A 102,477-nucleotide genomic window follows, 5' to 3' on the forward strand; every position below is an offset into this window, starting at 1 on the left:
TACTTACTAAACAACTTTTTGTATTGAGGCATTTGCATCAAAATTGCTGACAGATTAATAGCCACCATTAATTCAACAATTTTAAAAAACTATTTGGGGAGGGTTGGGTATATATTTTCTAGCTCTATTTACATCCCAAGTAGAAAGATTAAATTATATTTACGAGAGCGATTCAATACACTTTTCTATATTGTAAAAACAGGATAGGAAAGTAAATCATACAGAAAATAAACATTTATACTATTCTGTAAAAAAATAAAGGTTTTGCATTCTTTCTTTAGTTTAATACCACTAGTTAACTTCAAGAAACCTTTTAAATTATCTTTCAAGTAAATTTGACATTACTTCTGAAAACACAAGCAAAAATTATTTTTGCCCCATTAACATAAATTGCTTTGAAATGAGAATGTGCTTTCTCCCTTTCCCACTTTCTTCTAAGGGCAGAAACTCCTTCTACTCTGCTTTTTAATGTATGATGTTCTGATGATGACCACTTTTGTTTCTTTATCCCTGAAGAACTAAAAGCAACCCATAGCTCTCATCTCTCAGAATCTTAATGCTACAAGTACTAAAGCAAGGAGGACATATGGGGGGAGGGAGGAGGTGTGCAGTGCTTTAGCTTCCCCATTTTTTCATATTTGATGACTGATATTTTCTCAACCTTATATAAAATGTAAATAGAAATGCCTTTAGAAAAGTTTTCTATTTTTACGGTTCTAAAACACCAATAAGAAAATGAATGTGTCACGTAATTGAAGATTCAAACTAGGACCTCTAGCCTTACCTTTGGCTACATTGTATACCTTAAGTATTTTTACGTAGGAATTCTGGAATTGCCAACTAAAATCAGTCACCTGAAGTCTTTACTATTGGGGTTATTTTCTGTTTTATAAATTATTTTTAAGTTTTTTTTTCCACTTAATTTAATATTTTCTTTTAATCCACATTTATTGTAGATCACATGGAGCCTTTTATGATCCAATATCCATCCCATCCCCCACAAAACCTTACAGGATACCAAGCACATTACCACTGAACTATAACCCTAGCCCAATCCAAGTGACTTTATATATATATTTAAATTAAATATTTTCTTCTCACTGGTAGATTTTGTCAAAGCCTTTAAAACATCAGTTTCAAAAAATGAAAATAAACAATTTCAACTAAAAAAGGATATTCAAGGAAATGTTTATTGTAAGATCACAGGGACTTTAATGAAACTAATTTAAATTGGCAAATGAAATCTGTCAATATATAAAAAGAATATATCATGACCAAGTGGCACTAACTCTATCCCAGAAATAAAAAGTTGATCCAACACTTAAAAACAATGTTATACACTGAAATCATTATATTTTTTAAAAATGCTCATTTCAAATGTAAAAAATGAGTGTGCATATAGAAAAACTCAATTATAGCTTTAGAAGCATATGAATTATATCTCAAAAATTTTCCCTCAAAAAGAAGAAAATTCAATGCCCATTTATGATCAAAAACCTGAAAACAACACTCACAAATTGAGACTAAACCTGATAAAGCATTTACAAAAAAAGCCCAAAGCTCACATCATACATGGTAAAGACAATGTTTCTAAGACTTGGAACAAGGCACTCCTTTTCAATCTGTAGTAGAGTTCACTGTACAAAAGGCAAGGGGGGAAAACGGCCAACAGATCAGAAATGAATAAGACTATATTTGTAGATAATATGACTGCCTATGCAGAAAAGGCAAAGAATTTAAAGAAAGCTACTAGGACTACCAAATGAGTTTAGCAAGGTCAGCATGTACAACTGTACTTGTACATAGCAGCAATAAACATTCAGAAACTGAAATTTTAAAATTACCATTTATACCAGCAGCAAAAATGCATGAAATCCTCCTCCCCCAAAATGTATAAGATTTGTATGTTGAAAAGTAGAAAATACTGATAAGAATCAAAGATATATATAAAAAAAAGATACACTATACCATGTTTTTGGATTGAAAGATTCAGTTTGCCAGTTCTGCCCAAATTGATCTACAGATTGAACAGAACTCTGGTTAAAATCCCTGCAGGGATTTTATAAAAATCGACAAATGATTATAAAATCTACAACCAGAATAGCTAAAACATTTTTTGAAAACAGAACAAAGATGGAGGACTTCACCAGATTTCAAGATTTATATAAGGGGGATGCAGTTGTAGCTCCATGATAGAACATTTGCCTAGCACGTGTGACGCACTGGGTTCAATTCCCAGTGCCACATAAAAATAAATAAAAGGTATGTGTCTGTGTACAACTACCAAATTTAAAAAAAAAAAAGACATATAAGGCTAGAGTAAAAAGACTGTGGTTTGATTGAAATGATAGACCCATGAACCAGTAAAACAACAGAGTACAAAAACAGAACCACATAAATATAAATATTTGAGAGTACAAAGGTAATTCAATGGAGAAAGGATAGGGACAGTCCCTTAAATAAATAGTGTTAGGATATCTATATGTCAAAATATGACCTACCTGAGCATGGTGGCAAATAACTATAATTACAGCTGCTCACGAGGCTAAGGCAAGATCATCACAAGTTGAGGCCAGACTGAGCAATGTGGCAAGATTCTGTCTCAAACTTAAAAGGGCTAGGGATGTGGCTCAGTGGTAGAGCACTTTCCTAGCATGTTTGAGGCCCTAGTACCACAGGAAAGAAAAAAAATATGAACCTTAATTCATACACAAAGTTAACTGAAAATGAATTGTGACTTAAATTTAAAACCTAAACTACTAAATATCTGTAAGAAAATCCTAATACCTCGGCTTAGGCAAAAATTTTCTTAGATATAAAAGTATAATCACTAAAAGAAATCTGAAATATTAGACATGAAAATTTACTCTTCAAAGATATGAAAATTTTAAAAAATCACAAACTGGGCAAAGTATTTGCAAAACACATCTGACAGTGCAATGAACCCATATCTAGAATATATAACACTCAATGAGAAAGCAACCAACTTTCCAAAATATGGGCAGAAGAACTGAATAAACATTTCACCTAAGGAGATAAATGGATGGCAAGGAAGATAAAAATGTACCCAGCATCATTAGCCATTAGGAAAATGTAAATGAAAGATCACTACGCACCTCATACAATAGCTATTTAAAACAGAAATGAAAACCTGACAATATCAAGTGCTGAGGAGTAGAGCAATTGGAATTTTTGTACATTTCAAGTCAGACTGCAAAACAGTACATTTGCAAGAAGTTATGGTAGTTTATTAGAAGGTCAAACATATACTTACCGGTATGACCCATTGTATGATATAGCACATTTTTATTTATTTACTCATTAATCAGACATTTACAGATTTTTTCTTTGGGCTATTATGAAGTTTGTGTATAATTTTTTGCATAGACATTTTTAATTTCTCTTCTTACATGCCTAAGAACACTGCTGGGTTATAGGCAACCCTGTTTAACCTTTGAGGAGCTGCCAGGCTGTTTTTCCAAGCATGAGAACTAGCTGTACTACTTTACATTCCCACTTACAGTAAATAAGGGTCACAATTTCCCCATTTTTGCCTGTTCTTGCTGTCTTCTTTATTACAGCCCTCCTCGTTGTGAAGAGACATTCTATTGTGATTTGATTTGCATTTCTTGGATGGCTAATGATGCCAAAAATATAGTCATTTGAGGCCATCTGAATATCTCCTGTGGTAATGTCTACTCATATTCTTTACCCATTTTTAAAAATTTGGTTATTGTTATAGGAATTGTATATTCTAGATTCAAATCCATGAGATAGTTTGCAAAATTTCCTTTCAATTTGTAGTCTTACATTTTTGATGGTATCTCTTTGAAGCATAAGTTTTTAATTTTGATGAAGTCCAATTTCTTTTGTTGCTTATATGTGTGTGTGTTTTAGCTAAAAAACACCTAATTCAGTTCTATTTTTTTCTAAGTTTTATAGCTTTACCTCTGACATTTAAGTCTCTGATTCATTTTGAGTTAATTCTTTACATATGGATATCCACTTGTCCCAGTACTATTTGTTAGAAAGTAGGGATGGATAAATTTTTTTAAAGAGAATATTTTTCTCTGAAGAAAAAAAGATGCAGAGTAGAAATTATAATACCCTAATCAAATATGAATGAATATTTTGCTGTGAAGCATATTAAGATAAAACTGATAAAAGATTGTGTGTGAAAGCAATTAAATGAGCTAAAGGTAGAAACAGATATATTCTCACCTTCAACATTTGCCCAGTTTATCCAGCACTTAAAGGAATAACACGAAACACTAATTTCTTTAAATACAGAATATATTAGTACATTAGTCAAATGTAACAGCAAAGAGTAACAGATACTACAGATGTGAACCTTACTTTAAATAAAGATCAGGTACAAAACTTGGATTTATATAAGCAATAAATTAATGGTTGTGATTTCCAAACAAAAAAACCCCAAACTGAAACTTCTAGCAGGTCTTGTATAAAAAATAACACTGATTATTTGAAAACATAAGTCTTTGAGGTAGAATAAACAAATACATCAAGATAGAGTTTTTAAGGGGAATTTCAACTCTTACTTTGTAATTAATCTTCTTCTTTTTTTTGGGGGGGGGGCACTATTGGGGATCAAACCCTGGGGCACTTTACGACTGAGGTATCTCTGACCCCTTTTTATTTTTTGTTGAGACAGGATCTCACTAAGTTGCTGAGGCTGGCTTCAAACTTGTGATTCTCCTGCCTCAGCCTCCCAAGTTGCTGTGATTAAAGGACTGCACCACCACACCTAGCAATCTTTTGCAAATTAAAATTTCCATATTAGTATTAATTATACTTTGTGAACACTCAATGACAAGAACATGTTTTATAAACACAGGTGAATAATACGCTCTTGTTTCTTCTTTTACCCATTAGCATGCTCCTATTAATGAAAATTATGTACCTGCATGCTTTTCTATTTATCTTTTCAAATGTGAGTATGACAGAATGGAGAAAATTATTCTTAAAATGCTTTCTACCTTTGAATTTAAACTCCTAAATTTCTGGGGGGAAAATACCATTATGTAATTAAGACAAAATTTTTCATATCCATTGTCTAAGTTGACCATTTTTTTCTAATTTATTAATCACGTGTTATAATATTCTATTAATTCATTCAATACTGGATATGTTTGATTATTTTAGCCTCCCTGCAAACATAAGTACATCTCAGAAAGAACAGAAGTTGAAATAAGGTTTCTTCCCATTTTCTGATGAGCACTGGGTTCTTCAGACAGGAGTCAAGTATCCACCTTATTATATTATTCAAAAGAAATATTTCAAAATCCAGGAGCTTGGCTAGTGAAAACCACATCAATTTTATTCTTTCCAGACTGCACTCTTCTGCTTCGATACAACACAAGGAACAATCTCATGGTTCACATACTTACCTTCTGTCTGACAAAGCATTTCTATTTTAGAGTACCCCAGGACAAGGGGACCTTTGCGGTACCTGCTTTTTACTTTAGCCTAATGTTCAAAACACAACTTAACTTTCATATTTAAATATGAAATATAAAGATTTTAAAGTATTTTGCCAACATTCTTAAGAAGTATAAACCAAAGTTCTTTATGGAAATGTAGTTATTTAGTAAAGGAGCCAATGTTTGGGTGATTCCGAGTTGTTACTCTTTAAACAGGTAAAAGTGAGTCAGTTAAATTACTCAGTCTTATAGGAGTAACTTCAAAGATAGCACCTGTTGGTGGTCTGTTCCTACAGACTTACTACTTTGTATAGTTTGGAAAACTCAAATGCTGCACACCATTCTAAGACATGAGCAAAGTTTATGACATTAAGTCAGAACTGCAAAGTTGTCCACTGTGCAGAATGGTCAATTTATAAAATATGGTAGAGTGAACTTTAAAAAAATGTTGACCAAATATTCTTAATAAAAAGGTAACATGTTTTTAGGGCTCTCATTTGAATGGATATCCATCATTATTTAGCAAATGCCTGAATTTATTGGTATTAGCAAAACTTGAACATTGGTAATCCTGTAAAGACCAGTGTTTCTTTGAGAAAGTTTTCATTTCAGTTTTTTCTGAATGGTGTCTTAAAGGGTACTGAGCTACATCTTTAGCTCTGATATTTAAGAAACATATTATTATATCCTTCAGTAGTTTTACAAAGTGATTGATGGCACACACTTCTCCATCAAAAAGATGCTCATTTAAATCTACAAAAAGATAAGTATGCCCAGAAAGCTCATGTAATATTTTCTCCTGAAGATACAATTCCCTGTGTTTAGGAACTAGTTCAAATACTGCCATTCTTGAATGGGTTCTTAGAACTTGTTCACAAATATTTATTACCTGACACAGACTTTCTGAAGGAAAATGCAAACCATTCTTCTTTTTAACACATAACAGTGACCCAATTTTAAAGGTTTTTAGATCCGATGCATACAGTGCACTGATGCAGTCTTCACAAGTTAAAATAGCTGATAACCTACTTGCAATATAACCAGCACAACAGGTAAGACTTCGCCTATGATCTGACAGGTCTAGTAATGCCTCACTTAGTGAACCATTAGACCAGTCTTGGCAAAAATCTTCTTTGTGAAAGAGCGACTTTATAATGCTGACACCATACTGATGCTGAACTGTCCAAAGGGCCAAGTCTTTTCTTCGAGCAACTGAAATGTCAAAGATGCTTACTTCACTTAGAAAAACTTCATCTTGAAATCTATATCTGGTCTCTAAATTATGATAAGCTTTCTGGAATGCCATGCAGGTAAGGCTAGAGCTAGTTACTAATACCTGCCTAAGCATCTTCAGAAATAATTCCACATGGTCTTGACTGAATTTGTAAGTCAGGAGATAAGGGAAAGGCATGACTTTTGGGAAAACATAATTTTGGTAGAGCCATTTTAAACTCTCAGCATTAAGCAAAAATCCCAGGAACCCTAATTTTCGCTTACCTTTAAGGATCTGATTATTGCTAGTGTCAGATAATGTAAGAAAAATAGTCTTGGCTTCAATTAAGACATGATTTATTTTACTAAAAGTTTCAGGTAATAGAGGTCCTTTAAGTCCCTTTCCGTAACAGTTTCTGCTATTAAAAACATCAAACAGATTGTTAATTAAACGTAAAAAATGGATAGTACCAATACAGTTTTGAAAAGGAGGTAGGCCTAATGACAGCAAATATTCTAATGCGCTCGCTACACTCTCACTAAAGAGTTGAGCAGCACAATTCATTTTCAATACATGATTTTTCAATATGCATGTTTCCTTGGGATTCCTTCATATATGATAATTCCTGTTCTCCTAGTGCTACTAATTCCACAAGGTGCTGCCAATGTGCTGTACCATTAATAAACTGAATGCTTTGAAAATTCTGAAATGCATTTCTTATTAATCTCAGCAAATGGCAAGAATCAAAGAAGTATGCAATCTGTTGACTAGAAGATGAAGGATGCTGAAATGTACACTTCATGTTGTCTCCATCAATATGTATTCCCAATGCTTTTGCCATTTGAACACTGTGAGCTGTAGCATCAGACGTAACAGCCAGAACCGTGATCCCTATGTCACTCAGTTTGCCAATAGTCAGACGAAGCAGCTGAGCTTGCAAGTATCCAGATGCTCTGTTTACAAAAAAGTAACCAAGAGGGGTTCTCCAATGACCAAAAATACCCACTGCCATTAACAAAATGGTTTCTGAGGCAAGTGGAGTTTCATCGGCATCAAGTTTTCCAAGACCAAAGTCCATGAACCCTTGCAAACTGTTACTGCTGGGATCCCACTGAAGTTGTTCCTTGAGAGAGATACCTTTTATGATCAGTGAACAATACTGATATAGCTGGTCTCCATTCTCTACTCTTCGTTGAAGAAAAGAAAAAATATTGCTGTTGAAACCTGGACTGGGTTTGCATTTGGATAACCACCTAGAAAATATAAAATGAAAAACATAAAACTTAAAAGAAGAAATAAAAAGAAAAAAAGGAAAATGCCTTAAATGGTACTAAAAGAGTCCTCAACTCCCTGTAGAAATACAAGTATCCAAATTATATATTTCAAGCAGATATTCACATATACAATGAAAAAATAAACCAAGAAACACAAAGTAGTATTTTAAGATGCAAACACAACACTATTTTTAATTTCTCATTCTTTTTTCTTTTTTTTTCCCCCCTTGATACTGGGGATTGAAACCAGGGTTCCTTAACCACTGAGGCACATCCCCAGCTCTTTTATTTTAAGACAGGGTCTCCCTAAGTTGCTGAGGTTGGCTTTGAACTTGCAATCCTCTTGTCTCAGTCTGTTAATTCATTGGGATTGGTGCTAGGGAGATAGCTCAGTCGGTAGAGTGCTTGCTTTGTAAGCACAAGGCCCTGGGTTCATCCCCAGCACCCAAAAAAAAAAAAAAAAATTCATTGGGATTACAAGTGTGCACCATCATGCCTGGTTCATTTATTCTTCAAACAGTACACATATCAACTATCCAGTTTGTTTCTGATTGATCTTTTTATAATATGGATCATAAACCTGTCTTGCTTATAAATTTATTTAAAGAGGAAACTGATAAGGGGGAAGAAACTTTGAGTACACCTAGTACATCTACCTCATTTTACAGACTAAGAATCTGGGACGAGGGAGCAGTCGAACAACTTAGCCTGTATTGTGCTGTTAGGTATGAACAAATGTGAAACCCAACTTTCTTGACACCCAGGGGTTTAGTGCTTTTCCTCACTCCTTACAGTCTCAAATTAACCTTAAGAGGCTCTAAGGGGTCTGCATCTGTTCGTTCTTGTACAACCTAACTGCATTATTATCTTAAGAGCTGTTTCATAGCATACCTGACCTTCCCAGCTGCTAATCAGTTCTTCCTATTACCATTAGTGCCCATCTTCAGAACTCTTACCTATAATTTACTCTTATTTTCCAGAAAAAAAATAGCCACATTTATTTCCATTACGATTTTTCCTTTTCCTCATGTGCAACTTTATTTTATTTTGGTGGTTCAGGGAATTGAACCCAAGGGTGCTCTGCCACTGAGTTACATTTATTTTTTATTTTGAAACAGGGTCTCACTAAGTTGTCCAGGCTGACCTTGAACTTACAGTCCCATCTCAGTCTCAGTCTAGAGTTATCAGGGTATGCCACCTTAATTAAGATTTTAATGAACTTCCCTAAGTATTTCAGGACAGGGCTTTCCAACTATTTTAACTGTAAACTAGAAATTTCATAAATAAAATTCCTATTGTGTACTTTCACATGTAAGAAATATTACCTAAACTCTAGTGGCAATTATGATACAATAAATTGATTTCATGCACAGATGGTTTGGAAATACAAACAACCGAGATATATTTTGGTAACTAGGAGACAAAAGTATTAGTTGTTTGTACTCTGTGTAAAAGTTTTATTTTAAATGGGATTTCAAAAAAAAATAAAATACCTTGTTCTGCTGGGCTTGTTTTCTAAATGAAAATCTAAGTGGTATCTAGAATAGTGTCTTGAAAATCAGGAAGAAAGATGAGTAGGCTTGATTTATTTTTTGAAGTTATATCTAAGAATTAAACCACGAGTGTTACAGTAGTGTAGGAAAGCAACTGATTTCTCTCAAACTTTTTTCTCTCCTGAAAATGGGGGGGGGGGGGGGGGAGATTCTGAACATAAAAAATTATATTCTTCTTCTTTTCTTTATTTTTCTAAGCTAAATAATATTTTTTTAAAGTGTAAAGAAAAGTAAAAAAAAAAAATCACTGTTAATATTTCAGGGAGTCTAGGCAACTAGGTATGTATGCATACCTAGATGTAGTTTTTAAAAATTATAGTTTTTTTTTTTTTTCATTTAATGTTGGAGTCACTTTTACATGTCCTTAAGTATTAGCTTACAGTCACATGATTAAGAATATCATCGTATTGGTAAGCCATAAATAATTTAACCAAACCACATTAAAAAAATTTAGGTTGTTTCAATTTTTTAGATAATAAAAACAATGCAATTACTTATTAAGTACACTTGTTTATATCTTTGTGTAACTTCTAGGAATAGGAAGAAATAATTTATGCATGTATTAGAATAAATGAACTCAACTTTAATAGGGAATTAAAATCAATTTTGGATTTCAAGTGCACACAATTGTGTGGATAAATTTAAAACTATCCTCCAGAAAGTGTCCACCAATTTTAATTTACGTTATCACCAACATGATATTTTATTTTTTTTTATTTATTTATTTTTTTTGCGGTACTGGGGATCGAACTCAGGGCCTTGTGCTTGCGAGGCAAGCACTCTACCAGCTGAGCTATCTCCCAGCCCCAACGTGATATTTTAAATGAACTAATATCTAGTTGCTTATTATGGAATGATTATAGGAAGTTAGCTGGGTGGTTTAAAACTACTCAGGGGAAAAAAGTAGTCTGAGAGTTCTGTAATATTGCCTATTTTTCTGTAAGACTATTAGGTCTTCCCTCCATCTTCTTTTTGAGACTCTCACAGTAGCCAATCTATATGAGGAATTAATTTGCTAAACTGCAGTGAATATGAACAAAGAAAATTAGATTCAGAGGAAATACAACTAAGGAACAACTAACTCGTCTAGTATTTCAGCATTGTACACCTATGACCAAATTCACACTAAGTTTATCTTTATTATAACAAGGAAATGTAAGGACATGATGACATAATTTCAAAGAATTTGTGAAAATAAGCTACCTTAAAGACTCAAAGCCCTGGAATTAGAAAAATTATTGTTTTGGGAAGGCTGTGGACATAAAAAAATTCAAAGAGAACTGAAAAAAAGAGTTCAACATCAGCACAGGAAAAATTAAGAGCTGTCTTTGATGAAGCTAAGCACTAGAGAAAGACAGATGACAATTAGAAATCAGTGAGGGAGGTGCCAACCTAACCAAACCAAGATTTAAAAAACATTTAAGGCTGACCTGGTCTGTCCTCATCTAAATGTTAACCATCTATTTGTCCTCATCTAAATGTTAACCATCTATTTGTTGTTCCATCAAAGAAAACAGTTTTGACCACAAATCTGGTTCCACATCTTCCCAGTAACTTTTTTTTTTTCCCCCCTGGCTTCTGAGATGACTGTGCATATTTCCTCTTTTCTTCCCAAACTTCTAATGCTTCCCTCTGCAAGTCTCCACTAATAGCTTATTTCATGGAGAAAATCGAAGCAATCTGACAGAAACTCTTTCCCATCACCATATCTATTACCTTATTTTATCTGTCTCTGCCTTTCCTCTTAATCTAATGGATGAATTGTCCCTGTCCTAGCTAAGGTCACTTCTTTCCATAATAGTGTTGGATGCTATCCTCCTAAAATTATCCTTTCTTTTATGAATCACCAATTTTTTTCTCTCTACTCTATCATTCCATGAACATACAAACATGATGGAACATCTGCTAAATCAACAAACACCTTCCCTTCTACCAAAGTTGTATTTTCCTGCTCTCCTTCATAGCAAAACTCCTTGAAAGAGTTATACATATTATATGTTATATGTAATAATATATATATACATAATATATATTACACATATATTATATATATGTATTTTGAGGGGGGCTTCTTTATTTCCAGACTTTTGTGATCCCCTCAAGCCAGTTTGTCCTCTTTACCACTCCACTATAACTGCTTTTGTCAAGGTCATCAATAACTTCCAGCTTGCAAACCCAAGGGTCAATTCTCTGTCCTCATCTTACCTGATCTGATCTCCCAGCAGCATTTGACATAGTGGACTACTCCCTCCTTGAAATACTTTCTACACTTGGCTTCCAGGCCATCACAATCTCCTGGTTTTCCTCCTGCCTCACTGGCCGCTCCTGATCAATAAATATTTATTGAATAAATATTAAATATAATGATTATAAAGATCTATTACTTAAGCACAGCTGTCTTAAAAAGATATAATTTTTAAAAATGGAATTGTAATCAAAAACAAATGTTTGACCTTTCATATTTTCTAGGATAAAATCTAGGTATCATTAATATATAAAAATATTACATGGCCATTAAAACAAAATCTTATTGATAAATATATTTAAAAAAAAGGTCTGGGCTGGGGTGTATGTAGCTCAGTGGTAGAACACTTGTTCTTGGTTCAATCCCCAGCATAGCAAAGAAACAAGTCTGGGAGGCTATATACCAAACTGTTAACAGTAGTTATCTTATAGGATTAGGGGAGGAGAAAGATTATGTTTTCATTTTCTGGTATTTAAATACTTATGTATTTGAATGTTTAATAACAAGCATGCATTACTATAACCCTAAACAATGTATTTTACAGCCAAAGTATCCAAAGAAATAAGCAAAGGCATCAGTGGAATGATAAATCTAAACCTGCAGTTACAGCAAAGGTTACATATACCAAACTTCCATTAAGAAAGAAAAGCATGAGTTAGAACTACTAGGAAAGATTTAATCAAGCTTGGAATTGGTACAGAACTATAGGGAAGGAAGAAAAACAAGGAAAATAAAGATGAGCAGTCATGTGAAAGGTCACAGACCATCGTGAAAAACCAGTAAGGAATGTTTTAGGCAAAATTGACATGGAAGAGGACTGAACTTAAAAAGGTAAAAGACAAGAACTATCAACAAAGTGTCTGTAAATATGTCTGTTTAGCAATCAACATTTGTAAATAGGTATAATACCAAGCCTACATGATAACATCACATTAGGAAGAGAGTGAGTCAGTCTAAATACACAAATATTCACCTCAATGTATGAAATAGCAATAGAACCAAAAAGTGAAAATAATGTAAACATCCAATAGTTGGGGAAGGGCTAAATAGGATAGGACCAACTAATATTATATAGTTATTAAAACTTACCTATTAAGAGTTCAAAATAACAGATAAAAGTCATATATAATAAAGTGGTAAAAGGCAGTTTAGAAATTTATGTAGAAAAGATAACTATGTAAAAACTAATAAATCTATGTGCAGAAAAAAGACTACAAGAAATATTCTAAGAAGATACTTGTTGATATATATTGTCTAGAAACAATGAATGGATTTTTTTCTTCCTTTTCTCTCATTTCCTAATTTTTTTTTGAGCGTGTGTAGGAGATTCCCTTTCATTTTTAAAAAAGGGAGTCTTAATCCAGTGATTAAAAACAGCCAAAGTTGATTATTAAATTACTCATTACAAATTTCATTTGTGTTAGTCACTTCACATTGACAATTATAAATGTACCTAAGTATTCTGAGCACAAAACCTGAGAAGATATCTACCAAAGTCTGGTCCCTGAACAACCCGCACTAGCAACAACAGCAGTGCTTACAGAAAATGCAAATTTTTCTGCTTTGCCTCTAATCAATAGTTACTAATCACAACTATGAAAGATTTTCCAAGATAGTGAGATGTTAGGACTACTAAAGTGTACTAGAAATTTCAATATTTCAAGATTCAATTTTAACACCCAGAATGTCTCTAACATTTGAGATGCAAAAACCTTTGTCAGAGTTGGGCGTGGTGACCCACACCTGTAATCCCAGCAGCTTGGGAGTCTGAGGCAGGAGGATCTCAAGTTCAAAGTCAGCCTCAGCAAAATCGAGGAACTAAGCAATTCAGTGAGATCCTGTCTCTAAATAAAATACAAAATCGAGGAACTAAGCAACTCAGTGAGACCCTGTCTCTAACTAAAATACAAAAATAGGGCTGAGGATGTGGCTCAGTGGTGAAGTGCCCCTGAGTTCAATCCTCCGTACCCCTCCAAAATAAAAACCTTTGTCAGGCTATGTGTCCTCATCCTGCAGGTGAAAACATTGCTGTTGTGATAATATGCAAATACCACCTACACATTTTTAAAGAGAAAATGGAGTAATTAATGGCAGTATGAATACTAATGGCCTTAATGTGTAAAATGCAATAAAAGAACAATATATTTGCTTCATTTAACATCAAAAAAGTAATTCACTTACGTTCTGAGGATAGAAGAATGAGGCAGCTTAAGAATCTTTCTCACATAATCATAGACTTTGCTACTACACAAGTAGAGTGTACATGCAAATTGTTTCATTTCGGTGGAGTACTCAGCTGTTTCTCTCCAGTTATACATCTCCCAATTAAAATCTGTTAAAATAATTTAATTTTTATAATGAAAAATGGGATAGTAACATTATCAAGTACAGATCACAGCATTTGGATACAAAATGACTGGACATGAAAATTCAAATATGAATAATCACATTTAAACTCAGTTTGTTCAGAAGTTAATAACCACTCAGGGTGCCTTGACCGATTTACCATGCTCACCTTGGATCATTCGACAGTAAGAAGGAAGAAAAGTTTCAATTTGAATCATGTTTTAATATTCATTGGCAGCCTGATGAGAGATTTTTAGAGGAAGAGAGAAGAAAATGAAATACCATATTTCACAACTACTCCATGTGTCCTAATCTTGCACCACAGACAGTTTGGTAATAAATGATTTTTAAGTAATAGCAGTACATTGTTTTTTAAAGCTTCACATAATGGTCATACCCCACTTTTTTGCAAAAAAATTTAGGATAAAATCTGTAATGAGTCAGGCATGGTGACTCGAAGTTCGAGAAGACCTAAGAATCTTAGTGAGATCCTGTCTCAAATAAAAAATAAAAAGGGTTGGAGATGTAGTGCAGTGGTAAAGCATCTCTGAGTTCAATTCCCAGTACATAAAACAACAACAACAACAACAACAACAACAAAAAACAATGAAACTCTGCAACTATTATGAAGTGAAATATGTTAACTGGATCAAATTAAGCCTCTAGATTATGAGAACATTTTTGTTTTATTTTTTCCTGTTTACTATTTATCTGAGAGTGAAAATTAGATGATGAGAACATTTCTAGGGATAGGGTACTATTCAAATTGAAAAGATCATTTTGCCTAACATTGAAAGAAGAAGAAAAAAAAAATTCTGTACCTGTGCAGATTCCTATTCTTACAACATAGAATATTCTATCCTATTTTTCTAGAAACAGGACATGATTCTCTTTCCCCAGAATATAAATCTAAAATCTCATTTTGCCCCTCTTACTGGTTCATAAGGAGGACTAAGTACTCTTTCCAAGGATTCACATATCTATCTATAGAATATTTTACAAAAAATATTGGGAGACTCATACAATTTCCAAGCTCAAAGACATTTTTGCAAATCTAGTTCAACTCTACTGCAATAGGACTTTGGTTATAAATTATGTAGCATTTAAAACTGTTTATAAGCCAGGCGCAGTGGCCCATGTCAGTGACCTGGGAGGCTGAGGCAGGAGCATCACCAGTCTCAGTAACTTAGGGAGTCTCAGCAACTTAGCAAGACCCTGTCTCAAATTTAAAAATAAAAACCAAAAGAACTGGGGATGTAGCTCAATGGTAAAGTGCCCCAGTACCAAAAACAAACAAACAAACAAAATCATCTGTAGTAGCATAGGTCAAAGCTATTTTAATTTGGGTTGTGGCTCAGTGGTAGAGTGCTTGCCTAGCATGCAGGAGGCATTGGGTTCCATCCTCAGTACCACATAAAAATAAATAAATAAAATATATTGTGTTAATCTACACTAAAAATTAAAAAATAAAAAAGAAGTAAAAAGTACAGAAAGTTGTATAAAACCATGTGATTTCATTTCTTGGTAGTGGGATTATGCATTATTTTATTATTTAAATACTTCTCTGCTTTTTCTATAATAAATATTATTTTTATAATTGGAAGACCATGAAATGTAAAAGGACTTTGAGATTACTTTTCATTGTTCTTGTTTAAACTACTAGGATTTTTTTACTTTCCAGCGGAAAGCATGTTTTCATAAGCAATGGCAAATTAAACATTTAATGGTATTCAGAAAAAAAAAAAGTTATTTTGTATATATTACAGGTACTGGGGGAGATACCTGAAAATTGTGCTCTTAGCAGACACTCTGTTTCTTCAGAAAGTAGTTTTTCTTCTACAAGTGAATCAATTAACTGTAAGCCCTTTCTCTTCTTGATCATCCTGTAGTTTTTCACAGAGATAAGTCTTCTTTTAGACACTTGTAACATTTGTTGCACCTCGGCCAGTTTCTCAGCACCTCCTGTCAAGGGCCTCCTTAAACTATAGTTATGGTCCTCAGTAGCAACTTCTTGAGAGTTGTCTGGAAGTGGTTGTTTTAGGATTTTCTGTCTTGCTTTACCTTTAAGGTGGACACCCTGAGGAATCTACGACAGAAATATAAAAGTACAGTTATTTTAGAAATCATCAAACATGAGATTATCTGTAAATATATGACTGAATACAAAACATGCACCTAGTTGCTGTGCAGAGTTAGATGTGAGAGAAAAAGTCATAAGCTCTGAATTTTTTAAATATATAGTATATAGGACAATGCAAAAGGTTGTGGTTTACTTTTTGCACCTATACAGAAGTATTAATGTGATGCTGAAGTTTCTCAAGTGACTAACTATAGAAAGGTGGTAGTAATTTGGGAAGGCTTCCTGAAAGTGAGTTTTGAATAGTTCTTTGAAGGAACAATAACATGGATTAATGGAGGGGAGAGGAAGTTATCTGTGTAAAAAAGAAAGCATGGAGGGAGCAAGGGCTTTGGAATCAAGACTGACCTTGATTTGAATCCCAGTTCCCTTACTCATTAGCTGTCATTTAAACTCCACAATCCCTTGTGTCCTCATCTGTGAAATGTGGATAAAACAGGGTCGTCTTGAGGATACAATAAAATAATATACATAAATCTCCTGTTCTAATACCTGAGCCACCAATGGTCTCAATAAATAATAGTAATTATTGATTTCACACAAAATTATGGAAGCAGGTGTCAGTTTATTAAATATGAAGTAAGTGTATATGGTTTGAAAGAATTCAGGGCAGGTAGATGCGCACAAATCAATTAACAGGAAGCTCATGGAACATGAATTTGACATCAACTAACTGGGGAAAGAGATAAAACAACACTGAAAGATGATGACTCCAATAAGTTAAGTGGAAGATAAAACTAATGTCAGAATAGAAGTTAGGTGACCATCACAGATTATGCAGAAAGTGAAAGCCATGTTGAAAAGTTATAGTTAAGGGGTAAAAGGATAAAAACAATAAAAAGAAACAAAATTGTAATGCCAATATGGATGACTCACTCATAGAAACTCTATTTTCTATGTATTTCTTCCATATATCAATGCTACTAATTAGGTATATTTTTGATCAAGATTAATAAATTATTGGGAAGAGCTAATAATGAGCTATTATTCAACAAAAGCCTGACTTTTAAGACCACTTATACCTACTAGTTGATTTTTGTGATTATATTTTTTTAAAAGCTCTAAAGTAGAATGCTATTATTACATAGAGACTAAAAACAACAAAAAGAAAAAGGAAAACTAATTTTTAAAGTATTTAAAATCCATTTTAGGATTTAATACTTGGGATATTCTCACCTCTGCACATTCTAGCTATAATGTAGTCGCCTTGATTTTTTTCAAGGCTCTATAAAATTTACTTTGTTTGCAACTAGATTTAAGTACCTTGTATAGAGAAACAGAAGGCACAGCTCCTTTTTTCAGCTTTCTTCTTATGCCATAGGACTCAAAGTCACTTTCTTGAAAATGTTTGGAACACAGTATAGCACCTGGTCCTGGAATCCAGATCTTTTTGCTTCTGGGGTCCACACGATTAACAGCTCTGATCCATTTTGAGCGCTGTATGGTATCAGTTGGAAATCTATAGCAATCATATTAAAGTGCCATTAACATGAAAATACTATAGTAATACTACAGTAATATTTTTATATAAATCCATTAATTAACTGCTATAAACATAACATCCAGTTAACTAAGTTTAATTTATTTGATTTGTTTTTAAAGTTGATTTCTTTTTGAATTCAGAAGTTCAATATGTAAGTAATTATCTGTTTCAAGTTGAATAGGGACAATTCATGTTAAAAATCCTACCACTTTTTCTTCTCACTGCTTATACTTTAAGAGAATCTGTTCTTATTTAAATGGTTAAAGAATACTTGTGGGCTGTGGTGACTTTAAACCGTGTTTACACTCCTCCATTGGCACTCCTCCTTTCGACTACCTTTTAAGAGGTGGAGCCTAATTCTCTCTTTGAGTAAGAGCTGGAATTACTTTAGATTCTTGGCTAAAAAACAGATTCTTTGCTAAAGCAGAAGTGACAGTGAGAAAGCAGACACCAGATTATAAAAGGCACAGAAGCTTCCTTCTTTCAACTGAATGGTTTTGCCCTGGGGAAATTATCTGTTGCATTATAAGCAGTCCTGTACCGAGGACTTCTTGTGGAGAAATTTAGGGCTCCTGCCATAGGCCATGGGAATTAGCCTTTTTGAAAGCATATCCTTCAGCCCCAGTCAGGATTTCAGGTGACTGCAATCTTATGAGATATCAGTATAATCCACTGATCCAGCTAATTCACTCAATTCCTACTCTTGAAAATGTGATAATGTTTCCATTGAATTTTGATGTCACTTCTTATGGAGCAGTGGAAAAAAAGTACATTTACTATACTCAATTCCCATCCCCACACACCTTTTTGACGGTACCTTTTTTCACTAGCCTTGAACATGGAAAAAAAAAAAAAAAAAGAATATAAAAATTACCTTGCATTTCTCTGTTTTTAATCCCAGCCAAATTAATGTTTGGAAACTTCTGAAATAAACATAATGAAAATGACAAACTAAATAGCTTAGTGCAGTGATATATGCCTGTAATCCCAGCTACTCAGGAGGCTAAGGCAGGAGGATTGCAAGTAAAAAGTCAACCTGTTCAACTTAGCAAGATCTTGCCTCAAAAATTAAAAATAAATAAATAAAAAGGTGCTCAGTGGTAGAACATCCAATCAGCATGTGTAAGGACCTGTGTTCAATTCCTAGCACTGAAGGAAAAGAAAATCTCAAAGCTATTCTTTCCGTACCCGCCTGCTGAACTTATCTTAGAAACAGACTTATAGGTAGATGGAGGTGTATGTCTATATATGCTTTTGTATATTTTAATATTTAAAAGCACTGAGACTGGTGAAAATTTTAATTTCCTCAGTTAATGGTTAGAGAAATAATATAGTAGAATGGTCAAACATAAATCTGAGATACTCTAAATTATTTTAAGAAAGAAAATGGAATTGGAAGGTTTATATTTAAGTCTCAATAACCTTTTAGAAGTTGTGTGATCTTTCAATCTGATTCTCCTCACAGAGCTCTAATAAGATCTACATAAAACTACAAATGCATTCCAAAGCACTTTCTAAAGTGTATAGTACTATCCAAAGTTTGTTCTTTCCTAGGAACAACTAATTCCAGTTCTGGGATTTTCATTTTACTATTCCAGGAAAATAATGATACTTATCAAGAAAGAACAGAGAATTGTTTTTTGAATAAAGGCGAGGAAAATCTCTTTTCACTAGTTTTTTCTTAACTAATGGCACATGTTTGTGAAGCATCCTTTTCACAAATGGGGTATAATTTCTAATCATGCAAGGAACCATAATAGACAGGCTGGTTTACCAAATTATAGACCCATCCCTGATTCTCGGCTTCCCAAACGGTATACCTGGCAAATACATGGGGTAGCTTGCGATACCTGGAGCCCCAGAATAGTTACTTCAAGTCAACCCCAAAGAGTTTTGTCAGCTTTCTCTAAAAGTATTGTAGAAGTATTTTGTATGCATAAAATGCCATGGAAAAGATTGGGAAATGCTGCCCATTAACCATTATGACTAACCAGCTGGAGTTCTGAACAAAATAAAATTGGCAATAATACCTAATTCTAATTTTAAATAATTTGGTTTGTGATATATATACCTTAAAAGATTTCAGGACATGCACTCAGATTTTTATATGAAAAGAACTCAATGATCAAAAAGTTTAAAAAGATGGCTGCTTTAAGCAATGGCAAATTAATTGTTCTCTCCTTCCCATTACTTTGCTGAGCCTGTATCAGTGTTCCACTTTATGTGTTGAATATATAGCCCTTGCTGCTCTGCCACTGACTTATTTTTGAAAGGGACATGTTTTTTTCTCTTCCTCTCTACCTGCTCCTCCTTAATATCTGCCCCTCCCTAATCTCCAGGGAAACAAAATTACCTTTCTACCCCATCCTAAGTAGAATTATCTGACCTTCAGCACACACCCACCACAGGAACTAAGTAATTCAGACTTTGGGAATGGCACCAGAAGATCTCAGAAATGGCTAACTCCCAAATTAACAAGTGAATTATAACTCCAATAGAGAATACATGGAATGGAGCCTTTGAAGGACTTCTTAAAAAACCAAAAACAAACAAACAAAAAAACTGATAGAATCACAGCCTCTGGAACTTGAATCCCCTGTTTCTCCTTTGTTAGCAACACAGAAAAACTTCTTTTTCCTTTTTTCCTGGATTGGCAACAAGAACAAGCACCAAACTTTCGGTAACAAGCCCTTACCATAGAATCCATATTAGCTTGTTGCTAGGATTAACTAAGTTATATTTTAACTTTTATTCCTGTCTGTTTTCTCCTTACAACTCCCTAGGTGTCAGGACGATAAAGATGCCTCTTTTCCAGTCAGACATTTTCATTCAGTGCATACCTACATTAACAGAAACATATAGAGGAAATGCAATTCAGATTGGAAGAGGGAATATAAGGAAAGATCACAGAGGAGTCTGGAATGTGTCTTTTTAACATTGAAAAGTCCCAAATCCTCCTTCAGGGAAGATCATGATTAAATTTGCATTTCAGAAAAATTGCCTCCAGGAATCTGGAAAATGGAATGAATAACTATAGCAGATTATCAGAGTGGGGAGAATTTCAAGGCACAGTCACCAAGATTAGAAACAGCCCAAGAGGACTAAGAAAGTGCTCACTAGATTTAGCAAGATTCCAGGTGAACTCCTGTCACTGCTGTGTCATTAGAGGGGTACTAGCAGTTGTGGGGCTGCAGTATGTTGGAAAGCCAGTGGGGCTTAAGGAAGTAGGTATATGCTCCTGGTGGGCTTTTGCTTTTCTTTTTCTCTCTCTTTCTTTCTTATTTTTTTTTTTTTTTAATATTTTTGGTACCAGGGATTAAACCTAGGGGCACTTAACAACTAAGTCACATCCCCATCCCTTTTTTAAAAAATATGAGACAGGGCCTTGCTACACTGACTTCCAGACTGCCCTGGAACTTGAGATCCTCTACCCTCAGTCTCCTAAATTGCTGGGATTACAGACATGCATCACCACTCTGGACTAGGCTCCTGTTTTGAGGAGCCTACTTTTAAAGGAAGGAGAGTGGTATGGTAGTGCGGAGATTCACACAAGTTTAAGAGTTGTGGGAGAGTTTAAAAATGGGAGTAAAGCTCGGGGTGTAGCTTCCTGGTAATTTACCTGCTTTCCAAGTGCAAAGTCTGGGATTAGCGGGAAAAATAAAAAATAAAAAAATAAAGTAAGGTCCGTATGTTTACTGGCTTCAGGCAAGTGAACAGAAGATAGTTTAAAAGAAAACGGAGGGCTGGGGATATAGCTCAGTTGATAGAGTGTTTGCCTCGCAAGCACAAGGACCTGGGTTCAAATCCCCAGCACTGCAAATAAATAAATAAATAATTTTAAAAAACGGGGTTGTGGGGGTGCCAGAGTTGTGGCTGTGTGGTAGAGCGCTTGCCTAGCGTGTGTGAGGCACTGGGTTTGATTCTCAGCACTGCGTATAAATAAATAAAACAAACGTTCATCAACAACTTAAAAATTTTTTTTTCTATTTTTTTTTTTTTGGTAGTGCTGGGGATTGAACCCAGGGCCTTGTGCTTATGAGGTAAGCACTCTACCAACTGAGCTATACCCCCAGGCCAAGTTTTTTAAAAAATAAGAAAAAGAGAAGGAACCAACTGATAAGGTCAGGAGGAAACAGGAGAGTACACAATTAAAACAACAAAAGAAATAGCTAAAACTCCTTAACATAAACATAAATAGCTAAAACTCCTTAACCTGATATTTAAATTATTCTGTAATTTATGTCCTAAGTACCTTTCCACTCCTCTACATTTTATCTGCATTTTCCATTTCTTTACTTTGTTCCATGCTATTCCTACTTAAGGGTTACTCTTCTACCACTACCACCCCTGAAGCATTTTTATTTTTGGTAGTGACATTGAACACAGGGGCGCTTTACCAACGAGTTACATCCACATCCGCTGCCTTTTTTGAGACAGGATCTCGCTAAATTGCTTAGGACCTCACTAAATTGCTAAGGCTGGCCTCCAATTTGCGATCTTCCTGCCTCAGCCTCCGGTCTCACTGGGATTACTGGCGTGCACCACCTTGCCCGACATGAAACTATTTATCTTCTACATCTTGTTAATATTTTAATAGGCTATCCCAGGGACTACATGTCTTCTGTCCGTGAGGATCTATTTTACCCACTCTTCTACAGTTTAGTATGCCTTCAACATTGATTTGAATGGTCTCCATCAACCTGCACCATAAATGAGAGTTCAGATGGAACTGATATGAAATTCCGTCTCCACTCTTGGGCAATATGAAGTTTCTTTTACATGACCAGATCCACCCAGAATCGTACCGGCCTGTAGAGCTCGACCAATAGTACCGATAATTTGCAATGTTATGCTGCACAGGCCAAAACTGATCTGTACTCATACTCTGGGAGAAGCCACGTACTCTAATGGGGGCCATGCTTACAACAGTCTTCCCAACTGTCCTCCCCTCCGGTCGCCTCATTTTAAATGAGACCCACTCCTTTTGAGCAACCTAACTCAAAATTCATTAGGCAAAGCGCCAGGCAGTGGGAAACGATCTGCAGTTTGAAGGAAAACAGAGGAAGAGGAAAGCGAAGAACCCTAACTTCAGACGCTCCTCGGTTCCGCTCCCTGCCCCACGACACACACGTCACCTCGACGGCGCGACGCATCGCCCGGCCCCGCCCCACACGGCCTACGCCCGCCAGGCTCTGCAGCGAGCTTGATGGCGGCTCAGTTACTCTCACACGCACTGGTGGAAGGAGAGGCCGCGCTCTCGGCTCAGCACGGTGTCTCGGGTGCTACAGCCCACTGCAGAGCAACTTCGGGTCATCTTGTTATGTGGGGCTCCACCTCGGGGTTCCCGCGACACCTTGAATCACGATAAATTTAGCTCCGCCCGTTGACTCCGCCGCTACGGACTTTATTTATGAGGGAAGGCGGGCTTTAGAGGCGCGACACTCCCATCCTGCTTCTCCGTAGGTTCAGCGCTTGGCACCCTAGCCTATCGCAGGCCACGTCGTGTGGCAGCAGCCAATCGGAAAGTCGGTGGCATTAAGACGCGCCCTTGACCGCTCCTTCTCGGCTGTCGGGTGCTCGGTGGGTTTAGCTGTGACTGGATTGTTTTCCTCCGGGTTTTCTTACTTGGGATCAATCCGGCTCCATCGCGCGTTTTGTGAGACCAATTCTGAGAATGCGAAACAGAGAGAAAGGGCCAAAATTGAGGCGAATCTGAGGCATGCTGATGGGACTTAGGGTGCGATCTCTGAAACTGAATGGAGGATATGGGGAGAAGGGATATAAAGGGGACAAATAAAACGCGGTGTCCTACAAGTGTCGAAGACAAAATCTGGGCAAAAGAAAGTGATTTACTGAGCTGCGAATCATTTTCCTTTTATTTTATCTTGTAGTTCTCTGATTCGGAGAGAATGTAGGAGCTGTTGTCTGGTTGGCTTTAAAAATGTGATTCCAGAGGAGCTTGAGTGAAGAGTCTGAAGTGAGCATGCTCCGACTCTTCATTCAAAGAACCCCCTTCTGCACGGTACTTGGCTACTTAGAGGGAATCAAGGAAATGAGGTAAGGTCCTTGGGGCTCTCAGAAGCCTTCGGTGCAATGGGGACTCGTCAATAGCAGTGATGGAGGCACGAGAGAAAGGGCAGTCACGTTTTGGTTGGGCACTCATAGCTTTCAGAATTGAGAAGATTTTAGAACATTATCTTAGTTAAGCTTTGCGTGTTTGTGCTATGAGATTTCAATTTTCATGGAAGTTTGAAAATGGGCCAAGTCAGGGCACAATTTTTATTTTTTCTTTGAATATTATTGCCTTTGTCCACTAAGTGGCTTTTTTCTATCCTGCATGGTGTTGGAGGCCACTTTTAGAAAACAACAGTTTTTTTGTTTCTTTATCTAACTCATAATTCCAAATTTCCAGTCCTAAAAAATTCATTGCTTCTTTTTTTCCTTTTTATTTTGTCTAGATTCCAGCCAGAAAGATTGGGGACAAGGTATTATTTATTCACATCTACTTTGCATTATAATGTGCTCATATCTTATTTGAATGAAACTAATAAGATCTTTTGCTTATGTTTTATTAAAAATCACGTGGCCTAGTGATAGTCCATGTACTTTGGAAAGATTGGTAACTGGGGAATGTGCAGAGCAAATGCTTTGCTTGGCTGTTAAGATGTTCAACAAAGGCTAGGAGCTGGGTAAAAATATGGGGTCAGTTAGTTGGACTATTATTATTGCGTACTATTCTAGTTCTCAACCAGTTAGGACCTGAATTACTGGGTGGGGGGTGCACAAGCCTGTAATCCCAGGGGTTTGGGAGACAGGAAGGAGGATCCAGAGTTCAAAGCCAGCCTCAGCAAAAGGGAGGCACTAAGCAACTCAGTGAGACCCTGTCTCTAAATAAAATACAAAATAGGGCTGGTAATGTGGCTCAGTGGTGGAGTGCCCCTGAGTTCAATCCCTAGCACCCGCCCCCCAAAAAAGACCTGAATTAGGCTAAATGGAAATGGTAACATTACTGTTTTCATCATCTTTAAGAAAAAAATTGCCTTATATATTTGTAACAGTTTAAGAGAGAAATACCATATAGTTAGTAGATTCAGTGTGTACAGTTCAGTTGATTTTAGTATTTGCTTAGAGTTGGGCAGGTATCACTGCACTGAATTTTAGAACTCTTTTTTTTTTTTTTTCTTTTGATATGGTATGCAGTCTCGCTGTGTTGTCCAACTAGGGCTCAAGTGATCCTCCTGTCTTAGCCTCCAGAGTAACCTGGACGGGTGGGTACATGTGCCTGGCCAATTTGACATTTTTATCACCCAAAAAAGAAATCCCATTCTTATTAGCTGAGCTTTTCAGTGTGCATTGCACTGTTCGTTGTTCTTTATATACATGGAATCATAAACTAACATAAGGGATTTTGTGACCAACTTATTTAACATCAGAGTTCTTCCATGTTGTAACATGTATTACTACTTAATTTTGCTTTTGTTGCTGAATTTTTTTTTTTTTTTTTTTTTTTTTTAAATCAATATACCACATTTTAGGGGGCTGAGGAGATAACTCAGTCGGTAGAGTGTTTGCCTTGTAAGCACAAGGCCCTGGGTTCGATCCCCAGCACCCCCCCCAAAAAAAAATACCACATTTTATTTATTCATTAGACGATACACATTTGAGTTAACAGTTCTTGTTGGCCATTATGAATAAGGATGCTGTAAACATTAATGTATAAGTTTTTGTTTCTTTTGAGTACACCAAAGCATGGAATTTCTGGGTCACATGGTAATTATATTTAACATCTTGAGGAGCTGCCAGACTATTTTCCAAAGCGACTGCACCATATTACATTCTTACCTGGCATGGATGAGGTTTCCAATTTTGCCACATTTTCATAAGTGTGAAGTGAGACCTCATTGTGGTGGTTGCCTTTTTCTTTCTTTTTTTTTTTTTTTTTTTGGACTCAAAAGTTTGTAGTGAACCCATTAGAGGATGTTCCTTGTGTATAGAGACAATGTCTAAGGTGATTTTCAGTCCTTGGCACATGTGGGGTTTTTGTTGTTGTTGTAGATGGACACAATGCCTTTATTTTGTTTATGAGGTGCTGAGGCTCAAACCTAGTACCTCACACATGCTAGGCAAGCACTGTACCACTGAACTACAGCCCCAGCCGGTCACATGTTTTTCTGCTATGTCATATGTGTTCCTGAGGAAAAAAAAATTCATTTCAGCAAAATTATGCATTTGAAAGTTTATGAAAAAGAAAATAGGGGTAGACTACTCAAAACCTATGCAAATCAAATCACTCAGGAAAAAAAGTGATTGCTACGTGAAGAGTTGCTTTTATGTTCCTACCCCATTTTAGGTAACTTCAAAGGAAGAAACCCACAGTAGGCATAAAAAGGGCAAACTGTTAGGCACTGAGACATTAGGAATGGAAGTGGAGTTCTGGGCTAATGCACTGTTCCTAAAATGGTTTCAGGCTAGGGTAACCAGTTGAGAGCCTGGAGGGAGAGACAATAATGGAGCTGGTTTGGGAGCCAGTTCAGTATCTGAAGTGAGGGCTGTTTTCTTTCCTGCTTAATTGGATTCCAATGGTTATGACCCTCTAGGAAAGAAGAAACAAAGTGGTTCTCACATTATTCTGACAATTTTTTTGAAGGGAAAATTAGATTATGAGAATATGAATATCTAAGTAAGCAGTCTTTACTTAGGTGTATTCTTTCTCGCACGTGTGTGTGTAGTAATATATGTATAGTTTATCTTGCACGTGTGTATGTAGTACATATAAATTACTGAAGTGATGCTGTGTTCCTTTTGGAAAATTTCTAGAATATAAGAAAATTCATATTATAGAGTATTTTGACTGCATTTTTTTGGTAGCTTTTTCTTTTTAATTGTTCTTGGTGGAAGTGGTAATTATTAAGTTAGTGAGAACTGTTTTATAGCAGAATGTCAGATTTGCTTAAATATAAGCCTATTCAAACAAACAACTCACAGAAGCCAGAAAGAAGGGGTTACTGCTCTAGATAGACTTAGACTAACTACTTCAGGATAGGGAAATATTTAATATGACTTTTTTGTGCCTTTTGCTATTTAGTGGTGACATTGAGGCTCTCAATTTGATTATTTGGTTATATCTTTCCTCTAGTAACTTCATATCCAGTGATTAAATCTTTTCACTGCTGTTCACATAATGAACCATTGTGATTATTGAATACTTAAATGAGGATATGTAAGCCTTACTAAAGATAGTGTTAATTGCAAAAGGCATTGACCATTGTACAAAATAATTTAAAATACCGCTTTTTCAGGAATTAACTCTTGAAGAAATGGGAAAAGACATGTGGATCTTGGAAGAGAATTCTAAATATGCAGAGAAGGTAGTATATTTTTCTGTTTTATATTTATTAAGTAGTCATGAAACTATAGCAACAACTTGGAAAAGGAGGATTGTCCAAGCAAAAACTGAATTTGTAAAGACTGGTGTTATTTCATTACCTATTTTATGGTAGGGAATCTTGTTTATTGTCTACTTAGGAAAGAATAATAACAGCTAATCAGTTACTGTGTGCCAGGCATTGAGCTAAGCTTGCAAGTTGTTTTTTCAAACTGTTTCTCACAATAACCCTACAAAACCAGACATACAGTTTGCAGTTACTGAGACCAGCCTCTTGCTTGTTAAGCATATCCTTTTTTCAGATACTTGGCTAGTTCTACTAGAACTTCTCAATTTGTTGTCCTGCTATATAACTAACTCATTTTTGCTGAATTTTTCATCCTTTGAGTTCTCTGTTGTTTTCTTCAGAAAGCATTGGGATTTTGAATTTTTTTGGTGAACAAATTTAAAGACTGTCCTTAACTTTTTCACTTAATATTTTGTTGTTTGAATACAGATAGAGATTTGCCCTCACAGTTAACTTTTGTAGGGAAAAATAATACTTATTATACCACTGTTTCTGTGGGTCACTGTTTGAGGAGTGAGTTGTTTTGGCTCAGTTACCTGCCCCCCCAAATACATATGCAAGATATATAATTGAAGGTCTGTGTATGTGGTACTGGGTACTGAACCCTGGGGCACTTTACCACTGAGCTATCTTCCCAACTTTTTTCTTTCTTTTTTAGAACAGGGTCTTGCAAAGTTGCTGAGACTGGCTCTAAACTTGGAATCCTCCTGCTTCAGTTTCCCAAGGTGCTGGAATTTTAAAGGGCTAAGCAATGGGGAAAAAAAATTATGAATAGAGCTTCAAATTAAGTATAAATGTCCAATGATTAAACTTTTTCCACTGCTGTTCACATCATGATTTGTTGTGATTAATGTATGTGGATGAGGACATAATAGAAAAAGCCATGAGACAAATATATGATGTAATTTCTATACATTGATTTACCTATTTGAATGTTTTCCCTTGTAGGACTAAAATTGAAGGTTTTTCTTAGAATATCATTTGTCATATTCATTTGATCAAGAATTTGAAGATTTATATGTAATAAGGTAAGAGATTTATAAAATAAGTCTTCATAAAAGAACACAAAGAACAAAAGTTTGACATTTAAGTATGATGTAGATACTGTGCTCTGAAATAAAGTTCTTTTCTTATTTTAGCTTTCTAAGAAAAATGTAATTTTCCAGATTATCAAACTGACTCAGGAATAATTGGAGGGGTAGAAGATGGGATTTTTTTTGTGTGTGTGTGCGCTTGGGGATTTGAATCTAGGGCCTCATGCATCCAGTCAAGCACTTTACTACTGAGCCACATCCCCAGCTCTAAGAAGGGACTTTTTTTTTTGCGGTGCTGGGGATTGAACCCAGGCCCTTGTCCTTACAAAGAAGGGACTTTTAATAGTGATCTTTTAAATATTTTTAGTTGTAGATGGACACAATGCCTTTATTCTTTTTTTTTTTTTTTTTTTTTTTTTTTTTTTTTTTTTTTTTTTGCCACTAATATGATGCTGAGGACCAAACCCAGTGTCTCACATGTGCTAGGCAAGCACTCTACCACTGAGCTACAACCCCAGCCCCTAATAGTCATCTTTTGTTAGAAATAATGATATAATCCTTTCAGGCCTTGAAATTCTTAGAAATTATATTTTTCAGTTTATGTTTGTTTACTATTTGCTATTCTTTAAATGATTCATACATAATTCTAATGGAAGACTATCTGTAACATAATAGGAAAGTGGTGGGAGCTGAGAATCTCAAAATCTAATACCAACTCTGTCATTAATTGTGTCTTATAGCCATTTCCCAAATTTAAGAAATAGATTCACCCTGCAAAAAGAGAATTTTTTTTTTTTTTTTTTTTTTTGTCGTGCTGGGGATTGAACCCAGGGCCTTGTGCTTGCAAGGCAAGCACTCCACCAACTGAGCTATATCCCTAGCCCCAAAAAGAGAATTTTAATAACTTAATTTCATGTACACAAAAGTTGCTAAACCTAAAAGTTGATAAATTTTTTATAGTCCATATGGAAAAGATGTATGAAATAAATGCATTCAAAAATAATGAAGCGGGCTGGGGAGATAGCTCAGTTGGCAGAGTGCTCGCCTGTCAAGCATGAGGCCCTGGGTTTGATCCTCAGCACTGCAAAAGAAAAAAAAAGAAGCTAAAACATTTATAGAGGGGATGCTGCTGCTGTTTTGCTGAAATGTAACATGGAACTGTACTGGCTATTAGGGAACAAACTGTACAACTGACCATCTTGTTCCTTGTGGCTATTTTGTCTAGAACTTCACTATTTGAAGACTTCGACATTACTGAAATGAAAGGGGGAGTCACAATTCTCAAAGGAATATTTATGGACCATCTATAAATCCTAATATAAAGTGTTGTTCTTTAAATTATTTTAAACATTGTTCTATATTGAGTAATCCAGTCTTGAAACTAGCACTCTTTGAGAGAAACTTTGTGTTTATTTGATTCAGGACAAAACTTGGTAATAGTTCACTATAGGGCTGGGGAGATAGCTCAGCTGGTAGAGTGCTTGCCTCGCAAGCATAAGGCCCTGAGTTCGATCCCCAGTACTGCAAAAAAAAAAAAAAAAAAAAAAAAAAAAAAAAGTTCACTATAAAGAATTGAAAGTTGACTTTTGTGAAATATTGATTTTTTTTTTCTTTTTAGGTATAAGTAGTCTCAATATGTACAAGTATCAGTTACCATAGTAAGTGGTTAAAATTTTAGTTACCATTAACTGTAAATAGTTATATAAATTTTACTATTAGCTCTTTAGCTCATAAATTATTTTGCAAATAAAAAATGTACATCATCATCAGTGATCTGTCACTTTACTTCTTTCAAAGTCTGATGGTGACTGGTGACTGATAATTTATTCAGTTCTTGCACAGATAGCAAAGAGCATAGTTTGACTGCCTTGTCTCCCAGAAACTAAACTCATTTGACAGTTTACAAAAATGGATAATCAAAAGAAGGAATTGGTCAACAAAGATGACAGGGCAGTAAAGAAATGAAAATTGATAAAGCTGGAAGTGAAAATGGATGAAATTAGAAGATCTGAAAGTGGCAACTGCAAAGCAAAGAGTGGCAATCTAGGCCTGCAGGAAGCTACAGTGTGAACTATATTGAAGGTATAGTTAGTTGCTTCCATATCTTAATTTAAATTGTGCTAGGAATAGAAAACCATTTATAGTCAAAATTGAAGACTAATCAAAAACAGTTCCCAGTTTGGCTAGCTAGCTTTCAGGCCCAAGCACTGATGTTAAGTATTACATTGAAAGTAGTAGTTACAGTGAAACTGAAAATGAAAATTTTACTGCCAATAAAGACTGGTTTCATTATTTCAGAAGTCAGCATGAATTGATTAATGTTAATCTATTGGGTTAAGTTACAAGCTCAGATATAGGTACTACTATGAAATTTGCTCCTATATTCCAAAATATAATAGTCTTACTCTAAGGCTCAGTGGAATCCAACTTTGTAGGATTCAGATGCAATGTTATAGAAAGTAAAGTGGGCTAGGAAGAATTTGATACTGCTGCTGTTCAAGAGACAGTTCTAGAAAAGCCAGAGGAACTTAGTGAAGGTTAACCTCTTGGCATAAATGATAGAAGTGGTTGTGATATAAAAGATGAGCATACCTCAGAGGAAGTGATTTCAGCAAAAACCCTTCACATCAAACTCAGAGATATTTCATGACCTTGAAAGCAAAAAGGATAAAATGTTTGGTTCCTGTTCCTATTTCTATTCTCACTGCCTATTTGAAGTAAAATGAAGGCAAGTGCTTTTTAAACTACTCTTGATAAATTATTTACATTTTATAAAAACACTCATTTTTCAGCTTGTAATGTTTTTAATTTACAGTGAACTAAATACTAATTTTACAGTACAAAAAAGTTACAGAATAATGTTTTTGCATGTAATAATCAACATCAATTTTTTTCTGTGCTTTTTCATTTTTTCTTTTTAGGTATACATGATGGTAGAGTATAATTTGACTTATTTATACAAACATGGAATACATCTTACTCTAATTGGGATCCCAGTCTTGTGGTTATACATGACATAGAAATTCACTGTGGTATATTCCTGTATGTACATAGGAAAGTTATGTCAATCATTCCACTGTTTTTCCTATTCCTGTCCCCCTGTCCTTTGCCTTCAGAAGTCACAGAACAATTGTATATTTTTCCAAAAACTTAGATTGCATTGCTCCTGCATTTAAAACACATTAAACCAAATATAAATACATCAAGTCTATAGATATTTATTGTTATAATTCTATATTTACTTTTCATATTGCCTTTGTATGCTAATACCAAAGTTTTGAAATTATAGTATTGAATTTCTTGTATTTGGAGTTCATTTATCAATCCTTTTATAGGCCATACTTTAATAGAGATTGACAACATTTTCTAGTAAGATCCTAGAAAATATTTTAGGCTTTGAAGGCCATGTGATCAGTTACAGCTATTCAGCTCTGTATAGCAAAAAGCAGCCATAGACAATAACCACCATTGGGTGTGAATGTGTACCAATAAAATTTTATTTATGAATACGGAAATTTGAGTCTCATTGTCACATTTATTTATTTTATTTTTTAAGTACCAGGGATTGGACCCAGAGTTAATCACTGAGACACATCCTCAGCCTTTTTTATTGTGTATTTTGAGACAGGGTCTGGCTAAATTGCTGAAGCTGACTTTGAACTCATACTCCTGCCTCAACCTCCCAAACCACTGGGATTACCGGAATGCTGCACCACTCCTGGCTTGAAAAATTTTCTTGTTGCACTTTTTCTTTTTCAACTATTCCCACGGCCTGGAATTTCAGGGGAGGAGGCAAGGTTTGGAGGTTGCAGACTTAAGCTTCAATTGTTTTTAGGGGGAAAGTAGGAGTTATAATGAATCTTTTTTCCATACCAATGCATACTTCTAAGTACCTGGGAGTCTTTGGAATGGGATAATAGGAAGAGAGTTCAGAAGGTAAACTTTTCCTCTTGGCTCAAATGATGGTCCCACTTTGAAGTCAGATTTTTTTGGCACCTCTAGATAACTCTTGCAGATTTTAGAACATACTTGAAATTAGCCACTGCAAAACTAGTAATCTGCTTGAACTGATCTTTTTCAAACCTGCAAAGAAAAACTTCCATTTTGAAAATTGAACTGCACATCTAGGAAACAAACAGCATTGGGAAGAGTGCAGTGAATACAAAAAATGCTTCTAGTCTACTACTTAAGTGGTAGTATTGACCGTATTTTATATTTTTGTGTTCAAGAACATTCCAGGGTTGGGGTTGTGGTTCGGTGGTAGAGTGCTTTCCTAGTGTGAGGCATTGGGTTCAATTCTCAGCACCACACAAAAAAATAGTTATGTCCAACTACAACTAAAAGTATCTTAAAAAGAGAACATTTCCAGTTATGGTGGGTAGGAAGTTTTTCCTTAAAAGAACTGGCTTTGGATGATTGGTGTAGTGGAACGTGAACTGGTATATAAGTTAGGCATGGATTGAGTGCAGGTTTTAGTACTTAATGATTTTTATTTGGTATGACTTCTTACTCCCTAAACTCAAAAGTGCATTGAGGTAACATTTAAAATTCAAGGGTCTGGGGAAACTAATCAGTTGTATCTTGTGTGAAATGCTTGGAACCAGAAAGATTTCAGTATTTTGAATTTGGGAATATTTACATAGACTTCCGATTGAACATCTTTAATCTGAAACCTGAAATACTCCAAAATCGGAGCATTAAGGAGGCACTCGAAAGTTTCTGATTTTCAGATTAGGGCTGCTCAAACTACCACTTGCCCAGGGCTGATGGTAATGGGTCTGGACATAATGTGATAGTAACTTTAAGGATACCAACTGAAATTAACACACCTCACCCCATCTATGCATGCCTCTTTGGAGCACTATATCAAGTATTTCTACGAATAGCTTTCGAGTATGTCGCGATCATTACAATTTTCAAAGCGCAAAACTGTAGAAACAGTAGGCAATTCAAAGAGCCCAACAGGCTCTTTGTAGCCCTATTTTCACGTAGTTTGGTGTTGGAAGTACGGTCAAGGGCTGCTGACGCCTCACAGGAGTACGTGGCGTTCCTGCGGGCCACCGCCATTTAGCCAGATGGCAACGCCCAGTAGGACTTTTTCTTTACTCGTAGTGTGGCTACGGCATCCACACACCCTCCGCCCAGTCTGAGAAAAAGGGGTTCGTAACTACACATGCCGCAAATCCCAGCCCCCGAACTACAGCAGTGCACTCAGACTCCTACCGGTCGCAGCTCCCGGAAGTGCTGCGGCGGGCCGCGCGCCGGAGTGGGCGGGGAAGGCGTCGCACCCGGAAGTGTCGGCCGGCAGGGCGGGGCTGCGGCTGCCACGTTGGAGCGGAACGTGGAGGTGGCCCTGGGCCGGGGAGGAGGGGCGACGGCGAATCCTGGGAGAGTTCGACCAGCGCGGTGCTAACGCAGAACCGGTCGCCGAGGGTCCCCGCCAGGTGTGTCTGCCTGTTGCTTTCTGCCCTTCTCGACGGCCCTTGGGCCCTAGTTGAGCCCGGGAAGCTGGGACCCCGGCCTCGGTCTCTACTGGCTCTGCCAGACTGAGGCCCGGTCTCTGGTGACTGCGCGCCCCTGGTCTTGGTTTCGGGCCCGACGGGACAACGCCTGGCATCGGACCCTTTCGGTGATCGCGCCCGTCAACATCCGTCGCCGAGTCCACCGTCGTCCCCAAGCTCCCCTGAGGCTTAAGACAGGGTGTCCTGCCGGGGATTCGTAGCCGGGCTGATAACCGGAGTTTGAGGTTAGGAGACCTTCGGACCCTGTGCACAAAGAGGTGCGGTACCCAAGGGCGAGGAAAGGAAACAAATCTCAGTTTTGTTTCGTTGACATTAGTTTGGTTGAGATTTTTCGTTTGTATGTGACCTGTTGCCAAATTTAAGGTTTCACGGGTTTGAACTGAAAGCTACTATCATTTAACCACGATTAGATGATTTTTAGAGACAATAATCGCCAATCGTTGTCTGTACTTCTAAGGAAACCTCATTAAGTATGGTATGATTTTGCTAATAAGTTGTTATAGTAAGTTAAATTGTGGGGCAGTTATAAATTGTCAAAATATTGCTTAGATTTGTGGGCATTACAAACTTTTCTGTGAGCTTAAAGAATGATTTTTACATAGGTCTTTCTGAGGTTACAAGCCCTTCCTCCTAAACTATTCTTTCAACTACAGAAAACTGAAATTTGTCTTTGTTGCAATTGTAACTATTTAATTGGTAATTTGAAGGTCATCCGTGTTTCACAAAATCCTTGTTTTTCTTACATTCTTCCCTTTTCAAGAGTTGGTTAAAGTTTATTCTCCTTTTTAGTGGTTCTTCTGTGTGCCTCGTTTCTCGCTGCCCCATAATTATAGCTCTAGGAAAGGTTCGTAGGCTTTAAGAACTTCTGGATAACTTGAAGTGGCCCCCGCCCCCAACCCTTCTTGATGGACATTGAACCCAGGGCCTCTTGCAAGCACACTACCACTGAGCTATACCCAGCCCTTTTTATTTTTTAAGACAGGGTCTTGCTGAATTGTTGAGGCTGGTCTCCAATTTGCGATTCTCTTACTTGACTACTTGAAGTGTTTTTGTAGTTGTGAATTTATGTTACACACATTCGTGGTTATTTTGGAAATGTGAAACTGAGTTGGATTTGAAATTACCCTGGTTTATATAAGCAGGTTCTTTTCTGAAACTAATAGATAAGAATAGAAAGAAATACACTGTAAAGAGTGATTATCAACCTTTTGGAATTCCACTCCCTTTTGAGAATATAATGAAAGCATGTGGATCATCATCCTCGAAAAACACCAGACACACATGTAGAAAATGTTATTTCAGGAGGTTTACAAATCCCAAGTTTAAAAAAACTCTTATAAAGTTATATTACTAAATTGATTTTTACATTGTTTTTAGAAATGATGCTTTTTTTTGTAGGTTAATTTCAGTACAAAAAGTTTTCTTATCCTGCAGATTAGTATGACACCATTTAGTTCAGTAACCAATACACAGTTGCTTTCTTTAAGTTTGGTTGAGTGAGATAAATCTAGAACATTGACAATACTAAATTAGTCCAATGGAATAAATGTTCCCATTTTTTTTTTTTTTTCTTTCTTTCTTTCTTGTACTGGGGATTGAACCAGTGAACTGCATTCCCAACCCTTTTTAACTTTTTATTTTGAAACCAAAGCTGACCTTGAATTTACCATCCTCCTGCATCAGCCTCCTGAGTTTACTAGGGATTATAGGTTTATGCCACCACACCTGGCAGATATCCCTCTACTGAATGAGATATTTTGCCCACACAAGGTGGATTTTTATTAAAGGCAGCGCCAGTTAGGGATTGTATTCCTAGTCCGTTACTTTAACTTTTCACCTTCCCAGGTATGGTTCAACTCTGTGACATTGTAGGTATTTTTGAATTTCAGGATTACTTCACATTTGCAGTCTGAAAGAATAGAATGCAATTAATGTAGAAAGTTGTTTGAAAAATAAGAGTTCTAATTTGGAACATAAATTTTCCTCAGATGTGTTTGTGAAGATACTTTGGAATAGACATTTTAAGTTTTAACTTTTGTAATAACATGCTTTAATGAGTATTTGCTATGTGGCAGTCATTGTTCTAGGCACTCCGTAATACTACTTTTAATTCTCACAGTTATGTATGGTGTAGATTCTGTTATTGTCCTTATTTTTTTTTTTTTTTTTTTTTTTTTTTGCGGTACTGGGGATCGAACTCAGGGCCTTGTGCTTGTGAGGCAAGCACTCTACCAGCTGAGCTATCTCCCCAGCCCCCTATTGTCCTTATTTTACTTGGAGGGGAGCAGGACACAGATAGGTTAAGTTATATGATCAAAGTGAGAGCTGTGATATGGTAGAACTGGGATTTAAATTTAGGGTGTCCGTTATAGACCACATGCTCTTTAACTGTTATGTTATAGATACTGTTTTGCAGATAGTATTTATAAATAAACCACTGTTCTCCCAATTTTTTCTATTTTTATAGCAACTATCTTCTGAGTAAAATAGTATTGGAAGAAGCAAGTATGCATGGTAGGAATTCTAATCACATATAATATTGAAAAAAATTACCCAAAGTTTTTGAAGCAAATTTCACTTGGGAATTGCATATGGTTTCATCTAAACCTCTTTTTATTTTCAAGAAAGCCATTTACAATTAAATGATCATTTGTGCTGGGGAGATAGCTCAGTTGGTGGAGTGCTCACCTCGCAAGCATAAGGCTCTGAGTTCAATCCCCAGCACCGCAAAGAAAAAAAAAAAGGGCTAGGGAGATAGCTCAGTCGGTGGAGTGCTTGCCTTGCATGCACAAGGCCCTGGGTTCAATCCCCAGCACCACAAAAAAAAAAAAAAAAAAAAAAAAAAATCATTTGTAAGAAAAAGAAATACATGTGTATCCAGATGAACCATTTACAATTAAATATCCATTTCTAAGAAGAGAAAATACACACATTTCCATGGCATTCTCATTTTAAGAATGATTATAATCGGTAGATTATGATACTCCTGTTTAATTAGATTCAGACCTCATTACACAGTTCTAAGCCTTTTTTTTTGTACAGATAGCATTGAAATCTTATATTCAGTATAGATTAAAAAGTGGAACTGCTTCTAGAACATTGAGTACCAGAGCTAAGAAATAAACTTATAAATGCTTTGAATTCCCCTTTACCATTCTATGTTCTTGTGAAGTTGTCCCAGTGTTACACATTAACTAAGTACTCAAGAATTAGGTAGCCCTTGTACCTTTGCTGTTGGAGATACTATAAGTCTAGTTCATTTTTTTAAATAGCTAATTTGATTTTCACTTTAAGGAATTATCATTTATCTCTTTTTCCCAAAACAGTACTTTCACATACTTTTTAATATGAAAGATCCTTTGAACCATTGAGAATTTTTAAATGGAATATTTTATCTGAAACTGGACTTTCTAGCTTATCAGTATATTTGTATTCCCTTAAATATTAGAATTCAAAATCAAACAAAACTTTCTGCATACCTCATACTGTATTGAAAGTGATGTTGTAAAACCTGATTGATAATTGACAATTGCCAGTGTGAAAATGGTAATTGAAAAATATATAAACAATATGTGCTAATAGAATGTTATATTGTATCTAATTAAAGTAGAATGACATTTTCTTATAAAAATCTCTAAAGTGTGGTTTGATTTATATGTGAACAATTAGGATCTTATTTATATCATGTGGATGGGATCATCAAGGCAGTTTTCATGAATGAGTTGGAACTTGAACTTAGTATTAAGGATTAAGTTAAAACAGTTGGCTGATAGGAAGAAGACATTCATAAAAAGAAAATAGGTCCCTTTTGTACTACTTAATTTTTTTTCCAGAATAATCTTACGTATGAAGTTTTCTCAATCTCATGCTAGTAATACTTTTTTAAGACAGCTAACATATCAAAACACTAACTTGTGTGGTAGGCATTTTGTTTGGTTCTCAAATACATTATCTTATTTGACTTCACAACATCCCATGAGCTAGTCAGTCTTATCCCAATTTATAAATGTAGAAACTAGGGCTTAGAGAAGTTAAATAATGCTTCTATGGTATCATATCTAACAACTAGCAGAGTCAATAACCAAAGTGAGAGTCAACTCCAGAGATTGTGATTTTAACTGTGTAATGCAAGCTCTGAATTCCACTTTTCCTGGCGTTAACACAATTTCCAAAATGCATTTCTTTTTCTCTTAATTTCATTACAAATGGTAGTTAGCTTTGGCATCATTATTTCTTCTCAATGTCACTATTTTTCCTATTATTAAAAAATAGTACCTAAACTTTTTGGAAGTAACAAGTCAGAGTTTGGACTTTGGAGCTAAACTTCTGAGTTAAAATCTTCGTTGTGTCTCTTGCTAGTATGTACAAAATAATCTAATATTCTGTGCTTTAATTTTATCATTTGTGAAATTTTTGAATAGAAACTGAATGTATAAGACTTAAGGCACATTTGTTAGTCTAAAGCCCTTCTAGGAAAACTGTTAGAAGATGAACTTCATCTTCTAAATATTAGTAAGGAAACTGACAAAAGTTCCATTAGAATGTTAAATGTGTACATATACACACCTGAGACCAGAACAGAAGTATGTAATGTTAATGTTAAATGCCCAGTAATATAGGAATTTGGTTATACAACTAATAAAAAGAGAGTTGGATAGAAAATCAGAAGCAGAGGAAGTTTGTGGATTGCCATATCTGTAATGGGTGGGAGCCAAAGCTGATAAATTAGCAGAAGTACAAACATATTTAGTAGTACAAAGATAAACACTGAGAAAGATAATAATTGACTATAACTGTAATGCAAGAGGATCAGTAAGGTTATTCAAGCTAATTTCATTAGTGCTCCTAGTAAGGAGTTAATAGTTGTTGTTTAAAGAAGTGGGGGATTAATGGTATTAAATAAAATGATCTAAAATTATGGTTACAAAGATAGACCAGAAACATTAGAAACAAATTATCGAAATATGATAAAGACAACAGACAACAGTGAAAGACTTTTTTTTTTTTTTTTTTTTTTTTTTGGTGCTGGGGATTGAACCCAGCGCCTTGTGCATGCGAGGCAAGCACTCTACCAACTGAGCCATATCCCCAGCCCCACGAAAGACTTTTTAAAAGTTATAAAACCAAATAGTAAAATATGATTAAGACTAAGATCAACCAAGTCTTTCTATCAATACTTTTTAAGTGGCTTTAGTTAACCTAATAAAAAGACTGCAGATTGGGTCACCAAGCAAAATCTAATTTTATCTTTATTTATTTTCATATTTTTTAAGTTATATTCAAGACAGCTAGTGAAAACAAGGTGTTTCAAAAGTTGAAAAGAAACCTGGCACAGTAGTGTACAGTTACAATCCACATCACTTGAGAAGCTGAAATAGGAGGCTTGCAGGTCCAAGGCCAGCGTGGACAACTTAGCAAGACCCTGTCTCAAAATAAAATTTAAAAAGTGGAGAAGAGGACTGGGCATGGTAGCACATACCTGTGATCCCAGTGGCCCTGGAGGCTGAGGCAGAAGGATCCCAAGTTCAAAGCCAGCCTCAGCAAAGGCAAGGTGCTAAGCAACTCTGTCTCTAAATAAAATACAAAATAGGGCTGGGGATGTGGCTCAGTGGTCGAGTGTCCCTGAGTTCAGTCGCCAGTACCAAAAATAAAAGGGGGAGAGGCTGGGGAATATAGCTCAGTGGTAGTGTGAGGCCATGGTTAAATCCTCAGCACAAAAGAGAGAGAAAGAGAAGGAAAAGAGAAATGGGCAAATGATATGGACAGAAAAGGTGACTAAAAGGAAAATATGGATGACCCATAGTCATATAAAGAGATGCCATACATAATTTAGAATGAGAAATGTAAATTATAACTATAAAGAGCTAACATTTTTAACCTGTTATTGTGGTAAAAATCTAAAATCATGCCAGGCGCAGTGGTGCACATCTGTAATCCCAACAGCTTGGGAGGCTGAGGCAGGAGGACTGTGAGTGCAAAGCCAGCCTCAGCAATTTAGCAAGACCCCATCTCAAAAACATATATATGTTTTTGTATATAAATAAAAGTATATAAATAAAAGGTCTGGGAGTGTGGATAAGTGGTTAAGCACCCCTGGGTTCACTTGTCATAGAGGGCAACTTTGTAATACTCACCAAAATTAAAATTGCATTGATTTTTTTTTTTAACTGTATATTGAACCCAGGGGTCCTTAACCTTTGAGCTACATCTCAACCCTTTTTATTTTTTATTTTATCTTGCTAAGTTGCTTAGGGCCTCTTTATTGTTGAGGCTGTCTTTGAACTTTCGATCCTCTTGCCTCAGCCTCCCAAGCTGTTGGAATTAGAGGTACACTACCATGCTCAGCTGCACTGATCCTTTAGTCAAGCAGTTTTACCTCTGGAAATTTATGGTTGTCCCTGTTCATGAATGAAGTAACATGTACATATGACCTTTATTTCAGCATTATTTATAAAAATATCAAAAACAGTTCAGGTGTTCATTGGTATTGGACTAAATAAATGATAGTACATCTTAGAATGGATTACAAAGCTATGTGAAAGTATTTATGTAAAAGTTAAAAACATTTGAAAAAGTAAATAACAACCTTTTTTGGGTGACTCAGTTTTATTTAATTAATTAATTTATTTTCATTAAAATCTATTATGTTTTTACACACTGCATTTTGATTCATTGTACACAAATGGGCTACAACTTTTCATATCTATGATTGTACACAATGTAGATAAGGACACCCACAGACCAAAGCAACTTTAATGACAGAAAAAAGGAAAAAAATATGTAAAGTGATAGGTTAGTTTTTAGCTTAAAGGGACCAATTTTCTAGGAATTTTGGCTTTAATCTTTAAAATCCTTGATCTTACTGTGTTCTTTATAGTTGAGTTTCATTAAATCTTAAAATTGTTATCATTGAGTCCTGCTACTTCAGGAAGATGCATCTAGTTTATTATATGACTTCTCTTAGTCCTGATACACTGTAACCCATACTTGTTTGAGAAGCACAGGTGTAGCAAAATTAATTCCTCAGATTCTATCCTCTATTGTATTTTGGGGGATATTTTTCCAAACTGTTTTTTCAACTGAAGGACAAGAGGTTGAATATCCATGCTAATCCAAAACTTTGAAAAAAGTTTCAGATTTTGGAGCTTTTCAGATTTCAGATTCTTGGGTTAGGGCTGCTTAAGCAGTAAAGTCTATGCAAATATTCTGTAATTTTAATGAAGAAAAGAACTCTGAAATCTGAAATACTTCTGGCCCCCAGGCACTTTGGATAAGGGGTACTCTATAGGCATAATCCACAAAAATTAGAATAGTCTACATTTGTCTCAAAATAGTTTTATAAGTTTTGTCTTCTAATTGTAAACACTTGAACAAATGACACCTAAACCAATTTGAATTATTGACTCTGAAACATTGCTATGTGTTACTGGTTTGTCTAGTATGTTTCTATGTATAATATGTTTCTGTATTTTGTGTTACATGTTTTCTTAGGATGAAGTTAAAAGAGGTAGATCGTACAGCCATGCAGGCATGGAGCCCTGCCCAGAACCACCCCATTTACCTAGCTACAGGTAAGTTCAAAAGAGAAGATAGTATGAGTAACCTAATTCTTCTCTTCTACATCTGGCTTATTCATAAATGTCCTTTAAGATTCAGTTCAAGTGTCTCTCCTCTGGGAAGCCTCTCTCCCTAGCAAGATACCTCCATTTCTTTATCAGCTGAGTTCTATGACCTTCATATTTGTTCCTGTAGTACCATGTATATCATAGCATTGATCACAATGTATTTACATATATATTACCTTTTCCACTGCATGGGGATTATGTTTAGTGTTAGTCCTCCAATATTAAGCACAATAGAAGACATGTAAAAGTTCAATTAAATGAAGAGCAAATTTGATGCGAGCATTTTTTTATATAAAAAGTTGCAGCATGTGTGATTATATGTACATATAATCAATCATGGGACTGTTTTTACAGAGAGCTTTTAAAATATTTACGTACTTTAAAAAATTAACTGCCCTACCCACTCTTATAAATATCATCTCCCAGCTCTGTGCCAGAATTTCATTGCTATAGTAATTTAAGCATCTGCTTAATGGCATATGTGCTGAGATTTCTGCTACTAATGCAGCATTCATGTGCAAGATAATAGAATAACATGCTTTCAGTTTCTATTTTGTACCATTTTCCCTGAGTCCTTTATTTTTGTATGTGTAGTTACCATAAATGTATTTTCTATAGGAACATCTGCTCAGCAGTTGGATGCAACATTTAGTACCAATGCTTCCCTTGAGATATTTGAATTAGACCTTTCAGATCCATCCTTGGATATGAAATCTTGTGCTACTTTCTCTTCTCACAGGTATGAGGTTTAGCCTTAAATTCATTTGATTATTTATATGTTGTGGTTGATGCCGACTTTGTCTATAATTATGTTATTATTAGAAGCTATAAAAAATACCATCAATGACATGAAATGTTTTGTGAAAAAGTATATAAATGCATTTTTGTGGAAGTAAAAGAAGTGTTTTATAAGTTCTCTTTACTGTTTTATTGCTGACTGTTACATATAGGGAGGGAGAAGAAGCTCTAGGTTTGTTTTTTTTTTCATATAGAATTACTTTTTTTTTCTATTTCTTTCGTCTGACTAGTTTGTAAAAAAGATAGTTATGAGTAGAAAAAGGAGTGTTTATATTAATCACTATGGTAATATTGATTATCTCTGAATGGCAGTGTTGTTTTTTTTTGGTATGTTTGTTGGTACTGGGGATTGAACCCAAGGTTACTTTACTGCTGAGCTACATCCCCAGTCCTTTTTTCACTTTTTATTTAAGACAGGATTCCACTAAGTTGCCAAGAGTCTCGCTAAGTTACTGAGGCTGGCTTCTGACTTGTGATCCTCCTGCCTCAGCCTCCCGAGTTGCTGGGATTATAGGCATGCACCACCAGGCCTGGCTGAATGGCAGATTGTTTTTATTTTCTTCTTTGTACTATCTATATTTAGAAATGTGCTTCACAAAGAATTTTGTTGACAATTTCTGATACACTATTTGGATCACCTTTTCAAGTACTTATGCTCTATTAAGATACCAAAGAATGACTCTTTAAATTGAGTAATAAACTTTATTGTCTTAATATTTTAGCATGTTTTAAAGAAATTGTACCTTAGTTAACAGGATATAACTCAAATCATGGCATTCATGGTACCCCTCATACTCTGCACAGCCTTCACACTGTAATGGGAATAACAGATAGCTTTTATCTAGCAATTTTTCTTCTTGCTACCATCTTTTTCACCATAAAACTCCATGCTATCAAAAATAATATAATTTTGATGTCAACTTTCTACTGTCAGTACATTATTTGTCTTAAAATTTTCGGATGACTTGCTTAACACCTTTATTGTTTTGGGTTTTATTTTTGCTTTGTAGTACTGGGAATCAAACCCAGGAGTGCTTTACCTTTGATCTCTACCCACAACCCAATTTATTTATTTATTGATTGATTGATTGATTGATTGATTGATTTTTTTAGACAGGGTATCACTAAGTTGCTGAGGCTGTCCTCAAAATTGAAATCCTCCTGCCTTAGCCTCCCAAGTTGCTAGGATTACAGGTGTGCACCTCCATACCTATCTAATACCTTCACTATTTAACAGCCTACATGTTAGTGACCAGTTCTGTTGTCAAATAGAGAGTATTGTTTTCCACAGAAATGGTTGGTTAGCTTTATTTTACAGATGAACTAAAGACAATGTAGGAAGATTTAAGTAATTTGCCCAGAATTTTACAGTTTCTAAATGGTAAGACCATTTATATATAGTTTTATTGTTTGTTTGTACCAGGGATTGAACCCAGAGGGGCTTAACCACAGAGCCACATCTCTAGCCCTTTTTTATTTTCATTTTGAGACAAGTCTCGCTGAGTTGCTTTATTCAGCCTCTCAAATTGCTGGGTTTACAGACATGCACCACTGCACCTAGCTAAAGCCCCTATCTTTTAACACAGAACTTTGGTCTACTATATTGCCCCCTTAAGAGTTTTTACTTTTTAGAGATTATAAAATCTAATATGTAGATATGAATATAAATAAAAAACAGAATGCTATTTCACCGGAGTCATACACAATGACCAGGTGTGGAAGAGAAACAAGGTGTTTGTAGTATTTATTAAAAGGTAAAAAAAAAAAAAAATGTGTGATTTTAAATTTTTTTCTACTTTTATTTGACCTCAAGAATGAGTTATTTTTACTTATTTTCTTTTATAGGTACCACAAGTTGATTTGGGGGCCTCACAAGATGGATTCCAAAGGAGATGTTTCTGGAGTTCTGATTGCAGGTGGTGAAAATGGAAATATTATTCTTTATGATCCTTCTAAAATTATAGCTGGAGACAAGGAAGTTGTGATTGCCCAGAATAACAAGCATACTGGTCCAGTGAGAGCATTGGATGTGAACATTTTTCAGGTTTGACTTTGACATTCATTCATAATTCTTAAAGTGTGTTGTTCATTTGGCATAAGTTTGTGAATCTGCTCTGCCTCAGCCTTGGAATTGAAAACCAAAAAAATGTATGCCTGACTCAGGATGGTGATGCATACCTATAATCTTAGCTACTCTGAAACCTGAGGCAGGAGAATTGCAAGTTCAAGGCCAGCCTCAGCAACTTATGGAGACCCTGTCTTAAAAGATAAAAAGGGAATGGGTATGTAGCTCAGCAGTAATGTAACTCAGTCGTAGAATGCTTTTGTACTGTGTATGAGGCCCTGGCTTCAGTCCCCAGTACCTTAAAAAAAAGAGAAAGTATGTGCATATATAGGTTGATGGGTGAATGCATTTGTTTTAAGAATGGTGGGGTCAGAGTTGAGATCAGGGTGTATGACACTAATTCCATGGAGGGGATCAGACTAACAGGTTAATTCTAGAAGTCTGGAGGTATCATGCTATCTGATTGGATAGTTTTAAACATTAGGAACCTCAGAGTTTGGAAATCCTGCCTTTTTAAAGTTTGTGCTAGGTCACCATTAGTCTGATACTATGTCGTCTGGATAAGTCACCATTTTATTAACTTTGTGTTTGTATATGTGACAAAAAGATTACTGCCTTATGAAATAATTAGAAATTTTACAAATAATATAAATTTAATAGTTAAGATCCTACTCTTGCCTTCACAAACATTTTTGAATATTATTTTGTAAATGCATAGACTAATAAAGATCTTGAGTTAATAGAATACTAGATTATAATAACCAAAAAAATTTTTAAACAATTTTAAATAGTTCATTTTCTCACATGATTATCTAAGGTATAGAAATACAGAAAACCAAACTTCTTCATTTCTGTAGCTTGTGGTATCTACTCTTTAGATTAGCTGGTTAATTCCTTTTTCAGTTGTATTAAACATTGATGGCTAGTTAATTCTTTTTAAAATTGTATTAGACATCAGCTGAGGACTGGGGATAGAGTTCAGTTGGTAGAGTACATGCTTTGCATGCACAAGACCCTGAGTTTAATCCCCAGCAACACACACACACACACACAATCAGCTGATTTTTGGTAAAAGTGTCTTATAGGTAGCTATAGAAGAAGACAGAATAAGCTATAGAAGAAAACAAAATCTTCTGTTTTCATAGTCATATGGCAGTTGCTCACATAAGAATTTATGAGTGAATAATAGTGGATGAAAGTAAATATAGGAAGCTCATTATCTTGTACTTCATATCATAGTGTTAGAGAATTTTAGACCCTAAAGGTATGCAGCAGAAATAACCTAGAAATATTGTCACCTGTAAATTTAGTTTATAAGAACTAGAAATATATGAAGAGTAGAGTAAAGACGAGATTTTACTACTATACTGGCCCAGCTGTGGAAGCTGACTTTGAGATATTCTGAAAAAGATGTCATAATTTTGGATTTAGCTATTTCTGAAAGCAGTAATTGGTGACCTTTTTTTTTTTTTTCTGTCTCTCACAATTAGAGTTCCTTTCAGAGATGTGAAGCCACACACAATAATCCCTACATGGTTACATGATTGTTTATCCATGTAATTTTTCTTTTTTTGTAATGCCTTGTATTAAGATTAGTTTTATTTTTAGTAGACATATTTTTAAGTAGTTTTATAAAATGTTTTCTAAAGATCTTTAAATTTGGTGATGAATCGTACATAATTATTTAGGAACTCATACGTGTGTTTTCCTTTTTTAGTTAAACAGGAAAATTGTGCTCAAACTGACATCTTTCTAGCTCTGAACTGAGTTATTCTGAATTCTCTTAATTCACAAATGCTGTTAAATTATAAATTATTATAAATTATTTCTTGATTCCAGACAAATCTTGTAGCTTCTGGTGCTAATGAATCTGAAATCTACATTTGGGATCTAAACAACTTTGCAACTCCAATGACACCAGGAGCCAAAACACAGGTATTATGTTGATTTTGATCATTATGATGAAAGGAATCAAAAGTAGTTCTTCTGAACTTATTTTTTTCCATACAAATCATTGTTAAGATGTCTTTGATTTTGTTTCAGTAAAGTATTAATAAATGTTCCTTGAAAGTATCAGTGAGTCCTTTAAGAGTAAATATTTGTTCAGTGCCTACCTCCTGCTAGACACGTTTCATTATACTAGGCATAGAAGAGCAAACAAAATGGACAAAAATCCTTAATAATTTTCTTTGGTATGGTTTTATTTTTATTCTGTTTTATTTTTTCTTCTCTATTTTAAGAGCAGTCAACCTTACTGTAAAATACACTTTTTGAGCAGGTATGGTAGTATAGGCCTATAATCCCAGTGATTTGGGAAGCTGGGGCAGGAAGATGGCAAGTTCTGGGACAGCTCTGTCAACTTAGCAGACCCTGTTTCAAACTAAAAAAGGACTGGGAATGTGTTGTGGTTCAGTGGTAGAATGCCCCTGGGTTCAATCCCCAGTACCACACACACACACACACAAATCCCAACATACTTTTTCTGTGTACATCTAGTAAGTTGGATAAGAGCATTCTTCCCCTACTTTTCCTTGAGTTTCTTGTTTTATGGACACCACTTTTGAGTGGCCATTGTAAATGACCCTAACATTTTATCATATGATAGCATATATTCTCCATTTGTAAAGGTATTTTTCTTGAGATCCAGGTGGTAATTTTCTCCCTGCCTAATTTGGTCTTATTCAATAGCATCTACTTTGTAGTCTGTTTTCTACCTTGTAGCATTTACAAAGAGAAACAGTACTTGGTTTATAGCAGGAGCTCAATAAATACTTGTTGAGTGAGACAGTATTAAATAAGCACTTTAAACTATATTGTACATGAGAATGTATGAATATAAAATAACTTTGTGGAATGAATGGATCAGATTTTTTAATAATTCATTTTTTTAAATGCAAAATCATATAATTAAATTTTATCATAATAGGGAAATGGTTTTTAATAGTTTATTTTTCATAGCCTCCAGAAGATATCAGCTGCATTGCATGGAACAGACAAGTTCAGCATATTTTAGCATCAGCCAGTCCCAGCGGCAGGGCCACTGTGTGGGATCTTAGAAAAAATGAACCAATAATCAAAGTCAGTGACCATAGCAACAGGGTAAGTGTATGTTTGATTTGTGATGAAAATATGTTATTTCTGCTGTAGTTATTCTTATATTGTTCGTCAGAGTTGACAAATTTTTGTGAAGTCAAATCCTTTCTTTTCATTATTCAGTCATATTGGAATATACATAATTCCCAACAAACCATGTTGGGTATTATTAATGATAAAGAGAGAGTTTGGTTAATCTAAGGATTTATTCCATGATATGCTAGTTGTTTAGCTGTTTCAAAGCATTGTAGCAACTTTTAAATTCATCTTTTAGCTTTTCCTAGAACTGTACCAATTATTTCCTGCTAGAAACTTCATGCGTGTGAATTTGTAATTTCCAAACTCCTGATTTTATCTCTTCCTCTGATTAGGTACTGCCATAGTGAGCTAAGATCTTTGTTCTACAGGTTCAGTAAATGTTGCTATAGAATACATTAAATTCTCAACCTTACAAATTCTTCAAATTTTTGGTGTTATCAGGTTCTATAAAATAGTTTAGTAATTTAGAGATTGTTTTTGTTTTATTTGACATTTTTAAATTTGCATAAGTCAGAAAACATACATAATTTTAGAAGAACAATAAAAGCTGTTCGGAAGAATATTCCTTCAGAATTGTATTTCAAATGGATCTGGATTATAAAATAAAAGTTATCAATGGAATAAAGCATATAGTAAGCATTTTATTCATCTTTATAATTGCTTTATAGAATCTAAACTTCGGGGTAATTCTCAGTAACAACATTAGTTTATCTAGACAATAGTTGTTTATTTAGACAATAGTTGTTGCTTAAGAAAATTTTCCTTCATTTTTCTGCTTAAGGAAAGATTTTATAGATTTTTTTATTAAAGTCTTATCTATTTTTATTTCGTGAAGGTGTTATACTTTAAATTTGTTATAAAACTTTTTCTCTTGTTAAAATTGTGGCAGCAAAACTCATTTTAGTAATTATTCTGAACCAGAATTGTTTTGTGTATTTGAAATAGCTATGAGTTGAAAACATTGAGACACTATATGCTTAACATAGTTTGATAAAATTTAATAGCTTTAAATTGGGGTTTTCAGAAAGAAGTAAACTATGCCTGAGCTGATGTTTTTTGCTGTTTGTTTCAATAAAGGAATATTCTTCAAGTTTCATTTTGGCTTATTATAAAGTAATGCGATTGATAAAATGTGAGCCTTAACTATCTACAGATGCATTGCTCTGGGTTGGCATGGCATCCTGATGTTGCTACTCAGATGGTCCTTGCCTCTGAAGATGACAGATTGCCAGTGATCCAGATGTGGGATCTTCGGTTTGCCTCTACTCCACTCCGTGTCCTGGAAAACCATGCCAGGTATCTTGCTACTGTTGCAAGGAACTTGATTTCTTTATGTTCTAAATTCTTGGTTACTGCTTTGAATTATGTGATTTTTTTTTTTTTTTTTTAAATGGGATCTTGCTGTGTTGCCCAGGTTGGCCTCAAACTTGGTTCTCTCCTCCTCAAGCTCCCCCCTCAGCCTCCTGAGTAGCTAGGATTATAGTGACGCATGTACCAGTGTACCACCTGGATAGTTTTGTTTTATTTTTTAAATTAGGGAATCTACTTTATCTCTTTCTCATAATAGATAGTACAAATATTATATTTTCATTTTAAGCAATAGTCATTTGATTTTCCCTACCAAACTGGAAGCCAAATATATACCATAATAGCACAAATCCTTTGTTAACAAATTTTTTACCTGTTATTTCAAAACAACAATTAATAGATCAAGATTCTAGTATGTCACAGTACTTTGGGACAGCCCTTAAAATTTATTATACAATTTGATCTTTATATGGATAATGATACTTATGAAGATGAGTCTTGTGTAAAATTTCATGTCAAGCAACAATTTAGAAGTTGTATTTCTAAGTTTTTTTTTTAATTTAAAAGCAAATGTTTTGAGAAATTACATGTCTTCTCTCTCTTTCTTTCTTTCTTTTTTTTTTTTTTTACCAAGAACTGAACCCAGGGGCAGTTAATCACTGAACCTCATCCCCAGCCCTATTTTTATATTTTATTTATAGTTAGGGCTGACTTTGAAATTGTGATTTTTTTGCCTCAGCCTCCTGAGCCCCTGGGATTACAGGAGTGAGCCACTGTTCCCAACATTTTTCTTTCTTTCTTTTTTTTTTTAATTGCAGTTTTGGGATTCAAACCCAGTTCCTTATGCATGCCAGGCAGGCAGTCTTTCTTCCGTTGAGCAATATCCTCAGCCCTCTGCTTTCAATTTTAACGAATATGTCAATGCTCTAAAAAGATGTAGGAATTTTCTCATGTTAGGTTTTAGTGTCATTAAATTTAATTAGTAATGGGAATTGAACCCAAGCTACTTAACCACTAAACCATACCCCAGTCCCACCTCACCCCCCCACCTTTTTTTTTTCGATTTTGAGACAGGGTCTCACTGAGTTTCTTAAGCCCTCACTAAGTTGCTAATGCTGGCCTTGAAATTGTGATTCTTCTTAAGCCTCCCAAGTCATTGGGATTAGCAGTGTGTGCTACCATGCCTGGCACAAATTTTTTTCAATGATATAGTATTTTCTAAGTACTTTTGGGCATTTTTTCCTCTTTCCCAATTAGGGGTATATAGACTAAAAATTTTAAATCCCACTATGTAGTGTGTCTGCATATAAATAAGTCTTAAAGAGTCTTGACATTTATGATCTCTATTTGAACTTTTTATAAAGAAGACTCTAACCAAAATGTAATCCTATTTGAATGTTATACGTAGATTTTTAGTTAAAAAAAAAAAGGATAATTCTGAGATGTTTTAATATTCTCTTGTGTTATTTAAGGTTGAATTCATTCATTCAACAAAACAAATAAAATTTTCTGCCCTCATATTAATAGTGGAAGGGCACCTGACACATAACACAGAGTGCAAGCTCTTTACATGTTAGCATGATTAATCCTCATAATAATCCTGTGAGTGGAGTTATAGTCATATCTCCTAGATCAGAAATTGAAAATCAGCAAGTTTAAACTTGCCCAGAGTCACTTAACCACTTAGGGGTTTGCTTCCAACCCACAGTCTGATGCCATAGTCCATTCTCTTAACACTACATTCTACCACCAAGATAAGGAGTATCAATTTACCAAACACCTTCCTCTAATAAATGAAAGATTAGAATTTTTTTTTAAGTTTGTAGATGGACACAATACCTTTATTTTGTGTATTTATTTTTATGTATTGCTGAGGATCAAACGAATGCCTCACACACACTAGGCACACGTTCTACCACTGAGCCACAACCCCAGCACCAGATTAGGATTCTTTGATCTTTATCATTTCTTCTAGCTCTGTAGTCAAAGACATTCTTGTTAGGTTTTAAAAATTCTTTTCTCTTTCTTGTGGTTCTGAGGCTTGAACCCAAGACAGGTCTTAAAATTATTGATATGCATGAGTGTATTCTGGAAGGGGGAAAGAATCATAAAGTACATTATTGGTATAATTGGGAAAGCATGGTAATATTGTATATAGATAATAAATATTTAGAGTATATAATTGAATTATAGTTATATAGGTAGAAGAATGTTCTTATCCCCAAAAAAAGTGTAGGAGTGACATATCATGATATCTGCAATAAACGTTCAAATAGTCAAAATCTATATCTACATAAACGTAAAGAAAGAGGGAAAGACAAAGTAAATGTGGCTAAATCAGTGAATCCAGGAATAAAAGTTTCACACTGTCATATAACTTTTACAAAGGTTTGAACTTTTTAAAAATGTTGCAAATAGCATTCTTTAGACACATTGGGTCCTTTTCCAATTCCATATTTTATTGATAATGAAAGGACTTAGATTGTAAGAATATCATCATATTAAAAACAACTTTTTCCAAGTGTGGTGTCACATACCTATAATCCCAGGAACTTTGGGCTGAGGCAGGAGGATCAAAAGTTCCAGACCAGCCTCAGCAACTAAGCAGAGCCCTAAGCAACTTGGTGATAACCTGTCTCAAAATAAAGAATCAAAAGGGCTGGTGATGTGGCTCAGTGGCAAAACCCATCTGGGTTCAATCCCCAGTACCAAAAAAAAAAAAAAAACAACTTCTGGAGAAAGAGAAACACCACTAAATATATACATTGATGACAGGCTTATCTTTATTTTAGATACTTTAAAAGGTTAATAAGAAAAAAAGTAAGCAACTTAGAATTACTATAATGCTTTCAGGAGGATAGAGCAATAATTTTTTTTTTCTTTTTTTCTTTTTTTTTTTGGGTGGTGGTGGGGGGATTGATCTTGGGGCCTCATGCATACCAGGCAAGCACTCTACCATTGAGCTACATCCTCAGGCCCCAATTTTATGTGCTTTTATTTTAAAAAATACTCAAAACTTTTTTTTTTTGTACTGGGAATTTAACCCTAGGATGCTTTACCATTGAGCTATATCCCCAGCCCTTTTTATTTTAAGATAGGATCGTGGTACGTTGCTGAGGCTGGCATTGAACTTGCTGCTTCAGTCTCCAGAGTTGCTGGGATTTCAGGCATGCATCACCATGCCTGACTAAGAAATACTTAATACTCAATTCTAATTTCTTATAGAATCTCTAAACAACATAGATATGAATATAGACAGACTAAATATTAATCATGATTTTCTCTGGATAGTGGAATACAGGGAATTTTTATTTTTTTCATGCTAATCTGAATTTTCAGAACTTTTACCAAAAACAATAAAAAAACAAAACAAAACAAACAAAAACCTTCTGTTATATACTGAAGATAAAAACTTCCAGGAATTATTTCTTTACAAAGAACTATAAAATATATCTATGGAATTTAGATCTATAATACTTCTTTTTTCATGAGACATATTTTCAAATTTTTCTTTTTGTTAAAAAACCTTGAGCTAGGCACAGTGACTCATGCCTGTAATCCCAGCTGGTAGCAAGACTAAGACAGGAGGATTGCAAGTTTGAAACCATTTTATTACACATGTCTAGTTTATTTATGTATATAATCCATATATAGTAAAAACTGTATAATAGTAAGGAATAGATTCCTCCATCTTTTAAAAATTATTTCCAGTGGAGCTGGAGATCAAACCCAGGGCCTCATTAGTGGGAGGCAAGTATCTACCACTGAGCTAACACTTGCACCTCCTTTATCTGCAATAATTTTTATCTGCACTCTCTCATCAAAAGACAGTCTGTAATTTGTTATTGCATAGTTCATGTTGTTGAGCATGTGTTTTTGTTTTTTGCTATAATACAGGGACACTATTTTGAATATCCCATGCCTTTGTAATGATCAAAGAACATACACATTACTAACTTGGACTTGTAGAAAGACTACTCTAAATTATACTTCTGTTAGTGTGTGTCTCTGAAGCCTAGGCACAAATAACTTAAGATTTGGTTTTCTCAAGATTGCAGATTTCCTCATTGCTTTGTGTTTTTTTCCTCCTTTGTGTTTTTTAATAGGGGAATTTTGGCAATTGCTTGGAGCATGGCAGATCCTGAATTGTTACTGAGCTGTGGAAAAGATGCTAAGATTCTGTGCTCTAACCCAAACACAGGAGAGGTATGGGGAGTAGATGCTTCTTAACTTTGAAGCCCTTGGAATATTGTATTTCTAGATGAATAAGAAAATTTTTATATGAATTCTTTAGTGCATTCTTATAATTAAAGACATATGAAAGTAGATAGAGGTGGTTGAAAAAGTTTGATCCAGTGGAGATTTTAACAGGAATATTATCTAAGCTCTTTCAGCCAGAAAAATTAATTATTGAAATAGTTTGTTGAAACTAATAAACAACAGTTTCCAATAAAATGTGTTTATTACCTAGATTCAGAAATAATTTGTGAACTAGGGGTGTATAGCTTAATGGTAGAGCTTTTGCCTTTGTGTGCATGAGACCCAGCATTCAGTTCCTAGCTGTGTACCCCCACCCCCTGCAAAATGAGTTTGATCTGTCTCACGTGTGATTCATGGAATCAGTAGCTTCATGGTACTATTCAAGGTTTGGGTCTTTTTTCTGCCTTCCCATTCTTGATTCTCTTTGACTTTTGGAAATCAGTAAGTTTTTTAATCTTCTGAATGATAAATCAAGAATATAATGCTTTGTCATATTTGTCAAATAGCCTACCCATGGAAATTTTTAGGAAATTTTACATAAATATCGTTCATTTCATTCAGTGTTATTTCTTAATAGTTGTATGGTTTCCCTACCTTTCTGCTGTCTTTTTTTTTTTTTTTTTTTTTTTTGGTAACAGGGATTGAACTCAGGGACACTTAACCACTGAGCCACATCCCCAGCCCCCCCCCCCTCCTTTTTTTTTTTTTTTTTTTAAGAGACAAGGTCTCACTGAGATGCTTAGTGCCTCACTAAATTGCTGAAGCTGGCTAGATCCTCCTACCTCAGCTTCCCAAGTCACTGGAATTACAAGCATGTGCCTTTGCACCCAACTCCCTACCTTTCTCTTTTGGACCATAGATTCTTTTTTTTTTTTTTTTTTGTGGTGCTGGGGATTTGAACCCAGGGTCTTAGGCTTGCAAGGCAAGCACTCTACCAACTGAGCTATCTCCCCAGCCCTGGACCATAGATTCTAATTGTAGTTTTTATACTTTTCTATTTTAAGATAGATTATTACAAGTACTTTTGTAGTTATTCTGATGGAATACTAATTAAAAATAACAGTTTCTTAGTCTAGTGGTAGAGTGCTCATCTAGGGCCTACAAGTTCCTGGGTTCAGCCCCCAGCACTGCAATAATAATTTTAAAAAAAGAAAATTTCTTCCACAGATTTCAATCTGTGTTATTAAAATAAAACAAGCACTTTATTTAATTTCTGGTTTCAAGTTTTTGAATGTGGTACCTGTAAGAGTATAGAAACATTCAAGTTAGGGGAACAAATAATAAATTTTACCTCCTATGGCTTGTAGGCCAAGTAAATATCTTACTTTTTACACTTTGCCTTTCTCAGTAATTTCAAAATACATGAAACTTCTTGTTTTGTCATTATTTTTATAGGGTATATGAATTTATTAAAATGGATGTTTGCATGTGATTAGTTATATGTGTTTGGAATTTAAAGGAATATACTCTTTAGTGCATGCTGTAATTAAAATTGAATTTCATATTCAATTTCAAAGTTGTGATAGACAAGTGATTTAAGTTCCATCAGGCTGCATGTCTTATCAACCACTATAAGTGTCAAAGACATGAACAATCTGAATATTTTTTCACTTACTCTTGTCTTCTTATTAACATTTTTAATATCACATGAAGTCTAAGTGAAGCTCATTTGACTCATTTCTTAAGGCCTAAAACCTATATGAATAGCAGTCACTACCACACTTACTTTGAATTAGTAGCAATTATAATAATGTAAAGATTTTACATCAGCCATTTTCAGTAGTTTTTCCATGTTGTTTTCCTTCTAAAGAAAGTTGTTAATGCCAAAATCTAGTAGGATTCTACAGGATTAGGAATAGTTTGTATATGTTTTCTCTCTTGAGTAAAACCCAGATTTCTCAGTGAATTCTTCCTTCTCAAGATTGATTTTAAAATTTGGTCTTTGAATAACCTAAGTGTGATTGTTTGGTTCTTGCCAAGCAAAAAGAGTTGGATAAAACACCAATTATAGAGTGTTTTGATTTTTTAAACATATCTACCACTATCATGTCAAAATTAGAAAAGAAAAATACCAAAACTTTTTTTTTTTTTACACAATACCTTTATTTTATTTTTATGTGGTGCTGAGGATCAAGCCCAGTGCCTCACACATGTGAGATAAGTGCTCTACTGCTCAGCCCCAGCCCCAGGCTAAAACTCTTATTTTCAAGATGCCCTTGTTTAGCCAGGCACCATGGTACACACATGTAATCCCAGTGACTTGAAAGACTGAGGCAGGAAAATCACAAGTTGAGGCCAGCCTCAGCAACTTAGCAAAACCCTGTCTCAAACTAAAAAAATAACAAGGGCCGGAGGTACAGCTCAGAAGAAGAGCACCCCTGGGTTCAATTCCTAGTACCAAAAAAAAAGGAAGGGAAAAAAGGAGTGCTTGTTCAAATCTTGCTGAATATTAAGTAGCGTTTCAGTTTAGCTTATTAGAACATAATAATGAATTATTTTTGTACTTTAAAGAAATGTTATGATGAATTTTCCTGGCTAAAGACACTTTCTAAAAGAAACTGTTTAACCACATTAATGTTGATCACATTAATTTCAGGTATTTGGGTTATAAAGTGACTGTATATTTTTCTAACTTTTGTTTTTATTTATGTGTATATTTATTCATTTTTGGCCTAGGTGTTATATGAACTTCCCACCAACACACAGTGGTGCTTTGATATTCAGTGGTGTCCTCGAAATCCTGCTGTCTTATCAGCTGCTTCCTTTGATGGACGTATCAGTGTTTATTCTATCATGGGAGGTAGCACAGATGGTTTAAGGCAAAAACAAGTTGACAAGGTAATAGGAAATGTTAAAACAAAATACAGTATATAATTATTTTGAAAAAGATGATTGGTTAGTAATGCTGATTTATTGAATAATTGTCAAAAAATTTTTCTTGGGTATGACTTGAAAAAAAATACATCATAGTTTGTAAGTTACCAATTCATGATTTCATGATTTTTTTTTTTTTTTTTTTTTTTTTTTTTTAAAGCTTTCATCATCTTTTGGGAATCTTGATCCTTTTGGCACAGGACAGCCCCTTCCTCCATTACAAATTCCACAGCAGGCAACTCAACATAGTATAGTGCTGCCTCTGAAGAAGCCACCCAGATGGATCCGAAGACCTGTTGGTGCTTCCTTTTCAGTAGGTGTTATTTTGTTTTTATGGTTCATAGAAACAAAGGACTTTCATAGTAAAATGTTATTATAGATTCATTCAGATGGAAAAACTTTGGATGTGATATAGATTTGTGGATTTATGGAATGTTCATCATTCAAAATAGTTTCTTAGAAAATTGGGGACCCATGGGACATGGTAGCACATGCCTGTAATCCCAGCAGTTTGGGAGGCTGAGGCAGAAGGATGGAGAGTTTAAAGCCAACCTCAGCAAAATACAAAATAGGGCTGGGGATGTGGCTCATTGGCTGAGTGCCCTTGAGTTCAATCCCTGGTAAGCCCCCCTACCCCCCGCCCAAAAAAGAAAGTGGGGACCTATTTTACTTTTTTTTTTTTTAATTGTGAGCCAAGTGTGGTGACTCACACCTGTAATCACAGCTACTCAGAAGGCTAAGGCAGAAGGACTGCAAATTTGAGGCCAGACTGGGCAATTTAGCAACATCCAGTCTCAAAATAAAAAATAAAAAGAGCTGGCAATGTAGCATGGTGGTAAAGCACCCTGGTTCAATCCCCAATACTAAAAAAAAGAGAGAGAGCGAGTGTGTGCATGCAAGTGAATGAGCAAGCAGAGATTCCCATTTCTCTACATCTGTCCCAATACTATTTTCATACTTTTTTATTTAGTTTTGATGATAGCATCATAATGGGTGTGGATGACTCATGAGTTTGCATTTCTCTGATGATTAGTGATATTGAGCATCTTTTTATGTTTGTTGGCCATTTATATATCTTTTGCCTTTTGCCATGAGATGACTCAGCATGAAGGGCCTCACCATATGCCAGTACCTTGATTTTGGACTTCCCAGCCTCCAGAACTGTGAGCCAAATGAAGTTCTCTTGTTTGTAAATTTCCATGTCTCAGATATTCTGTTATAGCAAAACAAAATGGACTAAGGCAGTTTCCTTTGCAGTATGAAAGTCCCATTTGTCTGTTTTTGCTTTTGTTGACTGTTTTTTGGGTGTCATATCTAGGAATCATTGCAAATTTAGCTTCTCCTCTGGTTTTTCTTCTAGTAATTTTTTAGTATCAAGTGTCACATTTAAGTCTTTAATCCATTTTGAAGTTGATTTTTGTATATGATATAAAGTAAGGGTCCAACTCTGTTCTTTTGAATGTGAGTGTCTAGTTTTCTCAAAACCTGAATGGTTATCAAAGAGATTATCTTTCCCTATTGTGTGATCTTGGTGCCCTTGTCAAAGATCATTTGACCATATATGCATGAATTTATTTATATGTTCTCCATTCTGATTCACTGGTCTTCATGTCTTTGTGCCAATACCACACTGTTGATTACTATAGCTTTGTAATAAGTTTTGAAATCAGCAAATGTGAGACCTCCAGCTGTGATCTTTTTCTTTTTCTGGAAAAAGTACCATTTGGATTTTATTTATTCAAGGATTTTATTTATTCATTTATTTTTTAGACAGTGTCACTTTGTTGTCCAGGCTGGGCTACATTGATCCTCCTGCCTCAGCCTCTTGAGTAGCTTGGATTATAAGTGGGCACCACTGTGTACAGCCCTTTTGCAATTTTGACAAGGATTGCATCGAATCTGTAGATTGCTTTGGAAGTAGTGTTTTTGGTTTTTTTTTAAAGATTTTTTTTTTTTAATTGTAGTTGGACACAATACTTATTTTAGTTACTTATTTTTATGTGGTGCTGAGGATCGAACCCAGTGCCTCCCACGTGCTAGGTGAGTCCTCTACTGCTGAGCCACAACCCTAGCCCAGTATGGACATTTTAATAATGTGTCAATCCATGAACACAGGATAACATTTGTTTCTATCGTCCTTATTTTTTTTCTGCAGTGTTTTGTACTTGTCATATACAACTTTTATCTTCTTTATTACATTTATTATAAAGCATTTTTTATGCTATAATGTGGAATAGTTTTCTCAATTCCTTATCACATTGTTCATCATTAGTATAGAAACAGCTAATTTTTGTGTGTTGACTTTGTTCCTTCAACTTTGCCAAATTCATTTATTGATTTTAATTGTTTTGTGATATCTTTAGAGTTTTCTACATACAGGAGGTCATCTATGAACAGAGATAATTTTTCTTCTTTTCTTTGTTTTTTCCTCCTGGAGAAAAAGGGTTTGAGCCCTGGGTACTGTACTACTGAACTACATCCTCAGCACTTTTCATTTTGTGACAGGGTCTCACTGAGTTGCCCAGGCTGTCCTCCAAACTTGCAGACCTCCTGCCTTGGCCTCCCAAGTCACTGGGATTACCAAATTTTACCACCATTCCCAGCTACCACTTTCTAATTGTGATGACTTTTTTCTTTTTCTTCTTTACTCTGACTAGAACTCCAGTACTGTCTTGAGAAGTGGTGAGAGTAGCATCCTTGCTTTGTTCCTAATCTTAGAGGAAAAGCTTATATATTTTTTTAACCATTGAGTATATTATTAGTTATGAACTTTCCATTTTTGGCCTCTATTATACTGAGATAATTTCCTTCTGTCTTTGTTCATTCCTGCTGCTGTAACAAAATACCATGAACTAGAAATTGTGTAAACAATAGAAATTTGTTTCTCACTGTTTTGGAGGTTCAAAATCTGATCAAGATACCAGTAGGTTCAGTACTGTAAGTGCTCACTCTGCTTCCAAGATGGCATCTTCTTTTTGCATCCTCCTGGTGAATGACTCTGTTGTATCTTCACGTGGCTGAGGGACAGTAGGGGCTAATTTCTTCCTGTCTTTTTATGAGATTGTTAGTTTCATTCACAAGGCTACACTTCTCACATGGTTATATAGAGATGTAAGTTCTAATATATGCATTTTGTAGGGACTTTTTTTTTTTTTTTTTTTTGCGGTGCTGGGGATCCAACCCAGGGCCTTGTGCTTGCAAGGCAAGCACTCTACCGACTAAGCTGTCTCCCCAGCCCAATATATGCATTTTGTAAGAGACATAACAAACTTAATAAGATAAATATGTATGAAGAACATAATCTGCAAGGTGCATTGACATATACCTGTAATCTCAGCTACTTGGGAGACTGAGGTAAGAGAATTTGCAAGTTTGAGGCCAGCCAGGGCAACAAAGTGAGACTTTGTCTCAAAAAATAAAAAGGGCTGGGTTGTAGTTTAGTGATAGAATGCCCCTGGGTTCCAATCCCCAATAGCGCCCCCCCCCCCCCAAAAAAAAAAGACTGTAATCTATGCTTCTCTAGCATGTGCCTGCTTGAGCTAGCACTGCAGGGGAAGAAAAGGGGCCTATATTCCTTGTACAAAAGTTTTCAGTGTGAAAACCAAATTTGGTTCTGTTTCCTTTATTTTTTAAAAAAATTGTGTAGTTGTTGATGAACCTTTATTCATATGCAATGCTGAGAATTGAACCCATTGCCTCACATATGCTAGGCAAGTGCTCTACCACTGAGCAATAACCCCAACCCTCTCTATATTTTCTATTAATATGTTAATCAGATAATAACTACTTACCATATTATGGTAATATACTGACTGAGAAATTGTGTACAGTAAATGGTACATTTCATTCAGGAGGTGGGTTGTGAAGATGCATAATAATAATTGGAGGCTGGAATTAGATTACGGAGCATAGGAGAATATATTAGCTAATTTTATCCAAATTGGTATGTTTTGGCCACATTTCTTTTTCTTTTTTTTTTTTTTTTTTTTTTTTTTTTTTAAATATTTTTTTAAGTTGTAGACGGACACAATACCTTTATTTGACTTATTTATTTTTGTGTGGTGCTGAGGATTGAACACAGTGCCTCATACACTGATGCTAGGAAAGTGCTCTACCACTGAGCTATACCCCAGCCCCAGGCCACATTTCTTTACTTGAGCAAGTTTATAGTACATTGCTGTTTTAACATCCTTGTGGTGAAAACTGATTTCACTCATTTGTTCTTTCAGTTTGGCGGCAAACTGGTTACTTTTGAGAATGTCAAAGTACAGCCTCAGCAGGGAACTGAGCAGCAGCAGCAGCAGCAGCATCATGTGTTCATTAGTCAGGTGGTAACAGAAAAGGAATTTCTCAGCCGATCAGACCAACTGCAGCAGGTTGTGCAGTCACAAGGATTTATCAATTACTGCCAGAAAAAAATTGATGCTTCTCAAACTGAGTTTGAGAAAAATGTGTGGTCCTTTTTGAAGGTAAACTTGATACTTTAAGCCATTTTATTTCATTATCTATGAATTTAACTGTTACTGTTCCTATTCCTCTTATAATTATACAAAACAGTGGGATTCATTATGAGGTATTCATAAATGTACCTAATATAATTTGGTCACTTAATTGCCTTGTACCTCTCTTTACTTACTCTTACATTCTAAATCTGTCTTCCTATTAATGAAACAATTGGTAAAGCATGTTTTTAGGACTTCATGATGAAATTTGAGAAACCTCACAAAGAGCACTCAACCTAAATTCTGATGTCAAGCGTTCTTCCTTCTCTAATTTGACAAACAATACATTATTTTTTTTTAAAAAAGGCAATATGGTTGAGATATTTAAGGAAGAAAATGACAGTAAAGCAAACATTTTTAAAATAGAACATAAAACTTACTATAAGTATTAAGGTTCTGTAGAAGAACAGAATCAACAGGAAGTATGATTGTAACAAGGGATTTATTTGATTGGCTTATGTGACCAGAAGCTGTATAGTCCACAATGGCTGAAGAGCTGGAAGAACCAGTAGCTGTGCAATCCAAGAGACTGAAGCCTCAGAACAAGAGGGATCAACTATGGTACCCTACTCTGAGACTGAAGGCTTCTGGAAACCCCCTGGAGAATTACTGGCAGAGTCAGCTTTGGAAAAGTAAAGGAATGAGAGTCTGTTATCCTCAGGGGATCACAGCAGCATTAAGAACCCATTTCAGAAGAGTCAAGCTTGCATCTGCTGCTGCTTCCTTGTTCTTTCAACTTTTATTCCATCCAAGCCACCATCCTATTGGACAGTGCTGCCCACCTTTAGCAAGGGTCTCCACTTCAGTTCTGTATCCCACATGCCAGTCATTCCTAGATATACCCTCAGTGACATACCTGGAAGCCTCTTAATCATCAGCATCTCGTTCCAATCAGGTTGACAATTCAAATTAACCATTACAATAAGGAAAACAAAATATTTAATGTCTATATTAAATCTAATTAAGGAAAATGAGAAAAGGGAAGAGACAAAGAGGACAGAGGCTAGAAGTATCTCTCATCCTCCCATTAAAGAAAAGTTAGAGCTGGGAAAAAAACCTTTGCACTAAATTGCATTTTTGACAATAGACTAACAAATAGAATTTCCTTGTTGGTCATTTTTTCCCTCCATTGAAATGTCTGTTCTTTAATGCTCAATTTTCCAAGGGAAAAGAATTTTGAATACAACAAGGTTAAATTCTAAAATTGTACAATTTATATTTTGTAATTAAGTATGAATTTTGAGAGTATATGATATAGAATGTTTCACATAGTGTGAACTGTGCATTCATATGACCCTTGGGCATGAGTTTAATAAGCTATATTCAACCAGTGTAATTTGTTCCTAGTATACTTACTATTAAAAAATAACTATTTAAAAATAAACTGTTCTTTGGATCCCTTTTAATAGCCTTCAGGATTATACATAATAGATTTTAGGTTTTTAAAATAATTTTACTTGGAATTTGATCAATTGTTATAAAAATTAGACTTTAAAGATTTTGTTATAAGAATGTCTTTTTTTTTTAGGTGAATTTTGAGGATGATTCTCGTGGAAAATACCTTGAGCTTCTTGGATATAGAAAAGATGATCTAGGAAAAAAGGTAAACTTTTTGGGGAAGTTAAATGACTGTTCTTAAACATTTATCATATTTTTAATAGAGTTACACAGATTATCTTCAGTCACTAAATATTCAATAAAAATTTGTGTTTGGTTGCCAAAACTTTGAATATATATCGTTAAATGCTAAACTCCACTTTATATCTGGATTTAGAAGCTGCCAGAACCACCTTGACTTCAAAACTTCAGTGTCAGAAGCAATTGGGCCTTAATAGATGAGGCAGTGTGAATCTCAAACATTAGAAATAACACTGAGATTTTAATAGAGAGTGTAAACAGTGGCCTTGCCAGCAAAGAGTTAGCCACTACTAGAGGTCTCCCAAGTTCAATACAACTTAAGTGAGAAAAATGGTACTATTTCAGGCTATCACAGATTTCCACCCTAGCTATGTTGATACCATTAGCACTTAATGTCCAAACTATGTATTGAGTTCGTATAATAAAATGTAGTAAATATTTTGGAACAGGAGTGATTTATTGTACTGAGCCTGAGTAAATACAATGTTCAAGTTGTTTGCTTAATAGTTCATGTTTTAAAAATATTCCCTTTTAAAACAAGAAAATCATGTTGCAATTTTGTAGCGTTCTCAAAAAGTGACTTAATTGTTATTGCACTGTTGACATCAACATCAGTAGCAGTAAAAATAGACTGTGCAAATTTTGAAGGCAGTGTTATAGATTCTCTGTAGTCCTCTGCACTCTAGGTGCAGATTAGTGCTTCTTCAAAGTTAGATGGGTCTAGGATCACATCACATTTCCACTGTGTTGTGTGATCATTCCTTTAGAATTTTTTTTTTTAATTTCTTTTTTTTTTAATTTTTAGTTGTTGATGGACCTTTATTTTATTCATTTACTTATATGTGGTGCTGAGAATTGAACCCAGTGCCTCACACATGCTAGGCAAGCGCTCTACCACTGAGCCACAACCCCAGCCCTAGAATTTTTATGGTTAACTTTATCATTAATCTAAATTTATTGATGCTATAACTTTTCTAGTTTTGCTAGAGATTAATATAAAAGTTTTACTGCATGCCTAATAACAAAAAAAAAAAAGAGAATCATATCTGGTTGCCAGTATTTCTTACAGCAATTTTCCATAATGAGTACCTGAAGAAATATTTTTAAAAACCAATTAGAAGAAAACACGTTTGTTTTGAGGTTAGTGTTGTGGTTGAACAGCAGAGTAGGATAACATCTGAACAATAGGACTCTACAAATGAAACTAGAATCACTTAGAACCAATTCAGCACAGATGTTAGTCTGCTTAAACATACTATTCCTGATGAAAACTTTTGTGGATTTTTATCACTGAGATGAAGAGGTGAACATTTGCTGGATACCCTGAAATAGAATTCTATTTAGTAGGTGAGTTGTTATTTTTATTTCAGATTGCTTTGGCCTTGAACAAAGTGGATGGATCCGATGTGGTAAGAAGGGCTTTTAAAAACAGCCATCTTCTAAAATTTTGGTTAGGTCATAACAAAAAAAGAAGTGTAATTTAAGAAGTTTATCTCTTTTGTGCTTTGTGGTGTAAAAACAAATGCTGATTCCAGATATTTTAGTAAATTCATAATTCTCATCCTAAATCGCTTAAGTTTACCAGGTAGAGATTTCCTAGCCCTTGACATATTTGAATTTTATAAAAGAGGAAAAACAGAATCAGTGACTGCTCAGATTCTTAAGGTAAAGATCTTTCATGCCAGATGAGTTTTAGTAGGAAAGAAAGGGAAGGTGTTAGCAATAATTGTTAGCGGTAGTTGTTCTTTACTTTTCCTCTAATGTTGTTTCTCAAATAAATTTACTCAATTTTGCTTCTTATGATCAAACTAGCTCTGGGTGTTTTTGGTTGGGTCTTTTGTCTTCCTTGTTACTAATAACCTTTTAATGCTTCGTTCTTCAATTTCCTCTAATTGTTTTGTGTACCAAAGGCTCTTAAAGACTCTGACCAAGTTACACAGAGTGATGGGGAGGAGAGCCCTGCTGCTGAAGAGCAGCTCTTGGGAGAGGTACTTACTCTTTTTCATATTATATTAGACAAGTATGTGATAATTGTTATCTCACATTTAAAAAAATGGAACATTTTCTTGACTCCTTGTTGGAAAATAAGTTGGAGTATACTGTTACAAGGATGTTTAGGGTAGAAATCTGTTACCTAGACTGATAGAAATATGCCAAATTCTAGTTCTCTGACCTTACTTCTGGATTACAAGCTTTAAAATTTATAGTTGAAGTGAGAGATTGACAACTTGTCAGATGACTGTCAAGATGTCAAAACGAATAGAGATTTTATTCAGAAATCCACTTTGCATGGTTTGTGAAGTTAAAGGTTTTTTGTCGGCACATTCATGTTTAGGGCCCACTGTCAGTGGCATAGGCTTCTGAATTGGTCCTGAAGTCAGAGTCCAAGTAAAGAACATTTCACTAAACTAAACTGTCATGATTTACTATGAATGTACCTTTAAGTTGTGCTTGATCATTTCTATAATTAATTAAAGAGTCCTTGAACACAGAGTTCTATCATTGATTTTTTTTTTTTCCTTTTGATTTTTCTGGAGGTTTTCTTTACCACTAGTCACTAATTCTATAATTTTCTTCATTTCTAATTTTATTTCATCTTGAAAAATTAACCAACAAATTCTTGTTTCTTATCTCATCTTTGACTTTTTCATTGCCCATTGTAATATAAGAATGTCCTGCCTGTGGAATATTTTGTATAATCATTTAATACATGTAAAAATAATTTCCCAGTGTACTTAAACTACTGCAAGATGACGATTAAAAACACTTTCCTTAGAAGTGGATTTCCTAGCCTATTTAACAAGGAAGTAAAGATATGAACAAAATCTTACTAAAAAATTCGAACTTATTTTGGGAATGCCTAGAAACAATTATAAATACATAAATGTTGTACTTTGATTTTTGCACATCTAGATTATGTATGATCAAATAAAAGACCATTTGAGATTATACTCATGAATAATAGGTAATAGTAATATGTATATAACAAAACAATAATTGTCAGTGTGCATTTGAATACTTGAAAAACATCGTTTCAAGGGGGTAAAATCCAGAACTGGGAATTGCTTGCACTTGCTAGACAAATGCTCTACCACTGAGCTACATCCCCCAAGCCCTTTTATTTTCATTTTGAGACAGGAACTTACTAAATTACTGAGGCTGGCCTGGAACTTGCCATCCTCTTGCCTCACCCTCTTGAGTATTTGAGATTACAGGTGTGTGCCACCATCCTGGGTCTTCCCTTTTATCTCGATAGTCTTTTTTTTTTTTCTTAATATTTTTATTAGTTGTTGATGAACCTTTATTTATTTATATGTGGTGCTGAGAATCAAACCCAGTGCCTCACACATGATAGGCAAGCGCTCTACCTCTGAGTTACAATCCCAGCCCCTATCTTGATACTCCTGTCAGTGTAGTAGTTTACACATTAAAGGTAGTCAATACAAAAAGCATTGTACATTTTTGGCCTATGTATATTTCAAAATCTATAAATAACAGTTCGCTGAGTTTAGAAAGCATATATGGGAAATATTGTTTAAAAAGAAAATATTTTTTCTATATATTTGTTAGTGAAAATAATCAGATTCATATCTCTGATTTATTCCTCAATGTGATTGTCTTAACTTCCCAATTTTTTTTTAGGTTCCAAAATACTTCTCTTTAGTCAGTGAAAGCCAGTAAGGGTTAGTTATTCTTTTACAGTAGTCACCATTAATTATGCTTTTTAGTTGAGGCTGTGCTGTACTCTGCACTAAAATGATGCGATTCCAAAATGCCCTTGACTTCAAATACTAGGTGCTTTTTCATTCAGTGTGTAGGTAACACAAGCTTAGAAGGCAGATATTTTATCTCATACAGAAGAGCTGCATTTTTCTTTAAAAAGAGAAGATTTTAAATATTTGTATAGACTACAAATTGAGCATTTCTAATCTGAAAGTCTAACTAAAATTTTTTTGGATTTCAACCAGGCACGCCTGGTCACACATACCTGAAATCCTAGCTACTTAGAAGACTGAGATAGGAGGATTGCAAGTTTGAGGCCAGCCTGGGCCACTTAATGAGACTCTTAATTAAAAAGTAAAGGGACTGGTGACACAGCTCAGTGGTAGAGCATCCCTGGGTTTAGTACCCAGTACTACAAAATAGATTAGTTCAGATTTGAGACCATTTTGGATTTCAGATTTTTGAATTAGAGATGTTCAATGTGTAGTCTCAGAAATTTATAAAAGAACTGTATGTATTTTTATCAGACCAACCTGCTGTTTCAGATAGTTTTAATTTGAAAAAAACATAAAACATATAATTGAATTTGAGTATATTTTTAAATATACTCAAATACAAAAATATCCCTTTTAGATTGACTTTTTTTTTTTTTTTTTTTTAAACAGTACAAAAAGAGTCAAACTCAAGGCACTGCTCTGACCCATATATTACTTTTCTACTAAGGACACCTAATGATTTTTCTCATGATTCAATTTTTGGGGGGTGGGTTTGGGGTGACCACTGAGCCACTCTATTTGGTATTTTTTTAGAGACAGGATCTCACTGAGTAGCTTAGTGCCTTACTTTGAACTCATGATCCTCCTGCCTCAGCCTCCCAAGCTGCTGGGATTATAGGTGTGTGCCACTGTGCCTGGCTTCATGATTCAATTTTATCAAAAGACCTTATAACCAAACCTAGCATGCAGGAATTTTTAGATAAGTTGAAGTAGGATTGTTTTAAATCTACATATAATGATATAATTCAAAATGTGTATGTTTTATGTATTCATTCCACTCATAGTTGAGGTATCTAAGAAAACAAAGATTGTCAGTTTCAGTAACTTTTCAGGTATCTATAATGAATGTGTACCCTTGAGTTAGTTGAACATTATTTCTGATGACTTTGAATTTTACTTAGAATTATGTAATGGGAATTGATAATTCAGGAAATCATAGATCTTTGTGTAAACTGAGACATGAGAATGTTTCTGGAATAACAGCACATTATGTGGTCAGTAGGCGAATAACATATACATTTTATTTTGCCTGCAAACTATTTCATAGGTTCATTTTAGCTAACTTACTGCTTTTCCCATCTCTTTAGCACATTAAAGAGGAAAAATATGAATATGAATTTCTACCCTCAGCTGGGGGAACATTTAATATCTCCATCAGTGGGGGTAAGTGCCTGTTGGTTTTATTTTAATTTTTTTTTTTAACAGTTTGAAATTAAGTGGTCCAGAAGTTTAAGTTAGACATGTTTTGTCAAAGATGGTGTAGAGTTGAGAAAGAATTTGGTTACCATTTACTGTATATAATTGGCGATTTGGGAAGGGTGGTACATTCTGACACCTAGGTGATCTATCTTTAATCCACTTAGGTAATCTGTAAATAGTGTCATTTTATGTGCTTTTTAATATATTTCCATAGATTTCTTCCTTAACAGCTTGTGTTTGAAAATTAATTCCCCAGTATTAAAAAATTAGCATTGTGTTCTCAATTTGTGTCTGTGTATAAAATCTGATTTGTGTAGTTTTTTTATTGTAGCTATTTTTGATAACAATACCTCTATAATATGGTTGTGTTGTTTCCTTGTTGCAGACATTGATGGTTTAATTACTCAGGCTTTACTGACGGGTAATTTTGAGAGTGCTGTTGACCTTTGTTTACATGATAACCGAATGGCTGATGCCATTATATTGGCCATAGCAGGTGGACAAGAACTCTTGGCTCGAACCCAGAGAAAATACTTTGCAAAATCCCAAAGCAAAATTACCAGGGTATGTTATTTTCAAAATAAATCAACAGTAACATTTTTATGGTTATATTAAGTAATACTCTATCATTGTAGATAATTGAGATTCAGAACACAATACAGAATTTTTAAAAACCCATCCATAATTTTTGACCCCAAAATTGTTTTTGGCATTGGTGTGATTGTTCCAGTTTTTGTTGTTTCTATATAGAATTTAAAAATCAAAAATATTTTCATACTACTGTGTAAAGGTTTAATATAGAACACTTTAAAAGTTAAATTTCTAGCACCACCTAATCCTGATGGTAGATTAGTTCATAGCTTTCCATATCTTTCTTTATATGTAGATATATGTGTATATCTACACATATATTCTTTTTTTTTTTTTCAGTGCTAGGGATTAAACTCAGGGCCTTGCATACACTAGGCAAATGCTTTACCACTGAACTACACCCCCAATATTTTCTTATATATTTTTTTTAATTTCAAGACAAGTTCTTACTAAATTGCCCAGCTGGCTTCAAACTCAAGATCCTCCTGCCTCTGCCTCCCGAGTAGCTGGAATCACAGGCATGCACCACTATGCCTAACTATATATAGATATTGTCACTTACATTATAAGTATTTTTCAACATCATTAAAGATTCTTACAAAATTTTTTAATTACTCCGTATTATTTTGTGGGTAGGATGTATTATGTCCCTTATTTTAGAATGTTTAGGCATAGTCTAATGTTTTCCTCATAGGTAGCCACCATTGTTTGTACATTGATTAAAAACCTTTGTGGGCTGGGGCTGTAGCTCAGTGGTAGAGTGCTTGCCTAGCATGTGTGAGACACTGGGTTCGATCCTCAGAACCACATAAAAAGAAATAAAATAAAGGTATCATGACCACCTACAACAATTTTTTTTTTTCCCAGTTCTAGGGATTAGAACCCAGGGCCTTGTGCTTGTAAGGCAAGCTCTCTACCAACTGAGCTATATTCCCAGCCCCCAAAAAACTTTTTTATAAAACCTTTGTTATGCCTAAATATTGGTGCAAATTTTTTATTATCTCCTGTACTATGAGAGAAGTTTCTGGCACAAATTACTTAAACATTTTTAAGCCTCCTGCTTCATGTTTCTTTTAATATCTTAAAAATATAATTTCTGTGTTTAGTCCCACCACTGTTGATTACTCTCAGTCTCCCAACCTCAGCTCATGTTATGCTCTCTATTATCTTTTAGCCATACCGACTCCTTTTCAGTTCCTCATCATTCCTTGTTTGTTTTTCCCTCAATCTTTGTACCTGGTGTTCCTTTGACTAGAATGCTTTTTCCTCTTTTTTTTTTTTTTTTTTTAAATACTTCTTTTTAGGTATATATATATATGACAGAAGAGTGTATTTTTGACATATTATACATACATGGAACTTTTTCCTTCTTAATGAAATTATTTCCTGTTTGTTCTTCAAATTATCTCAAAAGTCTACATGCTTAAGCACATCTTCCTGTTAAATGTTCTATAGCATCCTGTACTTTTTCTATCTTTATTTTATAAAATGTGTGTTGGTGGTTTTCTTTTTTTTAAGGAAAATAATACCATCTGTTATGTCCTTTGGTCCAAAATATATTCTCTCTTTGCTGCTGCTTCATTTGGCATAAAATAAACTCTTGTTTTGCTATATATGATTGATTATCCAGGGTTAAGTTTCATTAATATACTAAACACTTTAAATTTTGCTTCTATTTTCCTTTCCTAAGCTCATCACTGCTGTGGTGATGAAGAATTGGAAAGAGATTGTTCAGTCCTGTGATCTTAAAAATTGGAGAGAGGCTTTAGCTGCAGTATTGACTTACGCTAAACCAGATGAATTTTCAGCCCTGTGTGGTAAGATGTGAACTTTACATTTAACTACATTACCTATATGGCATGGTATATTAAAAATATATTGTGACATATTTTATTATGTCATATATTTATTATGACATGATATATTGTAAGTATACCAGACAAATTTTATTAGAAACTTTTGCAAACCTACTAATCACAAATAAAAGTTATAAAATACATTCTTCACATTATTTTTTAAAAATACTGTTTAGTAATTCTGGTTTCAGACCAGAATTAGAAATTTGCTTCTGCTATTTACTAGCTATAATAATAGGAAAAATTATTTTCTAAATCTCAATTTATTTATCTTAAAATGACACAAAAGCAACCCTCACCTAATAAATGTTAGCTGTGATAAAATTAATCATTACAACATTTGAGCCAGGTTCAGTGGCACATGCTTGTTATCCCAGCTACTCAAAAGGCTGAGGCAGGAGGATTTCAAGTTGGAGAACAACCAGGACAGCTTAATGAAACCTGTCTCAAAATCAAAAATAAAAAGGGAATTACAACATTTGAGTAAAAATTTCTCTTGTATACCATGATTAAATTGGTGGGTAAGGAATAAATATTATTTGCAAGAAAAGAAGCTTAAGACTGCTAGTGTAAGCAAACAACTATTTGCTATCTTGAAAGTAATATGTGAATATGAAAATAATAAGATACTAACTGTATTTTCACACATAATTTATAGCAGACCTAGCTGCCATTGATAGAACTATTCTAAATGTGCAACTAGTTTTGTGTTCATGTATTTGTCCCCATATTATTTTTTCTAATATAATTGATGGAAATCAGTTCTACTACTAGATATAGAATCTTGTAATTGCTTATTATATATACTTGTCATCCACTTCTATTCATATAGCAAATAAATATTTACTGAACATTTAGAGTGACTTTGTTTCTTCCTGCTACTTATTGATAGTGAAATCTGTACCTCTGAAAGTATTATTGAGATGCTCAGAACCTTACATACAGATTGTCTTGGATATAATCTTATGTTTTCCTCACAATTTATAGATCTTTTGGGAGCCAGGCTTGAAAGCGAAGGAGATAGCCTCCTGCAGACTCAGGCATGTCTCTGCTACATTTGTGCAGGGAATGTAGAGAAACTAGTTGCATGTTGGACTAAAGCTCAAGATGGTAGCAACCCACTATCCCTTCAGGTTAGTGTCTTTGAACCAAAAGGTGCTTACTTCTTAGTGTTTTCTTTCATCATACTTATGAACAAGTTTTATTCTAGAAGTCCATTTGTTCTATAAGTTTATTGCTTTCACCCTACTTATTTACCTATTAGAAGTTCTTTTACTAGATAATTATATGCAATATTTAAAGAAGCAGAATTTGAGATAATGGGGTTGTAGCTGCTTATAAAATGAAGGTTGTGATTTGGCTGTTTATTGGGGGAAGTAGGTGACAGACACTGAAAATAGCCCTAGGGTTTCCTTTTTCCTCATGATCTTTCTGCCTCCATTGACCCCACCTGCCTTGGGCAAGGAACGAAGCAAGGGCTAAGTGATGGGCTAAGGAATAGGAGACATCCTCAATACCAATCAAAAACCTTCATGGTTAAGAGAAAATGAAAGTAACAGGTAAATGAAATTCCATCCATGTAGCACCAATACCAAGCAAGAGAAGAAGTAAATTGGTGACTATTCTCAGGCACAATGTAAATATATTGGTTTCCCTTCCCAAAGAATTTAATGAGCAGAGTCTTACTATATTTCAGTGTAATATTTCTTTTCCTCTCTGGAAAGAGATTTTTATCAGTAGGGTTGTTGCTTAAATATCTTTCTGTTGAAACTACAAATCAGTTAAGACACCAAGGTTTTCCTTCTAAGTGCTTCTTAGAGAAAAGCACTCGTTTCACATTTCTGAGCCTGTGTACTTGTGAAGGGAAGATGAGTAGAACATTCTTATGCATTCTACCTGAAGCTTGATGAAAAAATTGGTATTGAAGAGCAACTTGAGGAACTCTGAGTCATAATAGTATATTAGTCAACTTTGCTTACTATAATGAAATATCTGGGATAATTAACTTGTAAAGAGAAATGGTTTGTTTGGCTCATGGTTCTAGAGGGTTCAGTTCAAAATTGGATAGTCGATGGCTTTGGGCCTCTGGCAAGGGCAGCACCTACCCCAGGAATGCATGGCAGACCAGACAACTTACAGCATGAACCAGGAAGCAAAAGAGAAAGTCCCCTTTCAAGTTCCCTTCATGGGCATGCCCCAGTGACCTAATGATCCCCCTCTTAAAGGTTCCACCACCTCTCATAGTACTACCCTGGGGTCCAAGCCTTCAACACATGGGCCTCTGGAGGGCATTCAGCATCCAAACTATAGCAGATACTAAGTTGCTTTGGAGATCATGTGCCCTTGTCTATGGGTCACTTCATAGTAGTAATAGTTTTAGAGGATAGATGATAGGATGTTTTCACTTATAGTTCCTCTTCTCCATGCTAGGAATTTTGAATATCTGCCTGTTGTTTTACTTTGAATATTTGCCTGTTTTAGATTACCATACAAGTATCTGGCAGCTTAAGGATGTTTAGGGGAAGGTGGTGACGTATACCCTGTCCATGAGTAAAAAGAGACCTTTCTCCTCACTTCTATTTTAGTTACCAAAATGGTGGTCAGCAGTTATTCCATACTTTTAAACAAGGGTCTGAATAGGTGCTGTACTTTTAGTAGGTTTTGGAAATCAGTAACTATTATTTCCTGCTTCCTCTCATGTGTGGTCTTGGTATCTCTCACATTCCCTTCCTTTTCTCACTTAGGATCTAATTGAGAAAGTTGTCATCCTGCGAAAAGCTGTACAACTCACCCAAGCCATGGACACTAATACTGTAGGAGTTCTTTTGGCTGAAAAGATGAGTCAGTATGCTAATTTGTTGGCAGCCCAGGGCAGTATTGCTGCAGCCTTGGCTTTTCTTCCTGATAACACTAACCAGGTAATTAGAAGTAACAACTTATCTTCTTTCTTATAATGTATGAATGAGTAGAGTCTAGTTTATTAAATACACACATAGTAGTAGATGAATGTTTGGGAGTGGTTGAATTTCTATCACCTAACTATAGATAAATGTTACTGACATTCTTCAAGAATCATTTTAGATGTACCAAAGCTGTGTCAGAGAGAGAGAATGTTTTGTAGTATGATAGATCCCTTTGTATTTATAGTACTTTAGAAACATGAATGGGGAAAAGATCAACTTGTTTCTAAAGCTAATTCCTCATATAAGATTCTTTGTAGGAATCTTTTATGTTGAAAAGCTATAAATGTTAATTTAGACAAATGGAATTGTTAAAAATTTTAAATTCCTGTATGTGCTACCCCAGATATTATTGAAGAAGTTCATTGTGTATGGTGTTTTGGTTTGACACTGTTTATGGGCAGGTGTATTTTTTAAGTATTCAAGGTGGGGTGCAGTATTACTTTTCTAATTTATTGTCCTTATTTGGTATACAGTAAAACTCAGACTTATTCAGACTTAATATTTGTTTTAATTCAATAAGTGACTGGGTATAAAATGATGAACAGATAGCCAAGATCCTTGCCCTCAGAAAACTTCCAAGCTAAAGAAGGCTTTAAAATAGTAAATGAGATTTCAAAAGTATAAATACTGTGATAAAAGTAGTGGTGCTGTGGGAACACCAAAGAGGGGAAGCTTAATCCAGTAATGGAGCATGGATGGAAGTAGCAGTAGGATTTGAGTAAACTTTTCCATAAGTAGGATATTTATGTGTGCATTTTATATCTGATGGAGCTTGATTTTTGAGCCTTGCAGATATTTTATTGTTTCTATACTTTTCATAACTATTTTCTGTTTTGTTTTTTCTGGTTTCTTTTGCCGTACCTGGGGATCAAGCCCAGTACATCATACTTGTTCAGCAAGTGCTTTACCAGCTAAATGGTAGTCAAACCCAGAGTTCTGGAGTATGTGTGTATTTTTTTTTCAGTTGTTTTTAGTATTTTATCTTTTAGAGAATTATCAATAAGTTTTATTAAGTAAAAATAACACATACGCTCCAGAACTATGTGGGTATGACTGACTAGTTGGTTTTATTTATACTTAACTATAGGATCCAGCTCCTATCCTTCTAAATTGTTACTGGGAATATTAGGTAAAGCAGAAACATATGGTGACTTTTCCACAGTAGTTTCTTTTTGTGGGGGAAGGTATGGGGATTGAACTCAGGGGCACTTGACCACTAAGCACATCCCCAGCCCTATTTTGTATTTTATTTAGAGATAGGGTCTCACTGAGTTGCTTAGTGCCTCACTTTTTTTTTTTTTTTTTTTCTGAGTCTGGCTTTGAACTCCTGATCCTCCTGCCTTAGCTTCCCAAGCTGCACCACTGCACCCAGCTCCACAATAGTTTTATAAGAGTTTTTATTTAGTAAGATCTCATTGTTAGGTTGAGATAAAATACCCTTTATTTTAAGACCAACTTAATATAAGACCTTTAGATCATCTGGTTTTAAGATTAAATGTTTTCCTTGCAAGCACAAGGCCCTGGGTTTGATCCCCAGTACCGGAAAAAAAAAAAAGATTAAATGTTTTATTTTTAGTATGATTTATAATCATATGCATGTCCTATACATTATTCTTCATACTTTTCTTTGGACTTTAAAGAATATTCTTTAAGCAAATGGGCATACTGTTGATGTTACTTGTTCCTAAATTTCAATAGAGCCTTCATATTCTGAAGGACATGTCCTGATATTTTGTGTTATCATTGTAGTATGTAATTCTACCCCATAAATGGCAATAACATGCCTTAAAAAGTTTTTTTTCTTTTTTGCCCCCAGTACTAGGGATTGAACACAAAGGTACTGTGCCACTAAACTGCATTTCCAGTCCTTTTTTTATTTTTGAATTTGAAACAGGGTCTCATTAAATGGCCCATGTAGGCCTCAAACTTGTGATCCTCTGTTTCAACCTCCAAAATCACTGGGATTACAGGTCTGCACCACCATGCCTGATAATACTTTGAAAGTAAATGACCACTTTAAACCTTTTACAAATTTATAGAATTATATAATTTTTTAAAAAGATATTAAAATACCTGTAATCCCAGTGGCTTAGGAGACTGAGGCAGGAGGATTGCAAGTTCAAAAACCAGCCTTAGCAAAAGTGAGGTGCTAAGCAGCTCAATGAGACCCTGTCTCTAAATGAAATACAAAATAGAACTGGGGATATGGCTCAGTGGTTGAGTGCCCCTGAGTTCAATTCCCGGTACCTCCCCTCAAAAAAGAAAAGATATTAAAATATTTCTGAAATATTGTAGCACTTTGCTTTATTATTTATTTAATACCTAGAATGTATATATGGCCTATACACACACACACACACACACACACACACACATATATATTTGGTTAACTTTTATAAATTTGTGTAATTATAGATCTGTAAGAGATACAGATCTGAATTTTATATCTTACAATTTTAATATATTTGAAAAATATCTTCTTTTGCTGGACCAGTGGATTTCTTCCCTCAGTTAAATTATAAGTTGTGCTACATGTCATGGATGTTTGGTGCCAATCTTATTAGAAACCATGATATTGAGTCCTCAAGTCTTTTGTAGCATTCACAGTATATGAATAAAAGGGGGTCTCTTTTTTAAAAATCTATTACTACCTTTATTTTATTTATTTATTTTTATGTGGTGCTGAGGATCGAACGCAGTGCCTCACATGTGCTTGGCAAGCGCTCTACCACTGAGCTACAACCCCAGACCACTTGAATGATTGATGGCTTTAAATCAGCATGCTGTCATAAAGTTGAGTAAACTCTGTTTTGTTTTCTTCCTTTGCTTCTTATAGCCAAACATTGTGCAGCTTCGTGACAGACTTTGTAGAGCACAAGGAGAGCCTGTACCAGGACAGGAATCACCTAAAATTCCTTACGAGAGACAGCAGCAGTCCAAGGGCAGGCCTGGACCAATTGCTGGCCACCCACAGATGCAAAGAGTTCAAACTCAACAATATTATCCCCATGTGAGTGATGTGGTCCAGATGAAGTAGGAACATTTATGAATTTCAATTCAAATTGATAGTTTCAGTTTGTTGGTTAAAAGATCTTCTCAGATGTGGTAAAGACAACACATTGTGTTAACTTTGTAGATTGTAGACTTTGTAGATTGTTGAAAGTAATATTTCTGATCTGTATTCTAAAACCCTTTTAATCTATTCAAACATTGTAATTTAGATATAAATTAGCTTTAAGCTTTCTAGAGAAATTTGTTGTTTCTTTCTTAGTCAGGCTTTCCTTATATATGTGCATCTGTTCTTGAAACTTCTATTTGATTTATCTAACAAGCCATAAATAAAGTAGCAGAATTAATCTTTATAGGGCTGGGGTTGTAACTCAGTGGTAGAGCCCTTGTCTAGTACGTGTGAGGCACTGGGTTTGATCCTCAACACCACATAAAAATATATAAAGTAATGGTATTGTAGCCATCAACAGCTAAATATGTGTGTGTGTGTGTGTGTGTGTGTGTGTGTGTATACTTTTTTTTTTTTTGGTGGTGGTGGTGGTGGAGATTGAATCCGGGGCTTTGTGCGTGCTAGGCAAGCACTCTACCAACTGAGCTATATCCCCAGCCCACACTAAATATATTTTTTAAAAAAAGAATTCTTAATAATGATTTAATTTTATAAACTATTTTTATTTTTAAGCATTCTTTCTCTATCATTAGTGTAGGTTTACTATATCTTCTCTATCCATACAATGAATAATATCCAGAATATGAACTTTTTTCTTTTGGACAACTTGGACAATGGAGAATAGCAAATTTACTGAAGGTTTATGAAGTTGGAGGTCACATAGAAAGGATTAATAATTTTAATTTTAATTTTAATTAACATCATTTAAATGACTGAATGCTCAAAATGTGATATTATCTTTTACTGTTCATGTAGAAACTTACATATTTGCAGACCAATAGATAACTTTTGTGTCCTTAAATGAAAAGTATTTTTCCATAAATAACAATTAGTCTTGATTGATAGCAAAGATACCCTGCCTATTTTTAAATAGAGCAAATTGGTGATAGGATTCATAGGACCTTTTTATATTTAATCCCAAAGGTTAATATAAAATTATGGAAAACTTTAACGATCAATTCGTGCTCTTTTAACATTGTTCTAGTTGTTGGGAATGTTCCTGGTGAACAATATACACAAAATCCCTATCCTTGTGGAGATTGTATTAAAAAGTCTGTGACGTAGTGGAACAGATCAGATGATGGCCAGGAAAATTGAGAGGCCCAAATGTCAAGTAACCGCCAGAGTTTTAAGATGTAGAATTTTAATTTCTCAACATTATATGACTGGTTAATGGCCAAGTAGGGATTACAACTTCCAAGCACCTTGTATTTAGGTTAGGTTGTCTCTCAAGTTACTAAAGTAAGGTAAGTAAGCTCTACACTGGGAAGAGAGAATATTTACTCTTTTTGTATCTTTGGGTTCATTTGTCTTTCTGGGAAAAGGTAAAAACGTTGAAAGACTTGTTACACTTTCGATTTACCAATTTCGTATTTTAAGAACATAAAAATAAATTGAATCATAAGTCAAGCAGTGATTTTCTTGATTAAAGCTTATGATGTGCTGAATGAATGAAGACAGTGGCTTAGAATTTTAAAACAAGTTTATAGGCAGGTAAAGGGATCAAAGGGAGGCTAGATTAGTAGGAGTTTACTCCCATTTCAACCAGCACAACTTTGCTTCTGTTTGTTTTTATATGTATATTGGAGTTTCACCAAAGATTTACATGACAAGAAGGATTTTAGGCTTAAAAAGTAATGGAAAATCACTAGACTTCAGGGTTAGCAACATGGTATAGTATAGAAAACACTGTCCTGGGAATCCCGAGACCTGGACTTAGTCCCATCTTCATTACCAGTGAGTTGTATGGACCTTGACCAAGGCCCTTCACAGCTCTGGGACTTGGTTTCTTAATGGTAAAAGGTGGGGATTAATCTGGGTGATCTTTAGTATTTAGCTTTAATATTCTCAATTATTGTGTGGTTTTTAAGCCTTGCATGGGACTAAGGTGATTTTTGTGACTCTGATGAAATTTAAAAAATGGGAGCTTATAAGCAATATGTTTACAGATTACTAGTAGCATGAATACTATTAATGCTTCAAAAATCACTATTTTACTCATTTTTTAGAATGTCTTTCTTACCTTACTTACAGGACCTCACTTTCCCTACTTATTCTTGATGCTTGAATGGCATTATTCTTGTGTTTTGATTTAGGTTTTCATATTGATTTTTTTCCCTGCATCTCCCTACCTGTTTTGTTGTGATTATTTTTCTTTTGGAATCTCAGCTACATTGAAAGCAGTTGCCTAATATATGTTCCCTTGCTTCTCTTACTTTTTTGCTTTGCATCTAGCTGTTAATACCTTTTGAGTTTTTTTCCCCTTCTTCTTCTTTTAATGTTTTCATTTTTTATTTTCTGTGATTGGTATTTCTTTGTTCAATTCAGGTTAGAATTGCCCCTACTGTCACTACCTGGAGTAACAAAACTCCTACTGCCCTTCCCAGCCATCCACCTGCAGCCTCTCCCTCTGACACACAGGTATATCCTTCATTATTCCTTTTTGAGCAGGACTCTGCTCACCTAAATATATATAGTTCTGTATTTCTCCCCAACTTCCTCAATTTCCCCCACCTTTATTCTGCATCCATTGGCCTACTGATTGCATTTTATTGCTTTTAGGATGCAAGAGATGGTTTTTAAAGCAATTAATTTATTTCCTTATCCTACCTCTACTTTTGCAGTTCTAAATTGACTTGAGCTAGAAAAATATCAAAAGTGGTTTAAATCTGATTTTAATGAAGACTTCTTTCCTCTCCTTTTTTTTTTTTTTTTTTAGCATTGCAGAAACTGAAGAAAAATAATTATAGTATTTATATTTATATTTCCAAAGTGTGGAGTAATGGATGGAAATTAGTAGACATGGAAAATTCTGGTGACTTACCATCAATTTATTGACACTATTTTATGAGGCTGTTAGCATCTTTTGTCATTCATCCCGATTATTTTGAATCTGTCTGATCTTTAAATCATTCAGAATACATTGCTCAAAAAATATGGTGTCCTATAGATAGTAATGCAAAATGCAGAGCATCTTACACGATAAAGTTGTGGGGGATATTTTTCTAAATAAATATGGAATTCCATTTCAGGGATTATAAGGCCATCTGTTAAGATTCTTTGTTCCAAATGTAATCCTCCTTTTTACCATTTTCTCATTTCTTAGGGAGAAAATCCTCCACCCCCAGGTTTCATAATGCATGGAAATGTTAATCCAAATGCTGCTACTCAGCTTCCTACATCTCCAGGTCATATACACACCCAGGTACCACCTTATCCACAGCCACAGCGTAAGTAATGTGACCCTGAAGTCTTAATAGCATCATGTCTTATTTCATGTAGTAACCATTTACTCTTAAGCACCAAAGCCAAGGCCAATTCAATTTTGACAAAGTTAAGAACCATTCTGACAGGAATCTCTGGAACCCCCATTCTAGAGAAACATGGTTTCCCTAAGAGGTGTCCTGAATTCATGCTTCTATCACTGTAGAAGTTACTTCCTTATTACTCTTTCAGAACAGTTGCCTCGTGTTCTGAAGCCATTACTAAGATCTATCAAAGTGAATCAGATGTCCCATGATTTAGGTATAAAGAAATAGAATTTTAGAAACTATTTGGTACATATTCTTTTCCTTCAGGCAAGATGACACAAAACATTTTTGGAAAATTGACTTCAAGGGGGGCATTTGTTGTTTTTTCCATTGTATTCATTTATTTTTATAGCATTTTTAAGTAGTTTTAGATTTACAGCAAAATTAAGCAGAAAGTACATCGTACCCACATAGGCACAATCTCCCTATTATCTACATTTCCCACCATAGGAGTATATTTGTTACAATCAATGCACCTACATCAGTGGCTTGTTATCACCCAAATTCCATAGTTTACATTAGTGTGTACTCTTGATTTTATAGCTTCCATGGGTTTTGACAAATGTATAATGATATGTATCTACTATTGACATTTTTTTAATAGAAAAAAGTAAGAACTAATTCTAATGAGTGTGTTCTGTACTAATTATTCTTTATTGAATGCAAGTTTGATAAAACCTTTCACTCATGTGCTCAGTATGAAAGTACTGTCTTCACGGTACTCTTTAAGAAACAGGTAACAGTTCTCCTAGATTCACTCTATCGAGGTTCAAACTATCACTGGTCACCCAGAGTGTGATGGTGTTAAAATCCCTCTAATCTGGGTGAGGGATAAGGCCAGGGGCCTTCAGCTGCCACCAAAGTGCTGTGTATATCCAGTTCCATCTGGTGGTTAAGTGAGTATGACTGCAATCTTTACACAGAAACAGAAAAATTCTCAGAAAAAGATCTTCTAGTTCTTTAGTCTGATGGTTCAAAGATTTTCATAATCAGTAGCAATCTGGAGACAGCATATTTCAAATACTGAAGCTAATGATTTTGAGCATATTTAGGGCATCTGAGCCTCAAAAAGCATGAATGTTTTTTGTCATTATTGTTGTTTGGGGTTTTTTGCAGTACTGGGGATAGAACCCAGGGCTTCATATATACTAGGCAAGCACTATACCATTGAGCTACACTGCAGCACATAAGTGTTAATTTTTGGTTTTAACTTATAAGAATAATGTTAAAATTATTTCCATAGAATGATAACTTTTTGGTTTCGTTGCTATCTGAATAAATTTGTAACTAATTAAAATTTCTGTTTCTTCTCCTTGGTGTAGTTTATCAACCAGCCCAGCAGTATTCCTTCGGAACAGGGGGGTCAGCAATGTATCGACCTCAGCAGCCTGTTGCTCCTCCTGCTTCAAACGCTTACCCTAACACCCCTTACATATCTTCTGCTTCTTCCTATTCTGGGCAGTCTCAGCTATACACACCACAGCACCAGGCCTCTTCACCTACCTCCAGCCCTGCTGCTTCTTTCCCTCCTCCCCCTTCCTCTGGAGCGTCCTTCCAGCATGGCGGACCAGGAGCTCCACCATCATCTTCAGCTTATGCACTGCCTCCTGGAACAACAGGTACACTGCCTGCTGCCAGTGAGCTGCCTGCGTCCCAAAGAACAGGTCTGCGCTTAAAAGGGCTTTGGTTTGGCTCCCTGATATTTGATGAACAGATGGGTGGATGGAGGGGTTACTATTTCTGTTCGTAAACTGGGTAATGTGAAGTGTTGAGTATTTATAACAAATTCAGAAATGGTTTCTACAACTTCTAAAACTGATTCTCCCATAATGAACTTTAGTTATCAATTGAGGAAAGCTTTAGAGCTCCGAAGAGTAAGAGTATATAATCTGCCATTGAACTTAAATTAGGTGGTAAGGAATTAATTGGCAAGATAAGTGGTAGTTGAAATCAGACTTAGTTAACACAAATTTCTTTACTTGAACGAAGGGCGATCTCTGTTCTTACTGAAAAGTTTTCAATTTTAAAAATTATTTGCACCTTAAATTCATTCATGGAAAAGTAAACAGTGGTCATAATAAGTTTGTACAAATTTTACAATAATGTTTATTTGTAGGGATGAAGAGTAATCTCAGTATCCTTGACCAAGAAAAAAAGTAAGAGAATACAGCTTTTGAAAAGAAGATCCTACGAGACAATTTAGTCATCATACAGTAGTATAGTGGTTCTCCATTAGGGAAATACTGCTCTCTCAGGTCTTTTGGAAATTTCTAGACATAATTTTTTGTCTACTAGTATTATTGTATCTGAACATTTCTAATTAAGATCTTAGTTTTATAAATATTTTTATAGCAAACTACATATTTTTATTAATATTTTTGATTGACAGGTCATAATTGTATATATTTATGGAGTACAATGTGATGTTCTGGTACACACAAACACACACACACACACAATGTGGAATGATTAAATCAAGCTAACTGATATATCCATCATCTTGCTAATCTATCATTGTTTGGCAGTGAAATACACATAAATTCTTTTCATTATTCATTCATTCATATTATACTTGAGTATGTTAAACTTTTTATGGTTAGTTTATGTTTTCTGCTTTTTACTTACGGATAGTAAAAGGGGCCTCAGTATGTGTTATTTAAAAAAAAAATCAATGAATTCAAATAGGATTCAGAACCACTTATATAGTGGTTAAGAAATCAGGCCTTGGAATTAGATTGCCTAGGTTCGTATCCCAGTTCCTAGTGTCTCTGTGTTCTAGTTTTGTCATATGAGTAAGTTATTTACTTATCTTCTTTAAGCCTCCGTTTTCTCAAAGAATAATAATGGTACCTACTCATATGCTTATTATGAGGATTGAATGCTTTAATACATTCAAAGTATTTGGGAACAATGACTGCCAAGTACTAAGCACTTTTTAGAAGTTAACTATGATTATAGAAAACTTGACTCGAAATCAGAATTCTGTGCAGTTTCTATATTTGAAAGTAGTTCCCATTTTAAATTATAACTGATAGTTTTGAACAGATGGGGCACAACAGATGTGTGGTAAGACCTGCTTTATTCCTAATACTGAAACTGTTCTGGGGGAGTCCAGCATTTATTTTTCTCATCTTATATGCTAAACAGTAGCTTTAATTGATAAAAGCAGTTATCAGAAAATAGAATCTATTGTGCAATATTATTTTCTAGTACTATAACTTAATAAGTGTGTATGAAGTATTTTTAAAATATTACTACTTTTTAAGTCTTAAGGATAATTGATCCCAGAATTATGTGTGTATCTCCTTCTCTGATATGCAGTAATAAAGTCCAGAGAATAAAAAATTATACACACAAGTATGCTGTAATTGTCCTATGGAGAATGCATTCTAAGATCCTCAGTGGATACTTGAAAGTACCCATAGTATCAACCCCAAATATACTGTTTTTTCCCATAAATACATACTTTGATAAAACATAATTTATGTTAGGCCCAATAAGAGATTAACAATAGAAACTAATAAATTGGGCATGATGACACATGTGTGTAATCCCAGCAACTTGGGAAGCCAAGGCAGGAAGGATCACAAGTCAAGGCTAGCCTCAGCAACTTATTGAGACTCTGTCTCAAAATAAAAATTTTTTAAAAATCTAGGCACAGTGGCACATGTCTGTAATCCCAGCAGCTCAGGAGGCTGAGGCAGGAGGGTTGCAAGTTCAAGGCCAACCTGGGCGTCTTAGTGAGACCCTGCCTCAAAGTTATAAAAATCGCTGGGGATGTAGCTCAGTGGTAGAGTGCCCCTGGATTTGATCCCCAGTACCACACACACAAAAATAGTAATAATAAAATAGAACAACAATAAAAATAAACCAGCATTGCTACATTTGCACTTGGTGTCATTATTAAGTCAAATAAAGGTTATCTGAACATACCTGCTGCAATACCATGATAGTTGATCTGATAACTAAGAGGGCTACTGAATGATTAATAGGCAGGTAACATACAGCATGGCTACACTAGACAAAGGGATGATTTATATCTCTTGTTGTACAGGACCAGACAGAGCAGGACAGCACAAAATTTTCAGAGTACTCGGAATGAGACCCAAGTCAAAACTTTTGCTTTATTTCATGATAACTTATGAATTATTAATGTTCCATTTAATATTTTAGTTACCATGGGTAACAGAAATCACAGGAAGTGAAAATGTGCATAAGGGAGGACTAATGTATGTGCATCATTCATTACTACACAAAATTTTATTAATACGCTGAATAGTCTGATATTTTAGAGATGGGTGCCTGGTTATTGTAGAGTTCCAAGAATACCTTGTTCCAAGAATACCCTGTCTGAATAAGTGAAGACATTGTCCATTCTGAATAATGGGTTAATGATTAGAGTTACCGAGTAAAAGAAGTAGTATGGTTTCAAGTAAATCCTCCGAGTAGCACAAGTGCAGTAGCACACACCTGTAATTGCAGCAGCTCAGGAGGCTGAGGCAAGGAGGATCTCAATTTCAAAGCTAGCCTCAGCAACTTAGCAAGGTCCTGACCAACTCAGCAAAACCCTGTCTCTAAATTAAATATAAAACAAAGCCTGGGGATGTGGCTCAGTGTTTAAGTGCCACTGGGTTCAATCCCCAGTACAAAAAACAAATAAAAAATAGTGGTACAGGGAAGTAAGGAAGGGTATTAACATTTATTGAGCCAACTATGGACATAATCTAGCATTTGCTATATACTTGCTTATTTCATTCTCACAACCCCGACAAATAGGAATTTTTTTTTAATTGCAAATGAGGAAACAGTTTGAAGAGTTACATAATGTTCTCAGTATTGTTACAGTGTTAGTCTCTCAAGCTGAGATACAAACCTGGGTCTCTCAGTCTTCAAAACCTGTATTCAGGACTGGGGATATAGCTCAGTTGGTAGAGTGCTTGCCTTGCAAGCACAAGGCCATAAATTCAATCCCCAGCACTGCAAAAAAAAAAAAAAACAAACAAACAAAAAAACCTGTATTCCTACTTCTATACCAGGTATTCTAGTGATATAAAATTTTTAGGGTTGAAATTATAAAAATTATCTAGCAACACTGTTCTGAGCATTGTTACTTTATAATCAAAACTAAATGTGTACCTGAGTATTTTTTTCTCTTTAAGCAGAAGTTCATTTGGCATGAGATTGATCCTTAATTATATACAGAACAACACAGCTGAGAAACAGTGACTAATGGGAAAAAAAAAAAAAAAAACAAGCAAGCATTTTTCAGCATGTACTTTGTATGCCTAGCTGCTTTGTTACTTACCTCTTGCATGTTAACAGCCTCCTATATTTTAATAATCAGTTCCAGCTTTTCCATATTTTATTTTTGGATTTCCTAAACATTTTGCTTAGGTTACATAAAATAATTGTGACTAGAAATTTTATCTTATCCTAATACATCTTAGATTGTGATTTTTTTTCAGGATTTAGAAATTCTTGTTGGCTCGTGGATAATTCCTTATATATAATTCATGATAGATGCACAGATTTTCAAGCCTTCTTTTAATGAACCACAACATTGTGTGCCCAGGGCTTAAAGAAACAAATGTTGTAGTCAGCAAAACATTCATTTAGTAAACTTGATAATGAGTACCTGTTTCATCTGCAGTAACTTCCCATTTTTACCAGCCTCCATTAAGTGTTCTTGTGCTTTCTGTCTCTGTGTATTTCACTGTTGTAGGTACCTGGCATAAGTGGAATCGTGCAACATTTGTCCTTTTGTGTCTGACTTATTTCACTTGATATAATGTCTTCAAGTAGTGTGCTTTATGTAGCTCATTTTACCTACTGTCATTATTAAAGGGTACCTCTGTAAAGTAGAGTTTTGTGTTTGTAAAGTCTTATTTAAATAATATATTTAAAGTCATAGAAGTGAAAAGTTGAAAGGAGTTAGAATTGTAGCTGGGACAAAACTGTATTTCTGGTGGGGAGGTGGGGACTGGGGATTGAACTCAGGTGCACTTGACCACTCAGCCATATCACCAGCCCTATTTTGTATTTCATTTAGAGACAGGGTGTCACTGAATTGCTTAGCACTTCACTTTTGCTGAGACTGGCTTTGAACTCAAGATCCTCCTGCCTCAGCCTCCCAAGCCACTGGGATTATAGGCATGCACCTCTGCACCTGGCAGAACTATATTATTTTGATAAAAGATTTGAACAACATTCATGTGGACTAAAATAAAACATATGGTTAAATATATTGCATGGTTTGAAGTTGGAGGAGCCAGTTGGGCCTATATTGGGGAAGGAGCTTGATTATTATACAACTATTCTATTCTGTTCAACTGACCTTCTCCCCTTAAGGTTATTCATTCAGTCTTAGCCAATTGACTATGTTCTTGTTAAGTCATCTTTGTTCTTATGTGATTTAGTTTTACCTCTGACTTTGAACTTCATTTCATTATGATGTTAGTGTAATTTACCATAGGATCATATGAAAATTGCTCCATACACTTCTTTTTTTTTTTTTTTTTTTTTTTTTTTTAGCATGGGAATTGAACCCAAGGGCTCTTTAATACTGAGCTATATCCCCAACCCCCACTCCATGTTTTTTTGGGGGAGGGTTTGTTTTTGTTTGTTCTTTTAATTTTTGAGACAGAATCTTGCTAAGTTGCTTAGGGCCTGACTAAATTGCTGAGTCTGGCCTTGAACTTGTGATCAATCTGCCTCAGCCTCCTGAGTTGCTGGATTACAGTTGTGCACCACCATGCCTGGCTGTACACTTTTTTTTCCCCCTTGTTTTCCATATACTTCTTTATGCTGTTAATAGTTTTTGAAATCAGAATCTCCTCCCATTTTAATACCCAGGCTTAAGTCACTGCCACAAGGGATTAGAGAGAGAATTGTTCTCATCTTCCACATGTCTACATATTTCACCACATGGATGGCCCTTGAAGACATTATACCAAGTGAAATAAGTCAGACACAAAAGGACAAGGAACTAGGCATGTTGTTGAGACTATTCCCTGGAAAAAGAGCCAAGCCCAAGGTAGTTGCAGTACTTTTAGTTTTGTAATATGTTGTTCCCCTCAGCCCAAAAGCTGAAGTCTGGGGCTAGCGTACATTAGTAGTTGGAAATTAGGTTTAGTCCTGTTGAAATGCACACATAGTGACTCTCTAGGAGTTAATACTATTAACTAGTAGTATGAAGTACGTCTTGCATGGGAAGTTAGACTTTAAGGTTATCATTTAAAGTAAAAATAGAAAATCACTTATAGGCAGTTATTGATCACTCTTTTCTTTAGTTAAACCCTAGATGAAATTACCTTGTGTTTATGAACTGTATTATATGAAAAATATCCATCAGTAAACACTAGAAACACATTCCACATGGCAAGATTTCAGGGTAAGGAATTACCTCTCCCATCTCATGGTTTCTTTGGGGCATGTGTTTTGTGACTATAGCACAGAGTTGAATTCACTATTTTAATTGCTGTAGTCTCTTGGTACCTCCCTTGCCAAATGAAGATAGTTGAATTTACAGAAGTTACATGTGCATGTGATGTACTCTGCTGTATGCTTTCAATTTGAGGTTGGACCTAGCATGATCCCAAGAATCTGACAGTTGGAATTGCTGTGCTGGTGTCAGCCTGTTTTCCTCTTCTTTATTGATAGAAACTTCATTTCTCTCAAGAGAAGTAATGATATAGGACTTGAACTAGTCTGTAGATCCATGTATTCTTGAAGAAAGGACCATATGAGATGGTTACATATTTTCTGGAACTGTTTTTATTTATATTCATATTTATGATGTGACCCCAGAAATTGCAGTTTCTTCAGAATGCAGACCATTGGTACCTTCCACATCCAGCAGTGAAGAGTGGCACCCCTCCGACAAGTTTGTCAAGCACATTTATTAAATGCACTACTGAAGTCTGCAAGGCAGCATAGAAATTCTTCCATTTCTCTAAATTCCTACTACTTAAAGAAGGTGTTGGACCAGCAGCATTGATACTATAGGGGAGCTGTCAGGAAGAGAACCTCTAGGGTCTACCCTTTTACTTTATGAATTAGAATCTGCATTTAAACAAGGCTCTTCTCTAATTTGGATTCACAACTTTGAATCATACCAAAGTGGACATATTTGGGTCATTTGGTATAATTAGGTATAATATATTGGGAAGTGCCTTCCTCTCAGTGATATTACTGGGCTCCATTTGTCAAATAGAAAAACAACCAATGTAAGCAATTAGGGAACTATTGTTATTTTAAATAAAGAAATAAATTTCTCTGTTAAAAGAGCACAGTAATAGAAAAGAGTGATGCTCAAGAGTTAATTGGATCTGGCACAACTTAAATGAATTCACTTTACCTAAAAATTAATTATTTTCTTAATTGGATAGATATTTCACATGACTTGTTTAAAAAGTAAGTTTTGTTCTCTTATAAAGTTAGTTTGCTTTTTCTGGGGTTTGTGGAGGAAGAAGAAACAATGATAAAATGAGAAGTAGAGTTTAGAATGTCTTTAATAGTACTATTTAAGTGATTTTTACATTTTGTCTACAGAAAATCAGTGTATTCAAGACCAGGCACCTATGTTGGAAGGTGAATTGGTTGTAAAATATACGTTTGGAAATCTTTAAATCATTGAATAGAATTAATGAATGGCCATTAACAATAATGCATGTGAGCTTTAAAGATTACGATATTCTGAATCTGATCAGTGCCATTTTTAAAATTCCGCTTCTTAATTGAATCAAACTTTAGAACTGATTGAATTTATATGACACAAATAGCTTTACTCTTAAAACCTAACTATTTTGTATAAACAAAGACAACTAAACCAAGATTGTCTTAGACACAGGTAAGAAGAGAAGGTAATTGGAGACATTTGATTGATCTGTATGTGACTGGAAGTTTAAGAATTTATTAAGCAGATAGCAGCATGTGCTTTAATATTTTGTGATTAACTCTTAAGTGTTTTGAGCCTTATGGGGCATTTGGTCTCCTAGTAAACTTGTAGGAAATTAACTCTGCTTTAAAAATCAAAGCAATTGAGTACACGGTGATTGGGAAAAGTTCTTTAAAAAGTTTCTGTGGCATTAACATGAACCACAGTTTCTTTGGATTGCCAAGCAATTTGGTTGTGACAGTAGCATGCATATCAATTGAATAGGTATTATTGTGATTTAGAAATTATTCTATTGTCTTATTTTTTTGGTTGAAGATATTGGTATTATAAAGTATCCAATGAGTTCTGCTACTGATGTTCACTTTTTACTTTGAAATGACAGGTGTTTTTTTGATTGTTTTTTGTTTTTGTTTTTGTGTTTTTAGAGGAAATTTACTACAGCTCATAGTTTTATGGCATTAAAAGAAAGTCTTAGCATAGATATTTAAATACCTTTTTCTGTTTTTTATATAGTTCCCAGTGTAAAGATGATGAAGTTTACTGGTATTATTTAGTTGGGCTCTTTTTTTTTAGTAGTGTTTCTATCATGTTGAACATTTATGAATGATTTGCTTATGTTGAATTGCTTTCAACAAATAGATTGCTACCTTTATTCTTTTTGTATGTTGAATATATCAGAAGAATTTTTTAGCAGACTTAGGTAATTTATTTTTTTCTTTATTAGAGAATAGTAAACTGGTTTTTGAAGGCTGTGCACCATTATAAACATAAAAACTTCACCATCCTTAAATTTAACACAACTCTTTGACCTTAAATTCATAAGATATCAGAATACCTTGCCTACTAAGTCAAGGCTTGCAACTATTAAGAGTTATGAGTTAGAAAATCCAGACTTACATAATGATCCCGATTGACAAAGCCCAACAGTTATCTCAAGGACAAGGCATTAGATGATAGATTGTTTCATTTTCTTCCATTCAGGATTCTATGTAAAATGAAAATGTCCTCTATTTATTCCAGGTCCTCAGAATGGTTGGAATGATCCTCCAGCTTTGAACAGAGTACCCAAGAAGAAGAAGGTACTAGAAAAAGATGTCCATCCAGTGACCTACAGATGTTATGTTAATCACATAGCCACTTGGAGCATACCACACTTTACTGATTTATTTAAAACATTTTTCAGCATGTATCTTCTTATTCATGGCAAGAAGTAAATAAAGTAGACAACACTATCATTAAAACCTTACTTTGATGATGTGATATAAATTAAAAGCCCTTTTAGAAGGCAAGATGTGATTGCCACTAAGGTAGGCACAGTGGCACAGTGCCTGTAATCCTAGGTGCTTAGGAGATTGAGGCAGGAAAATTGCAAGTTTGAGGCCAACCTGGGCAATTAAGCAAGACCCTATCTCACAAGAACAGGAGCTGGAGATGTACTCAATCCACAAGGTCCTGGGTTCAGTCTTCTTTTTTTGTGTGGAAAAAAAAAAGAAAAGTAGGAAACAAAATTTCAGACTTCACAATTTTTTTTTTTAGGAGTTACTTTAATCTTTGGGTTCCCACAATAATTATGACTTTAATAAATTATATTTTGGACATCTTGTCTATCCCGTATAATAATGAATGAAGATATAGTCTTGTATTATATGTGAATTATCGTTGAGAGCTATTTGGACATAAGATATTTCTTTTCTTCTTTCTTTTCAAGCAGTTTTATGCTTTTCTCTACTCCCAGTGATCCTCTTTCCCCCAAATATAGTAATGAGAGCTAAATGAACAAGGAACCCAAAAATACAGGGTCATTATAATCAGAAACTTAATATACTACTTTTAGTGTGATAGAATTGCCAAGTGGTATCTGCTTAGTAATCTCAGAAAAGGGTATTATATCCTGATGACATTAAATGTCTACTAGTATACATGCATACACATGCACGCACATGTGCGCGCACACACAGTGCCTCTGATTCCCATTTTGTTATATATAATTTTCCAGACTTAACAACCTCTTTCAAAAGTGCCATGGTTTTGGTTTCCCCTTTATTGGGAGTAAGTATGAGACGGCAAGGGGAGGTGGAGAAGTCCAGGTGAGTTCCCCACCCATCTTAGCCAGATTAGCTCTACTTGTTATATTTTACTCTATAATACCACATAAAATTTTACTTGTATAAAGTATTCTATCATTTTAAAAAATTGTTTAACCATGGAATACTCTTAACTCCTTCATTTAAAGCTTAGGAAACATGCTATCCTTTTTCTTACTCTTGATGTCTTTTACTTCTATCTTTTAAAAGATGCCTGAAAACTTCACACCTCCCGTACCCATCACATCGCCCATCATGAATCCTTTGGGTGACCCCCAGTCACAGATGCTGCAGCAGCAACCTTCAGCTCCAGTGCCACTGTCAAACCAAGCTTTCCCACAGCCACATCTTGCAGGTGGCCAGCCCTTCCATGGCATACAGCAACCTCTTGGTCAGACAGGCATGCCACCAACTTTCTCAAAGCCCAATATCGAAGGTGCTCCAGGGGCTCCTATTGGAAATACCATCCAGGTAAATCTGTGAAAGTGGAATAGGAAGTTAGATCTGCTTCAAAACATTTTCTTTAATGTATTAACTTATGTGATTATGCCATTATTAATGAACATCTAAATTTGGTTTCAGTTTAGAGAACTTAAATCAAAAATTACAACCTTTTCTTGTAAGATTCTGTATATTATTTTGACATTACATGTCTAAGAGTATGTTTACTGTAAGTTGGCAGTCAATATTTTACTTGATCTAGTCAGTAGTCACAATTTAAGATTAGTTTGAATCATCTCTACTTCATGCTGTAAGAATAAAACTGCTTCATTTTTACCTTTAAAACATTAAATAAAAATGTGATGAGTTACATATTTTTATGTATAAAAGTTAATAACATGACTTTATCTTTGGATAGAGATACACATTTTTTACTTGCTTTTTTCACAAACAACTAGTTGGCAGAGTCCTAGATATTGAAAAAATCTAGCACAGTGCCAAATAATTGACTTTGACCTACAAAGGCATTTAGATCTATTCATAAAAGGTAAAGAGCTTGGATCAAAGTTCAACGTAAGAAGGTGAAATAAACTCCTGTCCAAGTAAAAACCTGGTTCTTTTTTTTTAGATTGTAAATATTTAAAGATTGTATGTATCTATCATGCTTTGCAGTTAAGAGATAATTATGCCTAAAGAGTTGTTTAACACTCTAAGGTGCATTATAAACACAAATATTTCGGTCAATGTGGGAAGACTTGCATATTTCTACAAAAGCAAATTATGAAGAATATTTTTGTTTTTTATGATTTATAATCTGTGTTATTTGAAAAAGCTACCAGCTGTCACCTTGGTTTAGACCTGGATTTTCATATCGTCTTCATCTAGAGCAAAACATCAGTCACCATCAAAAGGAAGAGATACTTAGTGTTCAGCCAGGCCATATATCCATCTGCCTGCATCCAACATGTCCAAAACCTAATTCATATTCTTCCTCTTAAACCTGGTCTTTCATTGTTTCTTATTTCAATTAATGGCGCCATAATCTTTTCTACGGAATCCAGGACCTGGGAATCATCTTTTTTTTTTTTTTTTTTTTTTGCAGTGCTGGGGATCGAACCCAGGGCCTTGTTCTTGCAAGGCAAGCACTCTACCGACTGAGCTATCTCCTCAGCCCTGGGAATCATCTTTTATACCCTTCCCTTTAACCTCTATTTCAAATCTGTCCCCAAAATCTTACTAATATTATTCCAAAATATTGTTTTGAATCTCTTCTCTACATTTCTATTCTGGTGCATTGCTACTTATTTCTCATCTTCACCAATGCCAGAGTCTTCTAATTGGCCTGCCCACATCTTCTTTGATTCATCTCTAATTTGACCTTGTTTTCTCTTTCCTTAAAACATTACAGCTTCCCATTTTTCTCAGGATAAAACCCCAAATATTTAACAACATGTGGAAGGCTTCAGCTCATACTCTGCTCTCTCTGCTCTAGCCACACTCATCTCTTTTGGGGCCCCTGTATCATGATCCTTCTCTGTACATGTTATTCTTTTTGTCTGGAATGCTTTTCCTTCCCCTCTTAACTGGTTAGCTTCTAGGAATCATTCCAGGATAATTTGCTGAAGGGAGCCTTCCCCTTCCTTTAGTCAAATCTCAGTTGTGATGTTTTTTTGCTCCATTAAGTGTTAACTTTACTACAATTGCTAATATACATACATTTAAAATATCCTTAACCTTTCTGTCTCTTTCATTGTTCTGTAAACACCCTGAAGACTGAGATCATTTCCGTATTGGCTCGCCAATACATAAGCAGTGCTTGGTACATAATTACCCAATATTTTTTGAATGAATGAAAGAATAAATGAATTGGTCAAATTTAGAAAACCTAAATGTTCCTCTTTCTTCTTCTCTCTATCCATTCAGCAACATGGTCTATTGCATTTTAAACTTAATCTTGCAATTTTGATAATAGCCCAGTTCACAGTCTCTAAGAGTAAAACACAGAATAGGAGAATGCCAAAATAAAAACGAACTTCCATGTGGAGTAGGCAGCCACTCTAACCAGTCAACTGTGTTTCCCAGTGCCTTGTTTATATTCCTGCTGGCACAGGTTTATTTCCTATCAATTATATACAGTAGTTAGTGGTCAACATACATTCTCTAACTAGTCAATTTCTTATATCCAATCTACTTGTGCAAATCCAAGTTTAGGAAGAGTACTTAAACCTACTGATATCTGGTTTTCAGTTTTACTTGTACTGGGTGATTGTACATGTTAAATTTTCATTGGATTTCAAACAGGTCTATACATAAGGTCATTGGTTTCTTTTTATTGCATAGATTTAGAACTTGGTGTATACCATATCTTCTGGTCATTTGTGATCATTTTATGATATTATTTCTTCCAGCATGTACAGTCTTTGCCAACAGAAAAAATTACCAAGAAACCTATTCCAGATGAGCACCTCATTCTAAAGACCACATTTGAGGATCTTATTCAGCGATGCCTCTCTTCAGCCACAGATCCTGTATGTATTTTTTTCTTATAATTAAAGTTGTCCTTTATGGAGCTCTTCCTTAATTATTATTTGAAGTTCTATAGATAAAGAGTTTGTACAAGAGTAATAAAGCTAGCACTTAATATAGTTTATATTACAAATATATTTGTTATGTATAAACATACTTAATTCTCAACAATAATTCCATATAGAAACATTTGTTATTTTTATTTTACAAATGAGGAAATTAAGGCAAAGGACAGTTAAGTCAGAGTTAGCATTTCAACCCAAACAATCTGGCTTCAAATTTTATACTCTCAACCATCAAGTTGTACTGCCTGTCATTTACAAATCTCCTCTTCACACATGATAGAACATAATAGTGATATGCTAGAAATTCAGATTTGGGGATTACTTGTGAGCTTACATTGAAGCTTTTATTTATTTATTTATTTAACTTTTTTTAGTTGTAAATGGACACAATGACTTTATTTTATTTATTTATTTTTATGTGGTGCTGAGGATCAACCCAGTGCCTTATACATGCTAGGTAAGCACTTTACCACTGAGCTACAGCCCAGCCCCCATACACTGAAGATTTTTAAAGTAGATAGATTATCTTCTTTAACTTTGCAAAGTTCTTAATTTTTTATTGATTCTTTTTAGTTATACATGATAGTAGATTCTATTCTGAATCTTATATATATATTCTATATATAAGCATAGAATATATCTTATTCTAATTAGGACTCCATTCTAAAGCCATTGGCCACTTGTCTGTCTTGGAAACAAACAGCTTCTGGAATTGGTTGTTTCATCAGACACTAAGTATTAATATACGCAGCCTGCTAGGTGCAGTGGCACACACCTGTAATCCCAACTACTCAGGAGTCTGAGGCAAGAGGAACACAAATTCTTTTTTTTTTTTTTTTTAATTTATTTTTATTGTAAACAAATGAGATACATATTGTTTCTCTGTTTGTACATGGAGTAACAGCATACCATTTGCGTAATCATACATTTACATACAGTAATGATGCTTGATTCATTCTGTTATTTTTTCCTTCCCCCCACCCCTCCCACCTCTCTTTTCCCTCCATACAGTCCCTCCTTCCTCCATTCTTGTCCCCCTCCCACCCCCCATTATGTGTCATCATCCGCTTATCAGTGAGATCATTTGTCTTTTGGATTTTAGAGATTGGCTTATCTCACTTAGCATGATATTCTCCAATTTCATCCATTTACCTGCAAATGCCATAATTTTATTATTCTTCATACCTGAGTAATATTCCATTGTATATCTATATCACAGTTTCTTTATCCATTCATCAATTGAAGGACATCTAGGTTGGTTCCATAGTCTGGCTATTGTGAATTGAGCAACTATGAACATTGATGTGACTGTATCTCTGTAGTATGCTGATTTTAAGTCCTTTGGGTATAGGCCGAGGAGTGGGATAGCTGGGTCAAATGGTGGGTCCATTCCAAGTTTTCTAAGGAATCTCCACACTGCTTTCCAGAGTGACTGCACTAATTTGCAGCCCCATCAGCAATGTATGAGTGTACCTTTTTCCCCACATCCTCGCCAACACCTATTGTTGCTTGTATTCTTGATAATTGCCATTCTAGTTGGGGTGAGATGGAATCTTAGTGTAGTTTTGATTTGCATTTCTCTTATTACTAAAGATGGTGAACATTTTTTCATATGTTTGTTAATTGCTTGTAGATCTTCTTCTGTGAAGTGTCTGTTCATATCCTTAGCCCATTTGTTGATTGGGTTATTTGTATTCTTGTTGTAGAGTTTTTTGAGTTCTTTGTATATTCTGGAAATTAGTGCTCTATCTGAAGTATGAGTGGCAAAGATATTCTCCCACTCTGTAGGCTCTCTCTTCGCATTGCTGATAGTTTCCTTTGCTGAGAGAAAGCTCTTTAGTTTGAATCTATCCCAGTTGTTGATTCTTGCTTTTATTTCTTGTGCTATGGGAGTCCTGTTAAGGAAGTCTGATCCTAAGCCAACAAGTTGAAGATTTGGACCTACTTTTTCTTCTATAAGATGCAAGGTGTCTGGTCTGATTTCGAGGTCCTTGATCCATTGTGAGTTGAATTTTGTGCAGGGTGAGAGATAGGGGTTTTGTTTCATTCTGTTGCATATGGATTTCCAGTTTTCCCAGCACCGTTTGTTGAAGAGACTATCTTTTCTCCATTGCATATTTTTGGCCCCTTTGTCTAGTATGAGAAAATTGTATTTGGGTTTGTGTCTGTGTCCTCTATTCTGTACCATTGATCTACCTTTCTATTTTGGTGCCAATACCATGCCATTTTTTTTACTACTGCTTTGTAGTATAGTTGAAGTTCTGGTATTGCGATACCCCCTGTTTCATTCTTCCTGCTAAGGATTGCTTTAGCTATTCTGGGCTTCTTATTCTTCCAGATGAATTTCATGATTGCTTGCTCTATTTCTGTAAGGTACATCATTGGGATTTTAATTGGAATTGCATTGAATCTGTATAGGACTTTTGGTAGTATGGCCATTTTGACAATATTAATTCTGCCTATCCAAGAACATGAGAGATCTTTCCATCTTCTAAGGTCCTTCTCAGTTTCTTTCTTCATTGTTTTGTAGTTTTCATTGTAGAGCTCTTTTACCTCTTTGGTTAGATTGATTCCCAAGTATTTTATTTTTTTTGAGGCTGTTGCAAATGGAGTTGTTTTTCTCATTTCCCTTTCAATGTTTTGTCGCTTGTGTATAAAAATGCTTTAGATTTATGCGTGTTGATTTTATAGCCTGCTATTTTGCTGAATTCATTGATGAGGTCTAGAAGTTTTCTGGAGGAGTTTTTTGGATCCTCTAAATATAGAATCATGTCATCCGCAAATAGTAACAGCTTAAGTTCCTCTTTTCCTATTCATATCCCTTTAATTTCTTTGGTCTGCCTAATTGCTCTGGCTAGAGTTTCGAGGACAATTTTGAATAGAAGTGGTGAAAGAGGACATCCCTGTCTTGTTCCCGTTTGTAAAGGGAATGGTTTCAGTTTTTCTCCATTAAGAATGATATTGGCCATGGGCTTAGCATAAATAGTCTTTACAATGTTCAGGTATGTGAGGAACACAAATTCTAAGCCAGCATCAGCACCTTAGCAAAACCCTTAGCAACAGTGAGATCCTGTCTCAAAAAACAAGCAATTGGGGATATAATTTAGTGGTAGCGATTCTCTATACTGAAAGTGCTGGAAACCAGAGAGTTGATAGGGACTATAAGGGTTCCCTTCTGCAAAAGTCCCTTATCAGTAGTTGAAATAATTTTTATAGCATGGAGTTATTCTTATTTTCACTTTAGCGATGTCCAAATAGCACAAAGTTTTTTTTTTGTTTGTTTGTTTTTTTTTTTGTGGTGCTGGGGATTGAACCCAGGGCCTTGTGCTTGACAGGCAAGCACTCTACAAACTAAGCTATATCCCCAGACCAGCACTAAGTAATTTTGTAGCACAGCCTATTATGTATTGTCATCCTTGATGGCTTCATCTTTCTCTCTCTCTCACAGGCACACAGGCATTCCTTTCTCAAAATACTAAGAGCACTTCACTCTCAGGGACTTTGCACATGCTGTTCCTTCTCCCTAGGACTCTTCCCCTATGTATCTGCCATTTTTCATTCCCTCACTTCTAGGCCTCTGCTCAGATGTCCCATTGGCCATCAGACCTTTCTTTACTACTCCCAACACTCTGGCCTCTTACATTATTACTTTTCTACTTTTCTTCATAGTACTTTTCATCTTCTGATACACAGTACACCATCTGTTCATTATCTTTTCCACCCAATAGAATATGTGCTGCTTGACACATAGGACTTTCCCAGTATGGCACATAGTAGACATTCAATAAATATTGGAAAAGTGCTACTTCTAAAGCTATTGTATAATATAGATCATTAAATTAATCACATTATACTTTTAATACCTTCAATTTTAGTTTTAGAATAGTTCACCATACGTATAGTACTAAGATAGGGAAGGAAGAAATTCTCCTTAATATAAGGACCTCTTTACCTCTTTTATTACTTACCTCTTAGTAAAAATTTTTTTTGTGGGGGTGGGCACTGGGATGGAACTCAGAGGTACTCCCACTGAGCTATATCCCTTTTTATTTTTTTCTTTTGAGATGAGGTCTTACTAAGTTGCCAAGGCTAACCTCAAAATGACAATCTTCTTGCCTCAGTCTCTTGAGTCATTCGTATTACAGGCATGCACCTCTGCACCTAGTCCTCTTCGTAATCTTAAATTGCCAGAAGATAATTTTCCTTTCTTTTTCTGGATGCCTGAAAGGCATGGAAAGAGTCAGAATTAAATATACCAAATATAAGAATATAAGTAGTATTTTTGAAAAGTTAATAAATAAAACAAGATTCCACAGTTCCCCTACGTTTACCTTTTAGTACCCATACTATAAAAGTGAACTCAAACCTTCTTTTCTGTGGTACACTAACCCTTTGCTACCTCTGGAAGTCTGTGAAATAATGCAGTTACACATTCACATACCTTGTCAAATGAGTTTACAATCTACCTGAAATCCAGTCAGTACCCCATTTTGCACATGAAGGAAATCTCATTCTCTCTTCTTTCCCAGCACCCCACCATGAATAGATTACTGGTGTTTTTTCTAATAATTTGTTTATCAGTCATAGTTGCCTTCATTTCTTTGAGAAAATGAAACCATTCAACATGTAAAGTGTAAGGTTTAGTGAAATGAGAATAGGGCAAGTTCTTTAGATAAAAGTTAAGGTGGCACATGCCTAGCTCCAGAGGCTGAGAAAGGAGGATTGCAAGTTCAGAGCCAGTCTCAGCAACTTAGCAAGGCCCTAAGCAACTTAGCGAGGCTCTGTCTCAAAATTTAAAAAAATAAAAAGGGTGGGAATGTGGCTCAGTGGTTAAGTGCCCCTAAGTGGTTCAAGTCCTGGTATCAGAAAAATAAAATAGAATAACTTCTGTTTTTTTCTCCTCTCTTACAGCAAACCAAGAGGAAACTAGATGATGCCAGCAAACGTTTGGAGTTTCTATATGATAAACTTAGGGAACAAACAGTAAGTTGTGGGGGTGGGGAATGAAGGATTTATGATATACCAATTATTCCTAGTTGCTAGTAAAAATAAGTGCCAGACGTAGTGGTGCACACCTATAATCCTAGAAAATTGGGAGTCTTAGGCAAGAGGATTCCAAGTTTGAGACCAGCCCCAGCAACTTAGCAATGCCCTAAGAAACTTGACGAGACCCTGTCTCAAAATAAAAAAGAAAAAAGGCTAGGGATGTGGCTCATTGGGTAAACACCCCTGGGTTCAATATCTGGAACAAAAAAAGAAAAAAAGGAATCTCTTTAGCACTCACTATGCTTGGGGACAAAATTGGCATATCAATTATAGAATGGGCTTTCCTCTGTCTAAATCCTAAATTTTATTCATTGGAGATGATAGGAGAAATCTATATTCTTTTTCTTGCATAATCTTAAAAATCTTTATCTTTTTCTTCTAGAATAGCTATTATACAAAGACAAGGCCAATTGTAGCCACCAGATGAGCCAGGGTAGTATGTTGTCACTATGAAGGTAACCCACAGTGAGCAGTCAGTGTACTGACTGATCTCTAGTATCCACCATCCATTCTTTTCCATTACTGTTTTATCAATGAAAGCCTAGGATGTGAGAGGAAAAAAGAACTGGCACTTGACTTTTATATATATTTACATTTCGGCATTCTTCTACCTTATTCCCTATACCCAGTCCCATTGAATAAAAGTAACCCAAACCAAAGAAAGTTGAGATAACAATGAAATGGGTACAGTCCATGGAGTGATCCAAAATAAGTCTTCTATCTAAAGTATAGATGTGTATGCTGAGTAGTGACATGAAATAAAACTGTAGATTTTACGGTTTGTTTTGTTGGGTACTGGGGATTGAACTCAGGGGCACTTGACCACTGAGCCACATACCCAGCCCTATTTTGCATTTTATTGAGAGACAGTGTCTCACTGAGTTGTTTAGTCCTTCACTTTTGCTGAGGTTGGCTTTGAACTTGCTGTCCTCCTGCCTCAGCCTCCCAAGCTGCTGGGATTACAGGTATGCGCCACCTTGCTCAGCGGTTTTGTGGTTTTTAAGAGATGACAGGGCCAGGTGTGGTGGCATGCAACACCTGCAGTCACAGCCCAGCTACTTGGGAGGCTGAGGCAGGAGAATCACTTGAGCCTAGGAGTTTGAGGGCAGCTTGGGCAACAAAGGGAGATCTTGTCTCTCTCTCACACACACACATACACACACACACACACACACACACACACACACACACACCTTGGAGAGATGACAGGTTTATGAAATGTAGTGAAGAATTAGTAAATTGAATATACGACAAAGCCTGTTGCCCTGCTAATGAAAGTGAACCAAAAGTATAGAATCTCTGTTGTAGATAAGATTTTAAATAAATTGGGTCCGTCCTTTGAGATATCATGATTTAAGAATCTTTAATCTCCTTCATGTACTTGGGAAAAGATTTGAAGTATATGAAACTCTGTCTAAAATAATTGAAGAATTCAAAGCTCTTCGGTGGAGAGTATTAGCATTTCATCTTGGCATAGGAAATTTGGCAGCTTTTCTGTAAGAAAATACCTGGTTTATTATACATGTATAGTTCATAAATAACCTGTTTACATGAATCTTTTTTTCATGGTTCTACTTTAAAAATTTACTGCTCTTGGTCCAAGAAACTTTAGAAATGCTTAAATGTTTTATACATTTTTTAAAATGTTTATTCCAAGTTCTACTTAAATGTCTGGAGTCTAATGTTTATTAAAGGTCTTGTGGGAAATTCTCCTTAATTTTTAATTCTTTCTTTTGGTTCCACCTTTATTTCAGCTTTCACCAACAATCATCAATGGTTTACACAACATTGCAAGGAGCATTGAAACGCGAAACTACTCAGAAGGATTGACCATCCATACCCACATAGTTAGCACCAGCAACTTCAGTGAGACCTCTGCTTTCATGCCAGTTCTCAAAGTTGTTCTCACCCAAGCCAATAAGCTTGGTGTCTAAAAAGACAGCTTCACTCCCAGCTGATAATGCCACTTTTCCAAAGAAACATGTTAAGAAAAATATTCTAAGACATGGACCAATCTTCATTAGCATGTTTCTGTAGCAGCCAGTCAGGAGCATTTATATTATTTCTGCAGATATACTCACCTTAAAACTGCTCAAAACCCTGGTGCTTTCTTTTGTTTCAGTTTTTTGTTGCCCATTATGATTTTCCTATTCTGCAAATAGTGTATTTCCTGGATTACACATAGTATGGTTTTCTGAGGTATTCTGACAGAATGTGGTTTTTTAAACCATAGTATACTTTTTAGAAAAATTGCATCTGGTTATGCATAAAAGCAGAGATAAAACTAAATTTCTTTCATATCCTCCATACTTTGTCCATGTCAATCAGATTAAAGTGTGTAATCCTATGTGTTTGTAGTCTTTCTTTTTTAAAAACAAAAAACTGCTGAGGTGGGGATGCAGCTTAGGCATACAGCACTTGCCTGTCGTGTGCACGGCCTGGGTTCCATGCCCAGCACTGCAGAAGGAAACAGTAAATGACTGCCCACAATTCAGTTTGACTCATTTCTTACGTCTAGACTTTACCCTGCTCCTGAACAAATAACTACATCTAGAAGCTGCTAGAAACTGCTAAATATATTTTAGCAAATATTAATGAAAAGTGTGATCACTAGCTTTAAATATCTGTAGGGAAGCACTGCCTGTAGGATGCATTGAGCTTTTCTCTGTTAATAAATATTTTCAACATTTTGTTTGGATTTAAGACTGAATTGTCCTGTTTTACTGTTAGAAATTTGCTCACCTATTTTCTATAAAATTACCTAGAGCTTTGAGTTTTAAGTTCAGAAAGAAAACTTTTATGTAGTCATCCCGAATCAAAACCACATTTTTCCCAGCTAGTTTTTCTGTCATGTGATTTTATTATAGTCTCTCTTAAGAATACTGTGGTAAACTATAATGGTCCCTGTAGAATCTGGAAGAAAATTAGAATTAATTATGTTCATTGTTTATGCAGTAGTAGCTAAGATTAAAAATCTAGAAAATAAAGTGTGACTACTAAGTAGATACATGTGCTATTTCAAGGAGTTAAGAATAATTCATCAGACTTACTTGCAGCCCAAGTGAAATAGTTTGCAAGAACCTCTCAATTCCCTTTGCTGTTAGGATAACCCTGCTGGACAAATAACCCCCCTCTTTAAAAAAAAAAAAAAAATCAACTCAATTTTATACAGCAGTGTTTGGTAGTCAAAAAAAAGGGGAGAAAAAAGAAAGAGGAGAACCTTGATAGCATACCCGTACATTAGTGTCACAGAAATAGGGTGTGTCTAGACTTAACAAACTGGTATATTGGTACCCTGCTTATCAGTCCCCTGAGTTTGATGGTGTGTGTCATTACCACTAATTGAAATGACAGCTTTGTCTTCTGGACCTTACTGTGAAGTGCTGTCAGATCAAAGTTCCATCTGAAAGCCAGGCTGACTTGTAGTAATACTTTTCACTTGTTGCCCTTGTAGTTAGGATTAGATTTATGGCTACATGTTTACCCTGACATCACAGTGGTTTAATGGGCTTCATTTTACAGAAAAAACAAGTTCCCAAAAGATGAGAAACAAGATGAGGTAGCAGTGGAGCCTTGCCTGACCCCAAAGATTTCAAGAGTAAGTGCAAAAGAACTGAGCCACTGACATCTGAGCAGTTGTTATCTCTTTTTTCAATACATTGTGATTTTCTTTTCTAATGTGGAGTCATTCTTCAGTGTGGCTTGTAACCTTGGATAAGTTTGATATAAATAAGTAGAGGTAGGACGAACTGAACCCCAAATTTTTGTCCCTGAAGCATAATAGATTATGGAAAGAACAGTTTGTTTTTCTGGATAAAAACAAGACAACTTTTAAGTTTTCTTTTTGAAAAACAATTTCAACCTGATTCTGTAAATTATTTTGTTTTTAATATCTTCAACTTGGGATGACATTATTATGCCCCCATAACTCAGGAACATCTGTGTAAAGCTATCCTTACATAAAGACCTCAGGGATCACACAAACAATTGCTGTTTGGTTTTAGAAAGTTAAAACTCTATTTTCTACCTTTGCCATTACTTCATGGTTAATGACCAGCCATTTCTTCCTGGATTCCAGGTCTGTTCAATTATCTTCTTATGTTATGTGCAGTTTTTTTAACCTACTCGATTCTAAAACAGGGAAGGCATGTGAGGGAAACTGGTGGGTAGGGCTGGATGTTGGCCAGCAGATGTATTAGAGTTGCTGGGGGTGATGCTTTTCATATTATGCCTCATCTTCTCCCTTTTTTATACCACTCTGGGTTGAGTGGGGTGGATGTACCCTTAGGCCCTGCTTGAGAATCTTTATGTATAATGGAATACATAGCTGATGGAGACAATTATTCATTTCAATAGTACAGGGGCAGGAAAAAGTTGGAAACAACTGCTCTAAACCTAACTGCTGAGAGTCCAGTGAGCC

General features: G+C 35.1%; 1 protein-coding gene, 1 long non-coding RNA gene and 1 other non-coding gene across 29 annotated transcripts; 2 read left to right on the forward strand and 1 right to left on the reverse strand.

Moving 5' to 3' along the window:
- Positions 1 to 21,690: 21,690 nt before the first annotated feature.
- Trnam-cau (transfer RNA methionine (anticodon CAU)) lies at positions 21,691 to 21,763 on the reverse strand. The gene has a single exon. It is a non-coding gene; the product is annotated as a tRNA-Met (tRNA).
- Positions 21,764 to 22,928: 1,165 nt separating this feature from the next.
- On the forward strand, positions 22,929 to 31,687 carry LOC124994768 (uncharacterized). 4 transcript variants are annotated; one of them, XR_007110548.1, is made up of 7 exons: positions 22,929 to 23,272; positions 23,584 to 23,749; positions 24,151 to 24,177; positions 26,992 to 27,060; positions 27,803 to 27,869; positions 28,093 to 28,172; positions 29,404 to 29,747. It is a non-coding gene; the product is annotated as an uncharacterized LOC124994768 (long non-coding RNA). The 4 variants fall into 4 exon arrangements; XR_007110550.1 differs by lacking the exons at positions 22,929 to 23,272; positions 29,404 to 29,747 and adding exons at positions 23,279 to 23,429; positions 29,797 to 31,687; XR_007110547.1 differs by lacking the exon at positions 22,929 to 23,272 and adding an exon at positions 23,279 to 23,429.
- Positions 31,688 to 33,489: 1,802 nt separating this feature from the next.
- Sec31a (SEC31 homolog A, COPII coat complex component) lies at positions 33,490 to 100,755 on the forward strand. 24 transcript variants are annotated; one of them, XM_047565895.1, is made up of 29 exons: positions 33,490 to 33,622; positions 41,192 to 41,271; positions 41,944 to 42,064; positions 43,969 to 44,167; positions 46,028 to 46,123; positions 47,147 to 47,287; positions 48,474 to 48,616; positions 52,735 to 52,834; positions 55,565 to 55,726; positions 55,923 to 56,075; positions 59,992 to 60,231; positions 61,793 to 61,867; positions 63,273 to 63,311; positions 63,813 to 63,890; positions 66,989 to 67,064; positions 67,486 to 67,664; positions 69,382 to 69,508; positions 70,535 to 70,680; positions 72,292 to 72,465; positions 75,347 to 75,520; positions 78,017 to 78,109; positions 78,795 to 78,918; positions 80,322 to 80,663; positions 87,550 to 87,588; positions 88,916 to 88,974; positions 90,190 to 90,450; positions 92,829 to 92,948; positions 97,923 to 97,994; positions 99,812 to 100,755. In XM_047565895.1, exons 2-29 carry the CDS (start codon positions 41,193 to 41,195, stop codon positions 99,989 to 99,991), a joined length of 3,792 nt encoding a protein of 1,263 aa, XP_047421851.1. In that variant the 5' UTR covers positions 33,490 to 33,622; position 41,192; the 3' UTR covers positions 99,992 to 100,755. The 24 variants fall into 24 exon arrangements, with proteins under 24 accessions (XP_047421851.1, XP_047421850.1, XP_047421855.1 ...); XM_047565894.1 differs by having other exon boundaries at positions 33,534 to 33,957; XM_047565899.1 differs by having other exon boundaries at positions 33,534 to 33,957; positions 80,322 to 80,618.
- The last annotated feature ends 1,722 nt before the right edge of the window (positions 100,756 to 102,477 follow it).

Source organism: Sciurus carolinensis, chromosome 10, assembly GCF_902686445.1.
Source record: "Sciurus carolinensis chromosome 10, mSciCar1.2, whole genome shotgun sequence".
Taxonomy (NCBI): Eukaryota; Metazoa; Chordata; class Mammalia; order Rodentia; family Sciuridae; genus Sciurus; species Sciurus carolinensis.

Excerpts from the sequence above, each read along its gene's own strand:
- Sec31a (XM_047565895.1), top strand. The coding sequence starts at position 41,193 with ATGAAGTTAAAAGAGGTAGATCGTACAGCCATGCAGGCATGGAGCCCT. Across the intron at positions 42,065-43,968 it reads GCTACTTTCTCTTCTCACAG|GTACCACAAGTTGATTTGGG; the intron begins GTATGAGGTTTA and ends TTTCTTTTATAG. Across the intron at positions 55,727-55,922 it reads GGCAAAAACAAGTTGACAAG|CTTTCATCATCTTTTGGGAA; the intron begins GTAATAGGAAAT and ends TTTTTTTTAAAG.